Source organism: Lathyrus oleraceus, chromosome 2 (assembly GCF_024323335.1).
Source record: "Lathyrus oleraceus cultivar Zhongwan6 chromosome 2, CAAS_Psat_ZW6_1.0, whole genome shotgun sequence".
Lineage (NCBI taxonomy): Eukaryota > Viridiplantae > Streptophyta > Magnoliopsida > Fabales > Fabaceae > Lathyrus > Lathyrus oleraceus.
Window position 1 is genome coordinate 326,801,916 of NC_066580.1, and position 144,179 is coordinate 326,946,094.

The 144,179-nt window shown below is 39.4% G+C and overlaps 1 protein-coding gene across 1 annotated transcript; it reads right to left on the minus strand.

Moving 5' to 3' along the window:
* Positions 1 to 24,100: 24,100 nt before the first annotated feature.
* Positions 24,101 to 111,199, minus strand: LOC127123071 (uncharacterized). The gene is made up of 9 exons (XM_051053331.1): positions 110,321 to 111,199; positions 110,090 to 110,215; positions 109,764 to 109,900; positions 108,342 to 109,138; positions 107,727 to 108,236; positions 107,342 to 107,679; positions 107,192 to 107,250; positions 25,840 to 26,020; positions 24,101 to 24,391 (listed from the first exon to the last, which is right to left on the minus strand). Exons 1-9 carry the CDS (start codon positions 111,197 to 111,199, stop codon positions 24,101 to 24,103), a joined length of 3,318 nt encoding a protein of 1,105 aa, XP_050909288.1.
* Positions 111,200 to 144,179: the final 32,980 nt, after the last annotated feature.

Sequence of the window (144,179 nt, forward strand, 5' to 3'; positions counted from 1 at the left end):
TTGACTCCAAATTTGCATAGGGAAAGTCCTAAGATCTAAGTCCATTTCTTTGTATTTGGTTCACAACAATCAACACAAAAACACAAGCACAATAATATATACACAATTATGTGCTCAAGTGAGCAAAAGGCAAATGGCATTAACATAAACATGTGCTCAAGTGAGCAAAAAGAAAAGCAAATGGATAATATGTGCAAGAATAGTAAATTGCATAAATGTAAAGAGCAAAAAGTAAATGTTAATTGTTAATGGTTAGTGTTAGTAATTAGTGTGTCATAAGGCAAATTTAGCGCTATGTTAAGCAATCGTAATTGGACTTATGTAGAAGTCACAACTATCTGAGGCCGGTCAATAATAATGTAGGCAACAACACAAGTTAGAAGTCTTGATTAGTGAACCAAGTTCCAACAACTTGCCATGCCAAAAAGAAAAAGAGAATTGATCTTGTATTGGTTTAAGCCTTTTGCATGATTTTAGAAGACAACCTATCCCTAATGCAAAGCCATTCACTTGATCAATTGATCAAGATGAATTAGATTTGAATCAAGGAAGATTAAGTCTTCCTAATCAATGCTAACTTATCAACCTTCAACTCATTGATCAAAAAGGAAGAAAAAAGAGAAGAAGAAGATGAAGAGTGGATAAGGAAATGGTAAGATCAAAATGCATAAGATGAAATAAGATGTACCAATCCATATGTATTGACCAAATGACATTGAAAGTCAAAGTCAAACAATAAGAAATCAGAAATGAGATTGAGATTGGAGAGCAAACAATAAGCATAATATTTTTGGCATTTTTAATATTAAAATAAACTTGAATTAAAAATAAAAGAAAGGTCAAACTTCAAAATTACTTCAAATCAACCTTGAAAGGTCCAAGTAATTTATCCCAAGTTCAACAAGGTCAAACAAAGTTTGACAAAAAATTTCAGCATTTTTAAAAGTCAGAAACTATTTTTAATCAATTAAAAATGAATATCAATAACCTAATTGAACTAAAATCTCAAATAAATCTCAAATCAATTAAAAAATAGATGAGAATATTTTTCATAGATCCATCATCATTCAAATAGGTTAGGAAAATATTTTTGTATTTTTTGAATATCAAAAACTATTTAAAATGAATTAAAAATAACCAGAAAAGAGAAAATTCACAAAAAATATTAAATGATAAAATAAAAAATATTAAAAATCAGAAATAGAAACTAGAAATTATTTGGAGACTAATGCAATTGGTCCCATATTTTTTGGATTAAAAATGAAGAAGATATTGATTTTTGAAAATTATTGGAATAAAAGAAATTAAATCAGAAAATTGGAAATTCAAAAAAAACCAGGAGCGTTAGATCTGAGCTCATTAATTGAGCTGGCAAATCATGCGCTCCAGATGCGCGCTTCCACCATAGACCAAAGTCAATGCGCTACACAATGAATTAAAATGAGTCATAACAAGCGAGGGCCAGGATTAGATCTGGAAAACTCAATCCAACGATCCACATTCAAACTGGCAATGGGACGGCCACCGGAGCCACCTTCTTCTCCGATGAGCTTGTGTTTTCCGGCCAAAATTGCAGACAACCAAATCTTAACCAAAATACACGATCTATACATCTTTGGAAAGCTGGGATGATGTACATCATCCCTGTGCCACTCAATTCCACTCTAGATCTCTATATTGAGAGAAATCAGAGATGGAAGTTCTGTGGTGTTCATCATGAACTTAATGGATTTCAAAAATTAAATGCACAGTCATGATGCCTCTATTGAGAGGTCTTCAGCCAACACAAGATCCAAGTAAATAGGTCAATATATGATGAGTTTCGAAGAAAATACCAGTTGAAGAATAAACTTGAATTCTGGAAGTTTGAGCTTGATTCCTTGCTTTCTTTGCCAAAACAGAAGATCAATGAGCTGAAGGATGAAGATTTAGAAGCTTTAGATCCAAGGATTCAACCAGATGTAGTTGAATTTTGGATCTGAAAAATTTGAAGAAAAGTGAAATAGCTTCTTTGGTAATGGTTATGAATTCAGTTGTGCAGCATCTCAGGCGCCATTAGGTTGAATTTCAAGTGAAGCAAGCAAGTGTATTTATAGCAAGAGTTGATGTAATGCATGATCAAACCCGTGTGCATGTGAATTGGGTCCTCCATGCATGGGCCTGTACAGGCGCATGTGAGGCCCAAAACTTGGTGCAAATGCAAGCTGAAATGAATGTGAGATGGTTTGGACGTGTAGCCTGGAGTAAATTGGCTTGTGTAATGAATTTCAACATGTTATGCATAATCATGCCTAAAACTTCTCCTCTTCGAAAATGCCATTTGCCAAATCCAAACATGATCATGTGAGTAATGGTTGGAAAGGTTTTGATGCAAGGAACAATTGTTATGTTGGGAAAAAATCCCTTTGAAGTGTGGAAATTGGTGAAATTGGAGTTTAAAGTGCAAGGTGTAAAACATGTAAAGGCAAAGTTTCTAAATTTGGCCAATGTTCAAGCCCTTCTGTTTTGATGATGCAAGCCTCAAATGGAAAATCCTCCAACATAAAAGTTGTAGATCTTTTCAAGGCAATCAAAATGGACTTAAATTTTTGCATCATTTGGATTTTTGATGAAAGAGTTATGGGCACTTGAAGTTGGACTTTTTTGCCTTTCAATGCATTTGGCCCAAAATGACCTATAATGTCTTGCATTATCACATGTATTTCCTTTGAGATTTTGAAATTTTGTTCAACATAACATTTGAAGTAGACATCTTAAGATTTACAATACATTTGATCCTATTTCAAAATCATAAAAAATGAATGAGTTATGTCCTTGGGAAGTAGACCTAAAATTAGGGTTTCAGTCAAAATAACCTATAATGTTTTGGAATGGGAGATGACCTTCCAAGCTTCAAATCAATTTTTGATGAACATAAAAGTTGTTCATATTGTCCTTAAGAACATTTTTGCTTTTGGAACCATCTCCATTTGACCAACATATAAAACGTTAGGTCTTAGTGCATTTCAGAATAGTCAGATTAATTGACTGATCAACTTCTCAAGTCCATGACTCATATCTTGATGAATTGATGATTGAGGACACTCAAATAAGTTCAAACATGCATGAAATGATGAATTAAAGAACTTCCCTTGATTGTATTTGATCATGGGCTGAGGTTGCTTCATGAGCAAGGCAATGTGGTGCACAGATGAATTAGGGTTTCCCTGAGAAACCAACCTCAAACCCTTTGACTTGCTTTGATCAAAATGATGAATTGAGATGTTTAGGGAGGCATGTTTGATGGATGACAGCTTTGGGAGCCATTACCATGCTTGCTATCATCTCCTCTTGACCTTATCCTTGTACCAATGACCTCTTTGAAACTTGACCTGGTGATTGCTTAAGCTACAAACAAAAGATGTTAGTGACATATTTTTGTGCTTTTGGTTAGTAAAAAAAATAGGAAAAGCAATGATATACCATTCAAGCATGCTTGGTGATCTCAAACCACTCACAAGAGATCCTACCTAAAGGTAAAGGGAACCAAGATGCTAGTGATCCTTGAGGCAATGCAAGTGCAATGTTATGATGTCATGAGGGATCTTAGGGACAAAATTGGGGTCTTACAGATGCCCCTATTTAAGGTCATTCTAGCCGGAGAAGTGAAGGTTAAAATCTTCGTCTCGACGGGGTAGAATGGGCTTAAATAATAACAAAGAGACAAATTTTGGCCCCTAAGATACCTCATGATGCGGATGTATGCATTCAAATAGTAAAGCTCTATGGGGATATGCGTCCACAAAAGAAAAAAGAAATCCAGAGAAACTGAAAATCCAAAGGAGTAGTACACTCACTAGGGAGACAAAGACTCCGGGGGAGTAAAGGGTAAAAATGCGTGAGCAGGTCACGACTTGAGACTTGCTGAGAGACACGGAGAGAATCCATGAAATAAATCAATGGAAGGACTCGAGCTGACTCAAAGATGCATGTATTGGGGAACATGTCAATACAGCCAAAATTTATCCGTAACGGATACTTCGGATAAAAAATCCGGACTCAGGTGTGGATGTCCACTAAGGACTCAGCTGAGGAAGATCCCAACAGAACTCTCCTGGGGAAGCAACAGGATGAGGTATTACCGATTACTGGGTAATAAGCTCGAAGAGACGTGTGATCTGAACACCGGCATAAGGGTGAGAGAACAACATGCTCGGGAAGAATGAATATCTAAGACCGGTATAAGGGTGAGAGATATCAATCAACCAAATCATCTGAGGAAGACCTAAAAAGGTATATCTCAACTCAGGAAAATCTGACTCCACAGGGGACAAAAAGTCATAATAGGGAGCAGAAGGAAGGAACACCAGGGATGCCGGTTACTGGGCATATAATAGGTGACCAACCAAAGCGTGAATTGGGGAATGTTCCCAAAACACTCATCATCCAAAAAGAGGGCGAAAAGCGAACTCGATTATGGGATGGACATTCGATTCCAAAACAGGGATACGAATCTTACTCAACTAGGGAAGAACAAAAGGCTTCGACCAAAGAGTGCATGAGATATATTATCTATTACCGTCAAAACGTAGATAATATACTCGCATGGAAGATTATCCACAACCGGTTACTGGGTTAATAAAGGACAAATCGACCGACAAAGAAAGGCATCGGGATACCGAAACTAGGTATATAATGATGACCATTCAAGGGGAGCAACAAACATTTACCGACAACCAGTATGAAAGATGACTTGCTGGGGATAAACTGCCTAATCAGAGCAATTATCCAAGAGAATGCGGGAATATCAACACCGAATATTGGATAATGATAACCGTCAAGGAGGGGATTACGTCTACTGGATACTGGGTAGAAAACCACGGAAGAGTAATCGTCACCGATTAGGATGAACAAAAGGATAACTCTGCAAAAGGGAGAAAATAGGGTTTGCAACTACCGATATAAGGGTAGAGAACCACAGACTGTGTCGAGGATAAGATGAATGATCACTAATTACTGAGCAATTATTCATTTATACCACGGGGAAGCGAAGGAAACAGTCACAAGAGGCCAATTTAGGATCAAACCAAAGAGGCAAGTTGAATCAAGACTCGTCCTAGTGAGGATATAACTCAATAGGGAAACCCATCCCAATATATATGTTGGGAGGAAGCAAAAACAACCGTCGTCCACGAGGATGTAACTCGGTGGGGAATGCGGAAGGAAAGATAAACACTTTCTGCTTAAGGGGCTGACTCTACATGGGGAGATCAGACACCGACATCTGATTGGGAAATGCATTACCAACTAGTAGGAAATAACAAACAAAGATATATGGCAAGGAATGCAATATGAATATCCGAATGTTTGAAAATTATATGCACACATGCGTGGTTTATGTATGATGAATGCTGACAAACAGCCATTTCTAACACAAACAGCTTCAAGGAATAAGCACACAGACATCCGGTACTACATCTCAAGAGAAAGCCAGGAAGCAAAGATCCCTGCCGGGGGGATGATCATCAATCATTTTAGCCGGGGACAGGAGTTATTGCACAGATAAAATCCGCCACATAAGCAACTCTACCGGGGAATCTATCCGAGGAGGTAAAGGGATTCTGGGGATCAAACACCAAGTACCGTACCCACCAAGGAGATCACATCTACCGAGGAGGAAAGGTCACTACTCTGCTGAAGGGAGGAGTGGTGAATATCTCACCAAGCACTCCACCTAGTGGGAAAACCATAAAAGGCTCCGGAGGAAGAAGATACAATTATGCCAGGAATATGAACAAATGTCTTACCCTGTTGGAGATTATACCATCCTTGGGAGAGCACTGAGGATCTCCTAAGTATCATTTCGTCATTGTGAATGTTCACTTCGTTTAAAAACAAGTTATGAAAAATTCGAATATTCAAAACAATGACATTTTCTCAATTAGAGCATGCAAAACGTTTATTGAATAGAAACAAATAAGAGTGCAAATAATTGGATAAAAGACTCAAATTTATTTGGTGGAATGGTAGTCTGCGAATGGCAAGACTCCATAGATCTTTACAAAGTTGAAATTGGTGATATATATTGGAAAATGGCTACATTGAACATAATGACCATTTCTCCACCAATTCTGAATCCGATGTATTTGAAGCTTCGGTTGATGACGAATGAGCAAGAATCTCTGACGGATGACAATTGTAGAACAGAATCTTGTCAGGATGCAGTTACTTGCCAAATCCCTAATTTTTGCCTAGATTGCCCCAGGATGAGGTACTCAATATAGCGGGATACATATATTCATTTTTTATGTCTCTAACTTTTGCCTGGATCGCCCTTTCGGGTTTTCAATCCACCGAGACGCTCATTTTTGCCTAAGCCGCCCTTTTGGGTTTTCAACTTAGCGAGCTATTCTGTTTTTATTTCCAGGCGAAGTATTTCTTGACTGCATCTGAATTCACAGGACGAGTGAAATCCTCCCCATCCATAGTTGTAAGTATCAAAGCACCGCCTGAAAAGGCTCTTTTAACAACATATGGACCTTCATAATTTGGAGTCCACTTGCCCCTGGAATCGGGCGCGAAAGACAAGAGTTTCTTGAGCACAAGGTCACCTTCTCGGAACACACGAGGCTTGACCTTCTTATCAAAAGCTTTCTTCATCCTTTGCTGATATAACTGACCATGGCACATGGCAGTCAATCTCTTTTCTTCTATCAAATTTAGTTGGTCATAACGACTCTGAACCCATTTGGCATCAGTCAACTTGGCTTCCATCAAGACTCTCATTGATGGAATCTCCACCTCTACTGGGAGTACAACCTCCATGCCATAAACAAGAGAGAAAGGGGTTGCCCCTGATGAAGTGCGGACAGATGTACGATATCCATGCAAAGCAAATGGCAACATCTCATGCCAATCTTTGTACGTGACAACCATCTTCTGGATAATCTTCTTGATATTCTTATTAGCAGCTTCAACAGCCCCATTCATCTTGGGTCTGCAAGGAGAAGAATTATGGTGTGCAATCTTGAACTCACTACACAGTTCTTTCATCATTTTGTTGTTCAAGTTAGATCCATTATCAGTAATGATCTTATCTGGCACACCATATCGGCATATGAGTTGATTCCTGATAAACTTCACAACCACCTGCCTGGTCACATTTGCATACGATGCCGCTTCAACCCACTTGGTGAAGTAATCAATTGCTACGAGAATACATCTGTGACCGTTGGACGCTTTCGGTTCTATCATGCCAATCATGTCAATTCCCCACATAGAGAAAGGCCATGGTGATGAGATCACATTCAGAAGTGTCGGGGGAATATGAATCTTATCCGCATAAATCTGACACTTATGGCATTTCTTCACATATTTGCAGCAGTCAGACTCCATTGTCAGCCAATAGTAGCCTGTTCTCAATATATTTCTAGCCATGGCATGTCCATTGGAATGAGTCCCAAATGAACCCTCATGGACCTCAGTCATCAACAGGTCTGCTTCGTGTCTATCCACGCATATGAGCAGCACCATGTCAAAATTTCTCTTATAAAGCACATCACCATTAAGGTAGAAACTTCCTGACAATCTCCTCAGAGTCTTCCTATCTTTCACAGATGCCCCATACGGGTAAACCTGGTTCTGAAGGAAACACTTGATATCAAAATACCATGGCCTATCCTCTTTCACATCTTCTACTACAAACACATGAGCTGGTCTGTCCAAGCGCATTATAGTGATATTGGGGACTTCATTCCAAAGTTTCACCACAGTCATCGAAGCAAGAGTAGCAAGAGCGTCTGCCATCCGATTCTCATCTCGAGGAATATGATGGAAGTCAACCTCAGTAAAGAACATTGAAATCCTCCTCGCATAATCCCTATATGGAATGAGACCAGGCTGATTCGTTTCCCATTCACCCTTAATCTGATTAACAACGAGGGCCGAATCACCATATACATCAAGATGCTTGATCCTTAGATCGATGCATTCCTCCAATCCCATGATACAGGCCTCATACTCAGCCATATTTTTCGTGCATTTGAAAGTTATCCTTGCTGTAAAAGGAATATGTGTGCCCTGAGGAGTAATAATCACCGCCCCAATACCATTTCCATACTGATTTACAGCACCATCAAACACCATACTCCATCTGGAACCAAGCTCTGGCCCTTCATCGAGTGTAGGCTCATCGCAATCTTTCATTTCCAATACAGAATCTCCTCATCTGGGAAGTCATACTGAACTGATTGATAATCCTCAATCGGCTGATGTGCCAAGTGGTCAGCCAAAATACTACCTTTAATAGCCTTCTGGGCTCGATACTCAATATCATACTCGGACAACAACATCTGCCAACGGGCAATCCTCCCTGTTAAAGCAGGTTTCTCGAGGATATACTTGATTGGATCCATTCTGGATATCAACCAAGTCGTATGATTTATCATATACTGGCATAAGCGCTTAGCAGCCCAAGCCAAAGCACATCATATCTTTTCGAGCATTGAATATCGAGACTCACAATCAGTGAACTTCTTACTCAAGTAGTAAATAGCATATTCTTTCTTTCCTGATTCGTCTTGCTGACCAAGGACACAACCCATTGAGTCTTCAAGAACAGTCAGATACATAATCAAAGGTTTTCCTTCCACGGGCGGAGACAGGATCGGAGGTTCGGACAGATACTCTTTAATACTGTCAAAAGCTTTCTGGCAATCCTCGGTCCAATCATGGGACTGATCTTTCCGGAGGAGCTTGAATATCGGTGCACATGTGGCAGTCATGTGGGATATGAATCTGGAAATATAATTCAAGCGGCCAAGAAAACCTCGGACTTGCTTCTCAGTTTTGGGCGCATGCATCTCTTGTATTGCTTTGACCTTTGCAGGATCAACCTCAATACCTCTCTCACTAACAATAAAGCCCAATAACTTACCGGAACGGACTCCAAATGTACACTTGTTGGGATTCAGATGAAGCTTGTATTTCCTCAAACCCTGAAAAAGCTTCAACAAGTGCTCTACATGTTCAACTTCCGTTCTTGACTTAGCAATCATATCGTCAACATATACCTCGATCTCCTTGTGCATCATATCATGAAACAAGGTGGTCATAGCTCGTTGATACGTGGCTCCAGCGTTCTTCAAACCGAAGGGCATCACTCGATAACAGAATGTTCCCCAAGGTGTGATAAATGTTGTCTTCTCCATATCCTCGGGTGCCATCTTGATCTGATTATATCCGGAAAATCCATCCATAAATGAGAAGACATTGAATTTAGCTGTATTATCTACTAACATATCAATATGTGGTAGAGGAAAATCATCTTTCGGACTAGTTTATTCAAGTCTCTATAGTCCACACATATTCAGACTTTTCCGTCTTTCTTAGGCACGGGCACAATATTGGCCACCCATTGAGGATATGTAGAAGTCACCAGAAACCCCGCGTCAATTTGCTTCTGAACCTCTTCTTTGATTTTCACTGCCATATCATGATGAGTTCTTCTGAGCTTCTGCTTCACAAGCACGCACTCAGGCTTCAAGGGTAAGAAATGTTGCACAATATCAGTATCTAGACCAGGCATGTCTTTATATGACCAGGCAAAAACATCAACATATTCTCGTAGCAAAGTCCTAAGCATGCAAGAGGTAAGGAAAAAGAAACAAAACCACAATGAAGTTCCTCCCTTGAGATCATATTGATGATCCAAGTAGCTCCCATCCTTTGGAATAAGCAATCACATAAGCATAAACTCAAGCAATCAACAGTCAAATGAACTCTTGGAAAGACTCCTCAATGTATCTTGGATCTCTCTCACTTGGAAGCTTATGGTAATGGTTCCTCAATTAAGCTCAAGTTGGAACTCCTAGCACAAGAAAACACACATCAAAAGGTTCTATAACACAATCAAAGAATGGACAAGAGGGAGTTTAGAATATGGTCCTTTCAATGTTCATCTTCAAGCTTAAGCATTCTAAAGGCCCAATGCCTAGTTGCTCTTTGACTTTTTATAGCACTCTAAAGGCCCAATGCCTAGTTGCTCTTTGACTCCAAATTTGCATAGGGAAAGTCCTAAGATCTAAGTCCATTTCTTTGTATTTGGTTCACAACAATCAACACAAAAACACAAGCACAATAATATATACACAATTATGTGCTCAAGTGAGCAAAAGGCAAATGGCATTAACATAAACATGTGCTCAAATGAGCAAAAAGAAAATCAAATGGATAATATGTGCAAGAATAGTAAATTGCATAAATGTAAAGAGAAAAAAGTAAATGTTAATTGTTAATGGTTAGTGTTAGTAATTAGTGTGCCATAAGGCAAATTTAGCGCTATGTTAAGCAATCGTAATTGGACTTATGTAGAAGTCACAACTATCTGAGGCCGGTCAATAATAATGTAGGCAACAACACAAGTTAGAAGTCTTGATTAGTGAACCAAGTTCCAACAACTTACCATGCCAAAAAGAAAAAGAGAATTGATCTTGTATTGGTTTAAGCCTTTTGCATGATTTTAGAAGACAACCTATCCCTAATGCAAAGCCATTCACTTGATCAATTGATCAAGATGAATTAGATTTGAATCAAGGAAGATTAAGTCTTCCTAATCAATGCTAACTTATCAACCTTCAACTCATTGATCAAAAAGGAAGAAGAAAGAGAAGAAGAAGATGAAGAGTGGATAAGGAAATGGTAAGATCAAAATGCATAAGATGAAATAAGATGTACCAACCCATATGTATTGACCAAATGACATTGAAAGTCAAAGTCAAACAATAAGAAATCAGAAATGAGATGGAGATTGGAGAGCAAACAATAAGCATAATATTTTTGGTATTTTTAATATTAAAATAAACTTGAATTAAAAATAAAAGAAAGGTCAAACTTCAAAATTACTTCAAATCAACCTTGAAAGGTCCAAGTAATTTATCCCAAGTTCAACAAGGTCAAACAAAGTTTGACAAAAAATTTCAGCATTTTTAAAAGTCAGAAACTATTTTTAATCAATTAAAAATGAATAAAAATAACCTAATTGAACTAAAATATCAAATAAATCTCAAATCAATTAAAAAATTGATGAGAATATTTTTCATAGATCCATCATCATTCAAATAGGTTAGGAAAATATTTTTGTATTTTTTGAATATCAAAAACTATTTAAAATGAATTAAAAATAACCAGAAAAGAGAAAATTCACAAAAAATATTAAATTATAAAATAAAAAATATTAAAAATCAGAAATAGAAACTAGAAATTATTTGGAGACTAATGCAATTGGTCCCATATTTTTTGGATTAAAAATGAAGAAGATATTGATTTTTGAAAATTATTGGAATAAAAGAAATTAAATCAGAAAATTGGAAATTCAAAAAAAACCAGGAGCGTTAGATCTGAGCTCATTAATTGAGCTGGCAAATCATGCGCTCCAGATGCGCGCTTCCACCATAGACCAAAGTCAATGCGCTACACAATGAATTAAAATGAGTCATAACAAGCGAGGGCCAGGATTAGATCTGGAAAACTCAATCCAACGATCCACATTCAAACTGGCAATGGGACGGCCACCGGAGCCACCTTCTTCTCCGGTGAGCTTGTGTTTTCCCGCCAAAATTGCAGACAACCAAATCTTAACCAAAATACACGATCTATACATCTTTGGAAAGCTGGGATGATGTACATCATCCCTGTGCCACTCAATTCCACTCTAGATCTCTATATTGAGAGAAATCAGAGATGGAAGTTATGTGGTGTTCATCATGAACTTAATGGATTTCAAAAATTAAATGCACAGTCATGATGCCTCTATTGAGAGGTCTTCAGCCAACACAAGATCCAAGTAAATAGGTCAATATATGATGAGTTTCGAAGAAAATACCAGTTGAAGAATAAACTTGAATTCTGGAAGTTTGAGCTTGATTCCTTGCTTTCTTTGCCAAAACAGAAGATCAATGAGCTGAAGGATGAAGGTTTAGAAGCTTTAGATCCAAGGATTCAACCAGATGTAGTTGAATTTTGGATCTGAAAAATTTGAAGAAAAGTGAAATAGCTTCTTTGGTAATGGTTATGAATTCAGTTGTACAGCATCTCAGGCGCCATTAGGTTGAATTCCAAGTGAAGCAAGCAAGTGTATTTATAGCAAGAGCTGATGCAATGCATGATCAAACCCGTGTGCATGTGAATTGGGTCCTCCATGCATGGGCCTGTACAGGCGCATGTGAGGCCCAAAACTTGGTGCAAATGCAAGCTGAAATGAATGTGAGATGGTTTGGACGTGTAGCTTTGAGTGAATTGGCTTGTGTAATGAATTTCAACATGTTATGCATAATCATGCCTAAAACTTCTCCTCTTCGAAAATGCCATTTGCCAAATCCAAACATGATCATGTGAGTAATGGTTGGAAAGGTTTTGATGCAAGGAACAATTGTTATGTTGGGCAAAAATCCCTTTGAAGTGTGGAAATTGGTGAAATTGGAGTTTAAAGTGCAAGGTGTAAAACATGTAAAGGCAAAGTTTCTAAATTTGGCCAATGTTCAAGCCCTTCTGTTTTGATGATGCAAGCCTCAACTGGAAAAACCTCCAAAATCAAAGTTGTAGATATTTTCAAGACAATCAAAATGGACTTAAATTTTGCATCATTTGGATTTTTGATGAAAGAGTTATGGGCACTTGAAGTTGGACTTTTTTGCCTTTCAATGCATTTGGCCCAAAATGACCTATAATGTCTTGCATTATCACATGTATTTCCTTTGAGATTTTGAAATTTTGTTCAACATAACATTTGAAGTAGACATCTTAAGATTTCCAATGAATTTTATCCAACCTCAAAATAATTAAAAATGAATGATTTATGTCCTTGGTAAGTTGACCTAAAATTAGGGTTTAAGTCAAAATGACCTATAATGTCTTGGAATGGGAGATGACCTTCCAAGCTTCAAATCAATTTTTGATGAACATGAAAGTTGTTCATATTGTCCTTAAGAACATTTTTTCGTTTGGAACCATCTCCATTTGACCAACACATAAAAAGTTAGATCTCAGTGCATTTCAGAATAGTCAGATGAATTGACTGATCAACTTCTCAAGTCCATGACTCATATCTTGATGAACTGATGATTGAGGACACTCAAATAAGTTCAAACATGCATGAAATGATGAATTAAAGAACTTCCCTTTATTGTATTTGATCATGGGCTGAGGTTGCTTCATGAGCAAGGCAATGTGGTGCACAGATGAATTAGGGTTTCCCTGAGGAACCAACCTCAAACCCTTTGACTTGCTTTGATCAAAATGATGAATTGAGATGTTTAGGGAGGCATGTTTGATGGATGAGAGCTTTGGGAGCCATTACCATGCTTGCTATCATCTCCTCTTGTCCTTATCCTTGTACCAATAACCTCTTTGAAACTTGACCTGGTGATTGCTTAAGCTACAAACAAAAGATGTTAGTGACATATTTTTGTGCTTTTGGTTAGTAAACAAAATAGGAAAAGCAATGATATACCATTCAAGCATGCTTGGTGATCTCAAACCACTCACAAGAGATCCTACCTAAAGGTAAAGGGAACCAAGATGCTAGTGATCCTTGAGGCAATGCAAGTGCAATGTTATGATGCCATGAGGGATCTTAGGGACAAAATTGGGGTCTTACAGATCCTTCGATTCCTCTCCTCAATTACTTGGATACGAGTAGCCTTGCTTGACCATTTGAGCAATTGTCATCCATTAAAAAACTAAAAACCCCACCACATCCAAACTCTTTTCATAATCAAACCTTAAGTCAAACTCATTTTCGTAATAAACTTGGACGAAAAAGGAGGTGGTCTAGAGCCTTCTATTTCCTTCCCTGAGTACTTGGACATGAGTATCCTTACTCGGTCATTCGAGTATTTATCGTCCGTCCAAAACACATTAAGCTTATCTAAATACTTTTGCAATTAAGGATTAAAAGAGAGATGGTCTAGAGCCTCTTATTCCTATTCTCGAGTACTTGGATACAAGTAGGCTTACTCGACCATTCGAGTAATCGTCATCCAAAAAAACACTCAACAAATCAAACTTGTTTTTTGCCCTTGTGCAACCCCGAAAACATTTTCAGAAACGAGTATGCTTTATCCATATTAACGTGAAATAAACAAAGATTTCATCCTCCAAGAGTGACCAGTAAGTAAAGGTTTAATCATTCGATATTGCAATTCTGGTGTAGTCAGAGTTCAGATGTTCTACTCCAAGTCATGACATCTGATCCAACATTGTTACTAATACAGCAAGACATTTATACAAATTAAAACCCAGTACTGATATGCACACATTCACAGATGTCCCGACATCTGCTACTATATCACCATAGTATGGAAGAACACCCAGTTTTGTCCATCTGGTACAAAGACACAGCAGAGATCAACCATAGCACTTACTTCTGTTGAGCCTGCACAGTTATCAGCATGATGTCTCAACATTGATTTGAACATCACCTGTTACAGCATTACATGTTTACCTTATTTTATAACAGACAAAATTATAACATGCAGAAGGTAAAAACACAAGTAATTGTTAACCCAGTTCGGTGCAACATCACCTACTCTGGGGGCATACCAAGCCAGGAAGAAGATCCACTATCAGCAATATTAATTCTGAGTTAAACTCCCCTGTTTACAACTCTTCACTTAATCCCTACCCAATGCAATCTATACCTAGGAAATCCTAGATAGAAACCTCCAGTTTCCATTCCTATCACTACAAATACACTGTAATGCTAAACAACTTGAACTTGCTTCACAGCTTCGTTCAAGACCATAACAAACTCTTACCTACAGGCTTTGAGTTACAAATAATCTCATGCCTTTGAGCACTGAGAAACACATGGTAACCTTCCCACAGGTTGGGAGGTTTACCTCACACATACCCCTAATTTTACATTATTTGAGGCTTACCAAACCTAGGTTACAATCTGCTATTTATAACCTAAACACCCAACTGGATTTGGGCCTTCAGAAATCGCAGCAAACTTCTCCTTTGCTGTTACAAAGCCAGCAGAAAACTTCTGCTACAATCAAGGTCTTCAATCTTTTACTTCCTAAAATATCTCCATATTTAGAAACTGTATATTCACCAAATATTCCGATTGAGTCTTCAAGACCTCCACAAATAACGCCACATAGGATTCTAACTAATCCCAGGATATTGAATCAGTTAACACATAACAGAATTAACTAATTCAATTTTACACACAGGCGTGATGTCACAGTCACGATGTTATGACATCTTACATGACATGTTGGTCCAGATGTTGAACTTCTTCAACCTAACATATTAAAACAACAGAGGTGATTACATTATTTGTTTTACAAAATTAATGCCAATCCTAAGGTACTAACAATCTCCCCCTTTGGCAAATTTTAGCTAAAACAAATAAACATTACACTAGACACCACATCCTAATATGGGTCTGCACTTCCTCTTTGTCATTGTCAGCACCATCACCAACACCAACTTTGGTGTACATGAAGAAGAAGCTGTACAGGAATCAGTTGCATCACAACCCTTCCCCTCAACACTAGAGCTTCCTGAAGAATATGTAATGCTGAGTACATAGATAATGTAACTCAGATCACAAGACACAACTGTCTTCTTAACTCAGATCACAAGTCACAAGTGATATACCCAGTTAGTGACTTTTGTGCCTGAGACCAACTTCTGCTTGCTACCACATTTTGCTTGCTTCTGGTACATCCTCAGGATAATGTTTCTCTCCCCCTTTTTAGCTAAACATTTATAAATGAAACATTCACAAAACCAGATCCAGGCGTAGTATGCCCAAATCTTAACAAACCCCATGGTTTAGAGGGAATGGAATGTCGTTCTTGTGAGAAGAGGAGTGCTGATACATCCTTTAAATAGGCCAGGCCATGCTTAGGAATTAACGGTAGGAGTAAATACTTGGTCAAGATCCATGAATATATGCTTAGGAATTAACCGTAGGAGAAAATACTTGGTCAAGACCCATAAATATTTGCTGAGAATCAGTCAGAGAATCACCACCAATATCCCAGACTATCTTTGAATACCTTTTATAGCTCTTGACTTTTTCTTTTCAGAAACAACAGTTCCAATGCGTGTAGACTATTCCATAAATATTGTCAGACATGTTGCAAGCGATGTCTTAACATTCGACACTGCTTTTGTCTGCATTCTTCATGTATTCTCCCTATCACCATTTCCTAAAACCACTTTCTCACCTCTAGTGGTAGCTTGACATCTAGCACCACACATCCATATTTCCTTATATAACTTCCATCAGGTACATATGATATCTTATGTTAAGACATCACATATGACATCTTGTGAACACTTTGTCCTTTTTGTTCACAAGGAAAACTACCAGCAGTTAAACAACATAACAGAAGTTTAATCAGCAGCAGAAGCAAAACAATTACTAGCTATGGCTACTAGTAATACACACATGCACAAGGGTACTTCTCCTCCCCCTAAATCTGTGCAACAAACAGAATTACTAGTTATGGATGCAACTAGTAAGACACACAAATTGTCCAAGGCAATGTCATGACATCCGGTCAGACATTCTTCTGCTCACTCAGCCTTGACACACACCACATCATCCCACTAACTACCAAGGTGCCATACCTTGTTATCTGAGAACACATAGACCACAAGCTTGATGATTACTTGCAGCGCAAAGACAGAACTCCCCCTATCATGAACAACCAACTCTCCTCTTGAAACTTGGAGATCACACATGAACATATCCAACACCCCAAAGTTGGACCTTCACATACTTCCTGATTCAAAGAGAACCCAGACCACTTGATGAATGGAAAACATAAGACGCATCTTCATGTCTTCAAGAGCACTCCCTCTGTTCAACCCTATTGGCTGAACACATCCACACTCTGTGTCAATCTCTCTTCTAACCAGAACAGAAAATCACTTCACCAACTGTTCTAACATAAGTTAGGACATCCTTCACAACATAACAAAGAACACCATATGATAATCTTCAGAAAACACTGAGTCACCAGCTTGATCCAAAAGAACCCATGCATAAATTGGGACATATACATTCTCATCCCATTACAAGAGATAATCTTCCATAGATAGCTCAGAACTCCTACCACAAGCTCCAAGAGATGAATAGAAAACACCTCCGTTTGTCTTCAACTTGCTACTTTTCTGCTCAAAAGTAATTTGTTTCAGACTTTCCTCAAGAATAATCAGCTCCCATATGTTGATTATCTTGATTCTTCGAACTCACTTCTGGGATAGACCAATTGCCACTGGTTGATTACCTCCTTCATGAATCCTCACATGAAAAAGATCACATGCCACTTTTTGACTTCTCCATGTTTATCAGACTTCTCCCAAAGATATTCTGACCTTCCAAGTGAGACTTGATCTTCAAGCTGCATAGGTCCCATTAAGTCCATGTGCAACAGTTCCAGAGTTTTGAATGTTGTAGGATGTCCCAGCTTAGGATGTGACATCTTGGTTTGCTTGCCAACCTGGCATTCTCCACAGACTCTTCCTTCATCAATAAGCAACTTTGGAATTCCTCTAACTGCTTCCTTGGATATGATCTTTTTCATTCCCCTTAAATGAAGATGACCAAGACGTCTATGCCACAGCTTCACCTCCTGTTCTTCCTTGGCTGAGGGACAAATTGAGGAGTAGTTTGAGACGTTAGGTTCCCATAGATAGCAGTTATCTTTGGACCTGGATCCTCTCATAACCTCTTGATTATCTCCATTAGTCACAACACATAATTCCTTAGTGAACTGAACATAGAAACCTTGATCACACAGCTGGCTTATGCTGATGAGATTAGCAGTTAGTCCTTTTACTAACAGCATATTATTCAGTTCTGGAACTCCAGAGCTGTCCAGCTTACCAACACCGTTGATTTTTCCTTTAGCACCATCACCAAAGGTCACATAACTGGTAGTGTAAGGTTGTAGATCCACCAATAAATTCTCCATACCAGTCATATGTCTTGAGCAGCCACTATCAAAGTATCAGTCTTCTCTGGTAAACGCCCTTAGAGCTGTGTGCGCTAACCTAGCAACCCATTGTCGTTTCTTGATGGGGGCATTATGCTTAGATGCCTTATGCTTAGGTCTGTCATGAGGGGTTTGGTTAGGATAACCATGCAACCTGTAGCAGAAGGCTTTTATATGACCAAATCTACCACAGTAGTGACATCTCCATTTAGCACCTCCAAAGAACTGCAATGGGAATGATCTTTTCGAAGTACCCAATCTACAACTCTGTAGACCCTTCTATCTTAAGTTGATGTCCCACTTCACCAACTAAGATTCTGATGTTGAACCAAATGTCACAACATTGTGTTTTAACATCTAGTTGTTGAATTCAGCTCCTTCTTCTGCCACTTGAAAGAACTTCCTTCCTTCCCAGAACCAGAGTTCAACGCTCTCATAGACTTGATTGTGGAGCAAAGTTTGAGTAAATAACCTCCATCCTGCAGGTTTGCAGTTAAGTCATCCAAGCTCACACCTTGATAAATCCCTGCTTCTTCTCCAAAGACATCAGACACTATGATGCATGAGTCTTCAGAAGGACCAGTTAGAGACTAACCCTTCAGCTATACCAAGGATTCCACTTCCTAAAGTAAGGCTGTTTCCATGATGTCAAGAATGCTGCCACTTGTTCTTAACTCCACAGGGTGCATTAGCCAATGCACTTCCTTACCTAGATCAGAAATGAACTGATCCAAGTAACCATCATCAAGACTATGATGTCTTCTTCATCTTGTACATACCAAGGCTGAACATGTTCCTTGCTAGGAAACCTTTTCAGAGATCATATGCTTTTGCTGTCACCAAAGAGATATATCATAAACCAATGTACTATCCTTCCTGTGATTCTGCACAGGGTCTTGAAGAAGGGATGTTCCAACATCTTTAAGAACATCAGTTATCTTGAGCTCCAAGGATAATCAATTCAATACTTGTTCTTGGCATAAGTAGACATTGATCTTAAATCCTTTCCCAATTATCCTTTCAGATACTTCCACCATAAGAATACTTCGAGAATACTCTTCTTGTGTCAACATCTTCTGCTTGCAAGCACCTCAACTGATTTGAGAATCTTTCCAGATTAGATTCACCCTTGGGAATGAGAGAGATGAATCCTTCCTTGCAAATGTATCACACAACAATCAGAACCCATGTGACACAGGTCAACAGCCAACCAGACCCTAGGCTGACCAACCGTGAGGAGGTTAACCAAAACTCCCCCTCAAATTAACAATCATGGAAACTCCACACCAATATCCATGCATTGTACACAAATGTCTCAACATGACATACACCATCCCTACCAGTGGCAACTAACTCTATGAGTTGTACCTAAACTAACCTCTGAATCTTCATATTCTCACTCCTTGAAAGAACTGCCACTTCTGAGCGTGGTGTTTGAATTACAAGATTCATGGTCCCAATCCTCTTAAATGGAATAGCAATCAGGTTACCCCATTATTAACTTCTAACATCCAGGGGACTTGTCTTCCAACACTACATGGTACTTCAGGGAACAACTATCCAACCTTGATCAATCTACAGGAATAAGACAAACAGCAGGAGATTGAACAATGTCACATCTCAACCAACTCCACTTCTAGAGATCAGACTTCTAAAAGTGACCTTCTTGAGCACACACACAGTTGACCCTACCCTTGTCAACTTAGCACACACAGATGTCTCCTCTTCCAGGTCAGGAGTAGGTTCCAAACAAAAGTATCCCTTTGTTTGACACCTAAAAGCATCTGCTCTTCAACCAGTAGCTGCATACTTGTTGAACAACATGTTCTAACATCACATAGAACATTAATTCCACCTCCTTGGAACAAACCCTCCTTGAAAGTCTTCAAGGTCTTCATATACACTACCCAAGAGAGTAAAAGAATCAGTGATCAGGTGATTCTTACCATCCTGAAGTGAGAACGTCATGATGAGTGGACTTGAGGAGACTCAAGTATCTTTGACATCTTCAGTAGGTTATGATGAAATCTTAAATACAGCAGCCTTTCATCCACATGAGGGGAAACTCCATCAGAGTTTGAGTTTTGCTAGGTATTATGCAGCGGAAATCATAATACAACTCAACCTATGAACACACACTTCACCAGATCAGCCTCCAAGAACATACCAAGTTTGAATATGATTCAATACTAGCACAGCTGTCCCACACAAAGGCCAATTGCCAACCTCCAGAGACAGGTACACACAGTTCCTGTCATGAATAGTCCATCCACCCACTTCAAGGGACCATTCAGGGAAATCACAGAACCTTCCACAGGTTCCAACATCAGTACTAACATAACTCCTTGCAAGATACCAGAAAGTATCACCCATGGATCTCATTAAGAATCAGAATAGGATGCCTGCTCTTATACCAATTGAAATTCTGGTGTAGTCAGAGTTCAGATGTTCTACTCTAAGTCATGACATCTGATCCAACATTGTTACTAATACAACAAGACATTTATACAAATTAAAACCCAGTACTGATATGCACACATTCACAGATGTCACGACATCTGCTACTATATCACCATAGTATGGAAGAACACCCAGTTCTGTCCATCTGGTACAAAGACACAGCAGAGATCAACCATAGCACTTACTTCTGTTGAGCCTGGACAGTTATCAGCATGATGTCTCAACATTGATTTGAACATCACCTGTTACAGCATTACAGGTTTACCTTATTTTATAACAGACAAAATTATAACATGCAGAAGGTAAAAACACAAGTAATTGTTAACCCAGTTCGGTGCAACATCACCTACTCTGGGGGCATACCAAGCCAGGAAGAAGATCCACTATCAGCAATATTAATTCTGAGTTAAACTCCCCTGTTTACAACTCTTCACTTAATCCCTACCCAATGCAATCTATACCTAGGAAATCCTAGATAGAAACCTCCAGTTTCCATTCCTATCACTACAAATACACTGTAATGCTAAACAACTTGAACTTGCTTCACAGCTTCGTTCAAGACCATAACAAACTCTTACCTACAGGCTTTGAGTTACAAATAATCTCATGCCTTTGAGCACTGAGAAACACATGGTAACCTTCCCACAGGTTGGGAGGTTTACCTCACACATACCCCTAATTTTACATTATTTGAGGCTTACCAAACCTAGGTTACAATCTGCTATTTATAACCTAAACACCCAACTGGATTTGGGCCTTCAGAAATCGCAGCAAACTTCTCCTTTGCTGTTACAAAGCCAGCAGAAAACTTCTGCTACAATCAAGGTCTTCAATCTTTTACTTCCTAAAATATCTCCATATTTAGAAACTGTATATTCACCAAATATTCTGATTGAGTCTTCAAGACCTCCATAAATAACGTCACATAGGATTCTAACTAATCCCAGGATATTGAGTCAGTTAACACAGAACAGAATTAACTAATTCAGTTTTACACACAGGCGTGATGTCACAGTCACGATGTTATGACATCTTACATGACATGTTGGTCCAGATGTTGAACTTCTTCAACCCAACATATTAAAACAACAGAGGTGATTACATTATTTGTTTTACAAAATTAATGCCAATCCTAAGGTACTAACAGATATGTCTATGAGATCACTCCTTAAAAATAATCCATCTAGTAGTTCTCTTTTAGCATAACTACATAACCTTGAGTTCTTCATAGCACCTGAAGATACGTAGGAGTAAGATTGTGAAATCTTGTCAGTCACATTAATGTAAAAAACACCCCTTTAATAAATAATTTTTTTTCCTATCTTTCTTTTTTCTCAATCGGTAAGTAAAAGATAACAATATCACTTTATTGTAAATCTAACTAAGTGGTTCTCATTGAGTACAAGAGATGTGAGGGGTGTTAATAACTTCCCTTTGCATAACCGACTCTTGAACCTGAATTTGGTTGTGATGATTGTTTTCTTTTTGTTTTAGGGTTTTTATCAATATTTTCCCTTTCCTTCATCAGAATAAATAAAGTTCAGTGGTGACTCTGTTTGAACATCTTTTCTGCGAGCGTGTGAGAGCTCAAAAGGATCACATTTTTTAGATGTGACAATACTCAGACATAACTTTGTACCCATAGCATGTTGAAATTCTCCACAAAATCTTGAAATAAACTTAGGGTCTCTATTAGATACGATACTAGAGGGAATACCATTCAACCTCACAATTTCTGCAATAAACAATCTTGCAAGATAAATAGCTCTGTATGTGGTATTCATGCCCAAAAAATGAGTTGACTTTGTTAATTTATCCACAATTACCCAAATTGAGTCATAACCACTCGAGTAGATGGTAACCCTATTGCAAAATCCATAAAAATACTATCCCATTTCCACACTGAAACTCCTAGTTGTTGTAGCAGTCCACATGTTCTTTGATGCTCAATATTTACTTGTTGGCATACTACACATTCAACTATATACTCAACAATACTTCTCTTCATACCAAGCCACCAATAATCCTTCTTCAGGTTTTGGTACATCTTTAACGAACATGGATGAATGGTAAACATAATTTTTTATGTCGCTTCTAGGACTGTCCTTCTTAATTCTGCCTCCTTTGGAACACATACTCTTTGATTAAACACAAGAAATCCATTTATAGTCTGAGAAAAACTCAGTTGGTTTATCCGTGCTTGCAAATCATCATCAAATAGTTGACTTTGTCGAATCCTTTCCCTTAATTCCAAAGTAACATCCAAATTTCCTTTCATCGCACCATTCTGAGTTCACACAAATTAAAGATCAAGATTCTTGAATTTTTCCAATAGATCATTTTCTAATACCATCAACTCTACCTTATGTGTTTCTTTTCGACTTAATACATTTGCCACCTTATTTTCTTTACCTAGATGATACTTTAATTCAAGGTTAAAATATTTCAAGTACTCTATCCATCTTTTCTGCCACATGTTTAACTCTTTTTGGTAAAAAAAAGGTATTCCAAACATTTGTGGTCACTAGACATCTCAAAATGTACTCCATACAAATAATGGCGTCACACCTTAAAGGTAAACACAACATCTGCTAATTTAAGATCATGCATCAGATAGTTCTCTTCATGAGTTTTCAATTGTCGGGATGCATAGGCCATCACTTGGCTATCTTGCATCAAAACACCACATAACCCTTTCTTTTAGGCATCACAAAACACTTCATAAGGTTTGATAGGATATGGAATTATCAACAAATGTGCGGTAGTCAACTTTTCCTTTAATTTGGAGAAACTTTATTCACACTTTGAATCTCATTTGAAATGAGCTTCCTTTTGAGCAAGTCTGGGCATGGGTAAGGCCATATGCGAGATTGGATAAACTTCTTATATTAACCCGTCAATCTTATGAAACTTCTAACCTCTGATGCATTCTTCGGTCTTGCCCAACTGATAATTGCTTCAATCTTGGATGGATCTACTGTAACTCCCCCCTATGATACAACATGATCAAGAAAATTCACTTTGATCATCCAAAATTCACACTTACTAAGTTTTGCAAATATTTGTTTCTCTTGTAGCTCTGATAGGACAATCCTTAAATGTTCCTCATGCTCCTGTTAAGTACGGGAGTAAATAAGGATATCATTAATGAATATCACTACAAACTGATCCAAGTAAGGTTGGAATATTCGATTCATATAATCCATAAAAATAGCAGGTGTGTTCGTCAATCCAAATGGCATCACTAAGAAATCATAATGGCCATATCGGGTTCTAAATGCAGTCTTCGGGGTGTCAGAACTTTTGACTTAGATCTGATGGTAAACTAAATGCAAATCAATCTTTGAGAATACACATGCTCCTTTCAATTGATCTAATAAATTGTCTATCCGAGGTAAGGGATACTTATATTTTATGGTAACCTTATTCAACTGATGGTAATCAATGCACATACGCATTCCCCTATTTTTCTTCTTCACCAACAACATTGGGGCTCCCCACTGTGACATACTCGGATGAACAAAATGCTTATCCAATAAATCCTCCAATTGATTCTTATATCCTCTAAGTTTGATTGGCGACATGTGATAAGGAGAAACGAAGATTAAGGGGGTTCCTAGCACAAGATCGATAAAGAATTCCACTTATCTCTCTGGAGGAAGAGAAGTGACGTCCTCGGGAAAAACATCTAGAAATTCATAGACTATAGGAACTTGCACAACATTTACACCCTCGCTTGATTCCTTGGTGAGAATCAATAGAGTGAACTTTTCATGCTTAAACAAAAGATTAATCATGCTAACTGTACACCCTAAAATAATGGTTATCATATTATCGGGAGTGGCTCCATCGGTTGGAACAAAAATTACTTTTTCCTTGCAGCCAACATACATAAAATTGGCGGAGATCAAACCCATACCCAATACCACATCAATCTTCTTAAGTGATTAACATATAAGATCAATTTGGAAAACTCGGCCATTCATAGATAGTGAACAGTTTTCACACTTCCATTAGGGGTGGAAAAACGGGTCTGGCCCGTTGGGCATGCCCGTTTGCCTGCACTTCAATGCAGGATGGGCCAAGGATTTAGGAACTCACCCTCTAATATGTTTTCCCCCGCACTGCCCCATTTTCTTCACGTACTTTTGCGGGCACGAGCATTTACATGAATTTTTGCATCTTTAGGCTTAAAAAGTGCAGTGCCCGCGGGCTTTCCCCGCCTCACCCTCATTTTTTTGTGGAGCGGGCCTAAGTTTTAGGCTCGCATCCTCAACTATGATCGTCCCGCCCTACCCCATTTTTTTGCGGGCTTTTACGTGGCGGGCCTAAACGGGGAGGGCATGCGTGTTTTCCACCCCTAATTGCCATTATGTCTTAATACTACTATATGTAGCAGTAGAAACCACCATAGGAAGAGATAATATAATTACTTCTAATATGAGACGTTTCACACATTGATTCAATACAAAAGAGTGTGATGCTCCACAGTCAAACAATATAAAGCAAGGATGGTTATTCAAGTTATACGTACCAACAATCATATTATTATCACCCTTGACCTTCCTAGCATCCAAGGTATAGACTCGACTGATACTTTATCCTTGCACCTAAATTCTTCTCTGAGGATAATCACGAGATATGTGACCTTCTTCTTGACACTGATAACACTGAATCCCTCTGAACCCACACTTTCCAAAATGAAACTTCCTACACAGTTGGCATTGAGGGGGTTGGACAGGTCTTGCATTATGTCTCTGCTTTCCCTTGAATGATTGATACTTAGGCTTAAATTGATAACTTGGTCTTCACCGGTCTTTCTAATCAAACATGTATTGAACTCCTTCCTCTTGAACTCTTTTTAAACTATCTTTAGCATCATAACATTTCCTCGACAATTTCGCATAAGAAGTAATATCTCTCTGAGAGACACTATGAGCAATCTCAACTCTTAATCTAAACATAAATTGGTTCACTTTCCACTTCTCATCTAGAGCATACACAACTTTCCCGGAATAAAAAACCATGTTATCAAACTTCTTGGCAAACTCAGTCACCAGCATATTACCTTCTTTGTGGTGTTGAAACTCGAACTCCTTATGAGTTCTCAAGCTACTCGGGAAATACTTTTCCAAAAAAGTGGTCTTGAAGTGTTCCTAGTCTCTTAGAATCTCTTTCTTGGTCATGAGGGTCAAAGCATTATCCCATCATCTCGTTGCGGGACCTTTCATCATCTGTGAAGCAAAAACCACTTTGTTCTCCTCACTATAGGGCATAACATAAAACACATTTTCCATGTGGGATAACTAATCATGAGATTTCAACAGGTCAAGACTACGTTGAAACTTAGGAGGATTCATCTGGAAGAAATATCGAAAATTACCACAGCAGCAACTTGCGGAGCAACTTGTGGTTGGGAACCACCATTGGTTTGTTGCATCACATGCTTCAAGAACTTCATGAACTGAGGCGGCCACTGAGCCGCATTATCCTCAATCGTAGGTTCTGACTCCACATTCTGATTTTTGGGCCTCCCAAAACCTATGTGTATGTCAGTCATGTTCCTAAATTTTATGCATATAGAATTAAATTGATCAAACTCAATACTATATGAGGCATAATTAATTCACTTATGATCTTTCATGGTTGGGTCAAGAATCGATCTTCTCTGATACCGATTGTAACACCTACATATATTATACATCTAGAAAATTTATTATGCATAGTGTAATTGGTACTGAATACACATAAGAGCCTATCAACAAAAATGATACATGATATACAAATATTCCTAAACAAAACTAGGATCTATATCATATTCCATATGATCCACAACAGAAGATCATAATCCAAAAAGTGTGATCACCGAAACATCATCATGCAAGTTTATCCTTGCCTTTCACCTGTAAAGAACTACGCGAAAAACAACAAAAATAGTGGGATGAGATAATAATCGCAGTAAGTTCCCCTATCTTATAAGTCCACTCGACTCTAAAGGGATCTAAATATATACGAGATCATATGATCCATCGACACCAGGGAACGAGGCATGTATCATTAGAGAATGTTATAATGATTACCGCCTATTACGAACAATGTATACCATTTATAGCAACTGAAGCTTATGGTTACATCTACGGGATAAACGTGCAACCAGACATTCTTTACACCCATTATGCCTGGATTAATCTAGCCTCGAGTATGACATAATTTCATAGTATTTATCGCATTACGCGAAAAACCGGCGGGAAAAAGACACAGAGCCGCCACCGTGCGTTATTTATCCCAAAGGAGGGAAAGGAAACGCTCGAAGTAAACCTGGAAAGGAAATGGTCTTACGACCAGAGATGCAAGGATCGGGAGTCGGTTATGCGAAGGGAAGGTATTAGCACCCCTACGCATCCGTCGTACTCGACGGGATCCACGCTCAAAAAGAATAGAAGAAAGGTTGCTACACAACTGCTCAAAAACTACACACACACTGGAAGGAAACACCGATGAAAGACGGGAGAAGGTGACTCGGCAGGATGTCGCATCCTGGTCCTACGTAGTTTGTCAGAAACAAACATCAGAGTCGACGTAGTTCGGGGGAATGGGAACGTGCTCGCTAGGATATCGTATCCTATGCATACGTATCTTCTCTAACCAGAATCAGAGCACTCGTAGCTCGGCTAACGCACGCCAAACAAAACACAAAACGGAGACGCTGAGACGTCAAAACAAACTGGAAATGGAATGCCAATCGCTGGTCTTACATCCAACTACATACAGAACAAACACAAACAGGAAACCGACTGCCAATCGCTGGACTTACGCCAGACTCCAAACAAACACACACAGGAAACCGACTGCCAATCGCTGGACTTACGCCAGACTCCAAACAAACACACACTGGAAACCGACTGCCAATCGCTGGACTTACGCCAGACTCCAAACAAACACACACTGGAAACCGACTGCCAATCGCTGGACTTACGTCAGACTCCAAACACACACAAGAGGGTTGAAAAAGAAAAAAGGGCGCTCGGAGAGATCAACTCATCTCCTACCTACGTACCTCATCTGGTATGAGGATCAGGGCGACATAGTTCCCTTTCACAGGGAAAAAACTTCTATCCTAACCAGAGACTAGGGAGATAACAGACTACTAGGGAGACTACGACTCGAGCCTAGAAGTTGTCATGCATACGATCCCTATGTTGAGGTCTCTAATCAGCACCTAACTCGCACAGGGAGCAAGCTAGCCTAAACATCAATCAAGTAAGCAAACACAAGCACAGGAGAGCAAACACACACACTATATGCAAACAAGTGGCTCATACAAGGCTGGGCTTTAGTCAAGGGGTCATATCAACCTCGACAAACAAGCCGGTTCTGTTATGGGTGTTTTGAGCTCTTAACCCTAACATTGAGAGTTAGGGTGAAGCAGATGAAAAGGTAATGGGGGTAAGACCTCATAGCTCTTAACCCGAGCCTGGGTGAGCTTGAATCAATGAAAGTGTGGGAGTCCAGAATGAGGAACTCTACTCCACATGACTCGATGTACAATGATCTTGGGTGTTTATTCAAATGCATCAGCACGTAGTGCGAGCAAGATGAATGACTCAACTGAATAGCAGGGGATGGATTGCACATCCCTTCTATCTGCCAATGCCTCTTCACTTAGGAGGTCTTTACATGTATAAGGCACAAAGATAAACAACCACAAACATTGCCTCTTAAGGAGGGCTTTAGACAGGTGCCTGCCAAAATAACATGACAGGTCTTCCAGACTACATGGAGAATAGGAAGTTACCTAGGTGGTATACCAACCACAAGCAAAGCAACTCAAACAATGAGTTAAAGCGGCTAAAGTACCTGTGCAAACAACCAAACAATCAGTATAGTATTCAGACAAACAGTCAACAGACAAACAACTGTCAGACAACCAATATACACAACATGCAAGCTTATGTGCAAGCATTCAAATTGTTTCATCATCTCAAATGACCTACAAACAGCAAGGGTTAGTGGACAAAGTAAATAGCAACACTCAAATGATGAGGCAACATCAACCATGGAGATCGGATGCTTGGTCCTGAAATACACAGCTTCAAATGTGAGTTCAAACCCCTAGGGCAAAGCCTAGGGTCAAAGGTGGAGAAAAAAGTCAAAACAGCAACCAATATTCAACATAAAGCATGCTTAAACAAGTAAGAACATGTCCTAAAAAGGACCAAATCAAAATCATTAAGCAAAGTCATATAGTGAGCAAGAGAAGACAAAGCAAGCAAAAGGTGCATACAATTGGTCATCAAGAATCAAAATTCCATATTAAAACAGAAATGACTCAAACAATTCTGGAAATTTTTATGAGCATACAGCATGTCAAACATAATCATCATGCCAAAAATTGTAAACAGAGGAGCTCAATTGATCAGGCAATGAAAATGGAGAAGATCAACATCAAATTGTGTGACACACATTGTCACACCATACAATCATGTGCATAAAACAGAAATGACAAATGCTAAAAATGCACAACCAAGCCTCAAAAATCACACAACATGTTGAGAATCAGCACACAAAATTTCATGGCAATTGGATCATTATTGAGCATTTCACATTAGTTTGAATGAGGCATAGTCCAAATGTATACATGTTCAATTAGTCTAGCACAATTTAATTTCCAGAAATGGTAAAATCCTAAAATCAACACCATAAAATTCTAGACATTCACATGAATAAGTAGAAAAAATTGGGAATTAATTGGATGTGTTTTCAATTAGTTATGATTTTTTGAAGTTGGAATAAAAATGAAATAAAATGTGGAATACTTGGAAATGATATTGAAATAAAATGATGAAAATGCTTCATGGGAGAATCGAACCGTGTGCGCCTCAAACGCCTGTGTTTTGGACTAGTCAAAACGCTGCCGTTTCACTAATGTGCTGGCGCCCAGTCACCAGTCAAAGGCCATGTGGCGCAGGTCAATGGAACCATGTCCACTCGTTTGGCCAACAGGCAGCTCGCGTGGCGCGTGACAGGTAAGCCCTAGCGCTCATAACCAGAGGGCGCATGTACTGTTCACGACGGCGGAAACCACCATCTCCTTCGTTGAGACGGTGGATGAACAGTGACCACAGACGAATTTTTTTGCAGAATCGCGCGAAATTCATATCAATGGAAATCGTAGCTCATGTACAATTCAAATCTATCATCCATTCACATTAATTCATCATGAACAAAGCAAATCGAAGAGAAAACAACATGAACATTCAAACTTTAATTTCATATAACTCCATGAATATTGCACCAAATTTCATGTTCTTTATACTAGTGGAATCAGCAAGCAACAAACTACAAGTCTATGGCAATAAAAACAAGAATTAAGAGATGCGAAAATTTGACCTCTTGAAGCTCCAACAATGGCAGTAGTGGATTCAAGTGTCTAGCAACATCCAAATCTCTTCTATAAACCTTATTATCACTTCTGAAGCACAAATCAACTCTTGGAATGGCTTGGATCTAGCTAGATCTTCAAAACTCCATGTTCATGTTCATGCATGGAATTGCTTGATTCTTCACCAATTTCTTCAATCAATGGCTTGAATTCTACCAATTGAGGATCAAGAAAACAGAATATGCAATAAAAATCAAGTGTTCTTTGAAGAATTTTTGAATTTGGAAGAAGAGAAATTTTGGAGGGAAATTTTGGATCTAGATCTAGAATTGTGAATAATGAAAATTCTGTTAGGATTTACTATTTATATGCTGGCCTAATCCATTTCCTAATTACAATTAAGCATGGTTAATGAGATTTTAGTGAGAAAAGAGGTGTTATGAAAAAATTGGTTTTTTTCACCCCATGCAGGCAATCCCACGTGAACAGTAGCAAATGGCCATGCATTTTCACTTAAAACCATATTATGAACATGCTGGAATGGCTAAAAAGCTCATATGATGCATCAAATTCAAATTCATGATTTTCCCTCCCAAATGAATATGAATGAGCATATGGTCATGTGATGAAAGTTCATGCAATGTGATGAATGATTTGGAAAATACATGCCATGAGAAGAATTATGCAAAAAGGAGCACTCATTTTGGAGTTCTAGATCAAAAGTTATGGCCTTTTGAAGTTCCATGTACACTTGGCAATGATTTGATCATATCTTCTCAACCATTCATCAGATGCTCAAGATCTTGGACTTTTTGGAAATGGGAGAGAAAGATCTTCAACTTTCATGTTGGACAAAATTTCATTTGAAGCTTTTTTGATGTTGGAAAGTCAAGTTGAAAGTGGTCTAAAAACTTGCCATTTTTTGAAACTTGAAATTACAGGTCACTTTCCATTTTTGGAAACTTTTGATCTGGCTTCAAAATCTTCAAGATATGAGTTTGAAATGTTGAATAAACCTCTTTTGGACATGAATTAAGTGTCTCAAACCATTTCTCCACCTCCTAGCCCTCAGTTGACTTGCAGTTGACTTTTATGGGCCCTAGATGACCTGAAACTGCACTGTGGACTTTGAGCCTCTAACACTTGGTCAAGTTGCTTCAAAATGAACCTTGGCTCATATAAGCTCTCTAGAACAACCATGTGTCTTTCATCTCATGGAAAACCCTTGCTCTTTTGCACTGAGTAATTCTCCTGATACAAGTCTTGACTGATGAGATGCAATGTACTATGCAATGATAATGTATTGTTAATGTGATGTCAATGACCTAAAAAAATGAAATGAATGCATGAATGGGGGGTGCAAATTTGAGGTGCTACAGCTGCCCCTATTTAATCAACTGAGAACCTGAACGGATGAGAGCAACGACTGTCAGACTTTCAAGGTAATCAGGGATTGAATACCAAAAGAACCTGGAATTTGCGCTATGCGGGGGATGAAGCAAAGAAAAGAATGTTCACCAATGGCAGCTTCCAATGGGGATTTGATATGGACCAGACAAGACGTTTACCGACGACTCTACTGGGGACTCTTTTTTTATCGGAGACAGAAACCACGACTAGACGCCAACGGACGAATAGGAAGGACTCAACCAGACATCAACAGATGAATGGGAGAAAGAAACCACGACTAGACGCCAACAGACGAATAGGAAGGACTCAACCAGACATCAACGGATGAATGGGAGAAAGAAACCACGACTAGACGCCAACGGACGAATAGGAAGGACTCAACCAGACATCAACGGATGAATGGGAGAAAGAAACCACGACTAGACGCCAACGGACGAATAGGAAGGACTCAACCAGACATCAACGGATGAATGGGAGAAAGAAACCACGACTAGACGCCAACGGACGAATAGGAAGGACTCAACCAGACATCAACTGATGAATGGGAATGATCTGAACAAGATGTCCCTGCCGAGAACATGCATGTATTGGGGAAGACGCCAACACATCAACAATTGTCTAGAAAATACTCTCTTGGGGAAGCAAGAAAGGGGTGAGGTGTTACCGGTTAGCGGGTAACAAGCTCGGGGAGAATGAATATCAAAGACCGGTGTACGGGTGAGAGATATCAATCCACCAACAAACATCTGAGGAAAACCTGGAAAAGGCATATTTCGACTCAGGAAAATCTGACTTCACAGGGGACCACGGTCGCAATAGGGAGCAGACAGGAAGGAACACCAAGGATAACGGGTTGTAGGCATATAACAAGTGACCGACCAAGGCGTGAATTGGTTTGTGTCCCAAAACACTCATCATCCTGAAGAGAGCAAAAGCAAACTTGTTAAAGGATGGACATTCGATTCCACAAGGAATACGAATCTTACTCGGTTGGGGAAACAAACAAAGGGTTCAACCAAAGAGTGCATGAGATATATTATCTATAGCCGTCAAAACGTAGATAATATACTCGCATGGAAGATTATCCATAACCGGGTTGTAGGTTGACAAAGGATAAATCGACCGAAATCGTGAATTGGTGCGTGTTCCAAAACACTCATCATCCTGAAGAGAGCGAAAGCAAACTTGTTAAAGGATGGATATTCGATTCCACAAGGAATACGAATCTTACTCAACTGGGAAGGACAAGACTTCGACCAAAGAGTGCACGAGATATATTATCTATAGCCGTCAAAACATAGATAATATACTCGCATGGAAGATTATCCATAACCGGGTTGTAGGTTGACAAAGGATAAATCGACCGAAATCGTGAATTGGTGTGTGTTCCAAAACACTCATCATCCTGAAGAGAGCGAAAGCAAACTTGTTAAAGGATGGATATTCGATTCCACAAGGAATACGAATCTTACTCAACTGGGAAGGACAAGACTTCGACCAAAGAGTGCATGAGATATATTATCTATAGCCGTCAAAACGTAGATAATATACTCGCATGGAAGATTATCCATAACCGGGTTGTAGGTTGTCAAAGGATAAATCAACCGAAAAGAGAAACAATCGTTACCAACAACAATAGGGTAGACGAGAGATGACTCACCGGGGATAAATTGCGCGAACAAGGCAATTATCCAAACAACTGGGGTAGAATGAATATTCGATTCCGCAAAGGGACAACGAATCTTACTCGACTGGGGAAACACGAAGGGCTTAGACCGAAGAGTGCATGAGATGTATTATCTATAGCCGTCAAAACGTAGATAATATACTCGCATGAAAGATTATCCATAACCGGGTTGTAGGTTGTCAAAGGATAAATCAACCGAAAAGAAGGGCATCGGGATACCAGACTAAGTATGTAAAGATGACCAATCAAAAGGGGAAACCACAAACATTACCGGCAAACGGTGAATGAAAGAGGACCTACTGAGGATAAAATGGCTTACTCGGAGCAATTATCCAAAAGGAAGGGGAAGACCCGCTGGGGATAATATTGCTTAATCAAAGCAAATATCCAAAAGGGAAAAGGACTATCAATACCGAAAACTGGATAATGATAACCGCAAAGAGGGGATTACATCTACCGGTTCGTAGGTAGAAAACCACGGAAAAGTAACCGTCATCGACTAGGATGAGCATAAGGGTTGACTCCACAAAGGGGAGAAAAGAGGGTTTATAACCACCGGCTAGTAGGTAGAAAACCGCAAAAATCTGCTGAGGAACAGAATGGGAGAAAATAGGATTTACAACTACCGGGTAGTAGGTAGAAGACCATAAAGATAGGACTTACAACTACCGGTTAGTAGGTAGAAGCCAACAAATTCCGCTGAGGATAAGATGAATGAGTGTCGGTTAATGAGCAACTATTCATTTATACCACATGGAAGTACAAGAGACAGCCCATAGGAAGCCAATTTAGGATCGATCCAAAAAGGCAAACTGAATCAAGACTCATCCTAATGAGGAAAGAACTCAATAGGGAAAACCCATCCCGTTATGTGTGTAAGGAGGGAACGGAAACAACCATCATCCACGAGGATATAACTCAGTGGGGAGTGTAGAAGGAAATGGTAGACACTTTCTGCCTAAGGGGCTGACTCTATATGGAGAGATCAGACACACCAACGTCTGCTTGGGGAGATCTACTAGGGAGATCTGTATCACCAATTAGCAGGAGACAACAATCAGCAGATATACGGCAAAAGATGCAACATGAATATCTGAATGTTATGATTATGCGTATATGCATTATGCATGATGAATGCTGACAAACAGACATGTCTAACACACATAGGTCCAGGAATCAACCACCCGTTACTACTCTTCCAGAGGGAAAGCCAAAAGATCACCCGAGAGCAAAAGAGATCCGCCGGAGACTGGGATATCAGGAGACAACACCATCATGCAGGGGAGGAAGGCCACAAGAGGCTCCCGGAGGGATCGTCAGTCACAACCGGAGAAAAGAGTTCATAGCACAGGCAGACACTGCCACAACAGCAACTCATGCTGGGGGTCAAAGATACCAAGAAGCAACCAGATCTCTGGTGGGGATAGATAGGCATTGATAAAGTTCATCATGCCAACAACTCCACTGGGGATCTATCCGAGGAAATGATGGAGTACTGAGATGTCTATCCACCAAATACCGAATCTTCAAAGAAAAGCACCCATGTTGGGGAAAGGAGAAGACTGCTCTGCTGGAGAGAAGAAAGCTGAAGTCCTCAACAAACGCTCTGCTTGGGAACTGGCCCACAAAAGTGTTCAAACAGCAACTTACTAGGGATGACCCACAATAGGGCTCAAACAACACTCTACTAGGGATGACCCACAATAGGGCTAATAGGGCTTGGAGGAAGAATGCTGCATTGCCGGGGAAATAAAGATGAACAACTTCAAACAACACTGCACTGAGCACCCTCGCTGAGGAGAAACCATGAAAGGTTCTACAGGAAAAAGATACAGTTATGCCAGAGATATGAACAAAAGTCTTACCCTGTTGGGAATCATACCACCCTTGGGAGAGCACTGCGGATCTCCTAAGTGTCCTTCCATCATCGTGAATGTTCACTTTGTTTAAGAACAATTTGTGAAAGATTTGTTTATTTTGAAAACAATGATATTTTATCAATTAAGACATGCAAAACATTTGTTGAGTTGAAACAAATAAGAGTGCAAATAATTGGATAAAAGCTCAAATTGATTTGATGGAATGGTAGTCTGCAAATGGCAAGACTCCATAGATCTGTACAAGTTTGAAATCGGTGATATATATTGGAGAGGGCTACATTGAACATAATGACCTTTTCTCCACCAATTCCGAATTTCGATGTATTCGAAGCTTCAGTCGACGACGAATCAAGAATTTTCTGGCGGATGACAGATGTAGAACACAGTCTTGTCAGGATGCAGTTACTTGCCAAATCCCTAATTTTTGCCTAGATTGCCCCAGTGTGAGGTACTCAATCTAGCGGGATGCAAATTCGTTTTTTCAATGTCTCTAACTTTTGCCTGGATCGCCCTTTCGGGTTTTCAATCCACCGAGACGCTCCTTTTTTGCCTAAGTCGGCCTTTCGGGTGTTCGACTTAGCGAGCTATTCTGCTTTTTAGGCGAAGTATTTCTTGACTGCATCTGAATTCACAGGACGAGTGAAATCCTCCCCGTCCATTGTTGTAAGTGTCAAAGCACCGCCTGAAAAGGCTCTCTTGACAACATATGGACCTTCATAGTTTGGAGCCCACTTGCCCCTGGAATCGGGCGCGAAAGACAAGACTTTCTTAAGCACGAGGTCACCTTCTCGGAACACACGAGGCTTGACCTTATTGTGGAATGCTTTCTTCATTCTCTGCTGATATAACTGACCATGACACATGGCAGTTAATCTCTTCTTTTCGATCAGATTCACTTGGTCGTAACGACTCTGAATCCATTCAGCATCAGTCAACTTGGGATTTGAGGGTGCTATTTTTCTTTTGTTTCTTTCTTTTTTCTTTCTTTTGATTTTGATTTTGATTTTGATTTTGATTTTGATTTTTCACCCTCCTCTCTTTTTTTTCCTTTTTTTTTGATTACATTTGTAATGCCCCAGTTTGACTGTTTTGCTGATTCTCGAGATGCAGCTGAGTGATCTTCTTTTCTTGCTCAAGAAGTCGGGAACTCTCATTAGGAATCCTTTCAACATCATCTTCCTCTGCTTCGAATACAGGGAATTCAAAATTGGGAGATGGCGTTGGATCATTATGTTCAATGGGTTTTAGAATCAACCTGCATAATGATTTTGATATGAAAAGCTTTTGGAAATCAAACAAGGCAATCATTATGCAGATGAAAAGATTGCTTTTATTCTCGTTTTTTAGGGTTTTTTGTGATCACCAATTTCATGCAAAAAGCGAAAAGGGAAAACAAATGGAAAAACAAATGTTTTAACATGCTTTTATTGAATGAAAATATCATTGCACAAATGTTGCCAACAATGTCATCACTTCTCCTTTTGGCATGGGAGAAGGGTTTTTAAACAAAGTGATTATTACTCTGACTTATGCATGACTGTAGGAACATCCACAGCGACCCAAATGTGACAGATCCCACCAGGGATGACAAATGTCAGTATCTTCTGCATCTTCACTCTGATCGGCGTGGATAAAACCTCCACTTCTGAACAACCCTTTTCGTTGAAGACCCCAGAAGAAAAGCCAATGCCAGCCCGGGACTTGCTGTCTTCAAGCTCGCTTAACATTGGGACCTACGTCCTCAAAGCTCAAAATACCTGATCTCATAAGGTCTTGAACCTTATTCTTCAACTGAAAGCAGTTGTCCACATCATGGCCAGGAGCACCCGAATGATACACACAATGCTGATCAGGCTTATACCACCACCGAGGGTTGACGGGTATAGCCGGTGGGTCTCTGGGAGTAATCAAGTTCCGCTCTATCAAAGAGGGATACAGTTCTACATACGACATAGGAATCGGATCAAAAGTGATCTTCTTCCTCTCATTACTCGTACCAGCTTGATTATTATTGCGAGGCTGGTAAGCCTGCTGTTGAGGACGATGTTGTTGATATTGATATTGCTGAGTTGGTCTTCTTTGCTGTTGTTGAGGTTGAGTTGCTGGAATAGTCACAGCAGCGACTTGACGATATTGTCTTCTGTTCACATTCCTTCGATGGTGTACAACATTTGTTCCACCCTCTCCCTTTCCGGGTGCCCCAGAAAATGGCTTCTTAGAACTGGAAGAGCTTGAAGATCCAGGATCTCGGATCTTTCCTACTTTGATAAGACTCTCCGTTCTTTCCCCACAGATTAAAACATCTGAAAATCTACCAAACGGGCAACTTCCCATACGGTCCATGAACACACCCTGCAGGGTTCCAATGAACATATCGGTCAGCTCTCTCTCCAACATCAGAGGTTGCACTCTTGCGGCTAGTTCACGCCACCTCTGGGCGTACTCTTTGAAGCTTTCACCAGATTTCTGACACAAACTCTGCAGCTGAGTTCTGCTCGGAGCCATATCCATGTTATGCTTATACTGCCTCAAGAAGGCTTCACCCAAATCCCTCCAACTTCTAATGGATTCTCTCCTCAGGTCCATATACCAGTCCAAGGACGCTCCAGACAAGTTGTCTTGGAAAAAGTATATCCACATCTTCTCGTCGTCAGTATATGCGGAGATTTTTCTGTAGTAAGCCTGCACATGGGTGCGAGGACAAGAAGTGCCATTATATTTGTCAAAAGATGGCGCCTTGAATTTGTAAGGGATCCTCAGCCCATCAACTAGTCCCATATTTGTTACATGAAAACCCAAAGAGTTCTGACACTCCATGGCACGGATTTTCTCAGCAAGGGCGTCAACTTTCCTATCCCTCTCTTCAGTTCTTACACCTTCATCATCCTCACTGAGGAGAGTGAACATATCCTCCTGTCTGTCAACCAACGGAGCAGGATGGCGAACTGGAGCACGGGTTGCTCTAACATTAGCAGTATCTACAGCAATAGGTTGTCCGTTGATCCTGATACCCCTCAACTCATCACCCACAGTATAGTTGTTGACGGGAATAGTAGCAGCAACATTGTCATTAACAGGGACTCCCTCTGGCGAAGCACGGTTGACCGGTGGAATCACAGCTTCCTGTCTCTGGGCTAAGGCTCGCAGCTCCTCTTGCCCTTGCACAACCCCTTGCATCATGCTCATGAATTGGGCCATGTTAGCTCTCATCTCTGCCAACTCAGCTTGAACTTGATCCATACTTCTTTGTTGATTCAGTCTTGTCGCGTAGCGGTGCAGACGACGATCAGCAATCCTGCCTAGGTCAGGAACCAGAATGAGAAGTCTTGTCAAGAACACCTATAATGCAAGAATGATATGTGTATGATGCGTATGATGTGTATGCTGTTTATCATGAATGATCCTGAAAAAGGATATGCGTATGCGGGTTAACTTTTTTCCTTTTTTGCATTTTTCATTATTCATTTTTTCATTTTTTTTGGTTTACTTTCTTTTGTAAATAAACATGCTATGATGCAAATGATGCAACTATGACTGGATGGCTGTGCATCACGAGGCACAGGATCAGAGCTTCGACATGACTTCGGAACCGGAAACCACAGATCAAAGTCATCTGGAACCCAAGGTCATCTGGAACCCATACTTCAGAACCAAGTCACCAACAGGACCAAACAGAAGTCACCAACAGGATACGGTCACCAACAGATCAAGTCACCAACAATACCAAGTCACCAACAGTACCTGTAAATGATTCAATCCCTCCCCACTCACGGGTGTCATGTAGGCCAGGGTAAGGTCAAGAGAAACGCAGGATAAACAACCCTTTCAAGAATATCATCATATACACACCAGATGTATGCAACGATAATACCCCATCAGGATCTGAACTGCTCGTGATGCCATGTTCCGCTAAGTGGCGCTATACCACCCGCTTCCCATGAATCACTCTATTTCTAGGTGTCCTAAAGTTCACTCATAGCCTGGGTATTGGGCCTTTTACCTCTGGTAACTCCCACCCAACAGAGAAACATATACACAGCCAGCACAATGACAATATGCATGCAAACATATATGCAAATATACAATCACATCATAAATGCAATAAATAAAGCAGTAAAAGCAACCAACACTATCCTAAAGAGCGCTAGGATTGACTCGCTTAGGGAAGATGGACCAGCAATAGGTCAACTTCTATATAATCCCCAGCAGAGTCGCCAGCTGTCGCATTACGCGAAAAACCGGCGGGAAAAAGACACAGAGCCGCCACCGTGCGTTATTTATCCCAAAGGAGGGAAAGGAAACGCTCGAAGTAAACCTAGAAAGGAAATGGTCTTACGACCAGAGATGCAAGGATCGGGAGTCGGTTATGCGAAGGGAAGGTATTAGCACCCCTACGCATCCGTCGTACTCGACGGGATCCACGCTCAAAAAGAATAGAAGAAAGGTTGCTACATAACTGCTCAAAAACTGCACACACACTGGAAGGAAACACCGATGAAAGACGGGAGAAGGTGACTCGGCAGGATGTCGCATCCTGGTCCTACGTAGTTTGTCAGAAACAAACATCAGAGTCGACGTAGTTCGGGGGAATGGGAACGTGCTCGCTAGGATATCGCATCCTATGCATACGTATCTTCTCTAACTAGAGTAAGAATCAGAGCACTCGTAGCTCGGCTAACGCACGCCAAACAAAACACAAAACGGAGACGCTGAGACGTCAAAACAAACTGGAAATGGAATGCCAATTGCTGGTCTTACATCCAACTCCACACAAAACAAACACAAACAGGAAACCGACTGCCAATCGCTGGACTTACGCCAGACTCCAAACAAACACACACAGGAAACCGACTGCCAATCGCTGGACTTACGCCAGACTCCAAACAAACACACACTGGAAACCGACTGCCAATCGCTGGACTTACACCAGACTCCAAACAAACACACACTGGAAACCGACTTCCAATCGCTGGACTTACGTCAGACTCCAAACACACACAAGAGGGTTGAAAAAGAAAAAAGGGCGCCCGGAGAGATCGGTTCATCTCCTGCCTACGTACCTCATCTGGTATGAGGATCAGGGCGACGTAGTTCCCCTTCATAGGGAAAAAACTTCTATCCTAACCAGAGACTAGGGAGATAACAGACTACTAGGGAGACTACGACTCGAGCCTAGAAGTTGTCATGCATACGATCCATATGTTGAGGTCTCTAATCAGCACCTAACTCGCACAGGGAACAAGCTAGCCTAAACATCAATCAAGTAAGCAAACACAAGTACAGGAGAGCAAGCACACACACTATATGCAAACAAGTGGCTCATACAAGGCTAAGCTTTAGTCAAGGGGTCATGTCAACCTCGACAAACAAGCCGGTTCTGTTATGGGTGTTTTGAGCTCTTAACCCTAACATTGAGAGTTAGGGTGAAGCAAATGAAAAGGTAATGAGGGTAAGACCTCATAGCTCTTAACCCGGGCCTGGGTGAGCTTGAATCAATGAAAATGTAGGAGTCCAGAATGAGGAACTCTACTCCATATGACTCGATATACAATGATCTTGGGTGTTTATTCAAATGCATCAACACGTAGTGCGAGCAAGATGAATGACTCAACTGAATAGCAGGGGATGGACTGCACATCCCTTCTATCTGCCAATGCCTCTTCACTTAGGAGGTCTTTACATGTATAAGGCACAAAGATAAACAACCACAAACATTGCCTCTTAAGGAGGGCTTCAGACAGGTGCCTGCCAAAATAACATGACAGGTCTTCCAGACTACATGGAGAATAGGAAGTTACCTAGGTGGTATGCCAACCACAAGCAAAGCAACTCAAACAATGAGTTAAAGCGGCTAAAGTACCTGTGTAAACAACCAAACAATCAGTATAGTATTCAGACAAACAGTCAACAGACAAACAACAGTCAGACAACCAATATACACAACATGCAAGCTTATGTGCAAGCATTCAAATTGTTTCATAATCTCAAATGACCTACAAACAGCAAAGGTTAGTGGACAAAGTAAATAGCAACACTCAAATGATGAGGCAACATCAACCATGGAGATTGGATGCTTGGTCCTGAAATACACAACTTCAAATGTGAGTTCAAACCCCTAGGGCAAAGCCTAGGGTCAAAGGTGGAGAAAAAAGTCAAAACAGCAACCAATATTCAACATAAAGCATGCTTAAACAAGTAAGAACATGTCCTAAAAAGGACCAAATCAAAATCATTAAGCAAAGTCATATAGTGAGCAAGAGAAGACAAAGCAAGCAAAAGGTGCATACAATTGGTCATCAAGAATCAAAGTTCCATATTAAAACAGAAATGACTCAAACAATTCTGGAAATTTTTATGAGCATACAACATGTCAAACATAATCATCATGCCAAAGATTGTAAATAGAGGAGCTCAATTGATCAGGCAATGAAAATGGAGAAGATCAACATCAAATTGTGTGACACACATTGTCACACCATACAATCATGTGCATAAAACAGAAATGACAAATGCTAAAAATGCACAACCAAGCCTCAAAAATCACACAACATGTTGAGAATCAGCACACAAAATTTCATGGCAATTGGATCATTATTGAGCATTTCACATTAGTTTGAATGAGGCATGGTCCAAATGTATACATGTTCAATTAGTCTAGCACAATTTAATTTCCAGAAATGGTAAAATCCTAAAATCAACACCATAAAATTCTAGACATTCACATGAACAAGTAGAAAAAAATTGGGAATTAATTGGATGTGTTTTCAATTAGTTATGATTTTTTGAAGTTGGAATAAAAATGAAATAAAATGTGGAATACTTGGAAATGATATTGAAATAAAATGATGAAAATGCTTCATGGGAGAATCGAACCGTGTGCGCCTCAAACGCCTGCGTTTTGGACTAGTCAAAACGCTGCCGTTTCACTAATGCGCTGGCGCCCAGTCACCAGTCAAAGGCCATGTGGCGCAGGTCAATGGAACCGTGTCCACTCGTTTGGCCAACAGGCAGCTCGCGTGGCGCGTGACAGGTAAGCCCTAGCGCTCATAACCAGAGGGCGCATGTACTGTTCACGACGGCGGAAACCACCATCTCCTTCGTTGAGACGGTGGATGAACAGTGACCACAGACGAATTTTTTTGCAGAATCGCGCGAAATTCATATCAATGGAAATCTTAGCTCATGTACAATTCAAATTTATCATCCATTCACATTAATTCATCATGAACAAAGCAAATCGAAGAGAAAACAACATGAACATTCAAACTTTAATTTCATATAACTCCATGAATATTGCACCAAATTTCATGTTCTTTATACCAGTGGAATCAGCAAGCAACGAACTACAAGTCTATGGCAATAAAAACAAGAATTAAGAGATGCGAAAATTTGACCTCTTGAAGCTCCAACAATGGCAGTAGTGGATTCAAGTGTCTAGCAGCATCCAAATCTCTTCTATAAACCTTGTTATCACTTCTGAAGCACAAATCAACTCTTGGAATGGCTTGGATCTAGCTAGATCTTCAAAACTCCATGTTCATGTTCATGCATGGAATTGCTTGATTCTTCACCAATTTCTTCAATCAATGGCTTGAATTCTACCAATTGAGGATCAAGAAAACAGAATATGCAATAAAAATCAAGTGTTCTTTGAAGAATTTTTGAATTTGGAAGAAGAGAAATTTTGGATCTAGATCTAGAATTGTGAATAATGAAAATTCTGTTAGGATTTACTATTTATATGCTGGCCTAATCCATTTCCTAATTACAATTAAGCATGGTTAATGAGATTTTAGTGAGAAAAGAGGTGTTATGAAAAAATTGGTTTTTTTCACCCCATGCATGCAATCCCACGTGAACAGTAGCAAATGGCCATGCATTTTCACTTAAAACCATATTATGAACATGTTGGAATGGCTAAAAAGCTCATATGATGCATCAAATTCAAATTCATGATTTTCCCTCCAAAATGAATATGAATGAGCATATGGTCATGTGATGAAAGTTCATGCAATATGATGAATGATTTGGAAAATACATGCCATGAGAAGAATTATGCAAAAAGGAGCACTCATTTTGGAGTTCTAGATCAAAAGTTATGGCCTTTTGAAGTTCCATGCACACTTGGCAATGATTTGATCATATCTTCTCAACCATTCATCAGATACTCAAGATCTTGGACTTTTTGGAAATGGGAGAGAAAGATCTTCAACTTTCATGTTGGACAAAATTTCATTTTAAGCTTTTTTGATGTTGGAAAGTCAAGTTGAAAGTGGTCCAAAAACTTGCCATTTTTGGAAACTTGAAATTACATGTCACTTTCCATTTTTGGAAACTTTTGATCTGGCTTCAAAATCTTCAAGGTATGAGTTTGACATGTTGAATAAACCTCTTTTGGACATGAATGAAGTGTCTCAAACCATTTCTCCACCTCCTAGCCCTCAGTTGACTTGCATTTTACTTTTATGGGCCCTAGATGACCTGAAACTGCACTGTGGACTTTGAGCCTCTAACACTTGGTCAAGTTGCTTCAAAATGAACCTTGGCTCATATAAGCTCTCTAGAACAACCATGTGTCTTTCATCTCATGGAAAACCCTTTCTCTTTTGCACTGAGGAATTCTCCTGATACCAGTCTTGACTGATGAGATGCAATGTACTATGCAATGATAATGTATTGTTAATGTGATGTCAATGACCTAAAAAAATGAAATGAATGCATGAATGGGGGGGTGCAAATTTGAGGTGCTACAGTATTCTCATATTATCATGTTTTATTCACACAACACATAACTTAATCAATTAGCATATTAAATCAACTTATAATATTTTTGATACTCTCACTAATATCATTGCATCTTTATGACTCCAAATTAGAAGCAAGATACTTATATCATTTTCAATCCTTACGATAGGAACTTAGTCCCATGACTAATTACGACCCCGCTCGGTAGGATTTAGTACATGGTGTACCACTACTTATTACGACCCTTCCGATTGAAATTTAGAAGGTGTAGCTAGCACTCTACTAATTATAACCCCCACACAGTTGGATTTAGTAGATGCCTTACCATTACTAATTATGACTCATTCCGATTGAAATTTAGTGTGTATAATTAATTACGACTCCATTCGGTTGAATTAATATGTCATTAGGCTTTTAATAATGATGGCTCCATTCTAGGAACTTAGTACTTCACGAGGCTTGTACTAATTATGGCTCTATTCTAGGAACTTAGTACTTTTCCTTCTCATGTGCATGAATTACATTCCAAGTTCCAATCATTAACCATGCAATTAATACACATACACATCACAGCATGATACATGAAACATACATCATAGTTATTATCATTATCTAAACAATATGGAAAAATAAGCATGGTTTATTTACATAAAAGGTAGAGCATTGGACTAGTTTTCCAAGGCATTCGACCCCACGTTAAACAAAATCAAAATTCCCGTTTTATAGTGGAGATAGGAACACTACTTATTTTCCACATCATTATGACTCTCGCTTAGAGAGCTCATGCAAGCTCCAAGCGAGATGAGGCATAATGCTTATTTTCCCATATTTCCATTATTTTTCTCAGCAAGCTCCAAGCGAGGAGTTCAAGTGAGCTCACGCCTAGTGACCTCCCATCGAAGCTCAAGCGAGAGGTTCCAGAAATCAAATTATCTCAAATATTCCTTATCTGGCCTAGCGAGAAATGCAGATCTTTTATGCTACTGCTACTAGTAAACTCGCTTTAGTGAGCAGATCCCTCGCCTAGTGAGAGTTGTTGCACAAAACTAGTAATAAAACAAAATAGGATGGGAGATAAGCAATTACACATCATCACATAGCACCATATTGCATCAACAACATCAAATATAATGGATTATCACAAGCAAACATGGAAAACAACAAGATCATCACATATTAACACCAATTTCATGATCATAGCAAAACACATAAAACCCTAATTTTTCATTCATGTACTTTTCCCTACCATAGCCATGTCTAACTAGGAACCTACCTTGAATCAAGAAGATGATGGAAGTTAGGGATGATTATTAATGAAGCAAGATGATTCATCCTCTCTCCAAGTTTTTCTCATTTTTTTCTCTCCTTCTCTTCTTATCTTATTCTTTCTTTCTCTCCTTAACAACCTTCTCTTATTATCTTTTGTTACTTCAACAAGGAAAAAGGTTGATAAGAGGAAAAAAAGAATATCTAAAAAGATATATTTTTTCCAGGGAAAATTTGACCATTCATTAATGTTACCAAAATGTATCTTATTTTAGTTATTAATAAAGGTCAAATGAATTGAGTAAAAATTAAGCTCAATTGGGTTCATTAATTACTCTATTTGTCTCAAATGACAATAAATAGAGCATATATGATCCTAATCTGATCCAACTGATAATGAATAAAGTATTTAAGAGGATATGGATATTATGTTGGAACAAGATTGTTCATATCTCTTTGGTTTTGATGATAACAAAGTATTTAAAGAACAAATGGGTATGCTAATATTTGTTTAACTGTGTAGGATCATAAGCATAAAATTAATCTTGATTGTTAGCATATGTGAAGAAGCAGGGTTTGTCTAAATTTTGATTGATCAGAATCTGAAGTGGTTCATAAGCATCTGAAGGCATCAGACTCTGGAGGTTCCGACTCTGGTCTAAAGACTCAGCCTTTGATGATAACTCATATTCTGAAAGGTTGAAAGGCATCTGATATATACAGTATACTCATTCATTTCTCGTTCATGTGAATTATTCATTCATGTTAACAATTGCTAATAATCATCATAGATTCTGTAAGACCCCAATTTTGACCCTAAGATCCCTCATGTTATCTCATCATATGCATTGGCTTAGGGATCACACCTTGGCATTCTCTTTACCCCTCATTCATTGGTTTTGCATTGGGAGAGATCACCAAGCACATTTGATTGTATCATACTTTGTTTTTCATTATTTACTAACCAAAATACCAAAAATATGTCAATGTATAGTTTGTTGTTTTTGTAGGTAGTGTGTGTGATCACCAAGGCCTCATCAAGCTCATATATAGGGTTTAAGACCCTCAATGCAAGGAGAACAATCAAGATATGGTTTAAATTGGCCCTAGACATAATATATAGATCCCCATGGTCTTCACATATCATTTTGATCAAAAATTCATCAAGAGTTTGAAGCTTGTTTGCCTTGGAAGCCCTAATTCATCTGGGCATCTTGTGTGACTTCCTCAGGAAGTTTCTTCGTCATTTGATAAAATATTTCAAGGTATACTTCATATTACATCATCCTACACATATATGATCCTCCATGAGTCCCAAATATCAAGAGATTGTCAAGTTTGCAAGTTGGTTCATGGTGGTTGACCAGAGAAAGTCAATTGGTCAAAACTAGGGTTCCCTAGACCCTATCTCCCACAACATTTGTCATATAAAATGATTCCAAGAGAAAAATTACTCTTTATGACATTCCAAACAACTTTCATGTTGAAGTAAAGATCTAGTTTTGCTTGGAAAGTTATTTTATATGGTGAAAGATTATAGGTCATTTTGTCTGAAGCCTAGTTAGGAGGTCAACTTCTAAGGACCATAACTTGCTCAATGTTTATGAGATTAAATCCATTCAAATTCCATGATCAAATTCAACATGTCCTTTTCAACTTTGATGTTTGGAATAAGTTCAAATTTAACTTGAAAATGCATGTGCCAAGAGGAAACATTATAGGTCATTTTGGGCCATTACCATTGAACAAGTGATTTTCCTCAACTTCTAAAATGCATAACTCCTTCATGCCAAATCCAAATAAGGTCAAATTTATGACCAGATTGAAGAGGTTTGAAATATCTACAACGTTTTTAGAGGAACTTTTTCCATTTGAAGTCCATAGCAAAAGCTATTCAAGGTGGAAGAAGTGAACATTTGGCTTGGTACTTAGAAAGTTTTCAAATATGTTTGATTTCCCAAACTTCCACCTCAAAATTCATCGTGATCCAAGCTTCAAATGGAAAAGTGTTCAATATGAAAATTGTTCCCCTTGATCTCACCTTTCCCAAAAGTCTAAGATTATCCCATTTGGATCAAAATTGATGAACTTGCGCATGACTCCTTTGTTGGGTTTGTTTTGGCAAGATTTGGATTCAAATGATCATTCTTCTTTGCATGCTTCCATATGATTACTTCAGTACACTTTGTACATGAATTGGAGATGTATTGTATCACTATTTAGGCCCAAACCATTGCCCATGCATCCATGTAACTTGGTTTCCAATTTTGTAAAAATTTCAAGTGGCGCAAAAATCAATTGCATTGCCTATTTAAACAACACCTTGCCCAAGCTTTCCCAAGAGAACTCAAACCCTCACACCATAGACTTTCTTGAGGATTTCATTGAAATCAAGTTTGAATTTCACCTTCTATTTGAAGTTCAAACTCCAAGAATCCATTGCCCTCTCCATCTCAATTGATCACTACAAGCAAGAGGAGGAAAAATCAAGTAAATCCAAATCAAGATAAAGCTGAATTGAAGCTACTCAAAGGTGAAATTTCTGAAACTTTATCTCTTCGATTCTCTCTCAATTCTTCATTATTCATTGTGATTTTTGGTTGGCTAAAGTCCTATCAACATAGGCAACAAGATTGAGTTGCTTTGAGGTCAAATTGAAGCAACTCAATTCATGATTCTCAAAATTTAAATCCTTGTATCTTTTTATATACTTGGAATTGGAGAAAATTGAGGCCAGATTCGAGCTCCTGAGCATTTTCTCTTTGAAATAGTATCCTTGATTTTCATTTTTCATGAAGTTGAGGTTGGACCAGTCTGATGGTGATCACCGGAGAAGATGACCGGAGCTAGGGCTCCGGTGGTGCGTTGGCAAGTCCCAAGCCATCTAATCTGGTCCAAACGTTTTAATCTTGGCCCTTGATTGTGATTACCACACGTGTGGCGCTTTGACTCAGGTCTTTGGTAGATAGCGTGCGCTTAGCCATCAGATCTGCCACCTCAATTAATGAGGGAGATCTGATGGCCCTTGTTTTTTTGTATTTTCTGATTTTTCATTTAATTGTTTTATTTTGTTTAATTCATAAAAAAATCATTTTAAATCCAAAAAATATAGGACTTTCACCAAAAATATTTTTAAAAAATTCTTTCATTTTCTGAATTAAAATTATCTTTTGGAATAATTTTGATTTTTTTTTCATGAATTAATTGTTTTTGTGTATATTTTTAATTGTTTAAAATACTCCTGACTTTTCAAAAATCATGAATTTTTTTGTCTAAGGTCCTTTGACCTTGTTTGACATAGGATAAATCTCTTGACCATTTATTTGGTGTTTTGAAGAGATTTTAGGTTTTGACCAAATTAAATTGAATTTTAATGCATTTTTAAATTGATTTTTAATTGATTAATTGTGTAAAAATTATGTTGAGCCATTTTTATGGTCTTGTGATGTTTGACTATTTGTTCGGGCCTTGGTCAAGGTTGATTTGACTTTTGTTGGATTAAAATCATTGGATTTAGGGGATTGATGAAATGTACATTTCATCTCCCAAAATGAATGAATGATTTTAATTTGATAAAATTCCTCCCATGACCAATTTATGTTTCTCTACCTCCCCTCCCTCTTCATCTTCATCCCTATTCTTGCCCATTCCTTCCATTGACCAATGAAATCTCAAATATCCTAAGGCTAATTGGTTCATCAATGACCTTATGTCAGATGAACCAATACAAGTATGGATGAGATAGGTTCATCCCTTTTGATTTTTTCTTTTAGTGTGTGGTATGTTTTAGGAGTTTGGTTCATTATACCAAATCTATAACATGCATTAACACCTAAATTTTTATTGCCCGGTCTTAGATAGTTGTGACTTCTACATAAGTCCAATTACGATTGCTTAACATAGAGCTAACTTTGAACCTAAAGACATAGCATTCTAGTAAGTGAGATTGTAAGTCTCCCATCTTTCATGGTATTGTGTGGAAACTTAGCATTTTTTCCTTCCTATGGAAGATGTCTTGGTTCAAGGATTCATGCTTGTGAATAGATGGTTGAGTGTTCTCCAAAGAATGACTTAATCAATTAAAAAGCAAAATAAAATATCACTAACATTCAATTAACCTTGACTAACATTTGACTAAGTCTTATTAATATTGCTTTACTTTCAAGTCATTTATTTTATGCAATTTAATTTTCAGTCATTTATGATTCATTTTCCATTTACATTTCATTAAACTTGTTTATGTTTATGCCATTTTCACTTTGCTCATTTGAGCCATATTTTGTGATTGTATATATTTATTTGTGCATTTTGATTTTGTTTATGGTCTTAGGACATTAAAACACTTAATAAATAACAAAAACCCTAAAAAATGTTTGATGGACTGTTGATCTTGATCTGAACTTTCAGACTTAGGATTAGGAACATTCCGTGTGCAAAAAGGACTTGGCCAATGCCAACATTCTGAGACCAAGCTATTGTGAACTGAGCCTTCATCTGATGTAAGTCTTGGGATTCATTTGAACTCATCTGCTACATGGTCTTGATGCAAATTATTATTTTGATCTTGTGTTTAATGCTTATTTCTGAGTTGATCAAGGAGCATTTCATCTGATACATGAGAAGATAAAGAAGACTGCTAGCCATGGAGTTGCATGATTGGATATGGCTATCTTTATTTGATGCCTTGATCTTCATGATGTATGATATTGCTAATTGCTTGCTGATTATTGCTTGATTCAAAGTCCAAAGGGAAAATGGGTTTTCTATATGACATACTTGTCTATTGGATGCATCCCATTGGTCAGATCTTTTCAACTCTTAACTTTTAATTTTATGCTTGGGATTAGTCTCTTAATCTCCTCCCACTTCTTAAATTCCAAATCTCTTCCCCTTTTCAAAAACTTTCTTTGCTTGTGATTTCAAAATTATACCTTATTTCAAGTTGAAACTTTGGCCTTATGCCATTGAATTTTTGAACTTCTTTTTCTTAAATCAAACTTGTAAATAAATCTAATCATATTGACTTAAAATTTCAAAAGACAAAGAACTAACAACTTCATTCAAATTTTTGGGCCTTTTGTGACTTTCTCATTAAACCTTTTGTTAAAAGCAACTTACTCACTTTGAAATTGTTACCATGAATTACGAGGTTTTGATTCCTCATTTTTATGTTGGTACGTAGGCACAAGTCCGAAGGTCTTGTCAAACACAAAAGTATAATTAATGAATTCTTCTCTCATCCCCACACTCTATTTTTTCTCAAACATATTTTATACCAAAAACACATACACACATAAAAAAGGGCTCCCTAGGAGTACCTAGGACACTTTAGGTGCTAACACCTTCCCTCTGTGTAACCAACCCCCTTACCTGTAATCTCTGGCATTTTATTAGTTTTGATTTGAAAACTTCTTATCTTTGGATTTTGTTCGTACTTTTCCCTTTTCCTTTGGACACCATAAAAGCATGGTGGCGACTCTAGTTTTATTGACATTAAGCTCATTCATAACTTAATGGTCATGAATTTACCGCTACAAAAATTAAGTGGCGACTCTGCTGGGGAGTAGTCCTCGGTGGGTTTAGCCTACTTTTTATGTGTATATATTTGTATGTTTGATGTTTGTATATATTTGTTTGTATGATATAATCTATCTTTTATGCTTGGTGATCTCTGAGTGGTGAGATAAGTTCTAACCCGAACTTGAGTGCAATTAAGATAGGAGGATGGTATAGTCATGTTCAACTTGTGCGGAGTGGTCCTTAACATGTTGGCTTGGTACCCATATACTCAGTGGAGACCCTTTTGGAGTTACTAATGTCACACAAGTCATTTGTGGTTAGGCATCACTTTCTCTGATTTGGGGTCCAAGAAGTTGAGGACCGTAGAACATTTAACCCAACTTGGCCTATTTAGGACGTAGTGTGGAGACTATTCAGGTGTAGACCTGATAATAGTTGTTACGCGATACTACGTTCAAACGAGTTTCTCTTAAGAATATTATAGGTTGACGAGTCAGTCATCCTAACCTATAATATTCGATAGATGAGATTAAGACTCTGGGAAATTTTTAGAACATGATCTATAGGTTTTTATCCTTAGTACACTCCTTTGGCATGGTTCTTAACATGACTCCATGCTCGTGACTCACAACAAACCCTTTGATTCTCGGTTGATCCGATCAAGTCTTGTCAATATCAATGGAACTTGGGTGTTGATAAGGTGAAAACCATCATCCACCAAAATGGATGATTGATCTTGATAATGACTTGATCCATTCCTTGACCTTTGTTTGTGTTTGCCTTGTGTGTGATCCCTTGTTTGTGATTGTTGCATTCATGCATACATGCACATCATAACATTCGACACAGAAAAATAAATTTCAAGGAACTGAGGTCTTATTTGCAAATATTTTCATACTATGCATTATGGACGAAGGAACACTAAGAAGTACGATTTCAGATGTCCTGATTTGAAAGAGCTAAGGAAGTTGTCATCTTTGGTATTAGATCCCTTGGACTTCAAGCAACGTCATGGGAAGCTTTTGTCTGTGTTGTCTGCTGATGTGGTTGAAGGACTTCTGAGTGTTTTGGTTCACTTCTATGACCCTTTCTATCGGTGCTTCACTTTTCCCGATTTTCGGCTTATGCCTACGTTAGGGGAGTATGCCTATCTCTTGGGAATACCCGTCTCTGACAAGGTACCTTTTAGTGGATTAGAGGAGATTCCCATATCTCATATCATAGCTAAAGCTCTTCATCTGAAGAAATCTGAGATTGATGCTCATTTAGTGAAGAAAGGAGGAATTTTGGGGTTGACTTCTGAGTTCCTCATAGGAAAATCTATTGTCTTTGCTCAAGCTGCTAGTGTGAATACTTTTATAACTATCTTTGTATTGCTCATCTATGGTTTAGCTTTGTTCCCTAACATTGACGGTTTTGTTGATGTTAACGCCATCCGAATTTTCTTGATTGGGAATCATGTTCCTACTCTGTCTGGTGACATGTATTTCTATTTGCATTTGAGGAATTCTAAAGATGGTGAGACTATTATTTGTTGTGTTCCTCTTCTGTACAAGTGGTTTATTTTGCACTTGCCTCAAACGCCTGCTTTTTTGGAGAACAAACAATGTCTAAGGTGGTCCCAGAGACTTATGTCTCTCACTAATGATGATATTGTTTGGTATAATTCTGAATTGAGTAGCTTGGATATTATTGTCAGTTATGGTGAATTCTCTAATGTACCCCTCATTGGTACACAAGGAGGAATCAACTACAACCCTGCTTTAGCTCGTTGTCAACTTGGGTTCCCCTTGAGAGATAAACCTAATAACACTCAGTTAGAAGGTATTTCCTATCAAGAGGGTAAAGATCCCCAACATTTGAAGCAAAGGATGATACATTCTTGGTATAATATGCATAGGAAAGGAATATCCGAGCTTGGTCCGTGCAATTGTGTAGCTTTGGAAGCTTATACTATTTGGGTGAAGAAGAGAGCTTTGGATCTGAAGATGCCGTATGCTTGTGAAAGACCTATGTCTTTGGTTATGGCTGAGCCATCAACTCCCCTTAACCAAGATGTAGAGGAGTTGAAAGACACACTCACCAAGATGAAACAAGAGAAAGATATATGGGAGGAGAGGTTCCATGCTTTAAGCTGAAAGCATGAGGAATTGCATCTTGAGTCGAAAGACAAGGATGCACTTATTGAACTTCTTGAAGACCGAGCTATGAAGAGACAGAGAGAGCTAGAGAATCTACCTTCCTCTAGTATGCCTCAGCCTTCTGGTGCTTAGAAGAAAATTATTGATTAGCTTGTCCTCGAGAAGGCTCAGATAAAGACATCTTTCGAGTCTGAGATTTGACGCATCCGAAGGAAGTACGCGCCCGCAGCCAGATCATATGATACCGTTGCTAAGGGATCCTTAGGATGATTAGTTTCATTTTCTCTTGTATTTGTATTTTGGTTTCTCAAATTGTACTCAGTGTAATTCTTCCAAAATTTATGAATAAAAAGAGATTTTATGGTAAATCAAATTGTTACTATTTAAATATGTGTATTTGCAAATAGAACTTCATATGTTCCTTGAAATTAAACAAACAAAAATGTTGCATTTCATGCATCATTTGCATATTAGATTTTCTTCCGCCAGATGTCTTATCGATTATTCTTCTGTCCTTCAGCCAAGCTAACTCATCGATACAACACTCATGCTAATCAACCGAAGATCATGGAACACTTAGAGCAAGAGAACAGAGAGCTGGAGGATGAAATTTCCAGGTTAACAACATTGATGAAGTCTATCATTGTTGCTCAAAATTAATCTTCACCAACTCCTGCAACTTCTCACCAGAGGACTGTTATTTCTGAGGTTGCTACCTCGACTATTCCAATTGCTACCAGCCAATCAGGTCCTTCTATGCCTGCTGGATTCCCTTGGGGGATGCCATCCAATTTTATACCTGAAGGGTATGCATCCATATTTGTCGCTCTGCCGACATCTAGCCCGGTCATGTCACTCCCACCTCTAGTCGTTCATACTCTGCCTCGTGTTGAGGATACCATCTTCCATTCTGAGCCATCTAAGGGACCAAATGTATATGAAAAGATGAACGAAATGAAAGATCAGTTCCTCGAGCTGCACAAAGAGTTGAAGACTCTGAGAGGAAAATATTTGTTTGGGAAAAGTGCTACTGAGCTCTGCCTAGTGCCTAATGTGAAGATCCCAATGAAGTTCAAGGTCCCTAACTTTGAAAAGTATAAGGGAAACACTTGTCTTCTAAGCCACCTTGTGATGTACGCTAGAAAGATGTCTACTCAAACTGATAATGATCAGTTGCTGATTCACTACTTCCAAGACAGTTTGACTGGTGCTGCTTTGAGATGGTATATGGGGTTGGATAGTGCAAGTATTCGTACTTTCAATGACTTGGGTGAAACCTATGTTAAGCAGTACAAATACAACATTGACATGGCGCTTAATAGAGACCAATTGAGCTCAATGTCTAGGAAGGATAAGGATACATTCAAGGAGTATGCCCAGAGGTAGAGAGAGCTTGCTACCAAGATTAGTCCACCCTTGGAAGAGAAAGAGATAACGAAGATTTTCTTGAAGAAACTGAGTTTGTTTTATTATGAACGAATGATTGCAAGTGCCCCCAATGACTTTACCGAAATGGTAAATATGGGGATGAGGTTAGAAGATGGAGTCTGTGAGGGATGTCTGTCTAAAGAAGAAGCATCGTCTAGCAAGAAGTATATGTTGGTGTAAGCCCTAGAGGCCAATACTTTTGGTACTTGTATTCAATTATTTATTAATAATAAAAGGTTTTTCTTTATTATGTTTGTTTAATAAAGTCCCTAGAATAGCTAGTCCATTTAATATATCAAGTGTGACTTAATCATGAGATCCCATTAAACATAATGACACTATTCTTAAAGTATCCATAGTCGAGCTTTGTTGTGAAGTGGGATAACATTAAAGTATTAAGACTATTATGTATATAGACTGATGATCACATCTCATGGATCATGGATAAGGAGTTATCAAATCTTAAACATAAGTATGAATATTAAGAGTAATATTTATACTGGATTGACCCGCTATGAGAATACTATATAGAATGTTATGCAAAGTGTCATAAGTTATTCTCATGGTGATAATGGTGTATACTACTCTTTGACCTGAAACCACTATGGACCCTAGATGTAGAGTCGAGTGCCTTATTGCTAATCAAACATTACCCGTAACTGGATGACCATAAAGACAGTTGATGGGTACTCCACGAAGCATGTTGAGGGACATGAGTGACCTAGATGGAATTTTCCCATCCTGCATAACGGGATAAATGTTTACGGGCACAATATTGAATTGGACAAGAATGACACGGTCTATGCCTTGTGTTCAATATACAAATAATGGCAAAAGGGTAATTGTACACATAAGTATTATCACAAAAGGATTTGTCAAATCACATGACATTTTCGTGTCTTGGGTAGCAGTGATGTGTTGCTAGATATCGCTCACTGTTTATTATGTTAAATACGTGATTTAATATAATTACCAATGTCGCGGGAACCTACAGGGTCACACAGAAAAGGACGGATTGTTGAGAGATAGAGTAAATAAGAAACACCGTAAGGTACGGTGCATTTAAGTGAATTGTAGAACATCGTAAGGTACGACGCACTTAAGTAGAATACAAAATATGGTAAGGTACCACATGATTAAGTGATTTTGGTATATCATAAGATATGGGCCATATACACTTAAGTGAGCTTTTTAGCTTACATCCCACATAAGTGGTTCTATAGAACCCTTGTGCAGAAGCATTTGTTCATATGAAATTTCATTTCTCTCTCTCTCTCTCTCTCTCTCTCTCTCTCACACACACACACACACACACACACACACTCAAAGCCTTCATTCGTAGCAGCTAGCACTGAGATTGAAGGAATCCGTTCGTGAGGACCGAGTAGAGGCATTGTCACCATTCAACGTTCGTGATCACTCCTTAGATCTGGATCAAAGGTTTCAATCGCCACAAGAGGGAACGATTCTATCACTGATCATGCCCATTTGTAAGGATCACTAAAGAAGAAATTTTTAATTTCCTCTGCATTTTGGATCACTATTCTCCTTTAGTGGTATTAGAGCCACTTACGAAACCATGCATCTGATAACTGTTTATTTTATGTATTTTCTATATTAATACGATTAAAAGACAGAATGAATCAAAGACTAAACGAGTAATTAAATTTGGCATCATGTGTGTACGATTTGGATGATTGATGTTGACTATGCTTCGGAATCCGGCGTTAGTATGGTGAAGCAGCGATACATCGATCGTCCATAGGTTACACAATTGAGATCGATCAAGTTATATATATGATATAAGTAATTCTGATGCAAAATACGGTATATATGATATATTGTTTCTGTTTCGTTCATTCAAACACTAAATGGTTGTTTTCCTTTGAGCGATCAATGGTCATTTTATTCTTGATCTGACATTAGTATGGTGATGTAATGACATGTTGATCAATCATACTGAATTAATGATTGAGGTGTGTTTGACGGTATGAAATTGATACATTAGGGTTCATGACAGTATAAGGGTTGTGTTGTCAAAGAGTTATGCGATTAGGGTTGTGATTGCGCAAGAGTTGTGTTTTAAAGTATTAAGTGTTGATGCAAAAAATGACGTCGATTTCAAATGAATTGTTCATTAAAATTTTGCGTCGGGGTGTTGCTCCTGCAACCCCGCAGAGGGAGCTGCCCCCTTGACCATCGTCCGCTGACCGGGCAGCGGAACCCCTGGCTAACTCTGCGTAGTGTGATCGGTCTCCGAAATTTAATTTGGTTTATTTAATTAACACAATTTAAATTAATAATAATAATGTGTTTATTATTATTGTCTTGTGGTGATTGGTTATGGCCTTAGTTTTCCTTTATTTTGTGTTGGGATTTTAAAATACGACCTGCGTATCGTGCCTCTCTTTTAATCTCTTAATGTAACTTCTTTTCTCATCTCAATCCCTCGTATGTAAAACGAGTTTCTTTTATGTAATGTAATGTTATGAAGAAAGAGAAGAATACAATATCAAAGGAGGACAACCTTGAAGATCTTGCTTGGAGAAGCTTATATCGTTGTTAGATTAACTTAGGTTCTTTCATTGGCTTGGGAGAACAATTGCGCTAGGGGCCATAACTGTTTCATTTATGTTGATGCATGTGAGAGATTATTTATATGATAAATAAGCCGATGAGATCAGAATAATTGCAAATTCCATCAAATTAAATATTAAGTTTATGCTTTCCAAGTTTTAGCACTCATCAAGACTAGTATCAAATAATGTAGGTTTCGCCTACGCGAGGTGCATATTCTGTATTAGTAAGGTGCGATGGGATAGTTGTAATATCCAATTGCTAAAACAATGTGTCAAACTTAACTAAACAAATTATAATAAGATTATATATGTTTAGAAGCAAGAGTTGAAAATGATCCATGTGATGGATTGGAATAAGGTGTTATTCACCCAACTAAAATATTCGAGAGTTGTATTAGATATAATTGGAAGGAGTTCCTATCTAAATAACCTAGTTTTGTGTAATCCGCCTACGCGGACTTAAAACAAAGTGAAATGTGGATATTGACCCACTAGAAAATCTTCCAACGGGATTTTCTGAATCAAATGGTGAGGGTCATTTGTTTTGAGTAAAATACTGGGAGCATATTTAATTAAAGGCCTAATTAAATATGTTATTGATACTTATATTTTCATTATTTTCATGTAGATTACCATGATAACAAACACCTCTAACAATATTTTGCGATCAATTCTTGATAAGGAAGGATTGTTTGGGACAAATTTTCTAGATTGACACCGAAATCTGAGGATTGTCCTCAAACATGATAGAAAGCTGTATATCTTGGAGAAACTTATTCCTGAAGAGGAACCTTCTAGTTCTGCACCTAAGGCAGAAAGAGATGCTTATAAGAAGCATGTCGATGATGTCAATGAAACTGCTTGCCTCATGCTAGCTACCATGAACTCAGAGTTGCAAAAGCAACATGAGAACATGACATCCTTCGATATGATCGAACACCTGAAGATGCTCTATCAAGAGCAGTCAAGGCATGAAAGGTTTGAAGTTTCAAAATCCCTTTTTCAAGGTAAGTTAGATGAGGGATCCCTTGTAGGTCCCCATGTGCTCAAGATGATTGGGTATGTGGAGAACCTTGAGAGGTTGGGTTTTCCCCTCGGAAAGGAACTTGCGACTGATTTGATCTTGCAATCATTGTCAGATAGATTCAGTCAATTTGTCCTTAATTTCAATATGAATGATATGGACAAATGTCTTCCTGAACTGATAGCCATGTTAAGAACTGCTGAGCAGAATCTGAAGTCAAAAGGGAAGTCCATTATGATGATCGGAAATGGAAAGAGACAAAACAAAAGACCCACCAAGCAGGGTGATAAAGGAAAAGGCAAGGAAGTTGGCAAACCCAAACCCACTGCTCCTGCTTTGAAGCCCAGTGGAGGCATAACAAAGGAAGGCACCTGCTTCTGTAACAACCCAATTTTAGTAATTATTTCTTATACTATTATTATTATATTATATTTTAATTATGTGGAGTGTTAATTAATTAATTGGTTGTTAGGTAGTATAATAATTGATTATATTAATTAATTTGGTGTATTAATTAATTATTTAGTTGATGTGAGATATAATGAATAATTGAATTAATTAACTTGGTGTGCATGTTGAGTGGTTTAATTTATTTGAATTAAAAAAGAGATATTATAATATTAGGTCTTATTGGGCCTAATAATTAAACTAGAGGTATCACTCTTTAAGCCCAAATATAATACTAGTATATAAGAGGTGAGGAGAGTGAGAATTAGGATTCATTTGATCATTTGACAACAATAGAGAAAGAGAAGAGGAAAAGTAAGGAGAAGAACAAGAGAGAAGCTAGGGTTTCCAGAAAATTGAAGAGGTAAGGGGGGAATCCTTATTATTATGGGTTAGTATGATCGGGTCAATGGGTAGATGTATGTTTAGGTTAAAATCCCTAATTTTGTATGGTTGTTTGAAATTGTTAAGTTTGATGAGTATTCTTGATTGTGGTGATTTGATTGTGTTAAAACTGCAAATTAACCTTAGATAATTAAATTATTGTATGAGTTATAATTTTCTGAACGTGTGGCTTTTTACGGAATTGAAATCGGAGGTCCGAAGGTCCTCCAATGATGAAAAACGTAGAAAATTCGGCATTTTGTTTTGTGTTAACGCAGGAATAACATTCTTTTTTTGCGTTAACCGGTTAACCAAAGGCGTTAACCGGTTAACACTGTTGAAAACCTGTTAGAATTGTGTTCTGTCTTGCGTTAACCGGTTAACCAAATGCGTTAACCGGTTAACACTGTTGAAAATTGCCAGGAAGTGCATTCTGTGTCGAGTTAACCGATTAACCATATACGTTAACCGGTTAACACTGTTTGGAAATTGAAAATTTGAGATTTTAAACGCTGTATTCGTTTTGGAATGAAATCTAAGTGTGCGTATTTGATAATTAGCCTATATTTGTGAATGATATATGGTTATGAATGTGTATATGTACCATTGGTGGATTGTGAATGATATATTATTATGAATGTGTATATGTACCATTGGGGGATTGTGAATGATATATATTGTTATGAATGTGTATATGTACCATTGGTGGATTGTGAATGATATATTGTTATGAATGTGTATATGTACCATTGGTGGATTGTGAATGATATATTGTTATGAATGTGTATATGTACCATTGGTGGATAATTCATAGAGTTGAATTATGGTGATATGTGGAATGTTAAGATGGTAAAGATGATCTTAATTGCATATGTATTGGTATTTGTACATTCATTCATGGCATGGTCGACTTCATAGTGGAAGCGGTGAAACTGTGGGTTCACATAGACGGTGATCCTTAATTGGAAATAGACGTAGCACACGTTGATCCTTAATTGGAAATAGGCGTGGTAGATAGACGGTGATCCTTAATTGGAAATAGACGTAGCACACGTTGATCCTTAATTGGAAATAGGTGTGGTAGATAGACGGTGATCCTTAATTGGAAATAGACGTAGCACACGTTGATCCTTAATTGGAAATAGGCGTGGTAGATAGACGGTGATCCTTAATTGGAAATAGACGTAGCACACGTTGATCCTTAATTGGAAATAGGCGTGGTAGATAGACGGTGATCCTTAATTGGAAATAGACGTAGCATACGTTGATCCTTAATTGGAAATATGCGTAGTAGTGGCTTTGATCTTGTCCGAATCGGAAGCGTGGCTTGGATTCTAGATATTGAATCGGAAAGCGGTGAAACATTGGGTTCACATTACGGTACCACATGCATAAAGTCACATATCTTGCATTGAGTCACATTAGAGTTATGTGATAATTGAATGTTTGCATTAATGTGATTGTGAGGTGTGTATGAAATATAGTAATTGAATTTGGTGATGTTTGGATACATAATTTGGAACAATATGTGATTATGTGATAATTGTAGTTATGTGTATATTTGAGAATATAATATTGGATTTGAATATTGTACTCCTTGAGTTTTGATGGATGTTTGAAACATGTGAAGTAAATATTGGTTAGTATTATTTACATGGTTATACGAAGTGTGATGAATTCCTTTAATTGTTGATTCAATCATTGTGCCTTATTATACTTCTTCATAATGATTTGAATTCTCACCCTTTCTGTTTGAATGTTACCTTTACATGGGTATCGTGCAAATACTCCAGAGTAGTATCGCTGAAGTAAGTGGACAGTAGCTCGCTCGAGATTAGCCGGAGAGTTTCCGTATTTTAGTTTGAAGACTAGGTAATGAGTCAATGCTCTGGTCATGTAACACATGGTAGATTAGTAGTATTGAACTCGTATCCTATTTGGATAAGTATTATGTTATTACTTGTGAACATGCTTATTTGCAATTGCTGTTGAGAGGCCATAGTGCCAAATATTCTGATTATGGTTTTAGTTTATTTTGAAGAGATTATTGAGAGATGATCATGGTATGGGACATGGATCATTTTATGAAATGCATGAGTATTCATTATTTTCCGCTGCGAACACATATTTGTGAATATTCATGATAATTGAAATGTGTTTCATTTATAATAAAGAATAATTGTTGCTCCATTTATTTGAATGATATATTCTATGCTACTGCACAAATGAATAATGGACTATATGTCCTTGATCTTGAAACGCCTATTTATAACATTAATACTAAAAGGATGAAACCTAATGAGTTAAATCCAACTTAACTTTGGCATTGTCGATTAGGCCACATAAATGACAATCGCATTTCCAAACTCCATAAAGATGGACTCTTGGACTCTTTTGATTTTGAATCATATGAGACATGCAGATCTTGTTTAATTGGAAAGATGACAAAGTCTCAATTCACAGGAAAAGGTGAAAGAGCTAATGATCTTTTGGCCCTCATACATACTGATGTATGTGGACCATTGAACATACCAGCCAGAGGAGGTTTTCAGTGCTTTATCACATTTACTGGTGATTTCAGTAGATATGGTTATGTCTACTTAATGAAACACAAATCAAAGTACTTTGAAAAGTTCAAGGAATTCAAGAATGAAGTATAAAACCAAATAGGTAAGAATATTAAAACTCTTCGATCAGATGGAGGTGGTGAGTATTTAAGCCTAGAGTTTGATGACCATCTGAAAGAGTGTGGGATCCTATCCTAACTTACTCCTCCTGGAACACCCCAATGGAACGGTGTATCTGAGAGAAGAAACCGAACCTTGTTAGACATGGTCTGATCCATGATGAGTCACATCGATCTTTCAAACTCCTTTTGGGAACATGCACTATTAACAGCAGCTTACACACTTAACCACGTTCCATCTAAAAAGGTTGAGAAGACACCTTATGAGATATGGAGTGGTAAGAAACCACATATGTCTTACATGAATATTTAGGGTTGCGAAGTTTATCTGAAATAACAAATTTGAACTAAGCTTGAGCCCAAATCTGACAAATGCTTATTTGTGAGATATCCTAAAGAAACAAGAGTGTATTACTTATATAATCCTTCTGAGGGCAAAGTGTTTGTCACTCGAACTGGAGTTTTCCTAGAAAAGGATTTTATTTCCAAAGGAATAAGTGGGAGGAAAGTAGAGCTTGAAGAAATTCAAGAATCACAAAGCATTGGTAAATCTATGGAGGAATTAGAGCAGGAAACACAAGTAGTTGTGGAAGAGCAACCTGCTCAAGTAGAACAAGACCATCGTAGGTCAAACAGGATACTACACCTACCTAAGAGATATGGATATCTCATAACTGATCAAGATGATGTATTACTCATGGATCAAGATGATCATGTGACCTACCAAGAGTCCATAACTGGTCCCAAGTCTGAGAAGTGGCTAGAAGCCATGAAATCTGAAATGGATTCCATGTACACAAACCAAGTTTGGACCTTGGTAGAGCCTCTTGTAGGAGTTAACCCTATAGGATGCAAGTGGGTCTTCAAAAAGAAGACTGACATTGATGGTAAGGTACCTATAAGGCAAGACTGGTTGCAAAAGGATATAAACAAATTCATGGGGTTGACTATGATGAAACCTTTTCACCAATTGCAATTCTTAAATCTGTTCGGACTTTACTTGCTATCGCTGTATATCATGATTATGAAATATGGCAGATGGATGTCAAAACCGCTTTCCTTAATGGGAATCTTCTTGAGGATGTGTACATGACACAACCTGAAGGATTTGACATACCAGAAGAAGCCCAAAAGATATGTAAGTTACAAGGATCAATATATGGATTGAAGCAAGCTTCAAGAAGCTGGAATCTTCGTTTTGATGAAACAGTAAAACAATATGGATTCATCAAGAATGAAGATGAGCCTTGTGTCTACAAGAAGGTTAGTGGGAGCATGATCGTCTTCCTGGTATTATATGTAGATTACATTTTACTCATTGGAAACGATGTCCCTACCCTACAACAAGTAAAGTCTTGGTTGGGGAAATGCTTTTCTATGAAGGACCTAGGTGAAGCAACCTATATATTAGGAATCAGGATCTATAGAGATAGATCACAAAAACTGCTTGGCCTAAGTCAGAGTACATACATAGACAAAGTGCTGAGACGCTTTAATATGCATGATTCCAAGAAAGGATTCATACCTATGCAACATGGCATGTGTCTATCAAAAACACAATCCCCTTCAACTAAGGAAGAAAGGGATCGCATGAATAAGATTCCATATGCATCTGCAATAGGATCTATCATGTATGCCATGTTATGTACTCGACCAGATGTCTCGTATTCTTTAAGTGCAACGAGTAGGTACCAATCTAATCCCGATGATGCTCATTGGGTAGCTGTCAAGAATATCCTTAAGTATTTGAGAAGGACAAATGACTCATTCTTGATAAATGGAGGTCAGGAAGAGCTTGTTGTAATTGGATGCACCAATGCTAGCTTCCAAATAGATAAGGATGAATTTAGATTGCAATCTGGTTATGTGTTTGACTTAAACGGTGGCGCTGTGAGCTGGAAAAGTTCAAAGCAAGATACAGTTGCTGATTCTACAACCGAGGTCGAGTATATTGCTGCCTCAAGTGCAACAAAGGAAGTTGTTTGGATCAAAAAGTTCATTAGTGAACTTGGCATAGTTCCTAGCATTGTGGATCCCATTGATCTCGATTGTGATAACAATGGTGCTATTGCACAAGCTAAGGAGCCTAGATCTCACCAACGATCCAAACACAAACTTAGGCGTTATCACCTCATTCGAGAGATAATAGATAGAGGAGATGTGAAAATATGCAGAGTACCTACACTTGACAATATTGTTGACCCATTGGTAAAGCCTCTTGCGTAGCAGAAGCATGATGGCCATACTAGATCTATGGGCATTAGGGGTATGCCTAATTGGCTCTAATGCTAGTGGGAGATTGTTGGTGCAAGCCCTAGAGGCCAATACTTTTGGTACTTGTATCCAATTATTTATTAATAATAAAAGGCTTTTTCTTTATTATGTTTGTTTAATAAAGTCCCTATAATAGCTAATCCATTTAATGTATCAAGTGTGACTTAATAATGAGATCCCATTAAACATAAGGACACTATTTTTAAAGTATCCGTAGTCGAGCTTTGTTGTGAAGTGGGATAACATTAAAGCATTAAGACTATTATATATATATAGACTGATGATCACATATCATAGATCATGGATAAGGAGTTATCAAGTCTTAAACATAAGTATTAATATTAAGAGTAATATTTATACTGGATTGACCCGCTATGAGAATACTATATGGAATGTTATGCAAAGTGTCATAAGTTATTCTTATGGTGATAATGGTGTATACCACCCTTTGACCTGAAACCACTATGGACCCTAGATGTAGAGTCGAGTGCCTTATTGCTGATCAAACATTATCCATAACTAAAGGACCATAAAGATAGTTGATGGGTACTCCACAAAGCATGCTGAGGGACATGAGTGACCTAGATGGAATTTGCCCATCCTGCGTAACAGGATAAATGTCTACGAGCCCAATATTGAACTGGACAAGGATGACACGGTCTATGCCTTGTGTTCAATATAGACATAAGGGCAAAAGGGTAATTGTACACATATGTATTATCACAAAAGGATTTGTCAGATCACGTGACATTTTCGTGTCTTGGGTAGTAGTGATGTGTTACTAGATACCGCTCATTGTTTATTAAGTTAAATACATAATTTAATATAATTACCAATGTCGCGAGAACCTACAAGGTCACACACAAAAGGACAGATTGATGAGAGATAGAGTAAATAAGGAACACCGTAAGGTACGATGCACTTAAGTGAATTGTAGAACATCGTAAGGTACATTGCACTTAAGTAGAATACGAAATATGGTAAGGTACCACGTGCTTAAGTGATTTTGGTATATCATAAGATATGGGTCACATACACTTAAGTGGGCTTTTTAGCTTACAACCCACACAAGTGGTTCTATAAATAGAACCCTTGTGCAGAAGGATTTGTTCATATGAAATTTTGTTTCTCTCGCTCTCTCTCTCTCTCTCTCACACACACACACACACACACACTCACCCAAAGCCTTCATTTGTAGCAGCTAGCATTGAGATTGAAGGATTCTGTTCGTGTGGACTGAGTAGAGGCGTTGTCACCACTCAATGTTCGTGATCACTCCTTAGATCTACATCAAAGGTTTCAATCACCACAAGAAGGAACGATTCTATCATTGATCATGCCCATTCATAAGGATCACTAAAGGAGAACATTTTAATTTCTGTTGCATTTTGGATCACTATTCTTCTTCAGTATTGGGGTAGTTTCTATAAGAGGAAAGAGGGGGAAACTAATTCAATATCTGTAGGGAGGTAGAGGATGCCTCATGTCAGAAAGAGTTCTCGACCTCGTCAACATCAAGTTTCATTAGTGATTCCCGTTTTTTCAAACAATTCCAATAATCAATCAGTTCCGATTCAACAACAACAATGTCAACAACAACCGCAACAAAGAACCAACTACAACAACAACAATCAACAAAACTTTGAGAGGAAGAAGGTCTCCTTTGACCTTATTCATATGTCCATGCAGAATCATATCCATCTTTGGTTCTCAAGAACCTTATTCAACCCAGAAATCCTTCGCAAATTCCTGAGCCACTTCCATGGTGGTTTAAACCTGAACATCGTTATGCCTTTCACCAGGGAGCCCCTGGCCATGACATAGAGAACTACTATCCCTTGAAGTATGAAGTAAAAAAGCTTGTGAAAAGTGGGATGATGTCGTTTGAGGACCGAGCACCTAATGTGAAAGTTAATTCGTTGCCTACTCATGGTAATGCTTCTATCAACATGGTAGATGATTGTCCTGGTGAGTATAAGGTTTATGATGTTCGCCATATCAGACAATCTTTGGTGGAAATTCATAAGGATATCTGTTTGGTTAGTGACTGTGAGCATGACCATGATGATTGTGTTATATGCAGTGTGAACCCTCGAGGATGTGTTATTGTCAAGAGGGATATTCATAGGTTGATGGATGAAGGTCTTATCCAAATTTTCCAATCAAGAGATGTAAATGATGTGAATGTAATTGTGCCTGTGTTTAAGACCCCTGAACGGGTAGTTATACAATTTGATAGCATAAATAACAACAATATTAATAGATCTGTATCGTCGTTGGTTATACGGTTAGTGGCCCCTATTCAGTATGCATTTGATAAAGTTGTGCCTTATCAGTATAATGCCATAATGGTGGAGAATGGTCAAGAGGTTCCTTTACCACTTGCAGATTCCGTGGTAAATATTGTTGATATTGCAAAGGTGACCCGTAGTGGTCGTGTGTTCGGTCCGGTTTTTCCAAAAGAGGTAGAAGATGCTGCAGTCGGAAAGAAGGTAGAGATTCCAGTGATGAATCCGGTTAGCACTCCAGTGTGTCAGTCTGGTGAATCCAGCAAACTGAAGGCTAGTGATGATGATGAAGTTTTAAAATTAATAAAGAGAAGTGAGTTTAATATGGTGGAGCAACTGCTCCAAACCCCGTAAAAAATCTTCGTGTTGTCCTTATTGATGAACTCTGAGGCACATAGGGAGGCGTTGCAGAAAGTGCTTGAGCAAGCTTATGTCAAACATGATGTGACTTGTGGATCAGTTTGACCACATTGTTGCCAATATTACTTGCAATAATCTGAGTTTTGGTGATGAAGAACTTCCTGAGGAAGGTAGAAATCACAATTTGGCGCTACATATTTCAATGAACTGCAAAGAGGACGCTATGTCCAATGTGTTGGTTGACAATGGGTCATCTTTGAACGTGCTTCCAAAGTTAACTTTGTCTAGACTTTCTTATCAAGACGCCCCAATGAGGTACAATGGCATGATTGTCAAGGCGTTTGATGGTTCTTGTAAGACCGTCATTGGTGAAGTGGACCTTCTAGTGAAGATAGGTCTGAGTGATTTCTAAATTACTTTCCAGGTAATGGATATCCACCCGTCCTATAGTTGTTTATTGGGAAGGCCATGGATTCATGAAGCTGGAGCAGTGACGTCTACTCTACACCAAAAATTAAAATTTGTGAAGAACGACAAGCTTGTCGTTATAGGTGGAGAAAAAGCACTTTTGGTGAGCCATTCGTCATCCTTTTCTTACTTTGAAGCTGAGGAGGAGTTTGGAACGCCATCCCAAGCCTTGACTATTGCTGATGAAGTAGAGAAAACTGGGGCACCCATGTCTTCTTTAAAGGATGCTCAAAAGGCTATTGAGGCTGGCAGTACTGATCAATGGGGTCGTATGATAGAGATTGTTGAGAACAAGAATATGGTTGGATTGGGATTTCAACCATGGTCGTTCAACATCAAGACTGAAGTTATGCAATCGAGTTTCCGCAGTGGAGGATTCATTAATGGTAATGATCAACACTCAACTGCTGTGATTGCGGATGACGTCGATGAAGACGAAGCTTACGCAAACTTTGTGACGCATGGCCAGACTTGCAACAATTAGGTTATTGTTGATGTTCCTACTATTATTATTCATCGCTCTAAGTAATTTGTTTTTCATTTTAAAGAAAAATCCTTCTCCTATGCCTAAGGGAGAAGTGAACATTGTTGGACATTTCTATTATCATCAATAAAATAAAATTTTATTCATCCACATCTATGATGTTTTGTTTTTACTTTTTGTTTTTCTGAAAATGGTAATCACAAAAAACATAAATAAATAATAATCTTTCATCTCCATAATATTTGGTTATAATTCACTTCTCTAAAATCAAAATATCAAATCATTATGCAGGTTGGCTCTCAAACCCATTGAATACAATGATCCTACTCCCTCTCCAAACTTTGATTTCCCTGTGTTCGAAGCTGAGGAAGAGATTGATGAAGAAGTATCTGATGAATTATCTCGTTTACTTGAGCATGAGGAAAAATCCATTCAACCGTTGAAGAGCAGATTGAACTAGTCAACTTGGGTTCCGAAGATGATGTGAAGGAGGTCAAAATTGGGTCCCAACTGTGTCCAGAGGCTAAGAAGGGGTTGATTGATCTTCTTCGAGAGTATTCTGATGTGTTTTCTTAGTCCTATCAAGACATGTCTGGTTTGGATTCTGAGAGTGTGGAGCATAGATTGTCGTTGAAGCCAGAACGCCTGCCGGTTAAGAAGAAGTTGAGGAGAACTCATCCTGATATGGCAGTTAAGATCAAAGAGGAAGTGAAGAAGCAAATTGATACAGACTTTCTTGTAATCTCCGAATATCCATAGTGGGTGGCCAATATTATGCCTGTTCCTAAGAAAGATGGAAAAGTCCACATGTGTGTTGATTATAGAGATTTGAATAAATTCAGTTCGAAATATGATTTTCCTCTGCCATACATTGATATGTTGGTAGACAATATAACTAAATTCAAAGTCTTTTTATTTATGGATAGATTTTCCGGTTATAATTAGATCAAGATGGCACCTGAAGATATGGAGAAGACCACATCCATTAGACTCTAGGGAACATTCTGTTATAGAGTGATGCCTTTCGGTTTAAAGAATGCTGGTATAACATACCAAAGAGTTATGACCACTCTTTTTCATGATATAATGCATAAAGAGATTGAAGTTTATGTCGATGATATGATTGCCAATTCAAGTGATGAAGAAGAACATGTTAAGCATTTATTAAAGTTATTCCAGCGTTTGAGGAAGTACAAGATCCACTTAAATCCCAATAAATGTACTTTTGGTGTTCGCTCTGGTAAGTTGTTGGGCTTTATTATCAGTGAGAAGGGTATTGAAGTTGATCCTGCCAAGGTCAAAGCAATACAAGAGATGCCTTCATCCAAAACTGAGAAGCAAGTCAGAGGTTTTCTTGGACGCTTGAATTATATCTCAAGATTTGTATTGCATATGACTGTCACATGTGCGCCTATATTCAAGCTTCTTCGGAAAGATCAATCTTGTGATTGGACCGAAGATTGTAAGAAAGCTTTTGATAGTATCAAAGAGTATTTGCTTGAGCCTCCGATTTTGTCTCCGCCTTTTGAAGGAAGACCTTTGATCATCTATTTGACTGTGCTTGAAGAGAGTATGGGTTGTGTTATTGGTCAGCAAGACAAAACTGGAAATAAAGAATATGTAATTTACTACCTCAGTAAGAAGTTCACTGACTGTGAGACTAAGTATTCTATGCTTGAAAAGACTTGTTGCGCATTGGCTTGGGCTGCTAAGCGTCTACGCCAATACGTGTTGAATCATACTTCTTGGTTGATATTCAAAATGGATCCAATCAAGTATATTTTTGAGAAGCCTGCTTTAACTGGGAGGATTGCACGTTGGCAGATGTTGTTATCTGAGTACGATATTGGATACCAATCTCAAAAAGCTATTAAAAGTAGTGCCTTGGCTGACCATTTGGCTCACCAACCGATTGAAGATTATCAGTCAGTGCAATATGATTTTCCTGATGAAGATATCTTGTACTTAAAAATGAAAGATTGTGATGAACCATTGCTTGAAGAAGGGCTAGAACCTGGTTCCCATTGGGGCATGGTATTTGATGGAGCTATTAATTCTTATGGTAATGGCATTGGGGCAGTGATTATTACTCCTCAAGGCACTCATTTTCCGTTTACAGCTAGATTGACTTTCAAGTGTACAAACAATATGGTTGAGTATAAAGCTTGCATTATGGGGCTTGAAGAGGCCATTGATCTCAGAATCAAGTAGACGTCTATGGAGATTCAACTTTGGTTATGAATCAGATGAAAGGTGCATGGGAGACGAATCAACCCGGTTTGATACCATATAGAGATTATGCGAGGAGGATTTCAACTTTTATTTACAAAGGTTGAGTTTCATCATATCCCTCGAGATGAAAACCGAATGGAAGATGCTCTTGCAACATTAGCTTCAATAATTGTAGTAAAATTTTGGAATGGAGTTCCTAATTTGATTGTGATGCGTCTTGATAGGCCAACTCATGTGTTTGCTGTTAAAGAGGTCTGATACCCTGTCGCGTGCGGATCAAAACCGAGTTATTTTGAAAACGTAGTATAGCGACAACAACTCGAATCGTCTCTCAAGGATTCTTGATTATTACTAACCAAAGCTAAATCGATTTAGGAGGGGGTTGGATTCAGGATCGATTAAGGAAAAAAAACAATTATTAAATAAGTGATTATTGAAATAAGCTGTTATGAAATAGGTGATTATAAAACAAACAGATTCACTGTGTCAAGTTCGACTTATCATCGATTGCTACAACTATGACTTCTATCCTATTTGAACACAATATCATTCAACAAGCGTGATCTACACTGTAAGGTATATATTCTTATTGCCGGATTAAGCATACGGTTATAGATATCGCAAATTTAACGGTTAAGCAGAGTTGAATTGCGATCAAAAGTCAAGAACATATATCATTCAAATTTAAACAACAATATCACATGGAAATCGAATTAAGCAAACAACAATCATATAATATTATTGAAAGGAATAGAATTCTCATTGCAATTATAACAATCTCAAAGTAGTGAACCTAAATACAACAAATCTGTCCGGATAGATTAGTTCTCCATTACGGTTCTTTCAAGCGTAAGAAAAATAATTCGTGAATGGTAAAAAACATGAATAATGTTTTCGGCTGCTAGGTATTAGGGAAAACCAAGGCAATCCGTTTACAACCCAACTGGGTCAAATACATAACCCATGCCCAAAACTAACGACCCAAAACTAAAATAAAACTAATGTTGTAGCTTCAAACGAAATTCTGAAAAAATAAGCGCTCCGAATCTGACTTCGACTCCAATACGAAAGTTGTAGATCTTTCTCTTAGCTTTCTAGAGATTATTATAACGCGTCAATCGGATTTCTGGAGCTCCAGTTATGATCGTTTTAGTGCAGACTGTTAAAGCTGAAAATTAAATACGAAAATCAAATAAAAATAAAAATAAACTAAAATATAAAAATATTATAAAACATAAAAGTAATCAAAGGAAATCAAATAAATGCTTAAGAACAAGCATAGGAGAATGTGCATTAAAATGCACTGATCAAATTCCCCCACACTTGAACTTTTGCACTCCGAGCAAAATCAAAACTCAAGAAACACTCAACATCAGTTACTCATTCCAGACTACAAACTCTTCCTTGGTTAAGATAGCATCGATAGGTACTAATCATGTACACTAAGGATATTGTAGGAACACTAATCCATAATTATGCAGTCATAAGTCTCCTGAACACACAATCCATTCTGAATCATGTTATTATGCCAAAGTCTAACTTACCTAGTCTCATCTTTACTCTTTTTCATTCTTGCGCAATCACATTAAGCCTATTATCTCCATACACTCATAGTAAGGCAACCGGTTAGTGACTCTGATCCTTTTTACACGGGGTTCTGGTACAAAAATTGGTAACCCCATTATTTACCCAATTGCATTTGTGGGGGATCGGGCCGTAATCCGCCCTACCAAGTCCAGCACCAGAAACCTCTGAACCAACCAACAATAGGTAATTATTATTGTAACACCTCAAAATTTGCCCTCCTCTCTTGGGACTAGCTTAACATATTGCATATCATTTTTTAGGACATTAGTCATTGCATCTTTGCATATCATGTGGCTACATTGAACAAGTCATCCTTCTAAGTCTTGCTCAGAAGATAAAGAGGTTAAGATATTCAAGCCTGATGGTTTCATGGATTGATCACTAATCATCTGAGGGTTTGTGCCTCAAATTAGGGTTTCTTGGTTCCTCAAGGAGGTTGATCATCATCTTGGTTGGAATGGTACATTATCATCATCATGGTTTTATCATCACCAAGAGATTCATTGTGCTTGATCAGATGCCTTGGGATTAGGGTTTTGACCTCTGGTCAACCCTAATCATCTACATTGTGCCAATCAGGGCTTGTTAAGGAGATGAGGTCTTCATTGAGATGAGAGATCATCATATGGTTTCATTGAGCTTATGGAAGCTAGGGTTTCATGTTTGAGCCATTTCATCAGGAGATTGAGGCTCAAATTCATCTGTGCATAGCCAATTCATCTATCAGTCAACAAAAGTCAACCAGAAGTCAACTGATGGATTTGGAGGTGGGAGAGGGTTGGATAGACTTCATTCATGTCCAAACAAGTTTAATTTGACATTTCAAACATCAACATTGAAGAAAATAAAGTCAGATGAAAACTTTCCAAAAATAGAAAGTGACTTGTAATTCAAAATTGCCAAAAATGGAAAGGTTTTCTCCTCAAAATTACATGTCCAAAAATGCTTCAGATGAAATTTTGTCCAACACTAAAGTTGTAGATCTTGTTCTCCCATTTCCAAAAAGTCCAAGAACATGAATTTCTCATGTGTGGTTGGCAAGTTATGGATCAATCTTGGTCAAGAAAATTTGAACTTCAAAAGTGCATAACTTTTGAACCAAAAGGCCAAATGAAGTGGGGTTTTTCGCAACATTCTTCTCTTATCATGTGCTATCCAATTCAAGCATCAAAAACCATGAATTTTGCTCACAAAAAAATTGGACTTTCCATTTGAAAATTGGAGGGAAAAGTTAAGTTTGAAAATTATGCTTTGTATTCATTCAATTCCACTTGCATTTGCCTCTGCACCACATTTCCAATTGAATTGGAACAAAAACCCTGCACTGTTCCATTGGTTACTACATGTACAAGGCCATTTGCTAATATGCACCAAAACTTGCATTTCACTTAAACCTTTGCATTAGCCTAATCATGATTAGCAACATGTTTAACAACACATATAAAAGCTAAATCATAACTGTTTTCTTGCTAAGCATAACAGAATTTGGAAATTGAGATCTAGATCCAAAACTTTTCATTTTTTCTCTCTCACTTTTTCTGCAATTTTCTTCACAAACATAGCATCATCCTTGATCAATCCTTCATCCATGTGCATAATTGAGTTGAATTGAAGCAAGATCCATTGATTCTCAAGCCAATTCAAGAACTGTTGCAAGTGTGCTCATCAATGGCAATTCGAGTTTTCAGCTAGATCGTGGATCATTAACATCAAAACTCTCCTCCATTCATTCATATGAGCCCTAAGGAGTTTCTGTTTGGATCTTCCAGGACTTCAAAGCATCGATTTCATAACTGCACTTCCAACAAGGTGAGATTTCGACTTGCATAATTCTTGAAATTAATGAATGCTTTTGGTAGATCTTTGAGTGTAGGTCATGCTGCAATTTGAACCATTGATTTTCATCAAGAATTGAGGAAGTTATAGTGAATTTAAGATTGATGCATGAATATGTTTTGCTTCGAATCTTTTGATCTAGGAAGAATTAGGATAAAATAAGTTTGGATTGTTAATGTACGTTGAAAGAGGATTCTAGTGATATGCATTTCATGAATTTCTGAAACAATTTTTTCTTGAGCTATGAATGCGTATGAACATGTATGAAACCCTAGGTTTTTTTCCAGAACGCATTTTGATCTTCATTTTCGCTCGCTGCATGTGCTATGTTGTTATTCCTCCATGCAGTGGACCACGTGTCCTGGTCCACTAGTGAGCGCGCGCCAATTTGAAACCATACTCCCTTCGATTCCCCGTTGACGCATTGTGGAATTTGGCTTGGCAATTTTAGTTCATCATTTCTTACATGTTCATACTATGTTCCATGTCATTTTTTTTATTTTTCTCTTCCATTCAAAAATTCATATCTCCATGAATATTAATCCAAATGTAATGTGGTTTTTTTTGTTGTTTTCCTAATGATGTCTAGAATTTAATGAATATTTTTCCATGATTTGTGCCTGGCTGGAATTAAAATGGACCTAGGGATTGTGTATGTGTATGTTTTCTTGACCTTGTTTGCCATATCCTTCATGAAATGATGAGATTTTATCCAAAATTCTTGAAACTTTGCATGCTTAAAATAGACATCTCGATGAACATTTTGGTGTAGAGTTTGAATTTTTTGCTTTCCTGGTTGATGAGATATGAGCTGTTGAATGTAGGTGTGACAATTTGTGTCACACCATTTTTTGTCCAACTTGTTGATTTTATTTGCCATGCCATATGAACTCTAATTGATGTAAATTTTTTCATGATGATACTTCTGGATGTTAATTTTGCTTGTGAATTTTTATGGAATTTTTGGATGCATTTCCAATTTGTTTGATATTTTCCTTTCTGGTTGGTCATTTGAGGACATTTTGATAGTCATGAACTTAGATGATTTGTGAAATTCTTGATATGTATCACATGAACTTGAAATTTTGTGGAGTGATTCTAGACACCTTGAAGTTTATCTTGGCTTTGGTTTGAGTCATTTATCATGTGTAGATTCTGTTTTAGGCTTGTGTGAAGTTGATGCATGATTTTGTGCCCTAATTGAGCTTGTTTTGCCATGCCTTGACTTGATGAATTTAATTGACATGCTTCCACTTGCCCAATTGACTTGAATTTTGGTGTGATGATAATGTGATGAATGGTGTTTAGCCATGATTTTTCTTGGGATTTATTGAATTATTTTTGAATTAGTTTGGATTGATTCATTCTGTTTGGTCCAATGAGCTTTCAAATTGCATGTCTTGCCTTAGATGCTTTGTGAAATGAAATTGGTGTGTGATATGAATGTGAGACCACTTGGACATTGTTCTAATTTGATTGAACTTGATTTGTGCCAATTTTCATGTTCTGTTTTGAATTATTTCTCCCTCTTTGACCCTAGGCCTTGTCCTAGGGGTTTGCTTCTCATGTTTGAGCTTGGTTTGCAGGTTAAGAAGCATATGGCATTGAGGAATTGATTCACATTGCTTGAGTTGACTAATTGGTCAATGTTGAACTAATTTTGAGTTTGTTTTGTAGGTGGCTTCTAAGTCATTTGAGTTGAGCTTGTGCATTGCTTGATGCATTGCTTGTGTACAGTTAACTGTTGACTTGTAACTGTCTGTTTGATTGTTTGAGCTGTGTACTGACTGAGTTAGATTGATTTCAGGTACATTAGTTGCTATAGTTCATTTTGAACTTGCTTTTGCTGTTGCTTGGTTGCTTAACCAATTGAGGTATAACTCACTGACTTCATGTAGTCTGGAAGACCTGGCCTGTTACTTGGCCAGACACCTGTCTGAAGTCCCCCTTAAGAGGCAATGCTTGTGTATGTTTATCTCTGTGCCAAGCAGGAAAAGACCTTGAATAAGGCAATTGGCAGATACAAGAGATGTGCAATCCATCTCCTGCTATTCAGTTGAGTCATCCCTTTGCTCACACAACTGGTGTTGATGCATTATGGACATTAACCCAAGATCCATGTTGAGTCAGTCATAAGTGTAGAAGGGTTCCAACTTTCTGAACCCACACTTCCTTTGTCTAAAGCTCTCCCAGGCCAGGGATAAGAGCTGTGAGGCACACCCCTCACTCCCTATTTCATCTGCTTCACCCTAACTCTCAATGTTAGGGTTAAGAGCTAACATCACCTGATACAGTTGGCTTGTGTTTCACAGCCTAACCCTTGTGTGAGCCCACTTTGTCTGTATATAGTGTGTGCTAATTGTGTATGTTTGCTTTGTTTTGATTATGCTTGCATGCTTTGCTTTGCCTGTTTAGGATTAGCTTGCAGCCTGTGCAAGTAGATAGAAAACTCAACCTAGGACCATTGTGGAATACATGATAACTATTAGGCTCGAGTCAGTCTCCCTTTTAGTTGGTCATTTCCCAGTCTCTGGTTAGGAGAAAGTTTCTCCCCTGTTCAGGGGAACTACGTTGCCCTGATCCTCATACCAGATGAGGTACGTAGGCAAGAGGTCGCACGAGATCTCTCCGGGCACCCTTTTTCTTTTTGTGTGTGTTTGCTTGACAGTTGCTAGGCTCGAGTTCCCGACTCCTTAGTAACTTGTTGTTTGTTATCTTATTGTTGTGTGCTTGGAGTCTGACGTAAGTCCAGCGATTGGCAGTCGGTTTCCAGTGTGCGTTTGTTGGTTTGGAGTCTGATGTAAGTCCAACGATTGGCATTCGGTTCCCATGTTTGCCTGTTTGCGTGTGTTTTGTTTCGGCGTGCGTGAGCCGAACTACGGTAGCTCTGATTCTCATTCCAGATGAGATACGTAGGCATAGGATGCGATATCCTAGCGAGCCCTCTCCCCTTTTCCTCCACCTGTGTTGTTTCCAGTGCGTGTGTGTGGTGTTTGTGAGCAGTTTTAGCAACCTTTTTCTTTCCTTCTGAGCGTGGATCCCGTCGAGTACGACGGATGCGTAGGGGTGCTAATACCTTCCCTTCGCATAACCGACTCCCGATCCCATCTCTCTTTGGTCGCGAGACCATGTCTTTTCCAGGTTTACTTCGAGCGTTTCCTTTCCCTCTTTTGGGATAAATAACGCACGGTGGCGGCTCTGTGTTGTTTTGTTTCAGCCCGCCGGTTGTTTTTCGCGGATGCGACAGCTGGCGACTCTGCTGGGGACTAGAGAAGTTGACCTCTTGCTGGTCCATCTTCCCTAAGCGAGTCTCTCCTAGCGTTCTAGGATAGTGTAGGTTGCTTGTGTTGCTCTATTTATTGCATTTATTATTCTGTTGTGTATATATATTTGCATAAATATTTGCATGCATCATACTATCATGTTGCTGTCCTCTGTACAGGTGGTTCCTCTGTTTTGGGGTGGGTGTTCTGAGTGGGGCTAAAACCCAGGCCCGAGTATACACCTAGGATTAGTGTGGTCTCACGTTCCTCATTTTCTTTATCAGCATATTGTTGCAACGTGACATACCACAAGCCGGACGAGGTTTATTTGAGAGTGCTCTTCCTTTGTGGAGTATCCACTCTGGTTGAGTTACCTCATCTGAGCTATTGACTTCGGTGACCGTTCTTTCCCGGATCTTTGGTTTAGACGATCTTAAGAGAGCTGCAACGACACACCCGAAAGGGCAAACCCGTTGAGTATCTTTGCCCGATTGTCGAGACCATTATCCGCCTTAGGATGACCTGATTAGAATTCACCTGTGAGGGGAGGGTTGATTTTTACAGATGCATGTTCTGATGGTGACTTTGATGGTGACTAATGGTTCATCCGTTGATCAGAGTCCTATTTATAAGTCGGATTTATGGATTTATTTCCAAGACGCCGGAGTTCTGTCCGCGGTATTTATCAGTGGGGATCCGTTTATTTCAGGATTCCCCGGGCCGATTCAGAGGTTCTTATGGTTATCTGCTCAGAGATTGTCTGATGATGATGATGATGTATCTTTCAGTTCCGTTTATTTCAGAATCCTTGAGTTGGATTTATGATTAACCAGTACCTCAGATGGTTGTGATCGGTTCAGAGATCAGGCTTCAGTGCAACAGTTGTTCAGATGACTTGGAGGATGGCACAATGCATTGCATTCATTCATCAGCATCATCACATTTTGCATTTACCTGCATCTAACACATGTTTATCCATATGCAGGGACATTTTTGATTGAGATCCTGGTTGAGGGACTTTCTTTGCTCAGATATGAGGACCGGTTTGAAGGACGACGTCGTCTACAGTTTCTTCGATCTAGAGATTGGTGTGTTGAGAGATATGATAGCCTTGATTACGCCCGACCATGTGGGGATGTTTCGTGAGGCATACGGTGGTATTCTGAAGTTGGTCTTCAGGCTTACAGACAGTGACAGGAGCGCCATTCATACTCTTCTTCAGTTCTATGACCCGGGTTTGAGATGTTTTGTGTTCCCGGATTATTTGTTGGGACCCTTGATGGAGGACTATGCCAGCATCCTAGGTATTCAGATCCGAGATCAGATTCCTTTCTATGCCACTAAGGTGGAGCCTGACATCGTGGAGATTTCTCGTGCTCTTTATTTGAGCCCGGAGGTGACCAAGGAGGGTTTGAAGGAGAAGGGAAAGCTACCTGGTTTTCATCTGAGTTTCTTGGAAGCTAAGGCCAAGGAACATGCTGTTGCGGGTAATTGGAAAACTGTCTGTGCCTTGATCGCTGTGAGCATTTATGGGACTATCCTGTTTCCTAATCAGAAGAGCTTCGTGGATATTAATGCCCTCAGATTGTTTATACAGAGGAATCCCATTCCTACTCTGAATGGAGATGTCTATTATTCGGTTCATAACAGGAACGAGAAGCGGCGTGGGGGATTGATCAGGTGTTGTGTCCAGTTGCTATACAAGTGGTTTATGGGGTATTTGCCTTCCCGAGGTGCTTTTGCTTCTCTTGATCCTACGGTCAAGTGGTCAGTCAGGTTGATGGGTTTGCGAGCCGCTGATATAGCTTGGACGCATAACGGTATGGCTGGACGAGACTTCATATATAGCTGTGGGAGTTTTCCCAATGTGCCTCTCATAGGAGTTCAGGGTTGCATTAATTACAACCCAACGCTTCTTAGGAGACAGATGGGGTTTGCTATGGAGGTTCCTCCTCTCGAGCGCGAGATTCAGGAGTCTTTCTATTTCCCGGCTGAAGGTAATCAGACCAAGTTGAGGCAGGTGTCTGGGTCATGGTGTAACATTCAGAGAAAGGGCAAGGTTCCTTTTGGCAAGGTTAACAGCCGGTCTTTTCCTCCATTTGATGATTGGCTTCGGAAGAGGATAGAGATCACACATCTACCATTTCCGGGAGGTGATCCCTGGTGTCCTATGATTGAGGGTCCGCGTTCTTCTGTCAGTATGGGAGAGTTCCTCGAGATGAAGAGAGCCAGAGATCAGTTGCAAGCGGAGAAGACTGAATTAGAGATGAGTGTTGCTCGGATTCAGATGGCTAATCGGGAGATCAGAGTGAGGATGGAAGATCAGGATAAGCGACATGCTCTGGAAGTGAAGCGCTTTGAGATGGATACCACTTACTATGGCAAGGTCAGTCAAGCTTTAGCGTCGTCCACAAGGGAGCACGACATAACCAAAGAGAGATTGGCTAGAGCTTCGAAAGTCATTGAAGATGAGAAGAGGAGGCAAATCCTCGTGAGGGATCAGAGGGAGGACAGAGTCAGAGTCCTCATCGCCGAGTGGGAGTCAAAATTGAAGACCAAGGAAACAGAGAATCTGAAGATCATCGCCGAGAGAGATCACTACATTGCTGAGAGAGATCATTACTTCAGACAGATGAATATTCACCAAAAGGAGGTGGGGAGATTGCAGCAGGAGAACACCGAGCTCAGGTTCGCCGCGGAGTTCGCGAAGATGGTTGATGATATAGGGCCTTCTGTGGGACCTTCATCAGGCTAGATCTTTCTTATTTGTGTGGATTACCGTCAGGCCTGTTGACGGAATTCATTTGCTTGTATTTCCTTTCTGATTCTGGAGAATTGTACTTGATTTATATCAGCTTTGATGTATGACTATGGCACTTATTGTGCGCTTTTGATATACGATGGTTATTTTCATTCAGTGATTGATCTTCAAGCTTTATTTGCTTCTCTGTATGCACTCACACAGCACACACATGGTTGGGTGGTATTTTGCTAGATCATATATCTCTGATCTGTATGATGAAATCGAATGATGAATGTCAGAATGTTGCTGCCGGATTATTATCTGTCTCGATGAAGCCAGGATCGAGAAACAATGTGTTCCTCATGTGGATAGACATTGCATTCATGCATAACCATAATAACTTGTCTTCTGTTTTGCAGGTGTCAGTTTCTAACCTGTTTGATTGACACAGGAATGATGAATTCGCCCAACGCCGATATGCTCGAACTGAAAGAGATGGTGAGAGAGTTGTTCACAGTCGTGCAGAGGCTCGCCTTGGGGCAGAAAGCGATTGCTGAGAGGGTGGAGAAGATCGAGAAATGGCTGATAACGGAGAAAGTTCAGGGAAAGGCTCCGTCACCCGTAGTGAAGAAACCCCTTGACAATGGTCAGCTCAAGAAGGGGGATGAATCAGTTGGTGTGAAGGCTAAAAAAGAATGCGGTAAGGATCGTTACCACCCTTATGCTGCCACTGTAACCATTCCTGTTGGTAATCCACCTGCACCACAGCGACAACAGTCACCTCCACAGAGGTCACAAAAAGCTGGGTGCCGAGTGAGAAGAAGGATGGCAGATCGTCATTTTAATAAACCGCCCGTGACTTATGCCTCTCTGTTTAAAAGGTTGATGGATCTCGGGTTGGTGCAGCCAAGGACATTGGTTCCAGGGAAGCCGGATCAGAGGCTTGCAAGTTATGATGAGAATGTCAGGTGCGAGTTCCATGTTGGGGCACCCAGACATCACATTGAGGATTGCAAAGCTTTTAAGCATATGGTCCAGGACTTGGTGGATTCTAAAGCCATCAATTTTGTGCTGATGTCGGATGTTAATACTAACCCCATGCCGATGCATGGCCCTATGGGGGTGAATGTGATGTCCAAAGCCAAGAGGAAAATGGATGAAACGAACGGGGATCAGTTAAAGATTCCAATGTCTGTGGTCCAGAAGCATCTGATGAAGAGTGGGGCTTTCCCTGGTGTTGATAACTGTTGTGCGGTTGTCGCCACAAAGGGGTGTGTAGTGATGAGGGAAACGATCCAAAGAATGATGAAAGTAGAAATGGACGATGTAAGATGTAAAGTACCCAGTCTGGCAGTTGAAGCTGTCAAGGTGGAGAATGCCATTATTGCTGAGAAAGAGAAAAAGCCGTCCATTTCTTCTTACAAACAGGCAGTGGAAGTGGTGAGAAATGGAGGGATCCCAGGCTGGGGAAAGATCATAGGCATTATGGTAAAGGCGGATATGTTTGGGGTTGGCTATCAGAAAGGCCAAGACTCTTCTGAGCAGAACAGAGGACGTCGTCCACCGTTCGCATTTGTCAGTGTCGGAGTGCTGGATCCAGATCACGCCTATACAGTGGGTGAAGAGATTGACAGTGACCGCGAGCTGGAGTCGTGGATAAAATCGTGCGTACCAAGAAGCTGGAAGGCCTCAAAGATCATCACTGTCGCTCGTCCGGAAGAGTAATGTTTTCTGTTTTCAATTCTGTTTGCATGGAAGCCATACGTTTTGCCCGAAACGTAATGGTTCATTGTAAGGGCCACCTCATGTTTCATTTTGCAACATTTTGCATCATAAATAAATGGATGTTTTTCAATTAAAAGCGGTGTTCCCTGTTTTTCATTTATTTTTGCAGTTTAAAAAACAAATAAAAATGGCAATGTTTGTTCTCTTTTTTCCCCTTTTGATTTGTCTCGTTCCGACTTCGAAAAGTAAATCTCCGGATCTCATTGATAACAATTTGGTTACACCTCATATGACTTCGACAATCCGATCTATCATGCCGAAGAAGAAGGCGAAGAAGATTGTGATCTGCTGGAATTAGCCAGGTTGTTGAAATAAGAGGAGAAGGTGATTTAACCGTGCGAGGAGCGATGCGAGATTGTTATTCCAGGCACTGCCGAGGTCAGCAAGGAAGTGAGAATTGGGGCCGCTTCAGAGGCGAGTCGAGAGCAGAATGGTAGCCCTGTTGAAAGAGCATGTGGATACCTTCACCTGGTCATGTCGGGACATGCCAGGATCGGATACCGATGCCGTTGTGCACAAGCTACCAGGGAGAGAAGACTGTCCTCTAGAGAAGCGGAACGCCGGTGCCACGTATCAGAGTGACTTTGTTTCATGATATGATTCATCATGAAATTGAATGCTATGTTGATGACATGATAGCAAAGTCCCAAAAAGAAGAGGGGCATCTGGCAGACTGGGGCCAGTCGTTTGACCGGTTGAGATAATTCAGACTGAGGTTGAATTCGAGCAAGGGCACTATCAGAGTGCGGTCCGGTAAGTTGCTGGGGCTTATTGTGAACAGAAAAGAGGAATCAAGGTTGATCCTGCTAAAAAAAAACAAAAAAAAAGAGAAAAAAGAGAAATGCCTGAACCGAGAACAGAAAAAGAGGTTCGTGGTTTCTTAGGTAGATTGAACTACATTTCATGGTTCACATCTCATCTAACAGCCACGTGTGAACCCGTATTCCAGATGTTGAAAAGAAAAGATCAAACGGTCAGGTGAAATAATGATTGCCAAGGGGCATTGAGAAATAAAAGAATATTTGCAGGAACCTCTAATTCAAGGATCAAGTGTTAATCTGGTACTTGACGGACCTCGAGGGGTTTATGAGGTGCGTATTGTGTCAGCATGACGAGTCTTGTCGAAAAGAGCATGCAATTTACCTTAGCAAAAAGTTTACCGACTGTGAAATAATACATTCACTGTTCGAGAAAACTTGATGTACTTTGGCATAGGCTGCTCGCCGACTGAGACAGTATATGTTGGTTCATACCACTTTGTGGATTTCCAAGATGGATCCGATTGAGTATGTGTTTGAGAAGCCAGCATTGACCGGACGGGTTGCGAGGTGGCAAATGATTTTGACCGAATATGATATTCAGTATACCTCTCAGAAAGCAATCAAGGGGAGTGTATTGACTGATTACCTTGCCCAGCAACCCGTAGAGGATTATCAACCAAGGAAGTTTGAGTTCCCTGATGAGGACATCTCGAGGTGCTCAAATCGAAAGATTGTGAGGAACCGATCACGGAGGAGGGGCCTGCCCCTGAATCCGAACGGATTCTGATGTCTGATGGGGCCATTAACATGAATGGAAACGGAGTTGGTGCTGCTTTGGTTACGCTAAAGGGATATCACGTTCCTTTTGTTGCCCGGCTAACGGTCGAATGCACCGACGGTGTGATTGAATACGAAGCTTGTATCCTGGATATCGAACCTCGGTGCATCTACTGGGGCAACGCCTTTCTCGTTGGTATATGGGATAGAAGCCGTATTATCGGTTGAGGTTCAAATTCCCTCTTTGAGAGTCTTGATGGACATGAAATTGCAAGAGGCTGAATGGGTAAGGACTCGGTATGAAGAATTGAGCCTAATCGAGGAAAAGAGGCTGGCAGCCATCTGTCATGGGCAGTTGTACCAGCAGCGGATGAAGCGCGCTTTTGACCGAAAAGTACGACCTCGGGTATATCACGTAGGTGATATGGTGCTGAAAAGGATCTTTCCTCCTCAGAACGATCGTAAAGGCAAATGGACACCCAATTATGAAGGTCCATTCGTGGTCAAGAAGGTTTTCTCTGGCGGAGCCTTGTTGCTGACGACCATGGATGGCGAGGATTTTCCATCCCCTGTGAATGCGGACGCAGTTAAAAAATACTTCGTATAAAGAGACCCGCTGGACGAAAAGAATAAATGGTCCAGGCAAAAATGGGCATCCCGGCGAACCAAAAAACAGAAAGAAAAGGTTCGGGCAAAAATTAGGGATAAAAGGAAAAAATGTACACCCGGCAAGTCGAAAACCTGAAAAGGCGACTTGGGCAAAAAAGGGTATCCCGGTGGACTGAAAACCCGAAAGGGCGGTCCAGGCAAAAGAGGGATTGAAACGAACAACTGCGTCTGGCATGATCGTTTGCTTTGGATATGACATGGATAATACCTGGTAGGGATCAATCAGAAACGTCTTATTCAGAAGGCAGAAAGCACGGAGAGTCTGAGGACATATGGGGTGTAACCGAGTTGGAACTCGATGAGATCGCGGGTTTCACATTGCCATTATGATGGATTTTTCCTTTTGTGCGCAATTACCTTTTTTCAGGAATTGCTTCCTTGTATTGCTCAGTCATGAGCCACACTTTTTCAATCAATAAAATGCATATTCAGTCAAATGATTTTGTTTTTTGTTTTCATTACCGCTTTGATTGCAAAAACATCCGATTGTTTGTGATAAAGAATCTTGCATTTTAAGACATACAGGTCCCTTCCAATGCATGCTTATAAGATTGAAAATTTGGAATCTTATTCGGAAGGTTGAGTGACCCAAGTGTTGAAATCTTGACACGCCTGGGGCACGGTTTTATCTAACGATCTCTTTTGCAGGTACTGTTAGATATTTTCCCTCACTTGCAGGTTGTGATGTGGAAGCTATTGACAAAACAATCCCCACGGAGTCCAATCAGGGACGAATGAATGGAAGAATGGTGAAAAGGACGACGGCGAGGGACGTACGACGACCCTTGGAATTAATCAAGAAGACTCTTCAAAGTCTGAAGATTAAGAAAGTTTGTACCAATCCAAGGAGTTCGCTCTCCGTCGGGTACGAAGCGGTTGGTAATACAAGGTGATGAATCAGAAAAGTCCAGACAAGTCTGGGAGTTCTCAAAATTGGAAAGCTGACATTGGATTTGGATTATGAATGCCAGGGTTCGACGAGTCGACGGGTGTGCAGTACCAAAATTTCCTCATCTCCCCAAGCAGAGTCGTGAGGACTAATTCCCCAGCAGATTCAGGGTCTGTGTTTCCCTAGTAGGGTCAGTATGGTTATATCCCCAGCGGGTTTGAGATGGGTGTTCCCTTAGTAGCCAGGCCCGAAGGCTGCTGTTTCCCAGTGGAGGTATCTGTGGGTGGTGGTTTCCCAAGCAGAGTCGGGATTGTTATATCCCCAGCAAGTCAGAGACCGTTGTTTCCCCACAGAGTGCGTTGGTGGTTCTTTCCCCAGCGAAATTCCTCAAGCGGATCGGGTTCAGTAGAATTTATCCCCAGCAAGGGTTGCCTTTTCCCAGCAGCATTACTATTCCCCAGCAGGGTGGAGATTGGAGTGTTGACGAGTTCCTCAGCAGAGTGCCTCGAGCTCTCCAGAAGAGTCCCTTGAGGGGGATACTTTTTATGCATTCATCATGAAGAATAAGCATAGCATATTGCATAATAAATCGCGTAGCATTTCCATGATTATGGAGCATTACGCTGAAAAAAAATCATGCATCATCATTGCAAGCATACGCTAGTCTCGAGCCGTGGTTACCGTTTGAGATTTGGTTTCGCCAGTGGGTGAAGATGCTACTCAAGCCGTGGTTACCGTTTGAGGAGTGGTTTTGCTAGTTGGAAAATCAGCAGTATTGCAAGCATCAGTTACTCAAGCCGTGGTTATCGCTTGAGATTTGGTTTCACCGGATGGTGAAGATGTTACTCGGAGGAGTTTAACATCATGACGCGATCAGCGCGATTCAAGCCGTGGTTACCGCTTGAGATTTGGTTTCACCGGATGGTGAAGATGTTACTCGGAGGAGTTTAACATCATGACGCGATCAACGCGATTCAAGCCGTGGTTACCGCTTGAGATTTGGTTTCACCGGATGGTGAAGATGTTACTCGGAGGAGTTTAACATCATGACGCGATCAGCGCGATTCAAGCCATGGTTACCGCTTGAGATTTGGTTTCACCGGATGGTGAAGATGTTACTCTGAGGAGTTTAGCATCATGACGTCAGAACTAATGTTCCCCAGTAGTACGATACTGGAGGAAACTTTTCCGTCGGACAGAGATGGAAATGTTACGCGATCAGCGCGATTCAAGTCGTGGTTACCGCTTGAGATTTGGTTTCACCGGATGGTGAAGATGTTACTCGGAGGAGTTTAACATCATGACGCGATCAGCGCGATTCAAGCCGTGGTTACCGCTTGAGATTTGGTTTCACCGGATGGTGAAGATGTTACTCTGAGGAGTTTAGCATCATGACGTCAGAACTAATGTTCCCCAGTAGTACGATACTGGAGGAAACTTTTCCGTCGGACAGAGATGGAAATGTTACTTGATCAGCGCGATTCAAGCCGTGGTTACCGCTTGAGATTTGGTTTCACCGGATGGTGAAGATGTTACTCTGAGGAGTTTAGCATCATGATGTCAAATCAACAATGTTCCCCAGTAGTACGATACTGGAGGAAACTTTTCCGTCGGAAAGAGATGGAAATGTTACGCGATCAGCGTGATTCAAGCCGTGGTTACCGCTTGAGATTTGGTTTCACCGGATGGTGAAGATGTTACTCTGAGGAGTTTAGCATCATGATGTCAAATCAACAATGTTCCCCAGTAGTGCGATACTGGAGGAAATTTTTCCGTCGGGCGGAGATGGAAATAAAATCGAAGGACGTTACGCGGTCAGCGCGAAAATTTTGTTCAATCAAGGAAAAGCAAAAAAGATTATCATCAGAAAGTTCCGGGGTTCAAGAAAAGCAAAAAAAAAAAAGAAGAAGACGATAATGATCCCCAGCGGATATGGTGTTCAGGCCATGGTTATCCCTGTGTTACCATTTATTTTGGTATCCGGATCGACATTCTGTTCCGGAATTCAGGCCGACTTTCTCCGTATCAGACGGGTTCTTCTTTCGATATTGCTTCTTTGCCAATTCTGACAGGCATTGTTAATTATTTCCCATCAGAGTGCAAATTGTTCGTCTGTTCTTGATATTCAATCACTCTTCACCATGATCATCTGAAAGCCGAGGCTATTCATATCGACAGGTTCACAGTGGATTGAATAGGGGCAGCTGTAACACCTCAAAATTTGCCCTCCTCTCTTGGGACTAGCTTAGCATATTGCATATCATTTTTTAGGACATTAGTCATTGCATCTTTGCATATCATGTGGCTACATTGAACAAGTCATCCTTCTAAGTCTTGCTCAGAAGATAAAGAGGTTAAGATATTCAAGCCTGAGGGTTTCATGGATTGATCACTAATCATCTGAGGGTTTGTGCCTCAAATTAGGGTTTCTTGGTTCCTCAAGGAGGTTGATCATCATCTTGGTTGGAATGGTACATTATCATCATCATGGTTTTATCATCACCAAGAGATTCATTGTGCTTGATCAGATGCCTTGGGATTAGGGTTTTGACCTCTGGTCAACCCTAATCATCTGCATTGTGCCAATCAGGGCTTGTTAAGGAGATGAGGTCTTCATTGAGATGAGAGATCATCATATGGTTTCATTGAGCTTATGGAAGCTAGGGTTTCATGTTTGAGCCATTTCATCAGGAGATTGAGGCTCAAATTCATCTGTGCATAGCCAATTCATCTATCAGTCAACAAAAGTCAACCAGAAGTCAACTGATGGATTTGGAGGTGGGAGAGGGTTGGATAGACTTCATTCATGTCCAAACAAGTTTAATTTGACATTTCAAACATCAACATTGAAGAAAATAAAGTCAGATGGAAACTTTCCAAAAATAGAAAGTGACTTGTAATTCAAAATTGCCAAAAATGGAAAGGTTTTCTCCTCAAAATTACATGTCCAAAAATGCTTCAGATGAAATTTTGTCCAACACTAAAGTTGTAGATCTTGTTCTCCCATTTCCAAAAAGTCCAAGAACATGAATTTCTCATGTGTGGTTGGCAAGTTATGGATCAATCTTGGTCAAGAAAATTTGAACTTCAAAAGTGCATAACTTTTGAACCAAAAGGCCAAATGAAGTGGGGTTTTTCGCAACATTCTTCTCTTATCATGTGCTATCCAATTCAAGCATCAAAAACCATGAATTTTGCTCACAAAAAAAATTGGACTTTCCATTTGAAAATTGGAGGGAAAAGTTAAGTTTGAAAATTATGCTTTGTATTCATTCAATTCCACTTGCATTTGCCTCTGCACCACATTTCCAATTGAATTGGAACAAAAACCCTGCACTGTTCCATTGGTTACTACATGTACAAGGCCATTTGCTAATATGCACCAAAACTTGCATTTCACTTAAACCTTTGCATTAGCCTAATCATGATTAGCAACATGTTTAACAACACATATAAAAGCTAAATCATAACTGTTTTCTTGCTAAGCATAACAAAATTTGGAAATTGAGATCTAGATCCAAAACTTTTCATTTTTTCTCTCTCACTTTTTCTGCAATTTTCTTCACAAACATAGCATCATCCTTGATCAATCCTTCATCCATGTGCATAATTGAGTTGAATTGAAGCAAGATCCATTGATTCTCAAGCCAATTCAAGAACTGTTGCAAGTGTGCTCATCAATGGCAATTCGAGTTTTCAGCTAGATCGTGTACCATTAACATCAAAACTCTCCTCCATTCATTCATATGAGCACTAAGGAGTTTCTGTTTGGATCTTCCAGGACTTGAAAGCATCGATTTCATAACTGCACTTCCAACAAGGTGAGATTTCGACTTGCATAATTCTTGAAATTAATGAATGCTTTTGGTAGATCTTTGAGTGTAGGTGTAACACCCCAAAATTTGCCCTCCTCACTCATGCATTCATTTTTAGGTCATTTAGCATTTCATACCACATTGCATCATGTCAATCGGGATTAGCTCCAAGAAGCTCGGACATCATCCAGGACACTTTGTGAGTTTTATTCAAATGGTCAGTCAACACAAGGAAAAGACACGAGGTACTACCAACAGGGCCAGATGAGGCCTATTCACCGTGCAAATCGCCAAGCTGGAAGAAGCGAGAATCTGCTGCTGAGCTGTCATGCTCGCTAGGCGAGCAGATGCTTCGCCTAGCGAAGAGTACTGTCATGATCGCTAGGCGAGCAAATCCTTCGCTAGGCGAAGGACGCGCATTTCAGAAATATCAGAAAGTTTTGGGCCTGAGCTGTCCTCATTCAAAGCCCACAAGCTGCGAAATTTGACCTATAAATACCAGAGTAGTCAATGAAATAAACGGTGAACACTGGCTGAACAGAAAAGACCAGAGACTGGAGAAGGAGACCTAGGAACTACTCTGCAGCAACCTTCAGGCAGCTCTGAGAAGTTCACTTCGCCTCACACGAACCCTAGTGCTACTTTGCAGATCCGGCCGCACCATTCAATCCTAATCAGTCTCTCTCATCAGGGATACCATTCCGAGGTTTATTCTGACTACTTGTATTGACTGATTTTCTTTGATGGTCTAGCTGGAGAGATCTCAGGGTTGCTAATCTTTTAGTTGCTGTAACTTCGGATCTTTATCCGTGTGGTAATTTTTTCCCTTTCTCGTACTTTATCACTTTCTTAGCTGGAAGACCTCGATAGGAGGCAATGTTTGAGCCCCTTGGTGGCATTTTACTTTGAGATACATGTTTTGTATTTTGTATTCGTATCCCCACAGGTAGCGCGGTTCCTTCGTCAAGGACTGCCTGTTTGCCCTCGAGCATCCCAAACCCTAAAAACCATAACACACGTTTACTCCTTCTACTACAGGCGAGTAAGTCTCCAAAGGTCGAGCATCCGGTAGATTGCGTAGTGACGTTGTTCGTCCAAAACCCAATCCATAACCCCGTAGTTAGCCGAACTACGGCTTGCTCTGATTCTCATTCCAGATGAGATACGTAGGCATAAGACGCGATGTCTTAGCGAGCACACATCCCCCCAACCCATAGGTCAGCCGAGCTACGAAGACTCTGATTCTCATATTCAGATGAGATACGTATGCAGTGGATGCGACATCCGCGCGAGTCATTTTCATTTAACCCTTTTTTTGGAAAACAGCACAAGATAAACCCACACCCTTTAGACGAAAACCACAAAAGTGGATCCCGTAGAGTACTACGGATGCGTAGGGGTGCTAATACCTTCCCTTCGCATAACCGACTCCCGAACCCAAGATTTGGTTGCGAGACCTTGTCTTTTCCTTTCCTTTTTCCAGGTTTACTTCAAGCGTTTCCTTTCCCTCCTTTGGGATGAATAACGCACGGTGGCGACTCTTCTGTCTTTTTCTTTCGCCGGTTGCTTTTTTTTCGCACACTGTATTTTTCAGGTTGCGATAGCTGGCGACTCTGCTGGGGACCCTAAGAAGTTGACCTCTTGCTGGTCCATCTTCCCTAAGCGAGTCCCTCCTAGCTTGTGTGATTTTCTTGTTTAGTGGGTGTTCATGCTTTTGTATATTTTATTTACTTACTTGCTTGCATTCATCTGCTGTATCTGTTGGAGCTGTTATTTGTTTGTTGGGATGGGATGTTCTACGAGAGATAAGCCCATTACCCAGGCTTGAGTGTACACACAGGTTTTAGAGTGGATGATCATGAGGCTTGCGTGGCATGTTGCTACGTTAAGTCGTTCGTGAAGAACCACACCCAGACGAGGTTTCTCTTGGATATATTATGTCCTACGGATGTTCCGTAACGACATGATGTTCCTTTAGAAATTGTCGACTCTGGTGACCATTTCCCGAGAAGTCAGTCGAGGCCTCTCCTCCGAGACGTGATTATGTTAGCTCTGGTGGGCGCATTCTCGCCGATCAACCCGAGGACCCCGAGACTGGGAACTTGCTTTAGGATGTCCTGTTGAGGGGAGTCAGTGGAGGTCTTTTATCCCGTAATAATGCCAAACCTTCAGTGGTAAACGTATTATTCGCGACTGAAGGGCTGAAGTTGACGAACTTCTGTTCTTAGAACCTACCAGTGAGGGGCGGGCTAAATTCAGGAAACCTTAACCTCCAACCAACCCGGTTTTCTGGAGCAGAGCTTGGATCTTGTATTATATTCCTCAGTGGTTCTCTCTTCAGACAGTGTAACCTGACAGATGTTCAAGCAGATACAGCAATCCTGATTGACATACCACTGCATTGCATTCGCATCATCACATCATTTGCATTCATAGTATTTAACACATGTTTATCCATTTCAAGGGGGTTTAAATCTTCTTCTTGATTCCGGTCGGGGTTTTTCTGAAGATGGATATTGGCAGAAAGAGACTGGTCGCCTACAAGTTTCCGGTGGTCTGTTGGGAGCCCATCCAACAGTTGATGCAGTTAATGGATCCCGATTCCCTAGAAGGATTCCGAAAGGATTACGGTTTGATTCTAAGTTTCGTCACGGTTCTTTCCAAAGATCAACATGACGCCCTATTCACACTGCTACAGTTCTATGACCCTCCACTGAGAGGTTTCACTTTCCCGGATTATATTTTGGTCCTTACTTTGGAGGAGATTGCCAGTTTTCTCAGAGTTCCTATCAGGTCACAGTTATTGTTCTACAGTTCTGAGTTTCTGCCCGATCTCAGCATGGTTGCTTCAGCCACATATTTGGAGGAATCAGTCTGGAAGGCTAATATGTGTCAGAAGGGAGAAGTTAGTGGTTTTCATCTGAGTTTCTTATTGGGAGAAGCAAAGAAGAAACTAGAAGACGGTAACCAGAGGGGTTTCAATGCTGTGTTGGCTCTTTGTGTGTATGGGATTGTCTTGTTCCCTAATGTTGCCAAATTTATGGACATGGACGCAATACGCCTCTTCGTGTTGAGAAATCCAATACCGGCCTTGCTAGGAGATTTCTTTCATTCAGTGCACCACAGAAATAAGAATAGAAAAGGAGGGTTGTTGAATTGTTATGCGCCTTTGTTTTATAAGTGGTTCAGTTCTCACCTACCCAAATCAGGAGTGTTTGTTAATGTCAAGGACTCGTTGAGTTGGTCGAAGAGATTGATGGGGTTGAGAGCTGAAGATATTTCTTGGTGGTCCGACCGGAGCTTGCTTCGGGCAGATATTATTCATAGTTGTGGGAACTTCCCAAATGTTCCGTTGGTAGGAAGAAGGGGAGGAATCAACTATAATCCTTCTCTAGCAGTTAGACAGTTTGGATATGCTTTAAGAACTCCGCCTTTGGAAAAGGATGTGGAAGAATCTCTGTTTTTCCATTCTTCGCCTGATTTGACGGTATCCCGTAAGGCAGCTGAGGCCTGGCTCAAGGTGATCAAGAAGGGAAGAACTGTGCTTGGAAAAGGAGATTGTAGAACTTACCCTCGGTATGAAGAGTGGCTTCAAGGAAGAGTCGAAGAGTTCGGTCTGCCGTTCCCTATTGAAGAACCTTTGTATCCACCTACTCCTGAGCAGTCAACAATGGTGAGCCAAGAGGAGTATGACAAGTTGAAGAGTGCCATGGAGGGACTTCAAACCAAGAACTCAGAGTTAAGTGAGAAGTTGCAAGACTGTATGCATCAATTCCAGGAGGCAGAATATCAGAAGGGGGAAGCCGTCAGAATGCAAAAGGAAGCAGAGAGGAAATTTGCTGTGGAGGTGGACTTCTTCAGGAAGACAGACGAAGCCTTGAGATCATCCAGTTCTGAGTTGAGGCGAGTCAAGCAGCAGTTAGTAGATGCTCATGGTAAATTAGCTGGGTGGCAGGAGCAATGGGATGCATTTTCAACTTCTCGGAGGGCAAAGGAGGAGGAGACAGTAGCCGAACTGACTGGTCAAATAGAGAAATTGACGACTTTGCTGAAGGGGAAGAACAATGAGCTTATGTGCGCCCGTTCTACTAATGGCTACATCACAGATCAACTCCATGAGGCTCGAGGGCAGATTGAAGAACTCAAGGTGTTGGCAGGTTTGAAAAAATCCAGACTTGAAGAGGTATTCGGAGAAGATGATGGGAATTACTACAGAGAACACATCAACGACCTGGATGGGATCATTCACAAGAGGAATCTACTTATCCGGCATTTGACAGAATCTCCAGGTCATCCCGACACGGTGGCATTACTGGATGAAGTGAGGAGCAGTCCTTATGGGTTGTATACAGGAGGCTGATCCTTGGTTTATGTTCCTCCCTTTACCTTTTGTTTTGTTGTTAAGTGATAACCCACAGGCTTGTTGTGGGGATCCTCTTTTGATGTACTTTTGGCTAAGGCCCTTTTCCTGGAACCCATTTGTATGTTGGTTTCCCTTTGTTGCATCTTGATCTCAGAGGTTTATCCATGACTCAGTCTTCTTGCACTATTCGCCTGATGTGAGACTGGAATCAAGGGGGTAGAATACCTTTTGGAATTGATAAACATGTCATTGCATTTACATATTCATTGTCATATTTTGCATAACAGGTACCGCTGCAGTGTTCTCATTTTGTTTGGTGTCCCACTAGCAGGATAGCTGACTCAGGCATTCACCGATACGGTACCCGAAGGAATCAACAGAGAGCAATGGAGAGCCTACAAGCAGAGCTCGCCAAGATGAAGATTCGCATGAATCAGTTCATGGACTTGGTTCAAGGGGTGGCACAAGGACAACAGGAGCTTAGATTGTTGGTACAAAGGGATCCCCCTATTACTCAACCGGAGACGTTGGCTGATCCTCCAGCAGGAGAGGCTAATGGTCCCAATGGACCGGGGCCTATCCCGATCCCGCATATCAACCTAGATCAACAACCTATTCAGGATGGTCAGGATGATCAGTTCCCCTTGCTTCAGGAAGACTTCGGCATGGACCCCATGTTTAGAAGATTGGAAGAAAGGTTGAAGGCAGTGGAAGGACAGAATCCTCTGGGAGTAGATGTTGCTGACTTGGGGCTGGTCCCAGGTGTGAGAGTGCCACCGAAATTCAAGGTCCCGATATTTGACAAATACAATGGCAGCTCTTGCCCCAAAACTCACGTGCAGGCCTATTTCCGTAAAATGGTTGCATACTCTGATGACGAGAAGCTACTTATGTACTTCTTCCAGGATAGTCTAGCTGGGGCATCCTTGGAATGGTATATGAGGCTGGACAGAGCCCACATCCGTTGCTGGAGGGATTTGGCAGAGGCTTTCGTGAAGCAGTATCAGTATAATGCAGACATGGCTCCGGACAGAACTCAACTTCAGAATCTGTCTCTTAAAAGCAATGAGTGCTTCAGGGAATACGCTCAACGCTGGAGGGATACAGCTTCCCGTGTTCAGCCTCCTATGTTGGAAAAGGAAATGGCCAACATGTTCATGAATACTCTGCCCGGACCTTACTTGGAGCGTCTGGTAGGTTGCAATGCTTCCAACTTTGCTGATGTGGTCTCTACTGGAGAAAGGGTGGAGAATTACCTAAAGACCTATAAGAGCCAGAGTGGAGGTGGATCCTCATCAGGGGTGAAGAAGCCGTTCATTCAGGGACAGAAGAGGAGAGAAGGGGATGCAAATGCCATATCTTCTTATCAGAACAGGGATAACCGGAGGAATAATTTTCAGAATTATCATCAGCAACCGTATGTTGCGGCTGTGACCATTCCAGCTGCAGCACCACTACAACAACAACAATCACAACGTCAACCAGCTCAGTATCAACAGCAGCAACAACCGGGTAACAGACCCGCTTATCAACAGAGGCAAAGGATGATGGACCGGCGTTTCGACACCCTTCCAATGTCGTATGCCCAGTTACTTTCTAGTCTTCAACAACTACAACTTGTGCAATTGCGCACTCTGGCTCCTCCTATTGGTAGACTTCCGGTGGGTTACGACGCCAACGCTAGGTGTAGCTTCCACTCTGGGGCACCTGGCCATGACATTGAGAACTGCAAAGCTTTTAAGCACGTAGTTCAGGACCTCATAGATTCAAAGGCCATCGACCTTGCACCAGCTCCGAATGTCGTCAACAATCCCATGCCCCAGCATGGTGGTGCGAACGTTAATTTGGTAGAGGGAGAAGCCAAGTCCATTAAGGATGTGTTGAAGTTGAAGACTCCATTGTCAGATGTCAAAGGATGCTTGCTGAAGGCCGACGTTTTCCCCGGTTGTGGGAAGGGTTGTTTGGATTGTGCTACTCAGGGCGGAGGTTGTTTGAAGTTACAGCAGGGTATCCAGGCCTTGCTCAACAAAGGTATCCTCCAGGTTGAGGGTTTGTCTGTCCAAGAGTCTGCGGAAGGGGTTGAGGAAGAAGGGTTTGAAGATGCTACTGATGAATTCGCAGATGTTGTTCCTGTTAATTTTGTGATTCCCAGTGAGGTCTCTGCAGTCAACGAAGAAGATGGGGATAGTGACTGTGACATTGACAACTGGGTGCGTCCGAGGATCCCGGGTGAAGTCATCAACCATTGGTCCTCTGAGGAGATTGTCCAAGTCACTCTTCTTGAAGAGTAATTTTCTTTGTTTATTCATGCATATCCAAGTCTTACGTTCCGCCCAGGGCGTAATGACTAATTGTAGGGCCCATCTATGTGACACTTGCATTTTTTATCATAAATAAAGGACGCCTTTTTGCATTCAAATATTTCGTTCCCTGTCTTTCTATTTTTGCAGTTTTTCAAAATAAAAAAAATGGCAATGTTTTGTTTAGTTTTCACTTCTTGTTCACACTCATAAGCACATACCATCACTCATGCAGATGCACATCACCGGATCCTATTAATAACGGTTCTGCTATGGTTCGCTTCGACTTTGAAAATCCAATCTTTCAAGCTGAAGAAGAGGGTGATGAAGACTGTGAACTCCCTGAAGAAATTACCAGGTTATTAAAACAAGAGGAAAGGGTTATTCAACCGCATCAAGAGTCTGTTGAAGTGATTAATCTCGGCACCGAGGACGCCAAGAGAGAAATCAAGATAGGGGATGCTTTAGAAGACAATGTGAAGAAAGGGCTGATTGAATTGCTGCAAGAATACGTTGACATCTTCGCCTGGTCTTATCAGGACATGCCTGGGTTGGACACAGACATCGTGGTACACCGCTTGCCTCTCAAAGAAGGTTGTCCTCCAGTCAAGCAGAAGCTCAGAAGAACAAGACCAGAGATGGCTGTCAAGATAAAGGAAGAAGTGCAAAAGCAGTTGGATGCAGGGTTTCTAGCAGTCACCAATTATCCGCCATGGGTTGCGAACATCGTCCCAGTACCTAAGAAGGACGGAAAGGTACGGATGTGTGTCGACTATCGGGATCTGAACAGAGCTAGCCCTAAAGATGATTTCCCATTACCTCACATCGACGTTTTGGTGGATAATACAGCTCAGTTCTCGGTATTCTCCTTCATGGATGGCTTTTCTGGCTATAACCAAATCAAGATGGCACCAGAAGACATGGAAAAGACAACTTTCATAACCCCATGGGGCACCTTCTGCTACAAGGTGATGCCGTTTGGTCTGAAAAATGCCGGAGCAACATATCAACGAGCTATGGTAACTCTGTTCCATGATATGATTCATCATGAAATCGAGGTTTATGTGGATGATATGATTGCCAAATCTCAGACAGAAGAAGAACATTTGGTGAATCTGCAGAAATTGTTTAAACGGTTAAGGAAATTCAAACTGAGACTTAATCCGAACAAGTGCACTTTCGGGGTGAGATCGGGAAAGTTGCTGGGTTTTATTGTTAGCGGAAAAGGGATTGAGGTGGATCCCGACAAAGTGAAAGCAATACAGAAAATGCCTGAGCCAAGAACAGAGAAGCAAGTCCGTAGTTTCTTAGGGAGGTTGAACTACATTGCAAGGTTCATCTCTCACCTAACAACCACGTGTGAGCCAATTTTCAAATTGCTGAGGAAAGATCAGGCTATCAGGTGGAATGAAGATTGTCAAAGGGCATTCGAGAAGATAAAAGAGTATCTACAGAAACCTCTGATCCTTATACCTCCAGTTCTTGGGAGACCTCTGATAATGTACCTATCAGTGACTGAGAACTCGATGGGGTGTGTATTGGGACAGCATGACGAGTCTGGTCGAAAAGAGCATGCCATATACTACCTTAGCAAAAAGTTTACCGACTGTGAAATCAAATATTCGCAGCTTGAGAAAACTTGTTGTGCTTTGGCCTGGGCTGCTCGCCGACTGAGGCAGTATATGTTGAACCATACTACCTTATTGATTTCTAAGATGGATCCAGTGAAATACATATTCGAGAAGCCAGCTCTCACCGGAAGGGTCGCTCGTTGGCAAATGATTTTAACAGAGTATGATATTCAGTACACGTCATAGAAGGCCATCAAAGGTAGTATTCTGTCAGACTACCTTGCCGAGCAACCGATTGATGATTATGAGCCAATGAAGTTTGAATTCCCTGATGAAGACATCATGTTCCTCAAGATAAAAGACTGTGAAGAGCCAGTTGTTGAGGAGGGACCTGATCCAAACGAAAAGTGGACTTTGTTGTTTGATGGGGCTGTCAATGCTAGAGGAAGTGGAATTGGTGCTGTCATTACAACTCCGAAAGGTGCCCACATACCTTTCACCGCTCGTTTGACTTTTGAGTGCACAAATAATGAAGCTGAGTACGAGGCCTGTATCTTGGGTATTGAGCAAGCCATTGATTTGAGAATCAAGACTCTGGACATCTTCGGAGATTCAGCTCTGGTGATCAATCAGGTGAATGGTGATTGGAATACTCTCCAGCCCACTCTGGTCCCCTACAGAGACTACACGAGAAGACTGTTGACTTTCTTCACAACAGTAAAATTGTATCATATACCTCGTGATGAGAACCAGATGGCAGACGCACTTGCTACTCTATCCTCCATGATCAAGGTAATTCGTTGGAACCATGCTCCCAGGATCGATGTGATGCGCCTTGACAGGGCCGCGTATGTGTTTGCTGCTGAACTAGTAGTCGATGACAAGCCTTGGTATCACGATATCAAGTGCTTTCTGAAGAATCAAGAGTACCCTGCAGGGGCATCCAACAATGACAGAAAGACTTTGAGAAGATTGGCAGGCAGTTTCTTCTTGAACAAAGACGATGTGCTGTATAAGAGGAACTTCGACATGGTTTTGCTCAGATGCGTGGACAGACACGAGGCGGACATGTTAATACAGGAAGTTCATGAAGGTTCCTTCGGTACTCATGCCGGTGGACATGCAATGGCTAAGAAATTGTTGAGAGCGGGTTATTATTGGATGAGCATGGAATCAGATTATTTCAAGTATGCTCGAAAGTGTCATAAATGCCAGATTTATGCTGATAAGGTGCGTGTACCGCCGAATCCTCTGAATGTGATGTCTTCGCCGTGGCCGTTTGCCATGTGGGGCATTGACATGATTGGAAAGATTGAGCCGACTGCTTCCAATGGGCATCGCTTCATCCTTGTTGCCATCGACTATTTCACCAAGTGGGTCGAGGCAGCGTCGTTCGCGAATGTCACCAGACATGTGGTTGCCCGTTTCATCAAGAAAGAAATCATTTGTCGCTATGGGATTCCCGAAAGAATCATTACTGATAATGGTTCTAATCTCAACAACAAAATGATGAAGGAGTTGTGTCAGAACTTCAACATTCAGCATCACAATTCTTCCCCTTACCGCCCTAAGATGAACGGCGTTGTTGAGGCGGCAAATAAGAACATAAAGAAGATTGTGCAGAAGATGGTCGTCACGTGCAGAAGATGGTCGTCACATACAGAGATTGGCATGAGATACTACCTTTCGCCTTGCATGGGTACCGCACTTCAGTACGTACATCGACCGGGGCAACCCCTTACTCCCTTGTGTATGGTATGGAAGCAGTCCTACCTATTGAAGTGGAGATTCCTTCTCTAAGAGTCTTGTTGGATGTCAAGCTAGACGAAGCTGAATGGATTCGGACAAGGTTCAATGAGTTGAGTCTTATCGAAGAGAAGCGAATGATAGCCATTTGTCATGGGCAGTTGTATCAGAGTCGGATAAAGAGAGCTTTTGATCAGAAGGTGCGTCCTCGTTGTTTCCAAGTCGGAGATTTAGTGTTGAAAAGGATCCTTCCTCCTCAGACAGATCACAGGGGCAAGTGGACTCCTAACTATGATGGACCGTATATTGTCACCAAGGTTTTTGATGGTGAGGCCTTAATGCTTGCAACTATGGATGGTGAAAACTGCACTTCCCCTGTGAACTCAGACGCAGTTAAAAAATACTTCGCATAAAATAGACCCGCTGGATAGTAAAAAGAATAGTCCAGGCAAAAAATGGGCATCCCGACGAACCAAGAAAATGAAAAGGTTCGGGCAAAAATTAGGGACAAAAATAAAAAAAGATTGTACACCCGGTAAGTTGAAAACCTGAAAAGGCAACTTAGGCAAAAATGGGTATCCCGGTGGATTGAAAACCCGAAAAGGGCGATCCAGGCAAAAGTTAGGGATTAAGCGAATGACTGCGTTCTGAGTAGTTCTGAATCTCATCTCGTGCCAATGATTGGAAATTTTTGAAGGATAGGAAACAGTCCAATCACTCTTTCAGAAGGCTGATTATCTGGAGGATCTTGAAGACGAGCAAGTCATAGCAGAATTGGAACCCAATAGAAATCCATTTCATATTGCCACTAGATTAATTTCTGTTTTTATCTTTTGTGCGATTACCTCTTTCCAGGGATTGCTTCCTAATGTAAATGCCTATTCAGAGGCCATTCAATCAATAAAATCATGTTATTCAGTATATCTCTGTTTTCATTTTCATTTTACTGTTTTGTTTGCAAAAATGACGTCCGAATTTTTGATAAACATTGCATCATGACACATAAGGGCTTTACAGGTACATGCTTAATAAATATTTAAAATTGCTGTAAATTTTAAAGTGCTTTGGATCGTCTATTCAGAACAGATACCCTCGGGGCATTTCCTTAAAAATACCCTGCGGACGATCGTGAATATCTTCCCCAGTGAAGTCACCAACAGACGAATTCGGTGTCTTATCCCTGCAGAGCTGAGCAGAGCGTTGGATTCCTCAATCCCCAGCAGGTTCTCACCACTGTACTTCCCCAAGCGTTTGTTTCAGGACATACACTCCCCAGTAGAGTTGACAGTGCCAGACTGTATCTTCCCAGCAGAAGTGGCTGCTCCTTAGAGTTCGATGCCAGATCGATAATCCCAATGCCAGATCCATGGTTTCTTTCCTTGAAGCAGAACCTCGGTACCGTATCAGTGTTTGCTCCCCCTGCTGAGTCATCTCTCGCAAATCGTGGTTGCCAGAATCATTGTAGCTTTCCTCAGCAGCAGGCTTCCAATGCCGTTCTTTCCCCGATCAGAGTCTCGGTATGGCCAGAACACCGCATGGCTAGTCATCTCCCCACAGAGTTCTTTGCGCTGTGCATCTCCAACAGCCTTGCCAGGGTCCAGAAGATGGTGATCATTTCCCCTGCATGTAGAATCATATTACATTGCATCCTCCCAAATCGCGTAGCATTTCCATTTTCATGGAGCATTACGCCATGGAAAAATTCAAACATACGCATGTAAGCAAAAAACATTCTCGGTATCCCAAGTGATAAGCTAGAAGTTGTTTCCAGTACTCAGACTGAAGATTGTTCATGACTCACCTTGGTTATCCCCAGCAAGTGTCATTGGCCCATGCGCCGCCTCTATCATCATTCTCTATCGATACTGACAGGCATGAAGTGTTCCGGTATCCAGACCGAAGTGGTATTCAGGCCAATTTTCTGATATTCAGATCGAAGTGGCATTCAGGCCAGTGTTCCGGTATCCAGACCGAAGTGGCATTCAGGCCAGGTTTCCGATATTCAGATCGAAGTGGCATTCAGGCCAGTTTTCCGATATTCAGATCGAAGTGGCATTCAGGCCAGTGCTCTGGTATCCAGACCGAAGTGGCGTTCAGGCCAGTTTTCCGATGTTCAGATCGAAGAAGTTTCCGACGTTCAGGTCGACGCAACTTGTGGCATTCAGGCCAGCCTCTCGGTGTTCAGACCGATAGTAATAATCTCATATCTCCCGATGTTCAGATCGAAGTCATTTCCAGTATTCAGACTGATGAGCGGCATTCAGGCCATGGTTATTTCTGTGTTACCATTTATTTTGGTATCCAGGTTAGCATTCTTTTGCGGTATTCAGACTGACTCTCACCGTACCGGACAGATTCTTCTTTCAAGGAATTGTTACTTCACTTCACTCCAGTGCAAATTTTTGGGCTTTTATTGTATTCAATCCCTCGATACCTCGAAAGTACGAAAGCCGCTGCTATCTTCTTTCCAGGTCTCCAGTTGATTGAATAGGGGCAGCTGTAACACCCCAAAATTTGCCCTCCTCACTCATGCATTCATTTTTAGGTCATTTAGCATTTCATACCACATTGCATCATGTCAATCGGGATTAGCTCCAAGAAGCTCGGACATCATCCAGGACACTTTGTGAGTTTTATTCAAATGGTCAGTCAACACAAGGAAAAGACATGAGGTACTACCAACAGGGCCAGATGAGGCCTATTCACCGTGCAAATCGCCAAGCTGGAAGAAGCGAGAATTTGCTGCTGAGCTGTCATGCTCGCTAGGCGAGCAGATGCTTCGCCTAGCGAAGAGTACTGTCATGCTCGCTAGGCGAGCAAATCCTTCGCTAGGCGAAGGACGCGCATTTCAGAAATATCAGAAAGTTTTGGGCCTGAGCTGTCCTCATTCAAAGCCCACAAGCTGCAAAATTTGACCTATAAATACCAGAGTAGTCAATGAAATAAACGGTGAACACTGGCTGAACAGAAAAGACCAGAGACTGGAGAAGGAGACCTAGGAACTACTCTGCAGCAACCTTCAGGCAGCTCTGAGAAGTTCACTTCGCCTCACACGAACCCTAGTGCTACTTTGCAGATCCGGCCGCACCATTCAATCCTAATCAGTCTCTCTCATCAGGGATACCATTCGGAGGTTTATTCTGACTACTCGTATTGACTGATTTTCTTTGATGGTCTAGCTGGAGAGATCTCAGGGTTGCTAATCTTTTAGTTGTTGTAACTTCGGATCTTTATCCGTGTGGTAATTTTTTCCCTTTCTCGTACTTTATCGCTTTCTTAGCTGGAAGACCTCGATAGGAGGCAATGTTTGAGCCCCTTGGTGGCATTTTACTTTGAGATACATGTTTTATGTTTTGTATTCGTATCCCCACAGGTAGCGCGGTTCCTTCGTCAAGGACTGCCTGTTTGCCCTCGAGCATCCCAAACCCTAAAAACCATAACACACGTTTACTCCTTCTACTACAGGCGAGTAAGTCTCCAAAGGTCGAGCATCCGGTAGATTGCGTAGTGACGTTGTTCGTCCAAAACCCAATCCATAACCCCGTAGTTAGCCGAACTACGGCTTGCTCTGATTCTCATTCCAGATGAGATACGTAGGCATAAGACGCGATGTCTTAGAGAGCACACATCCCCCAACCCATAGGTCAGCCGAGCTACGAAGACTCTGATTCTCATATTCAGATGAGATACGTATGCAGTGGATGCGACATCCGCGCGAGTCATTTTCATTTAACCCTTTTTTTGGCAAACAGCACAAGATAAACCCACACCCTTTAGACGAAAACCACAAAAGTGGATCCCGTAGAGTACTACGGATGCGTAGGGGTGCTAATACCTTCCCTTCGCATAACCGACTCCCGAACCCAAGATTTGGTTGCGAGACCTTGTCTTTTCCTTTCCTTTTTCCAGGTTTACTTCGAGCGTTTCCTTTCCCTCCTTTGGGATGAATAATGCACGGTGGCGACTCTTCTGTCTTTTTCTTTCGCCGGTTGTTTTTTTTCGCACACTGTATTTTTCAGGTTGCGACAGTAGGTCATGCTGCAATTTGAACCATTGATTTTCATCAAGAATTGAGGAAGTTATAGTGAATTTAAGATTGATGCATGAATATGTTTTGCTTCGAATCTTTTGATCTAGGAAGAATTAGGATAAAATAAGTTTGGATTGTTAATGTACGTTGAAAGAGGATTCTAGTGATATGCATTTCATGAATTTCTGAAACAATTTGTTCTTGAGCTATGAATGCGTATGAACATGTATGAAACCCTAGGTTTTTTTCCAGAACGTGTTTTGATCTTCATTTTCGCTCGCTGCATGTGCTATGTTGTTATTCCTCCATGCAGTGGACCACGTGTCCTGGTCCACTAGTGAGCGCGCGCCAATTTGAAACCATACTCCCTTCGATTCCCCGTTGACGCATTATGGAATTTGGCTTGGCAATTTTAGTTCATCATTTCTTACATGTTCATACTATGTTCCATGTCATTTTTTTTATTTTTCTCTTCCATTCAAAAATTCATATCTCCATGAATATTAATCCAAATGAAATGTGGTTTTTTTTGTTGTTTTCCTAATGATGTCTAGAATTTAATGAATATTTTTCCATGATTTGTGCCTGGCTGGAATTAAAATGGACCTAGGGATTGTGTATGTGTATGTTTTCTTGACCTTGTTTGCCATATCCTTCATGAAATGATGAGATTTTATCCAAAATTCTTGAAACTTTGCATGCTTAAAATAGACATCTCAATGAACATTTTGGTGTAGAGTTTGAATTTTTTGCTTTCCTGGTTGATGAGATATGAGCTGTTGAATGTAGGTGTGACAATTTGTGTCACACCATTTTTTGTCCAACTTGTTGATTTTATTTTCCATGCCATATGAACTCTAATTGATGTAAATTTTTGCATGATAATACTTCTGGATGTTAAGTTTGCTTGTGAATTTTTATGGAATTTTTGGATGCATTTCCAATTTGTTTGAGATTTTCCTTTCTGGTTGGTCATTTGAGGACTTTTTGATAGTCATGAACTTAGATGATTTGTGAAATTCTTGATATGTATCACATGAACTTGAAATTTTGTGGAGTGATTCTAGACACCTTGAAGTTTATCTTGGCTTTGGTTTGAGTCATTTATCATGTGTAGATTCTGTTTTAGGCTTGTGTGAAGTTGATGCATGATTTTGTGCCCTAATTGAGCTTGTTTTTCCATGCCTTGACTTGATGAATTTAATTGACATGCTTCCACTTGACCAATTGACTTGAATTTTGGTGTGATGATCATGTGATGAATTATGTTTAGCCATGATTTTTCTTGGGATTTATTGAATTATTTTTGAATTAGTTTGGATTGATTCATTCTGTTTGGTCCAATGAGCTTTCAAATTGCATGTTTTGCCTTAGATGCTTTGTGAAATGAAATTGGTGTGTGATATGAATGTGAGACCACTTGGACATTGTTCTAATTTGATTGAACTTGATTTGTGCCAATTTTCATGTTCTGTTTTGAATTATTTCTCCCTCTTTGACCCTAGGCCTTGTCCTAGGGGTTTGCTTCTCATGTTTGAGCTTGGTTTGCAGGTTAAGAAGCATATGGCATTGAGGAATTGATTCACATTGCTTGAGTTGACTAATTGGTCAATGTTGAACTAATTTTGAGTTTGTTTTGTAGGTGGCTTCTAAGTCATTTGAGTTGAGCTTGTGCATTGCTTGATGCATTGCTTGTGTACAGTTAACTGTTGACTTGTAACTGTCTGTTTGATTGTTTGAGCTGTGTACTGACTGAGTTAGATTGATTTCAGGTACATTAGTTGCTATAGTTCATTTTGAACTTGCTTTTGCTGTTGCTTGGTTGCTTAACCAATTGAGGTATAACTCACTGACTTCATGTAGTCTGGAAGACCTGGCCTGTTACTTGGCCAGGCACCTGTCTGAAGTCCCCCTTAAGAGGCAATGCTTGTGTATGTTTATCTCTGTGCCAAGCAGGAAAAGACCTTGAATAAGGCAATTGGCAGATACAAGAGATGTGCAATCTATCTCCTGCTATTCAGTTGAGTCATCCCTTTGCTCACACAACTGGTGTTGATGCATTGTGGACATTAACCCAAGATCCATGTTGAGTCAGTCATAAGTGTAGAAGGGTTCCAACTTTCTGAACCCACACTTCCTTTGTCTAAAGCTCTCCCAGGCCAGGGATAAGAGCTGTGAGGCACACCCCTCACTCCCTATTTCATCTGCTTCACCCTAACTCTCAATGTTAGGGTTAAGAGCTAACATCACCTGATACAGTTGGCTTGTGTTTCACAGCCTAACCCTTGTGTGAGCCCACTTTGTCTGTATATAGTGTGTGATAATTGTGTATGTTTGCTTTGTTTTGATTATGCTTGCATGCTTTGCTTTGCCTGTTTAGGATTAGCTTGCAGCCTGTGCAAGTAGATAGAAAACTCAACCTAGGACCATTGTGGAATACATGATAACTATTAGGCTCGAGTCAGTCTCCCTTTTAGTTGGTCATTTCCCAGTCTCTGGTTAGGAGAAAGTTTCTCCCCTGTTCAGGGGAACTACGTTGCCCTGATCCTCATACCAGATGAGGTACGTAGGCAGGAGGTCGCACGAGATCTCTCCGGGCACCCTTTTTCTTTTTGTGTGTGTTTGCTTGACAGTTGCTAGGCTCGAGTTCCCGACTCCTTAGTAACTTGTTGTTTGTTATCCTATTGTTGTGTGCTTGGAGTCTGACGTAAGTCCAGCGATTGGCAGTCGGTTTCCAGTGTGCGTTTGTTGGTTTGGAGTCTGATGTAAGTCCAACGATTGGCATTCGATTCCCATGTTTGCCTGTTTGCGTGTGTTTTGTTTCGGCGTGCGTGAGCCGAACTACGGTAGCTCTGATTCTCATTCCAGATGAGATACGTAGGCATAGGATGCGATATCCTAGCGAGCCCTCTCCTCTTTTCCTCCACCTGTGTTGTTTCCAGTGCGTGTGTGTGGTGTTTGTGAGCAGTTTTAGAAACCTTTTTCTTTCCTTCTGAGCGTGGATCCCGTCGAGTACGACGGATGCGTAGGGGTGCTAATACCTTCCCTTCGCATAACCGACTCCCGATCCCATCTCTCTTTGGTCGCGAGAGCATGTCTTTTCCAGGTTTACTTCGAGCGTTTCCTTTCCCTCTTTTGGGATAAATAACGCACGGTGGCGGCTCTGTGTTGTTTTGTTTCAGCCCGCCGGTTGTTTTTCGCGGATGCGACAATTATGTTTTATTTTTGTAGGTTCCACAACCGTTGGGTTAAGTGACTGGGTGATGGCGACCCAACTTAGAAGGTGCATTCCCTAATTTATTTATTTTTTCCAAAAGAAACTTGGATCACTCACTTATTTTCATCGGCTTCCTTACGTAGAGCATGTGTGAGATGGTGCTGACTGCAAAGATAAACTACTCAAGAGCTATAAGAGAATGAAAATTCAAGGCTATGTCATAACAAGTATTCAAAATAATTTCCATACTCAAGAGACTTACGATGTTAAGTGTTGGTGTAAGCCCTAGAATCCAATACTTTTGGTACTTGTATCGAATTATTTATTAATAATAAAAGGCTTTTTCTTTATTATGTTTGTTTAATAAAGTCCCTAGAATAGATAGTTCATTTAATGTATCAAGTGTGACTTAATCATGAGATCACATTAAACATAAGGACACTATTCTTAAAGTATCCGTAGTCAAGCTTTATTGTGATGTGGGATAACATTAAAGCATTAAGACTATTATGTATATAGACTGATGATCATATCTCATGGATCATGGATAAGGAGTTATCAAGTCTTAAACATAGGTATGCATATTAAGAGTAATATTTATACTGGATTGACCCGTTATGAGAATACTATATAAAATGTTATGCAAAGTGTCATAAGTTATTCTCATGGTGATAATGGTGTATACCACCCTTCGACCTGAAACCACTATGGACCCTAGATGTAGAGTCGAGTGCCTTATTGCTAATCAAACGTTGTCCGTAACTGGATGACCATAAAGACAGTTGATGGGTACTCCACGAAGCATGCTAAGGGACATGAGTGACCTAGACGGAATTTGCCCATCCTGCGTAATAGGATAAATGTCTATGGGCCCAATATTGAACTGGACAAGGATGACACGATCTATGCCTTGTGTTCAATATAGGCATAAGGGTAAAAGGGTAATTATACACATAATTATTTTCATAGAAGTATTTGTCAGATCACATGATATTTTCGTGTCTTGGGTAGCAGTGATGTGTTGCTAGATACCGCTCACTGTTTATTATGTTAAATACATAATTTAATATAATTGCCAATGCCGCGAAAACCTACAGGGTCACACACAAAGGACGGATTGATGAAAGATAGAGTAACTAAGGAATACCGTAATGTACGGTGCCCTTAAGTGAATTGTAGAACATCGTAAGGTACGATGTACTTAAACAGAATACGAAATATGGTAAGGTACCACGCGCTTAAGTGATTTTGGCATATTATAAGATATGGGCCATATACACTTGAGTGGGCTTTTTAGCTTGCAGCCCACACAAGTGGTTCTATAAATAGAACCCTTGTGTAGAAGCATTTGCGTAGTTGCAATTTCGTTTCTCTCTCTCTCTCTCTCTCTCTCTCTCTCTCACACACACACACACACACACACACACACACACACACACACACACTCAAAGCCTTCATTCGTAGCAGCTAGCACTGAGATCGAAGGAATCTGTTCATGTGGACTGAGTAGAGGTGTTGTCATCGTTCAACGTTTGTGATCGCTCCGTAGATCTGCATCAAAGGTTACAATCGCCACAAGAGGTAACAATTCTATCACTGATCATGCCCATTCGTAAGGATCATTAAAGGAGAAGTTTTAAATTCCGCTGCGTTTTGGATCACCATTCTCCTTCATTAAGACGATACCGATCTTGTGAACTTTTCCCAAGTCTTAACAACTAACCTCAGATTAATCTATAGCCTATAACTTTCAAAAAGATGCAATTTTTTTTTAATTTTATTCTTTTATAATTGAAAACAAAACAACAAAACAAAAGCAAAGAAAACAAAACAAAAAGGGAATTCCCTCCCCCACACTTAAAACAAGCATTGTCCTCAATGAAAGGACATAGTTATTGAAGTTGAGAGAAAGGAATAAGAACTCCTTGATCAAGTTGCAGTGTAGTTGGGTGCTTCCAAAGAAAGCTCATATATGCTTGCATTGTCAGGCGCTGAACTCTCATGAAATAGCTTTAGGCACTGCCCATTGACTTTGAAAACTTTGTCAGTACCTGGACTTTTAATTTCTACTGCACCATGAGGGAAAACGTTAGTAACGACAAAAGGGCCAATCCATTTGGATTGAAGTTTCCCAGCCATAAGCTTAAGGCAGGAATTAAACAGTAAAACCTATTGCCCCACAGAGAATTCCTTCCTAGAAATCATCTTATCATGGAAGTGCTTAGTTTTCTCTTTATAAATCCTAGAGCTTTCATAAGCCTCTAGCCTAAGTTCTTCAAGCTATTATAATTGGAGTTTTCTTTCAATACATGCTTGTTGCATCTCGAAATTACAACTTTTCACCGTCCAATAGGCACGGTGTTCTATCTCTACAGGAAGGTGACATGCCTTACCAAAAACAAGTCGATAAGGAGACATCCCAATGGGTGTCTTGAAAGCTGTTCTTTGAGCCCAAAGTGCGTCTTCTAGACGACGACTCCAGTCCTTCCTGTTTGGTTGCACCATTTTCTCTAAAACCTGTTTGATCTCTCTATTGGAGATCTCAGCTTGCCCATTTGTTTGTGGGTGATATGCAGTAGAAATTATGTGCACAACTCCATACTTCCGGAGCAAAGCTTCCATGGTGCGGTTACAGAAATGAGTGCCTTGGTCACTTATGATAGCTCGCGGTATTCCAAACTTGCAAAAGATATTAGACCTGACAAAATCTGCAACAACTCTAGAATCATTAGTCTTAGTAGGGATAACTTCCACCCACTTTGAAACATAATCAACAACAAGTAAAATATATATAAAAAAATGATATAGGAAAGGGACCCATGAAGTCGATTCCCCATACATCAAATACCTCACAGAAAAGCATAGGATGCTGAGGCATTTCACTCTTACGAGTGACATATGTACCTACTATCTGGCACTCTTTACAAGTGCGGTAAACCTCATAGGCATCTTTAAAAATAGTGGGCCAATAAAAACCCGAGTCTAGGACTTTTCTTGCAGTCCATTGAGGACCAAAATGTCCGCCGACTTGAGATGCATGAGAAAAATTCAAAATGGATGCCATATCATAATCGGGGACACATCTCTTGATTACCTGATCACTACCAAACTTCCAAAGATACAGATTATCCAAAACATAATATTTGGCATCACTCTTGAGTTTGTGGATTTGTGTCCTGGATGCACCTGTAGGAAAAACACCAGCAACAAGATAATTAACAATATCAATAAACCAAGGAGTAATACCGTGCACATGTAAAAGTTGCTCATCAGGAAAGTCATCCTGGATGGGAAAAAGATCTTCATCTCTCTCTCTATTCTGCTCAAGTGATCAGCCACTAAGTTCTCAGTTCCACTTTTGTCTTTAATCTCTACATTAAACTCTTGGAGCAATAACAACCACCGAATCAATCTCGGTTTTGCTTCCGGCTTCTTCAACAAGTACTTTAAAGCTGCATGGTCAGTAAAAACAACAACCTTGGAACCTAGCAAGTATGATCTGAATTTATCAAGAGTAAAAATAATAGCTAGAAGTTCTTTTTCAGTGGTGGTGTAATTTGACTGTGCAGAATCTAAAGTCCTAGAAGCATAATAAATAACATGGGCAGCCTTGTCAACTCTTTGTGCAAGGACAACCCCAACAGCATAATTAGAAGCATCACACATAATATCAAAAGGGAGGGTCCAGTCGGGAGGCTGGATGATGGGAGCGGAGGTTAATGCTTTCTTCAAGAAGTCAAACGCTTGTTTGCATTTGTCATCGAAACTGAAAGTGACGTCATTCTTCAACAAGTTTGACAGCGGAAGAGCTATCTTGCTGAAATCCTTGATGAAACGCCTGTAAAAACCTGCATGACCAAGAAAAGAACGAATCTCGCGAACACAAGAAGGGTAAGGCAGTGTAGAAATTACGTCAATCTTAGCAGGGTCAACAAAAATTCCTTTTTCAGAAACTATATGACCAAGAACAATTCCCTGCTCAACCATAAAATGACATTTTTCATAATTTAAAACAAGGTCAGTCTTGATGCATCTCTTTAAAACCATATTCAAACTTTTCAAGCATGCATCAAAAGACGAACCATAAACAGTAAAGTCATCCATAAACACTTCCATGCAATTTTCAATAAACTCAGAGAAAATACTAATCATGCATCGCTGGAAAGTGCCAGGAGCATTGCAAAGACCAAAAGGCATCCTCCTGTAAGCAAATGTACCGAATGGGCACGTGAAAGTGGTCTTTTCTTGATCTTCAGGTGCAATATGAATCTGAAAGTAACCTGAAAAATCATCAAGAAAACAATAATGTGGTTCACCAGCTAGCTGTTCAAGCATTTGGTCAATGAACGACAAAGGAAAGTGATCATTTCTAGTAGCTTGGTTCAACCTCCTGTAATCAATACAAACTCTCCAACTATTCTGAATTCTAGTGGGAACAAGTTCATTCTTTTCATTTTTCACCGCTGTGAGTCCAGATTTCTTAGGTACAACTTGCATTGGGCTTACCCATTTACCGTAAGAGATAGGATAAATGATACCTGCTTGCAAGAGTTTAGTTACCTCTTTCTTTACCACATCAAGAATCAAAGGATTAAGCCTCCTTTGGGGCTGCCTTACCGTTTTAGCACCGTCCTCAAGTAAAATCCTGTGCATACACATGGAAGGACTAATACCTGGGATGTCAGCTAATGTAGCCAATTTCCTTCTTGTGCTTCTTCAAAACCTGCAAAAGTTTATTTTCTTGATCGAAATCAAGGTTAGAAGAAATAATAACAGGGAGTTTTTCATCACTCTCCAAATAAGCGTATTTCAGATTATTCGGGAGTTGTTTCAGCTCTAAGGACGGGGGTTGCTCGATGGATGGGGCGTTTGGGCAGCCGAGATGTCGAGAGCATCAGCTGCATAAACAACTTCGTTTACAACAACTTCACCTGTAGGAAACATGTCACCCTGCAAGGCAGCATCAATCTCAGCACATACAACACAAATATTAGTGTCAGTACAATCAGCACATGAGTAAACATAATCAAATCCAAGTAAGGAAGGAAAATCAAGTGAAAACAATTCAGAATAAGTTTCATCAACCAAACCAGATATCAACTCAATATAAAAAACAGTGCTCATCCAAGGGACGTTTCATGGCATCGAAGATGTTCAATTTTGCGACAATGTCACCAAATTCCATGGACATGGTTCCATCGTCAACATCAATTTTTGTCTTCGCCGTTTTCATGAACGGTCTGCCTAAAATGATGGGGGCCCTGACTGACTTAGTTTCTCCTTCCATGTTCAGGATGTAAAAATCTGCAGGAAAAATCAAATCGTTAACTTGAACAAGAACATCTTCCAATATACCAGCAAGGCGGGCATTGCTCCTGTTTGCCAACTGAACGATTAAACCTGTATGCTGCAAAGGACCAAGACAAAGGTTATTATAAATAGAAGTGGGTATAACATTAATGCCCGCTCCCAAATCAAACATGCAATTATCGAATTGCTTATCTCCGATGGTACAAGGAATAGTAAAAGTTCCCGGGTCCTTGCACTTTTGTGGCAAGACCTAAGAGATGGCTGAAACATTTTGCTCGCCTGTAACTTTTTCAGAATGGGGCTTGGGCTGAATAAAAGTAGAAATATTTCTTCCCAAGTTGACTCTCTCACCACCTTTCATCCGCCTCTTGTTTGTACACAAATCTTTCAAAAACTTTGCATACTTAGGAACCTGCTTAATAACATCAAGAAGCGGAATGTTTACTACAACTTTTCTAAAAACATCCAAGATCTCCCTATCTTTGTCTCATTCCTCAATTCTTTTATTTTTCAGAACTCTATGTGGAAAGGGGACTGGTGGTACATATTCTTTTTCTTTATTCTTTTCAGTTTCTACCACAACAGAAGAAGGTGAAGAAGGTGAAGAAAGTTCAGATGTTACCTCAAGAATTTTTTTATTTTTTTCAGGGGCTGGTTCTGTGACCTTTCCGGACCTCAAAGAAATTGCACTGACATTGGCATTAGGACCTTTTGGATTCACAACTGCTTGGGCAGGAAGTTGGTTTGATCCTTGGGATTGCGTGATATTCATTGAGGTGGCAAGCTGTCCAATCTGTGTCTGCAAGGTTTGAATACTAGATTCTATTCTTTGTTGAAACTGAAGATTATTAACAACTAGTTGTTTGAACAGGTCCTCTAATGAAGGTCCAGAGGGTGTAGAAATGGTGGCCTGGGGGGTAGCTGCTGGTTGGGTTGGCTGTTGGTTTCCATATCGAAGGTTGGGATGATTCCTCCAATTGGGGTGGTATTTATTGATGGACAGGTCAGGAATGTTATTGTACCTATTCTGATTGTTGCCTTGATTGTAAAGGTTTGCTGCATAAGCTTGAGGCAACTCAGTGATCGATTCATCATGCAAAATAGGACAAGTATCGGTTGGATGCTCAGGAGAAGTACAAATACCACACAGGTTTGCCGCTTGAGTCTTACCTACTGCCAACTGTTTCACTAAAGAGGTGAGCTTATCAATTCTGGTTTCTAAAGCTTTGTTGGAGGAAACCTGAATTTCGTTCACACCCTTTGCTTGTACAGAATTGTTTCTGGTTGTAAATTGTTGGGAGTTAAGGGACATATTTTCGATCAAAGCTTTGGTGGCGACTGGAGTTTTATCAACGAGTGCTCCACCGCTAGCAGCATCAAGAATATTCCTATCCATTGGTAACAAACCTTCATAAAAGTACTGGATGAACAATTGTTCGGTGATCTAGTGTTGAGGACAACTAGATACTAATTTCTTGAATCTTTCCCAATACTCAGCAAGTGACTCATTATCCTGTCTAATACCACAAATCTCTTTTTTGATTGAGGCCGCTCTGGAGGCAGGGAAGTATCTCTCTAAGAACACTCTTTTTAGAGCATTCCAACTTGTGATCGAATTTGACTCAAGATAATATATCCAATCCTTTGCTGCACCCTGCAATGAAAAAGGAAAAGCTTGAAGTTTGATATGGTCTTCAGTTATTCCTTCAGGCCTCAACGGTGTAGAGCACACAACCTGGAATTCTTTGAGATGTTTATGTGGATCCTGACCTGCAAGACCATTAAACTTTGGCAACAAGTGTATCCGACCAGATTTTAGTTCAAAAGAAGTGTCAGCTTCAGGATATTCAATACACAGGCCATTATAATTCACATCAGGGGAAGCTAACCGCCTTAAAGTTCTTTGGTCGGTCATATCAAAAACAATTTCAGAATCCGAATCAAACAAGTTATGAAAGTAATCAGAATCAGAATCAGACTCAATTGTGGATGGTGAACTATTGCTAGCCTGGCCTTCTCTACGGCGTGTGTGCAAAGTTCTCTCTACCTCAAGATAGAAATCAAAAAGCTCAAAATAAGAAGACCTAGTAGCCAGGACTAATGCACAACAATGCAGCAACAATTGTAAAAATGCCAACAATGTCCCTAATAGTAAAAAACAAACACAATGAAGGAAAATGATTAAAATAAATTCAGAAAAATAAACTAACACTGAAATTAATCTAATGACTTAAAATTAGAATTTTGAGATTTTTTTTGAATTTTTTCGACCTTATGAAAACAGTAAAAATTCATTAAAAATAGAAAAAAAGGGTTTTTTGGCGATTTGAGGTTGGAATCCCATAACTACTCGGTAGTATAGCATAAAAGATCGGGTGAATTTTCTACTCCTAATAGATGGAACAGATTTTCGATCGGACTCAATTTTTCCAAAAACCGATTTTTTTTTACTCTAGACGCGAATTGGTCAAAACCGCGAGGAACCTATGGCCTAAACGCAAGAACGCTAAACCTATGACTTTAATATTGATTAATAATCACAAGAATCCCCGACAACGGCGCCAATTTGATCCGCTGTCGCGCGCGGATCAAAACCGAGTTATTTTGAAAACGTTGTATATCGACAATGACTCGAATCGTCTCTCAAGGATTCTTGATTATTACTAACCAAAGGTAAATCAATTTAGGGGGGGTTGGATTCAGGATCGATTAAGGGAAAAAAACGATTATTAAATAAGTGATTATTGAAATAAGCTGTTATGAAATAGGTGATTATAAAACAAACAGATTCACTGTGTCAGGTTCAACTTATCATCGATTGCTAGAACTATGGCATCTATCCTATTTGAACACAATATCATTCAACAAGCGTGATCGACACTGTAAGGTATATATTCTTATTGCCGGATTAAGCATACGGTTATATATATCGCAAATTTAACGGTTAAGCAGAGTTGAATTGCGATCAAAAGTCAAGAACATATATCATTCAAATTTAACCAACAATATCACATGGAAATGGGATTAAGCAAACAATAATCATATAATATTATTGAAAAGAATAGAATTCTAATTGCAATTATAACAATCTCAAAGTAGTGAACCTGAATACAACAAATTCGTCCGGATAGATTAGTTTTCCATTACAATTCTTTCAAGCGTAAGAAAAATAATTCGTGAATGGTAAAAAAACAGGAATAGTGTTTTCGGCTGCTAGGTATTAGGGGAAAACCAAGGCAATCCGTTTACAACCCAACTGGGTCAAATACATAACCCATGCCCAAAACTAACGACCCAAAACTAAAATAAAACTAGTGCTGCAGCTTCAAACGAAATTCTTGAAAATAAGCGCTCCGATTCTGACTTCGACTCCAACACAAAAGTTGTAGCTATTTCTCTAAGCTTTTTGACGATTATTAGAACGCGTCAATCGGATTTCCGAAGCTCCAGTTATGATCGTTTTAGTGCAGACTATTAAAGCTGAAAATTAAATACGAAAATCAAATAACAATAAAAATAAACTAAAATATAAAAACATTATAAAATATAAAAGTAAGCAAAGGAAATCAAAGAAATTCTTAAGAACAAACATAGGAGAATGCGCATTAAAATGCACTGATCAAGGTCAAAGATGAAAAACCATGGTATTTTGATATTAAGTGTTTCCTCCAAAGTCAGATTTACCCGCTTGGGGCATCTTTGAAAGATAAGAAGACTTTCAGAAGATTAGCTGGCAACTTCTACCTGAATGGTGATGTGCTTTACAAGAGAAACTTCGATATGGTTTTGCTCAGATGCATAGATAGACACGAAGTAGACTTGTTAATGACTGAAGTCCATAAAGGTTCCTTTGGTACTCATTCCAATGGACATGCTATGGCAAGGAAGATGTTAAGAGCAGGTTACTATTGGCTAACAATGGAATCTGATTGTTGCAAGTTTGTGAAGAAATGCTACAAGTGTCAAGTTTATGTAGATAAAATTCATGTTCCTCCGACACTGTTAAATGTCATTTCCTCTCCGTGGCCCTTCCCCATATGGGGAATTGATATGATTGAGCCCAAAGCTTCGAATGGACATCGTTTCATTCTGGTGGCTATTAATTACTTCACCAAGTGGGTTGAAGCGACATTGTATGAAAATGTAACTAAGCAAGTTGTTGTAAGGTTTATCAAGAATCAGATTATATATTGTTATAGTGTGCCAAGCAAGATCATTACTGACAATGGATCAAACTTGAACAATAACATGATAGAAGCTCTTTGCAAGGACTTCAAGATTGCACATCATAATTCTTCTTCGTACAGACCTAAGATGAATGAGGTTGTTGAAGCTGTAAATAAGAAAAGCAAGAAGATTATTCAAAAGATGGTTGTGACATACAAAGATTGATATGAAATGCTCCCATTTTCCTTGCATGGATACCGTACATCCGTCCGCACTTTAATAGGGGCAACCTGTTGCACCCCAAAATTTGCCCTCTATTTTTAACTCTAACCAATTTTTTGTTTCACATTCATTTGCATCATCTTCATAGCATAACATTTTTTCTGTCTTAATATTAGCCGGAATAATTTCTCGGAATTTACAAACAGACTGGTCAAATTAACTTTTTAACTGTGCCTAAAATTAGTCAACGAAAAAATGTCAAGTTTAAGTTTGCAAATGTCGGTAACATTAATCTGCGGTTCACGTGGTTTAATTTGACATGCTAAAAATATTTTTACGACTATTTTTGGTCATATGTTGATCAGTCTGAGCAGTTTAAACGGTCATAATTTTTATTTCAAAATCCGACCAAACGCTGTATTTTTCCGAGTCATTTATTTCGCGCTGATTATTTTGACGTGTTCATTTTATTTTTTCGAGCATTTTGGTGCCCGACTTTTATTTTTTTGAGTCTATTTATTTTTATATTGGGTCTAGAATAAATAAATAGGTTAATTAGTTTTTATTTTAATTTTAACTATTTTAATTATTTAACTTTATTCAGTTTTTATTTTTATATTGGGTCTAGAATAAATAAATAGGTTAATTAGTTTTTATTTTAATTTTAACTATTTTAATTATTTAACTTTATTCAGTTTTTAATTTAATATTGGGTTTCAAAATAAACTTAGGCCCATTATCATTAACCTAATTTGTTCCTATATATATTTACTAGCATGACGGATAGAGAGAGGCCGAAAGACAGAACAAAAAAGAGAAACTGAGAGTGGCTGATCTATACTATCGTACACACAGCTTGGTAATAGTTTATATATGATATATACTTTATCTATTTTGTTGATATATATTTCTATTTTATGTTATAATTTGATTATGTTTTCGGATCGGATCGTGTCAATACGCCATTTTCACATATACGTGTATGAGGCGTGACATTTGTGTTATCCGATCCAGTTGCGATGATCGCAATTTTGCGCTAGCAACGCCGTTGTTTTTTTTAATTCATATTTTTTTTATATACATATATTTAGATCTGCACATTTTTTTTATAACTAACTACCCTGATTTTTCCTAAACCCTGACAATTTCGCCACAAACTCTAAATTTCAAACCTAAAACTTTAACCGTGTTGTTTCCTCTAAACCATAAACCTTTTCTTAAACCTTAACAAACCTTATTATTATTTCCTATTTTCGCTCATATTTATGTTATTCATACACTGTAACTGCTTCGCTCTTGTAATATTTTAAGTTTTAACTTGTAATATTTTCAGTTTTATTTTTCGCCATCTTTATTATGTAACTGCACCAAAGCGTTGTAATAATTAGGGTTTTATTTTCTGCCATTGATTTTCTGCCATTTTATTTTTCTGCCATTTACTTTTCTGCCATTTAAATTCCTGCCATTGATCCTATATTAACTGCGTGGTTTAGTAATGTAGGGCGTGAAAACCTACTAAATTAATTATTTAATATTTTTCTATAACCTTTATTTTTTTTTGTAAATAAATAATAAATACTAACTATTTTAATAACTTTATTTTATTACTTACTTATAATAATAAATCCTTATATATTTTGTAAATAAAATCTAATTGACCATTTTTCTAATTGAATAATAATAATAAACCTATTAATATAATAATTTGATATTTTCTATAATCTTTATTTATTTTGTAAATAACTAACTTAATATTTTTCATATAACTCTTTTATTTTATAATTTGTACATTAATGTATTTTAAATTCCTTTATTATTACTAATTTATTTTAAACTCATATTTTTCTAATAACTTCTAAAAAAATCTAACTTGTTTAACTTAAAATAATTTCTTTTAAAATTCTAACCTTTTTATTATCATTTTATTATTATTGTTATTTTATTATTGCTTTATTACCATTGTTTATTTATTATTTTATTATTATTTGCTTTTATCTATTCTATTTTTTTGCTTCATTATTTTCCTTATTTTAATTTTATTTTATTTATAATATTAGGAACAAATGTATAGGTTGTAAATTTATTCTTTCTCGCCTGATTATTATGTATCTGTCCCATAGCCATGTAATAGTTTAGGAATTTATTTTTCTTGCTTTTATTTTTGTAAATATTTATTGCGTGGTTAGTAATTTAGGGAGTGCAAAAAACTAACTGTAAATAATTGAACTTAGAAAATTAAATTCAAGACAAATATCTGAAAAATAACACTCACACACGTCAGTCGATCTTTGATCGCCATCTGTACTTCCTAGGGTATTCCTCTTGGTTGCCTTCTTTAAATGGTCAAGTCCCTCGAAAATAGGGGTGTCTTAAGCAAAGTCCCTTCAAACAGAAAAATCAGCAAGTCCCTATAAACTTAAAAGATCAAGTCCCTACGAGGTTGCCTACGATATAATGATCTTGTCCCTTCGGTAAATATGATGATAGTCCCTACGAGTTGCTAAAGACACCCCTTATGTTGCCTTCATTGACCATACGATGACCCTACGCCCGTCTCTTAAACACATCCAAGGTAATGACTACCTATTCCTTAATAATAGGGACAGTCTTACCATTGAAAGAATATACGAGAACACGAAAGACTTAATCTAGGGTAGGTATCTCATAGTTACTTGCTCACACTTTTCAAAATTACTTTTACACCTCACAATTTCTAAACTAGGCTTTGTATACACCCATACGAGGGTCATTACAAAGTACTTAAAGAAATTTTTCTAATCACATACTACACTCTTGCAAACAAACAAAGTGAGCTAAGTAACTAAGAGCCCATGGATAACCATGGATATAAAGGGTGCTAATACCTTCCCTTTGTATAACCTACCCCCCGAACTCAAAATCTTTTTAAGGTCTTTCCTGTTCTTTTATGCCCTTTCCTTTTGCATAAAATAAAAGTCGGTGGCGACTCTTGCTATCCGCAACATTTAACTAAAGTCAGTTCTCCCACCGTGTTACAGAACTGGCGACTTTGCTGGGGACTTAATAAAAAAGGGGTACCCTTAGGAATTAGATCACTTTAAAATTGTTTGCCTTGTTTGCTTTATACTTATCTGTTGGGTGCTCTTATGTGTGAAAGACCCTAACCCGGATCTAGTGTACCTTAGGTAAATGGCAATAGACCAAGGAAACTGTACGGCGTATATCGATATGGTTGATCTGGTGGCCATAGTTAGTGTGACTTCTTGGTTGGTGCTTATGTTCCTTAAGCAAGTTGAGGATAATATGAGGCTGCCATATGTTGTCAATACATTAACTGACTTTTAGAACCCTAGTCATCCCATCTTGGCCTTTAGAAAGTAGTGAGATAACCGGCTTTGGTGAAGACTGAAGTTGGTTGATACTCGATACTACACTCATTGAGATCCTAAACTTGGAGGGTTTTGGTTGGCAAGTAAGTTGCCTACTGAACAACCACCCTTGTGAAGGATCAATGATTTTGAGATCCCTTAGAACCTGGTTACTTTTGTAGGACAGGATGAATCAACTAAACTTCAGGGGAGGGTACTTACCTTTAAACCTCATGCAAGCCTTCAAACCTAGGGCTATTGTGTGACTTGTTTGTGTGTGCCACATGTTTGTGATTGAGCATAACATCATAGCATCATCATGCATCCTAAGCATAGCATTTTCACTAACCATTTCAAGGACCAAAGGATTTATCTTTGTTCTTTATTGCAGGTCATGGCTTCTGCTCGTAGGAATACTAGCCGGATCAACTTTGTAGGAATACCTCCTAAGCTTAAGGAATTGGTCTCTCAAGTTTCTGAAAACTCCCAGTTCATCAAGAGGCATGGTCACCTACTGGATCTAGTCACTTCAGGATTCAATGAAGACATGATGAGTGTCCTGTTTCAGTTCTTTGACCCTAAACATCATTGCTTCATATTTCCCGACTATCAGTTGGTTCCTACAATGGAAGAGTTCTCCAAGCTTTTGGGTATACCTATTCTTGATCAGAAACCCTTCACAGGCTTGGAAAAAGAGCCTAAACCTGAAGTCATTGCTGCAGCCTTACATTTAAAGAAATCAGACATTGTCCTAGAAACAAGGGGTGGAGTTAAGGATATTCTTGCTAAGGTATTGATGGAGAAAGCTCAAGTATTCCTGAAGGCTATGAGTTATGATGCTTTTGATGAGATCTTAGCCCTATTGATTTATGGCTTAGTACTGTTCCCCAATCCAGACCAGTTCATAGACGTACACGCCATCAACATATTTCTGACTCGCAATCCAGTGCCTACATTACTTGGAGACATCTTACACTCTCTTCATACCCGTACTACGAAGGCACGAGGAACTCTGATGTGTTGCATACCTCTATTATCTAGGTGGTTTATTTCTCACCTTCCTCGATCAGTGATGAAGATTGAACAAGGGTTCAGGTGGTCCAAGAGGATTATGTCACTTTCTCATTCAGATATTCGTTGGTGCTCTAGATCTATGGAGAATGTTACCATCATTGAACGTTGTGGGGAGTTCCCTAATGTGCCACTCCTTGGCATAAGAGGGGGCATTACCTACAACCCTTCTTTAGCTCTACGTCAGTTTGGTTACGCTCGGACTGATGGTCCTCATGACATGCTTATTCAGGGTATTATGTTCGACTACGACAACGATCTTCAAGGTTACCGTCAAAGGTTCATACGAGCATGGGGTAAAGTGAACAAGGTTGACAGCAAGACTCTGGAACCCAAGTACACTATTCCTATGGAACCATATCTCAGATGGGTACGATCTCGTGCTCAGACTCTTATGATGCCATATCCTGCTATCCTGCCAGTTACCATGGAGCCTGTTGCTGAAGGAGATACTTCTTACATCATTCTTCATCCAGACATGCCCACTGACATGGAAGAGTTACAGAGGTCCTGGATCCAATTGAAGGAGCAAAGAGATACTTTTGAGACTCATTACAAGGCAAGTCAGGAAAGAATCCTGGAGCTAACAAAACAACTTCACGAGGAGCGGAATCTCAACTCATACCTCAACACAAAGAGGAAACGTCCATGGGAGACTTAAAACCCCACTTTTTGTATTCATTTCATTTTTATTGTAAGCCCAAGGGGCAAACAAGTTTATTACTAATAAAAGTTTACTTTTTGGTGGTTTAAACAAATTTAAATCCTACGGTCCTTGAAAACATTGCATAAGCATCTACATACCATATTATTGCATCACAGGTTTCTTATGAACAGGTATCTTATCTTCTCGCTGTTTACCTCAGCAGAAATGGCTCTTAAACAGACTGTCAAGATCACTTCCAAGGGTCCTATCAAAATTACTGTTGAAGGCCTGGTGAAGACTGTTGCTGAAGTTAGAGTGCCTCCCATGATTATTACCACTCCTGGCCCTATTCCTTATACTTCTGATAAAGCTATACCCTGGAATTACGGTTCTGATGTTTATATCCATGGTGTTAAGCAGGAACCTTTGACTGATACACCTGTTACTGATGATAACCTTGATGTTGATAATATTGCTGGATCTAGTAAGATCACCAGAAGTGGAAGAATTTTCTCTCCTCCAGCTACCTCAAAAAATACAGTTCCTCCAACTACTACCTCCACTTCTGAGCCAAGTACTGATGCTCGAGGCAAAGGTCATGTGGTTGAACCTGTGCAAGCTGAAGCACCGACTGCTGAAAATCTCTCTAAACAGATGGAAGAAGTGCTGAAGATCATTCGTAAGAGTGATTATGATATTGTTGACCATTTGGGGCATACTCCCTCCAAAATTTCCATGTTGTCTTTGTTGCTGTGTTCTGAGGCTCATGCTAAAGCCTTGATCAAATTCTTAAGGACTGCTCATGTACCAAATGAAATTTCTGTGGATCAATTTGAAAATTGTGTTGCACATCTGACTTATGATAATGGGTTAGGTTTTTCTGATGCTGACTTGACTCCTGCCAAAAGAAACCATAACAGAGCTTTACATATCTCCATTGAATGTAGGGGCACTACCTTGACTCATGTGTTGATAGACAATGGCTCTTCATTGAATGTACTTCCCAAAGAGGTTCTGAACAAGCTCAGTCCTGAAGATGCTGTGTTAAGACCAAGTAATATAGTGGTGAGAGCCTTTGATGGTTCAAGAAGAGTGGTGCATGGAGAAATAGATCTCTCGATCAAAGTAGGCTCTCAAGTCTTCGATTCTACCTTCTATGTAATGGATATTCGTCCTGCGTACTCTTGTTTGCTTGGGCGCCCCTGGATCCACGGGGCAGGTGCTGTGACCTCCACTCTACATCAGAAGTCGAGATATCCAGTGAAGGGAAAGATCGTAACCGTTTATGGAGAGGAAGAATATATGGTCAGTCATGTGAATACATTTAAGTATGTTGAAGTGGAAGGTGAATATGTTGAGACTCCTTGCCAGACATTTGAAGTAGTTCCTTGGGTCGTTCCCGCTACTGAAGCTCCTCCTGTGGTTAAAAGAGTTCCTGTGGTTACCAGAGTACCTCCTACAATGGCTTCCCTCAAAGATGCTAGAGCTGTGGTTGAAGAAGGTGGTTGTACTATTTGGGGTCAGCTTCCCGACATTCCTTACAAGTCTGACAAGTTTGGTTTGGGTTTCACTGCAGAGTCCCAGAAGGTTGTTCGTCGTGCTCGTGCTGTTCGTATCACCAATCCAGGGAACATGAAAGATCAAATCAATGTTGTGGGTGACTATAATGAAGACTACAATCTGGGTAACTGGATTCTTCCTACTGTGGGTGATGGGCTCAACAATTGGAAGACTGAAGACGTTATTCCTATCTCCTTTAGTCAGGAGTAAATACTATTACTGTGTTGTTATTTTTAAGTTTGTAATTAAACTTTTAAGCCTTGTGCCTTACCCGGGGCACAATGGTATGCTTGTTTCGGTATGTCATTTCATTTGCATGCTTCATTCAATAAAAATCAATGGACGTTTCGTTTTTGTAAATATTGGGCTCTTTGTTTTTCTTTTATTTTATTTTCATCAGCTATGTGTTCTTACACACACCCACATCACTAAAATGCAGATCCTCATCCACTCTGGATCCTGTTGATAACAGTTCTACTATTGCCAATTATAATTTCGAGAATCCGATCTATCAAGCTGAAGATGGAAAGGATGAAGATTGTGAAGTACCTGTAGAGCTTGCTAGGTTATTACAACAAGAAGAGAAAGCTATACAGCCACATGAAGAGCCAATCGAAGTTGTAAATCTGGGTACTGAAGTAGACAAGAAAGAAGTCAAAATAGGAGCAGGCTTGGAAAACAGTGTCAAAGAAAGATTGAGTCGGATGTTACGTGACTATGTAGAGGTTTTCGCTGGAAAAATCAAGAGATGATATGGAATGATGAATGTCAAGAAACTTTTGACAAAATCAAGAAGTATCTCCAAGAACCTATAGATCTGATGCCACCAGTTGAAGGAAGACCTCTAATCATGTATTTGACCGTGTTAGAAAATTCAATAGGGTGTGTGTTGGGGCAACATGACGAGTCTGGTCGAAAAGAGCATGCAATATACTACCTTAGCAAAAGGTACCGACTGTGAAACAAGATACTCACAGCTCGAGAAAGCTTGTTATGCTTTGGCTTAGGCAGCTCGCCGACTAAGACAGTATATGTTGAATCATACCACTTTATTGATTTCTAAGATGGATCTTATCAAATATACATCTGAGAAACCTGCTCTCTCCGGAAGAATAACAAGATGATTGCTGAACTCTGCACGAAGTTCAAAATAAAACACCATAACTCTTCTCCGTACCGGCCAAAGATGAATGGGGCAGTAGAAGCTGCTAATAAGAATATTAAGAAGATTCTACAGAAGATGATTGTTACTTACAAGGATTGGCACGAGATGTTACCATTTGCTCTTCATGGTTATCGTACTACAATACGTACTTCAACAGGGGCAACCCCATTCTCCTTAGTCTATGGTATGGAAGCAGTTCTGCCCATTGAAGTTCAGATCCCTTCCTTAAGAATCATGAAGGATGCAGGCTTGGATGAAGATGAGTGGATTCAGACCCGACTCGACCAGATAAATTTGATTGATGAGAAGAGGTTGGCAACTGTTTGTCATGGTCAGATGTACCAGAAACGGATGATCAAAGCTTTCAATAAGAAGGTTAAGCCAAAGGTATATCAGGCTGGTGACTTGGTAATCAAGCGTATCATACTACCACAGGGTGATCCTAGGGGCAAGTGGACTCCTACATATGAAGGACCATTTGTGGTCAAAAGAGTATTCTCAGGAGGTGCCATGATGCTTACTACTATGGATGGTGAAGACTTTCCACAGCCTGTAAACGCAGACATAGTTAAAAAATACTACGCATAAAAAGAGACCCGCTAGGTTGACTGGCCTAGGCAAAAATAAGGGCATCCCGGCAAACCAAAAGGGTTCGGGCAAAAATTAGGGATATATATAAAAAAAATGTACACTCGGCAAGTCGAAAACCTGAAAAGGCGGCTTGGGCAAAAAAGGGTATCCCGGTGGATTGAAAACCTGAAAGGGCAATCCAGGCAAAAGTTAGGGATTAAAGCGTATGACTATGTCTCGTTTGGATCACTCATGTAACTTCAACTGATGGTGCTACCTAAATCAAGTTCAAACAGATAAAGATCAATCCAATCGTTTCTATCTCAACAGCAGAAGATGAGATATTTGAAGATAATGGCAATAGTAGAATTGAAACTCAATAGGATCATTTTTCACATAGCTGTTTTCTTTGTTTTATAAAAAAATTTACGACGAATTCCTCTTACTAGGATTTCTGTCTCCTTGGACAAACTTGCCTATGTATAGGTCACTTTGTGATATAAATAAAATTTCATCTTTGAATCCAGATTTACTTTTACTCTATTTACATAAGCGAAAACGTCCATTGGTTGTGTTTGAATGTATGTATGCTTTTGAATACGATTGATGTCTACCAGAAATGCATAAAATGCAGTAATAGTATTTACTAAGGACGAACGAGGGTAGTAGTTCAACGAAGCTTCGTCGGTTCATCCCCACTACAAATCCCCAGTAGAGCAAATCTATCTTTATAGATACTTCAAATTACGTCTCCCCTTGAATTTATGTCCATCTCTTTTATCCTCAGTCGGGATACTCAGGAACTTATTCCTTCAATAGAAGTACGACGAACGAATACGGGAAGTGACAAATACTATACTATCAAACAAGACGGGAACGAGTTCCTCATATTCTTCAGCAACGAATCGGGATTTATTTTCCCTAGCCAGCAGTTGTTATACAAAGATATCCGGACGCTTCAGGCCGCATGATTCATACATACATCATTTACATCATACCATAGCATATCCATAAGTGCATAATACATTTACTTAAATGCACCATGCCGTGCATGCATACATATTGCATAAACTAACATTTTCCTTGCAGGATGGTTATATACAGATAAAATACTATCAACAATTCACAACAGGTCAGAAACGATCTATACGAAGATCTAGTGCTGATACTTAATCATTACTCAAGGTGTCCTTGGATAGTAGGCAAACGGTCTATACGAAGATCTATTCCCTAGTCCAGGATGTTTTCAGGAGAGTTAATCCTGATACTCTTTTGTCCTCGGATAGTAGGCAAACGGTCTATACGAAGATCTATTCCCTAGTCCATGATATTTTCAGGAGACTTCATCCTGATATTCTTTTGTTCTTGGATAGTAGGCAAACGGTCTATACGAAGATCTATTCCCTAATCCAGGATATTTCCAGAAGAGATAATCATCACGAAGATTTATTTCTACTGGTCTATTCAACAATTCAAAACAGTTCAGAGACGATCTATACGAAGGTCTAGTGCTGATACTTAATTCAGAAAGAAATCGCCACGAAGATTTGGTTCTGACACTTAAATTAAAAGTATGTTCTTAGATACGATTCAGAGACGGCCTATACGAAGACCTAGTACTGATATCCAGTATCAACATCAAGATATTATCACCTCCTGATATTATGGATGGCATCTATAAGCCCATCTCCAGTTCTTCCAAGTGGAATCTTCAAGCCCACTTAAGCATATACAACCAGTCATCAGTGTTACTTTACGCACCGGCGAGTGCAAATTTTTGGGCTTTTGTGTTCAATCCCCTTCAACCTTCCAAGTCACGAATGGCACACAGGCCAATCTAACTCCTCAGGTTTCAGAAAATTGAACAGGGGCAGCTGTTGCACCCCAAAATTTGCCCTCTATTTTTAACTCTAACCAATTTTTTGTTTCACATTCATTTGCATCATCTTCATAGCATAACATTTTTTCTGTCTTAATATTAGCCGGAATAATTTCTCGGAATTTACAAACAGACTGGTCAAATTAACTTTTTAACTGTGCCTAAAATTAGTCAACGAAAAAATGTCAAGTTTAAGTTTGCAAATGTCGGTAACATTAATCTGCGGTTCACGTGGTTTAATTTGACATGCTAAAAATATTTTTACGACTATTTTTGGTCATATGTTGATCAGTCTGAGCAGTTTAAACGGTCATAATTTTTATTTCAAAATCCGACCAAACGCTGTATTTTTCCGAGTCATTTATTTCGCACTGATTATTTTGACGTGTTCATTTTATTTTTTCGAGCATTTTGGTGCCCGACTTTTATTTTTTTGAGTCTATTTATTTTTATATTGGGTCTAGAATAAATAAATAGGTTAATTAGTTTTTATTTTAATTTTAACTATTTTAATTATTTAACTTTATTCAGTTTTTATTTTTATATTGGGTCTAGAATAAATAAATAGGTTAATTAGTTTTTATTTTAATTTTAACTATTTTAATTATTTAACTTTATTCAGTTTTTAATTTAATATTGGGTTTCAAAATAAACTTAGGCCCATTATCATTAACCTAATTTGTTCCTATATATATTTACTAGCATGACTGATAGAGAGAGGCCGAAAGACAGAACAAAAAAGAGAAATTGAGAGTGGCTGATCTATACTATCGTACACACAGCTTGGTAATAGTTTATATATGATATATACTTTATCTATTTTGTTGATATATATTTCTATTTTATGTTATAATTTGATTATGTTTTCGGATCGGATCGTGTCAATACGCCGTTTTCACATATACGTGTATGAGGCGTGACATTTGTGTTATCCGATCCAGTTGCGATGATCGCAATTTTGCGCTAGCAACGCCGTTGTTTTTTTTAATTCATATTTTTTTTTATATACATATATTTAGATCTGCACATTTTTTTTATAACTAACTACCCTGATTTTTCCTAAACCCTGACAATTTCGCCACAAACTCTAAATTTCAAACCTAAAACTTTAACCGTGTTGTTTCCTCTAAACCATAAACCTTTTCTTAAACCTTAACAAACCTTATTATTATTTCCTATTTTCGCTCATATTTATGTTATTCATACACTATAACTGCTTCGCCCTTGTAATATTTTAAGTTTTAACTTGTAATATTTTCAGTTTTATTTTTCGCCATCTTTATTATGTAACTGCACCAAAGCGTTGTAATAATTAGGGTTTTATTTTCTGCCATTGATTTTCTGCCATTTTATTTTTCTGCCATTTACTTTTCTGCCATTTAAATTCCTGCCATTGATCCTATATTAACTGCGTGGTTTAGTAATGTAGGGCGTGAAAACCTACTAAATTAATTATTTAATATTTTTCTATAACCTTTATTTTTTTTTGTAAATAAATAATAAATACTAACTATTTTAATAACTTTTTTTTATTACTTACTTATAATAATAAATCCTTATATATTTTGTAAATAAAATCTAATTGACCATTTTTCTAATTGAATAATAATAATAAACCTATTAATCTAATAATTTGATATTTTCTATAATCTTTATTTATTTTGTAAATAACTAACTTAATATTTTTCATATAACTCTTTTATTTTATAATTTGTACATTAATGTATTTTAAATTCTTTTATTATTACTAATTTATTTTAAACTCATATTTTTCTAATAACTTCTAAAAAAATCTAACTTGTTTAACTTAAAATAATTTCTTTTAAAATTCTAACCTTTTTATTATCACTTTATTATTATTGTTATTTTATTATTGCTTTATTACCATTGTTTATTTATTATTTTATTATTATTTGCTTTTATCTATTCTATTTTTTTGCTTCATTATTTTCCTTATTTTAATTTTATTTTATTTATAATATTAGGAACAAATGTATAGGTTGTAAATTTATTCTTTCTCGCCTGATTATTATGTATCTGTCCCATAGCCATGTAATAGTTTAGGAATTTATTTTTCTTGCTTTTATTTTTGTAAATATTTATTGCGTGGTTAGTAATTTAGGGAGTGCAAAAAACTAACTGTAAATAATTGAACTTAGAAAATTAAATTCAAGACAAATATCTGAAAAATAACACTCACACACGTCAGTCGATCTTTGATCGCCATCTGTACTTCCTAGGGTATTCCTCTTGGTTGCCTTCTTTAAATGGTCAAGTCCCTCGAAAATAGGGGTGTCTTAAGCAAAGTCCCTTCAAACAGAAAAATCATCAAGTCCCTATAAACTTAAAAGATCAAGTCCCCACGAGGTTGCCTACGATATAATGATCTTGTCCCTTCGGTAAATATGATGATAGTCCCTACGAGTTGCTAAAGACACCCCTTATGTTGCCTTCATTGACCATACGATGACCCTACGCCCGTCCCTTAAACACATCCAAGGTAATGACTACCTATTCCTTAATAATAGGGACAGTCTTACCATTGAAAGAATATACGAGAACACGAAAGACTTAATCTAGGGTAGGTATCTCATAGTTACTTGCTCACACTTTTCAAAATTACTTTTACACCTCACAATTTCTAAACTAGGCTTTGTATACACCCATACGAGGGTCATTACAAAGTACTTAAAGAAATTTTTCTAATCACACACTACACTCTTGCAAACAAACAAAGTGAGCTAAGTAACTAAGAGCCCATGGATAACCATGGATATAAAGGATGCTAATACCTTCCCTTTGTATAACCTACCCCCCGAACTCAAAATCTTTTTAAGGTCTTTCCTGTTCTTTTATGCCCTTTCCTTTTGGATAAAATAAAAGTCGGTGGCGACTCTTGCTATCCGCAACATTTAACTAAAGTCAGTTCTCCCACCGTGTTACACAACCCCTTTTTCACTTGTTTATGGCATGGAAGCTGTGCTCCTAGTAGAGGTTGAGATCCCATCACTATGTGTCTTGATGGAAGCCAAGTTGACTGAAGCCGAATGGTGTCAGACCAGATATGACCAGTTGAATTTGATTGAAGAAAAGAGATTAACTGCCATGTGTTATGGTCAGTTATATCAGCAACGAATGAAGAAGGCATTTGATAAGAAGGTCGTGCCTCGTGTGTTCAGAGAAGGTGACCTTGTGCTCAAGAAGAATTTGTCTTTCAAACCTGATGCTAGGGGCAAATGAACTCCTAATTATGAAGGCCCATATAGAGCCTTTTCAGGTGATGCTTTGATTCTTACAACTATGGATGGCGAAGAGTTCACTCGTCCTATGAATGCCGATGCAGTCAAGAAATACTTCGCCTAAGAAAGAAAAGAACAACTCGCTAAGTTGAAAACCCGAAAGGGCGGCTTAGGCAAAAATGAGCGTATCGGTGGATTGAAAACCCGAAAGGACGATCCAGGCAAAAGTTAGAGACATAAAAACTGAAATTTATCCTGGTAGATTGAGTACCCAGCCTTGGGGAAATCTAGGCAAAAATTAGGGATTATGGCAAGTAACTGCATTCGGTTGGTCCTGGCCATTGAAGTAGTTTTGAGCAAGTCATTTGGTTCTGATTCGTCATTCTCAACCAAAGCCAAGAGCATAATGGATGTTATGGTCAGTAGGGAGAGTAGTGATCATTGTATTCAATGTCGCCCTTTTCCATGTAAATTACCATTTTTCAACTTTGTAAAGATCCATGGAGTCTTGTCATTTACAGACTACCATTCTATTAAATAAAGTTGAGCTTTTTATCCAATTGTTTCTACTCTTATTTATTTCAGCTAAATGAAATTGACTTTTTATGATGATAATTTTGAAAATAATTAATAAATTAAAATCATTTTTCTTAAAGATATGAAAGCAATTACTTTAAAAGCAATTGATTTCAGTAAAAAATATCAACAGCAATCCGAGAATAGGTAAGTCTTGACAATGCGGAGCCTTGTTGGTCTCTCCCAAGCAGTTTGGTTTGGCAATAATTTCCAAAAAATTCATCATTTATCCCCAGTAGAGTTGAACTGGTAAGCAATCCCTTTTGCAAATTTTCCCAGCTGAGTTGAAGGCTCACGTCCTCAACAAATTGGCTTAGACCCTGTGCAAAGTTTTATCTCTTGTATTCCCCGGCTGAGTCCATCTTCAGATATTGAAGATCTCTGATTCCCGATAGTGTTTGGTCTTGAGAAATGTTTGATTTGGTCCCCTGCGAGGTTATCCCCCATTTGATATGGTGTTGACCTAAAATTCCCCGCAGAGTTGACAACTTGGATCCTCAGCAGATCTTTCCCCAGCTAGGGTTGAGTTATTCAAATCTGTGATATTTGTATCCTTTATGATAAGTTTTGCCAGCATAATCCTCGAACATATACATATTCATGCATAAATTACAACATTAGATGTTTCATTGTGCATTTGTTATTGCATTTGATTATATTATTCTGATTCCCTGCTACGGTGATATTATTTCCCCATACAGGTTTGGTGTGTCTGTCCTCCTTCAATGGTAGAGTGTCAGCCCATTAAGCAGAAAGAATTTAACCTTTCTCTTTTCCCCACTAAGTTATTTCCTCGTGGATGATTATTGTTTCAGTTTCCTCCCCACTTAATTACCTGGATGGAACCACTCCCTTTGAGTTATATCCTCATTTGGGTTGAGTCCTTGTTTAACTGTTTCTTTCTAGCTCTTACCTAGATAGATACTTTTAGTTCCCTGAGAGTTTATTACCCAGTAGATGGTAACATTCTTCTCGATTTTTGAGTACATTACTTTTTCCCAATACCCAGTAAATTGTAATTTACTTCCTTCTGTTATCCCCAGCGGATTCGTTTTGACGTTTCCCTAGGCAGTCTATCCTTGATATGTTCATCCTAACCGATGATGGATATTCTCCCTTTGTGGTTTTCTACCCAGTAAAAAGGTAGTTGTAATCCCTATTTCATTCCCCAGAGAGTTAATCCTTGATATGTTCATCTTAACCAATGACGAATTTCCTCCTATTTGCGGTCTTCTACCCAGTAACCGATAGTTATAAATCCTGCTTCCCCCTGCTGAGTCTATCCTTGATATGTTCACTTTAATCGGTGACAAATATTCTCTCTTTGGTATTCTATCCAGTAAGTGATAGATATAATTCCTATTTTTCCCCGGCAGTCTATCCTTGATATGTTCATCCTAACCGATGACAAATATTCTCTTACTTTGGTCTTCTACCCAATAATCGGTAGTTGTAAATCCTATTTGATATTTCCCTAGCAGGTTATTCTTACCCAATAACCAGTAACGAATACACCACTTTTTCCTCAGCGAGTCATCCTTGATATGTTTACCCTTATCGGTAACGAATGTCTCTCTGTCAGAGTACATTATCTTCCTACCCAGTAACCGGTAATAGATAATATACTTCTGGTACTCCTGCATTGAAGTTCATTCTTCCCCGGTTGAGTTTGAGTGTGTATTTCCTCAGAGAAGTCAGCAATCCCCTGTTTGGTTCAGGCATTTCTGTTTTGTTCAGATCTACCCGTTTCTCCTGCAAATTTTCCCTTATCCCCAACTGAGTCTTTCCATCGATTTATTTTCATGGAATTCCACTCGTGTCTCCAGCAGTTTTCAAGTCGTAGCCTGGCCTACTCATAACCACTTATCCCCTAGAGTCTTTGTCTCCCCAGTGAGTTTTTCCTTATGCTCCTATGGACTTTCAGTCTCTCCGGATTCTTTTCCTTTGTGGCGATATTTCCCCCACAGAGATTAGTTTTAACATTCATATCATATGTATCATGAGGTCTCTTAGGGACCAAAATTTGTCTCTATGTTGTTATTTAAGTCCATTTTGCTGAGTTGATATGAAGATTTTAACCTTCACATCCTCAGTCAGAATGTCCTTAAATAGGGGCAGCTGTAAGACCCCAATTTTGACCCTAAGATCCCTCATGCTATCTCATCATATGCATTGGCTTAAGGATCACACCTTGGCATCCTCCTTACCCCTCATTCATTGGGTTTGAATTGGGAGATATCACCAAGCACATTTGATTGTATCATACTTTGTTTTTCATTATTTGCTAACCAAAATACAAAAAATATGTCAATGTATAGTTTGTTGCTTTTGTAGGTAGTATGTGTGATCACCAAGGCCTCATCAAGCTCATATATAGGGTTTAAGACCCTCAATGCAAGAAGATCAATCAAGATATGGTTTACATTGGCTCTAGACATCATATATGGATCCCCATGGTCTTCACATATCATTTTGATCAAGAATTCATCAAGAGTTTGAAGCTTGTTTGCCTTGGAACCCCTAATTCATCTGTCCATCTTATGTGATTTCCTCAGCAAGTTTCTTCATCATTTGATCAAATATTTCAAGGGATACTTCATATTACATCATCCTACACATATATAATCCTTCACGAGTCCCAAATATCAAGAGATTGTCAAGTTTGCAAGTTGGTTCATGGTGGTTGACCAGAGAAAGTCAACTGGTCAAAACTAGGGTTCCCTAGATCCCATCTCCTACAATTTTTGTCATATGAAAATTATTCCAAGAGAAACTTTACTTCCTATGACATTACAAACAACTTTCATTTTTAGGTCAAAAGATAGTTTTGCTTGTAAAGTTTTTTTTTATGGTGATAGATTATAGGTCATTTTGTCTGAACCCTAGTTAGGAGGTCAACTTCCAAGGACCATAACTTTCTCAATTTTTATGAGATGAAAGCCATTCAAGTTCCATGATTAAATTCAAGATGTCCTTTTAAACTTTTATGTTTGTAAGAAATTCAAATTCAACTTTCAAATGCATGTTCCAAGAGGAAACATTATAGGTCATTTTGGGTCATTACCATTGAACAAGTGATTTGCCTCAACTTCTAAAATGCACAACTCCTTCATGCCAAATCCAAATGAGGTCAAATTTGTAACCAAATTTAATAGATTTGAAATATCTACAACATTTATGAAGGAAATATTTCCATTTGAAGTCCATAGCAAAAGTTATTAAAGGTGGAAGAAGTGAACATTTGGCTTGGTACTTAGAAAATTTTCAAATATGTTTGATTTCCCAACTTCCACCTCAAAATTCATCATGATCCAAGCTTCAAATGGAAAAGTGTTCAACATGAAAGTTGTTACCCTTGATTGCACCTTTCTAAAAAGTCCAAGGTCATACCATTTGGATCAAAATTGAGGGACTTGCACATAGTTCATTTGTTGGGTTTGTTTTGGCAAGATTTGGATTCAAATGATCATTCTTCTTTGCATGCTTCCATATGATGACTTCAGTACACTTTGTGCATGAATTGGAGATGGATTGCATCACCCTTTAGGCCCAAACCATTGCTCATGCATCCATGCAACTTGGTTTCCATTTTTGGCAAAATTTCAAGTGGTGCAAAAATTAATTCCATTGCCTATTTAAACAAGCTCATGGCCTCAGAATTAACAACAACACCTTGCCCAAGCTTTGCCAAGAGAACTCAGACCCTCACACCATAGAATTTCTTGAGAATTTCATTGAAATCGAGTTTGAATTTCACCTTCTATTTTGAAGTTCAAACTCCAAGAATTTATTGCTCTTTCCATCTTAATTGATCACTGCAAGCAAGAGGAGCAAGAATCAAGCAAATCCAGATCAAGATCAAGCAGAATTGAAGCTACTCGAAGGTGAAATTTCAGAAACTTCATCTCTTCGATTCTCTCTCAATTCTTTATTATTCTTTGTGATTTTTGGTTGGCTGAAGTCCTATCAATATAGGCAACAAGATTGAGTTGCTTTGAGGTCAAATCAAAGCAACCCAGTTCATGATCCTCAAAATTCAAATCCTTGTATCTTTTTATATACTTGGAATTGGAGAAAATTGAAGTCAGATTCGAGCTCCTGAGCATTTTCTCTTTGAAATAGTGTCATTGTTTTATATTTTTCATGAAGTTGAGGTTGGACCAGTCCGGTGGTGATCACCAGAGAAGATGACCGGAGCTAGGGCTCCGGTGGTGCGTTGGCAAGTCCCAAGCCATTTGATCTGGTCCAAACGTTTTAATCTTGGCCCTTGTTGTGATTACCACGCGTGTGGCGCTTTGACTCAGGTCTTTGGTAGGTGTAACACCCTTCTAAAATACCCCAAATATTTAATTAAAATAGCAATATATCAATCAGAGTAATTATGCAATTAAGGGTGTCACACAATCATTTCACACCATTCACCATAATAACTGTCATGCTCTTTTATTAATTCAAAACATAAAGCATTTGCACAATACGCAGCGGATAGAAATCAAATCAATCATGCAGAACATGTAACACATTACATGTAAAATTATTCAACAAGGTAAAACATCCCGTCCCGATGTTACATCTATCAGAGCATGACCCACTAAGGAGACTACACTAGACTCCAAGCACTAGCTTCTACTCAATCACTGCTCGTTACCTGAAAAATAGTTGTAAGGGTGAGTTCCTCAATCGATTTAATAAGCATTATAAAATATCATGTAATGCTAAGTAAATAACACATTAATCACCCTAACCATATCACACATTCGGTAACGGCAACCTCCACTCAAACATCATAATCATGCTCAACATAAACATCAAAACACACGTATAATATTGGAACACATCCATTCATATTATACACAAGACATACATTATGCAATGAGACTCCATGCATGCGGTATCGACTATTCGTGAACATATAGTTCACCTCACCGATCAAATCCAGATACGGCTACCAAGCCCACTAGTCCCACTCATTTGAGACCTAGTGACTCACTCACTAATTCGTCACCACGGAAATTAGCTACCACCAACTCACTAATTCCTCACTATGGGAATTAGCTACCACCATACAGACTACAATATGCATGCTAAATCACCTAGCAATGCAAAATCATCAACAATAATCCACAATGATTTACTCACTAATTCCTCACCATGGGAATTAGCTACCACCATAAAGGCCACAATATGCATGCTAATTCACCTAGCAATGCAACATCATTAACAACAATCCACAATGGACATATGCTCACACTCTAAGCCATAAAACAGTCCATTCACCAACACATGCATAATATATACATTCACAACATTATGTATTTTTTCACACATCATCAGCACATGTATCAAACGTCATATCATGTCAAATAATTAATCACAGTATTAGCACACTCCACTAATACCTATACTGCTCAAAACAGCGGGAATTAATCCCTATTACATCATACGCCAATATAGGCCAAACACCAATTATGCACACATTATTCAAATATTAATTTTTCCAATTTCCAACAGTGTTAACCGGTTAACACCCTGGGTTAACCGGTTAACGCAACACAGAACACGCTTTCTGGCAAAACTCAACAGTGTTAACCGGTTAACGCCCTGGGTTAACCGGTTAACGCAGACAGAACAGCAATATTTTCACAACTCACAACAGTGTTAACCGGTTAACGCCCTGGGTTAACCGGTTAACGCAAGCAAAACAGCAATACTTCACAATTCCTAACAGTGTTAACCGGTTAACACCCTGGGTTAACCGGTTAACGCAAGACAGAAAGCTGTTCCTGCGCTAACACGAAGCAGAATGCAGAATTCTCCGCATTTTCCGCTGTTGGAGGACTTCCGGACCTCCGATTCCGATTCCGTAAAAAGCTATACGTTCGGGAAATCACAACTCACACAAATACAGATTCAATTACAGCTTTAACACAACTTATCCAACACAATTTCTCAGCATTCAATATCCCAATTAGGGTCAATTCAACGGTTTATCACTACCCATTACATGTTAATCCATAATACCCATTAAACGACGATAAACCCCCCTTACCTGAGTTAATCCGGAAGTCCTTTAGCCTCAAGTTCTTCTCTTCTCCAACCTTCTTCCTCTTGCTCTGTCTCTTTGCCCTTTTCCTCTTTTCAGCCGCTTCTCTGCTTTTCACGTAAAAACCCTCTTTACCAAAAAATGAAACTCTTTTCTTATTTCCAACTTATATATTTTCCAATAATTATTATTCTAATAATAATAATAATAATAATCCAATAATTCCAATTATTTAATTAAATTAATAAATATAATATTAACTTAAATTAAATAATTATCTTATTTTTATCGGGGTGTTACAACTCTCCCCCACTAAAAGAGTTTTCGTCCTCGAAAACATACCTCAAGCGAATAACTCCGGATAAGACTCCTTCATCTGACTCTCAAGTTCCCAAGTCACATTGCCACCTGCTGGTCCTCCCCAAGCTACCTTTACCAAAGCAATCTCTTTACCCCGCAACTGCTTCAACTCTCGATCCTCGATCCTCATAGGTGATGTTTCAACAGTCAGGTTATCTCTCACATGTACATCATCTACTTGGACCACATGCGACGGATCAGGAATGTACCTCCTCAACTGAGACACATGAAAAACCTCATGCAAATTCGCAAGTGACGGCGATAAAGCGATACGATAGGCTACCTCTCCTATCCTCTCCAAAATCTGATAAGGACCAATAAATCGAGGTGTCAACTTCTTCGACTTCAAAGCTCGACCAACCCCAGTTATCGGAGTAACCCGAAGAAACACATGATCTCCCTCTTGGAACTCAAGTGACTTCCTCCTCTTGTCGTGATAACTCTTCTGACGACTCTGAGCAATCCTCATCTTCTCCTGAATCATCTTAATCTTTTCCGTAGTTTGTTGAACAATCTCCGGTCCAACCACAGCACTCTCACCGGACTCATACCAACATAAAGGCGTCCGACATCTCCTACCATACAAAGCTTCAAACGGTGCCATACCAATGCTCGAATGAAAACTATTGTTGTAGGTAAACTCAATCAAAGGTAAGTAACAATCCCCAGCACCTCCCTTTTCCAAAACACAAGCCCTCAAAAGATCTTCCAATGACTGAATCGTCCTCTCAGTCTGACCATTAGTCTGCGGATGATATGCAGAACTCAATCTCAGCTTAGTTCCCAAAGCCTTCTGCAAACCTTCCCAAAACTTCGATGTAAATCTAGGATCTCTGTCCGAAACAATACTCGACGGAATACCATGCAAACTTACAATCTTCTCAATATACAACTCAGCTAATCTCTCTAACGGATAATCCATTCTGATCGGAATGAAATGAGCCGATTTCGTCAATCTATCAACAATCACCCAAATAGCTTCAAAATTCTTACTTGTCCTCGGTAAACCAGAAACAAAATCCATACTGATACTATCCCACTTCCACTCTGGAATTGCCAACGGTTGCATTAGCCCAGACGGCTTCTGATGCTCAACCTTTGACTTCTGACAAGTCAAACAAGAATAAACAAAACTCGCAATTTCTCTTTTCATTCCCGGCCACCAAAATAACTTTTTCAAATCATGATACATCTTCGTAGCCCCAGGATGAATACTCAGGCCACTACGATGTCCTTCCTCAAGAATACTCTTCTTAAGTTCGGTAACATCCGGAATACACACCCGATTACCAAATTTCAAAACACCATTCTCATCAACTCTGAATTCACCACCTTGATCTTGATTCACTAGAGTCAACTTATCAACCAAAAGCACATCGGATTTCTGACCCTCTCTAATCTCATCCAGAATACCACTCGTTAACTTTAACATTCCCAATTTAACACTATTGTGAGTACTCTCACACACCAAACTCAAGTCTCTAAACTGTTCAATTAAATCCAATTCTTTAACCATTAACATAGACATATGCAATGATTTCCGACTCAATGCATCAGCCACTACGTTTGCTTTACCCGGATGGTAATTCAAACCAAAGTCATAATCCTTCAGAAACTCTAACCATCTCCTCTGTCTCATATTCAGCTCTTTCTGATCAAACAAATACTTTAAACTTTTATGGTCACTGAAAACCTCAAATCTTGACCCATACAAGTAATGCCTCCATAACTTCAGAACAAATACCACAGCTGCCAACTCTAAATCGTGTGTCGGATAGTTCCTCTCATGAACCCTCAGTTGTCTCGAAGCATAAGCTATAACCTGCTTATTCTGCATCAACACACCACCCAAACCCAACAATGAAGCATCACAGTAAACCTCAAATGATTCCGACGAACTCGGTAATATCAGAATAGGAGCAGTAGTTAACCTTCTCTTTAACTCTTGGAAACCTTCTTCACATTTTGAGTCCCAAACAAACGCTTGCCCCTTTCTAGTCAACATCGTCAACGGTAACGCCAACTTAGAAAATCCCTCAATGACTTTCCTATAATAACCAGCCAAACCAAGAAAACTCCTTATCTCAGAAACTGACTTCGGAGCTTCCCACTTAGATACCGCTTCTATCTTAGAATGATCAACAGCAACACCATCTCTTGAAATCACATGACCAAGAAAACTAACCTCTTCTAACCAAAATTCACACTTTGACAGTTTAGCAAATAGCTTCTTTTCTCGTAGAACTCCTAAAACCACTCTCAAATGCTCAGCATGCTCTTCTTCAGATTTCGAATACACCAAAATATCGTCAATAAATACCACAACAAACTTGTCTAGGTACGGATGGAAAATCCTATTCATATACTCCATAAACACTCCAGGCGCATTAGTCACACCAAAAGGCATTACAGAATACTCATAATGTCCATACCTCGTTCTGAAAGCAGTCTTCTGAATATCCTCAGTTTTCACACGTATCTGATGATACCCTGATCTCAAATCTATTTTGCTGAACACACTCGCACCAACCAACTGATCCATCAAATCATCAATCCTCGGCAAAGGATACCGATTCTTGATCGTCACTTTATTCAGTTGCCTGTAGTCCACACACAACCTCATAGTACCTTCTTTCTTCTTAACTAACAACACTGGTGCACCCTGTAACACCCCGAATAAAATAAGAGAATTATTTAAATTAAGTTAATAATATATTTATTAATTTAATTAAATAAATTGAATTATTGGATTATTATTATTATTATTATTTGGAATAATAATTAGTGGAAAATATATAAGTTGGAATAAGAGAAAAGGGTTTTCATTTTTGGTAAAGAGTTTTCACGTGAAACAGAGAAGCGGCTGAAAAGTGGAAAGTGGAGAAAGGGCAAAGAGGAAGAGCTAGAGAGCAAAGGTTGAAGAACGGAAAAGCTTGAAGCTTAGAGATTGCCGGATTATCTCAGGTAAGGGGGGTTTATCGTCGTTTACTGGGTATTATAGATTAACATGTCATGGGTAGTGATAAACCGTTGAAGTGACCCTAATTGGGATGTTGAATGCTGAAATATTGTGATGAATAAGTTGTATTAAAGCTGTAATTGAGTCCGTAATTGTGTTAGTCGCGTTCCCCCGAACGTATAGCTTTTTACGGAAATTGAATCGGAGGTCCGGAAGTCCTCCAACGGCGGAAAATGCGGAGAACTCTGCATTCTGCCTTGTGTTAGCGCAGGAACTGCTGTTTTGTCTGCGTTAACCGGTTAACCCAGGGCGTTAACCGGTTAACACTGTTATATTTTGTGAAAAGGTGCTGTTTTTCCTGCGTTAACCGGTTAACCTAGGGCGTTAACCGGTTAACACTGTTGCGTTTTGCCAGAAAGTGTGTTTTGTCCTGCGTTAACCGGTTAACCCAGGGCGTTAACCGGTTAACTCTGTTGGAAATTTGAAAAATTGATATTTTTAATGTTGTGAACCTAATTGGTGATTGGCCTATTATAGTTAATTGTGATGAGTAATTTTGTTGGATTTATGTTATGAAGTGTTGGTACAAGTATGTTGCTGAGTTGTTCCGTGTACGGAAAGTTGTTGAAAATACTGAGTTGTAGGCTTGGTGAGCCAAAGTTGATTATAAGTTGATGTTGTTGAAAACATGGTTGTATTGCTATTATTATTATGTTGTCGACAGTTTAAAGTCGTGTATGCCATGTACATTCATATGCATTAAGTCGGAGCTTTGCTCACACCACGTTGGCCTGGATTGGCAAATTTTAAGTTGAAAGTTGAAGGCTTATGCCTTGATGCCCAATAAAATGGCAATGATTTTAAGTTGGGAGTTTTACTCTGAATGGTACCACATGCATGACGAGTCGAGTCTCATTTGAGTTGCATTTTATGTTGTTATTGAGTTGCATTTTACGTTGTTATTGAGTATGATATTTGAGTTGATGTGCCGTTACTGAATGCATGATATGATTAGGGTGATTAACGTGTAAATTTACTTAGCATTACATGATGATTTATAATGCTTATTATATCGATTGAGGAACTCACCCTTACAACTATTTTTCAGGTAACGAGCAGTGAGTGAGTAGAAGCTAGTGCTTGGAGTCTAGTGTGGTCTCCTTAGTGGGTCATGCTCTGATAGATGTAACATCGGGACGGGATGTTTTAACTTGTTGAATAATTTTAGGTGTAATGTATTACATATGTTGAATGATCTCTATCCGCTGCGTATTTTGCAAGAAGTGTTTATGTTGAATTAAATAATGAGCATGACTGATTTTTATGGTGAAATGTGTGAAGTGTTGTGTGATACCCTTGATTGCATATTTACTCTGATTGATATGTGTTATTTTAATTATATACTCGGGGTATTTTAGAAGGGTGTTACATTAGTGGTATCAGAGCAGGTCGGTCTGTCCGGCCAGTTGTCGTGTCGTTACTGTCTAACAATTGTGTATTGTTACTAATCTAACTTTTAAGTTGTGTTGTATTGATAAGTTGAAATGGCTGGAAGGAATGACGCTGCAATGGCTGCCGCAATGCAAGCGATGGCACAAGCTGTGCAGAACTTGCCAAATGCTGGTGGTGATGCTGGATCACGTAGCTTGGCGACTTTTCAGAGAGAGAATCCGCCGGTGTTTAAAGGGAAGCATGATCCAGATGCAGCCTTGGGATGGTTGAAAGAGATTGAGAGAATCTTCCGTGTTATGGATTGCACTCCAGCTCAGAAGGTTCGGTATGGTACTCACATGCTAGCAGTCGAAGCTGATGACTGGTGGCTAGAGACTCACGAGAGGTTGACCGTGGCAGGTGAAGTCATTACTTGGGATGTATTCCGCAGGGAATTCATGAGAAAGTATTATCCGGAAGATGTCCGTGGTAAGAAGGAAATTGAGTTCCTTGAGCTGAAGCAAGGAAACATGTTTGTCACTGATTATGCTGCGAAATTTGTGGAGCTGTCCAAATTTTATCCTCATTACACTGGTGCTGGTGCTGAATTTTCAAAGTGCATCAAGTTTGAAAATGGACTGCGCTCTGAAATTAAGAAGGTTGTTGGGTATCAGAAGATACGCATTTTTACTGAATTGGTTGATAGCTGCAGGATATTTGAAGAAGACAATAATGCTCATTACAAGATTGTCAGTGACCGCAGGGGCAAGCAACATCAAAACCGTGGAAAGCCGTATGATGCTCCAGTGGGAAGAGGGAAACAAGGAGCTGCTCCGGCTCAGAGGACCAGTAGGGGAGGTGCTCCTGCTGGTATAGTTTGCTTCAAATGTGGTCAGGCTGGTCATAAGAGTAATGTATGCACTGCTGAAGTAAAGAGGTGTTTTCGCTGTGGTAAGACTGGCCATGCAATAGCTGATTGCAAGCACAAGGAAATGATTTGTTTTAATTGTGGCGAAGAAGGGCATATTGGAAGTCAGTGTCAGAAGCCAAAGAAATCTCAGACGGGGAAGGTGTTCGCATTGACCGGAACTCAAACCTCCAGTGAGGACAGACTTATCTGAGGTACGTGTTATATTAATGGCTTTCCTCTTGTAGCTATTATTGACACAGGTGCGACTCATTCCTTTATATCTTTGGATTGTGCTGTGAAACTTAAGTTAGAGATATCTGAGATGTTTGGTAGTATGGTAATTGATACTCCTGCGAAGGGTTCAGTGACTACTACTTCGGTTTGTTTAAATTGTCCTTTGAGTATTTTTGGTAGAGACTTTGGGATGGACCTAGTGTGTCTTCCACTAGTGCAGATTGATGTTATTCTGGGTATGAACTGGTTGGTGTTTAACCGAGTTTCTATCAACTGTTTTGATAAGACGGTGGTCTTTCCTGAGATTGAGGAGGGAAAGAGTTTGTTTCTATCAGCAAGGCAAGTGAATGAGGAAGTAGCTGATGGGGCAGAGTTGTTTATGCTGTTAGCGACTTTGGAGGCTAAAGATAAACTGGTGATTGGCGATCTAGCCGTGGTGTGTGATTTTCCTGATGTGTTTCCGGAAGAGGTGAATGAATTACCGCCAGAGTGCGAAGTGGAGTTCTCGATTGATTTGGTACCTGGTACTAGGCCGATATCGATGGCTCCGTACCGTATGTCTGCTGTTGAGTTAACTGAATTGAAGAGTCAGTTGGAAGATCTGTTGGATAAGAAATTTATTCGTCCGAGTGTGTCACCGTGAGGTGCACCAGTGCTATTGGTTAAGAAGAAAGAAGGTACTATGAGGTTGTGTGTGGACTACAGGCAACTGAATAAAGTGACGATCAAGAATCGGTATCCTTTGCCGAGGATTGATGATTTGATGGATCAGTTGGTTGGTACAAGTGTGTTCAGCAAAATAGATTTGAGATCTGGGTATCATCAGATCCGTGTGAAAACCGAGGATATTCAGAAGACTGCTTTCAGAACAAGGTATGGACATTATGAGTATTCTGTAATGCCTTTTGGTGTGACTAATGCGCCTGGAGTATTTATGGAGTATATGAATAGGATTTTCCATCCGTACCTAGACAAGTTTGTTGTGGTGTTTATTGATGATATTTTGGTGTATTCGAAATCTGAAGAAGAGCATGCTGAACATTTGAGAGTGGTTTTGGGAGTTCTACGAGAAAAGAAGTTATTTGCTAAATTGTCCAAGTGTGAATTTTGGTTAGGCGAGGTAAGTTTTCTTGGTCATGTGATTTCAAGAGGTGGTGTTGCTGTTGATCCTTCTAAGATAGAAGCGGTATCTAAGTGGGAAGCTCCGAAGTCTGTAGCTGAGATTCGAAGTTTCCTTGGTTTGGCTGGTTATTATAGGAAGTTCATTGAGGGATTTTCTAAGTTGGCGTTACCATTGACGATGTTGACTAGGAAGGGGCAAGCGTTTGTTTGGGACTCAAAATGTGAAGAAGGTTTCCAAGAGTTAAAGAGAAGGTTAACTACTGCTCCTATTCTGATATTACCGAGTTCGTCAGAATCGTTTGAGGTTTATTGCGATGCTTCATTGTTGGGTTTGGGTGGCGTGTTGATGCAGAATAAGCAGGTTATAGCTTATGCTTCAAGACAGCTGAGGGTTCATGAGAGGAACTACCCGACGCACGATTTAGAGTTGGCGGCTGTGGTGTTTGTTCTGAAGTTATGGAGGCATTACTTGTACGGGTCAAGATTTGAGGTTTTCAGTGACCATAAAAGTTTAAAGTATTTGTTTGATCAGAAAGAGCTGAATATGAGACAGAGAAGATGGTTAGAGTTTCTGAAGGATTATGACTTTGGTTTGAATTACCATCCGGGTAAAGCAAACGTAGTGGTTGATGCATTGAGTCGGAAATCATTACATATGTCTATGCTAATGGTTAAGGAATTGGATTTAATTGAGCAGTTTAGAGACTTGAGTTTGGTGTGTGAGAGTACTCACAATAGTGTTAAATTGGGAATGTTGAAGTTAACAAGTGGTATTCTGGATGAGATCAGAGAGGGTCAGAAATCTGATGTGCTTTTGGTTGATAAGTTGACTCTAGTGAATCAAGGTCAAGGTGGCGAATTCAGAGTTGATGAGAATGATGTTTTGAAATTTGGTAATCGGGTGTGTATTCCGGATGTTATCGAACTTAAGAAGAGTATTCTTGAAGAAGGACATCGTAGTGGCCTGAGTATTCATCCTGGAGCTACGAAGATGTATCATGATTTGAAAAAGTTATTTTGGTGGCCGGGAATGAAAAGAGAAATTGCGAGTTTTGTTTATTCCTGTTTGACTTGTCAGAAGTCAAAGATTGAGCATCAGAAGCCGTCTGGGCTAATGCAACCGTTGGCTATTCCAGAGTGGAAGTGGGATAGTATCAGTATGGATTTTGTTTCTGGTTTACCGAGGACAATTAAGAATTTTGAAGCTATTTGGGTGATTGTTGACAGATTGACAAAGTCGGCTCATTTCATTCCGATCAGAATGGACTATCCGTTAGAGAAATTAGCTGAGTTGTATATTGAGAAAATTGTAAGTTTGCATGGTATTCCGTCGAGTATTGTTTCGGACAGAGATCCTAGATTTACATCGAAATTCTGGGAAGGTTTGCAGAAGGCTTTGGGAACTAAACTGAGATTGAGCTCTGCATATGACCCGCAGACTGATGGTCAGACTGAGAGGACGATTCAGTCACTAGAGGATCTGTTGAGGGCTTGTGTTTTGGAAAAGGGAGGTGCTTGGGATTGTTATTTACCTTTGATTGAGTTTACCTACAACAATAGTTTTCATTCGAGCATTGGTATGGCGCCGTTTGAAGCTTTGTATGGTAGGAGATGTCGGACACCTTTATGTTGGTATGAGTCCGGTGAGAGTACTGTGGTTGGACCGGAAATTGTTCAACAAACTACGGAAAAGATTAAGATGATTCAGGAGAAGATGAGAATTGCTCAGAGTCGTCAGAAGAGTTATCATGAAAAGAGGAGGAAATCACTTGAGTTCCGAGAGGGAGATCACGTGTTTCTTCGTGTTACTCCGATAACTGGGGTTGGTCGAGCTTTAAAGTCAAAGAAGTTGACACCTCGATTTATTGGTCCTTATCAGATTTTGGAGAGGATAGGAGAGGTAGCCTATCGTATCGCTTTACCGCCGTCACTTGCGAATTTGCATGAGGTTTTTCATGTGTCTCAGTTGAGGAGGTACATTCATGATCCGTCGCATGTGATCCAAGTAGATGATGTACAGGTAAGAGATAACCTGACTGTTGAAATATCGCCTATGAGGATTGAGGATCGAGAGTTGAAGCAGTTGCGGGGTAAAGAGATTGCCTTAGTGAAAGTAGCTTGGGGAGGACCAGCAGGTGGCAATGTGACTTGGGAACTGGAGAGTCAGATGAAAGAGTCTTATCCAGAGTTATTTGCTTGAGGTATGTTTTCGAGGACGAAAACTCTTTTAGTGGGGGAGAGTTGTAACACCCCGAATAAAATAAGAGAATTATTTAAATTAAGTTAATAATATATTTATTAATTTAATTAAATAAATTGAATTATTGGATTATTATTATTATTATTATTTGGAATAATAATTAGTGGAAAATATATAAGTTGGAATAAGAGAAAAGGGTTTTCATTTTTGGTAAAGAGTTTTCACGTGAAACAGAGAAGCGGCTGAAAAGTGGAAAGTGGAGAAAGGGCAAAGAGGAAGAGCTAGAGAGCAAAGGTTGAAGAACGGAAAAGCTTGAAGCTTAGAGATTGCCGGATTATCTCAGGTAAGGGGGGTTTATCGTCGTTTACTGGGTATTATAGATTAACATGTCATGGGTAGTGATAAACCGTTGAAGTGACCCTAATTGGGATGTTGAATGCTGAAATATTGTGATGAATAAGTTGTATTAAAGCTGTAATTGAGTCCGTAATTGTGTTAGTCGCGTTCCCCCGAACGTATAGCTTTTTACGGAAATTGAATCGGAGGTCCGGAAGTCCTCCAACGGCGGAAAATGCGGAGAACTCTGCATTCTGCCTTGTGTTAGCGCAGGAACTGCTGTTTTGTCTGCGTTAACCGGTTAACCCAGGGCGTTAACCGGTTAACACTGTTATATTT

What these genes read in the sequence shown, in the direction of transcription:
- LOC127123071 (XM_051053331.1), bottom strand. Translation starts at nt 111,199, where the DNA reads ATGGATAGGAATATTCTTGATGCTGCTAGCGGTGGAGCACTCGTTGAT. An exon ending in GTGCACGGTATTACTCCTTG is followed by an intron (nt 107,680 to 107,726) that starts GTTTATTGATAT and finishes TTTTTCCTACAG; the next exon opens with GTGCATCCAGGACACAAATC. An exon ending in ATCCTATGCTTTTCTGTGAG is followed by an intron (nt 107,251 to 107,341) that starts GTATTTGATGTA and finishes TATGTTTCAAAG; the next exon opens with TGGGTGGAAGTTATCCCTAC.